The 144179-nt window shown below is 40.8% G+C and overlaps 3 protein-coding genes and 2 long non-coding RNA genes across 6 annotated transcripts; 2 read left to right on the top strand and 3 right to left on the bottom strand.

The window, feature by feature from the left end:
* Nucleotides 1-5524: 5524 nt before the first annotated feature.
* On the top strand, nt 5525-6774 carry LOC109413270 (charged multivesicular body protein 3). Its single transcript, XM_019686996.3, has 2 exons — nt 5525-5731; nt 5811-6774. The coding sequence occupies exons 1-2, from the start codon at nt 5687-5689 to the stop codon at nt 6432-6434; spliced, it is 669 nt and encodes a 222-aa protein (XP_019542541.1). The 5' UTR covers nt 5525-5686; the 3' UTR covers nt 6435-6774.
* A 4713-nt stretch (nt 6775-11487) lies between these two features.
* Nucleotides 11488-17253, bottom strand: LOC109425643 (uncharacterized). The gene is made up of 2 exons (XR_002133854.3): nt 11884-17253; nt 11488-11807 (listed from the first exon to the last, which is right to left on the bottom strand). It is a non-coding gene; the product is annotated as an uncharacterized LOC109425643 (long non-coding RNA).
* Nucleotides 17254-23245: 5992 nt separating this feature from the next.
* On the bottom strand, nt 23246-106652 carry LOC109413271 (acyl-CoA Delta-9 desaturase). Of its 2 annotated transcripts, none has more exons than XM_029867109.2 (7): nt 105800-106652; nt 67266-67679; nt 66931-67196; nt 66678-66748; nt 24668-24853; nt 24410-24605; nt 23246-24317 (listed from the first exon to the last, which is right to left on the bottom strand). In XM_029867109.2, the coding sequence occupies exons 2-7, from the start codon at nt 67675-67677 to the stop codon at nt 23853-23855; spliced, it is 1596 nt and encodes a 531-aa protein (XP_029722969.2). In that variant the 5' UTR covers nt 67678-67679; nt 105800-106652; the 3' UTR covers nt 23246-23852. The 2 variants fall into 2 exon arrangements, with proteins under 2 accessions (XP_029722969.2, XP_062702297.1); XM_062846313.1 differs by lacking the exon at nt 105800-106652 and adding an exon at nt 105492-105783.
* LOC134285491 (uncharacterized) lies at nt 30705-35019 on the bottom strand. Its single transcript, XR_009996420.1, has 2 exons — nt 34064-35019; nt 30705-34007 (listed from the first exon to the last, which is right to left on the bottom strand). It is a non-coding gene; the product is annotated as an uncharacterized LOC134285491 (long non-coding RNA).
* Nucleotides 83578-100105, top strand: LOC134285490 (uncharacterized). Its single transcript, XM_062846312.1, has 2 exons — nt 83578-89292; nt 89352-100105. Exon 1 carries the CDS (start codon nt 83578-83580, stop codon nt 89113-89115), a length of 5538 nt encoding a protein of 1845 aa, XP_062702296.1. The 3' UTR covers nt 89116-89292; nt 89352-100105.
* Nucleotides 106653-144179: the final 37527 nt, after the last annotated feature.

Genomic DNA, 144179 nt, shown 5'->3' on the forward strand with positions numbered 1-144179 from the left:
GAAACAATACTTTCGCATATTCCCAACCTCACCCTTTTGGAACTTAATTATCAACACGGTGTGTCTGGTAGAAGAAATTTATTACAAATTTGACGATGCCTATTTTTTTTGTTATAAACCTTTCCCATACACACGCCGTGTCAAGTGAGCGAGTAAGAAATGTGTGTACGGTGTTTGCCAAGTACCGAAACGCAGTAGACGGACGTCCATAGCATAGGATTGGAGCTACCCATCTTAATAAATCTGTGATTTCATCTCACCAGTTCTTCCGAAGAACTACCCCGGTACTGGCTGACGGATACAGTCTTCCGCCCTTGTGAACACGTCTCCGCGTTGAGAGTTGTGCCGTCGCACCGCCATAGACGTTCTAATTCTACGGCAATCGCTGGATTTCCATTGCCGCCATCCTTCGGCGGTCGCCCTCATTGCCTTACATTTTGGCTCCGGCGCTGTTCTTTGCTGTCCATGGACTGTCAATCCGGATAGAATTTTCCGCCCTCGTGCTCAAGTCTCCACGCTACCATCAAATTTCTACGGTAACCACTGTTCTCGGCCTCCTACCGCCGGCCTCCCTCGCCGACTTCCTTGGGCGGCAGTCCTTGCTGGCCTACGTTTTGGTCCCCGGCGACGATCTCCTTGACTGACCATGGTTCTCTTCGGCACCGCTTATCAACCTTGGGCACCGTTGTCGGTTTGTGTTTGTGCCAGCCTTCACCGTCGGCTTCCATTGCTGGCCCTCCTCATCGTTGAAACCGCCTCACCGATATCTACGTCATTTTGCATTTTATAAAATTCTTGACCAAACCCTTAAATTTTTCAGTTTTCAGGCTAGAAGAAAAAATACATGTTTAAAAAGAGATAATTTTGTTTGCCTATTATAACGAGTCATGTGCCTGGGTTGTTTTCCGTTGAAAAATGTGTTTATCAATGGTTGCTATGGATGAAATAAGTCGTTGCGTTAGCTGGGGCACAGATACTGTCAAATATTTTTATAGCATCCGCCATTATGGCGAGCGTGGAAAGCTGGATAGCCGCTTCGATCGCTCACCAGCATTCTTCACCATTCGCCATTCATTCATTCGCTTGCGATCCAAACTGCGACGAATGGCAACGAATATTCATGTCAAGCAGCTGGATCAACGCTTACCACTGGTGATGGGGTTGCGTGTTTGATCACGACGATCCGTTTGCTGCATCTTTCTTGGTTCGCTTCAGCAAAGAGGAGTGAATATGAATGGAGTGAGACGAATATACCGATCCTTGTGCTTGGGGAAGCTTTTTGAGGGGACCAGAAATTATTTTTCAATATGGAAAAAAGACCTCCATGAGTCGGTCCGTGTCAAGGAACATCATGGAGGTTCAACACAGGAACTAGAAATAAGTTTATCGCTAAAGTAAACTGGAAAATCGGTTGATTTGAACGCGAGTAAAAACAGGAATATAATTGTCTTTACAATAGAACGCAATCAGTGAAGTACTAGATTGAAAGTAGTGAGCTGGATTTTTGTATGGTGAGATGATCAATTCTCCATTTCTGCAATGAAATGATGCAAACAGCATGGGTTATGTGGTTTCTTGCCTAATTCAATGCTGTTTGAGCAAAAGTTTGGGTAACTGTTTTGTTGAAGTTGCAAAAAATAAATAATACAACTACACAGTTACCCAAACTTTTGCTCAAATAGCATCGAATTAATCAAGAAATCATATAACCCACACTGTGTGTACCATTTCATTACAGAAATTGAGAACTGATCATCTCACCATACAAAAATCCAGCTCACTACTTTCAATCTAGTATTTCACTGATTGCTTCCTATTGATTGATGTACCAAGCGAAAAAAAGAAGTTTTGACCAGGGTTGGTAACCATCTGTTTCGTCACTGACCAACGACGAAAAACTAAAAAAGTTCGTCACTAAATAAAACTCCGTCACTCCCGAATAAAACGGTATCGTAAGACAATTATACAGCATATCATTTCCAGAAGATTCATGTTATCATAAACTGGATTATAAACCAATGATACCACGAATCATATTAAAGATTGCAGTAATCATTTTTGAAGTATCAATGATAGACCGAATGGGTTGTTAAGTATCGTTACCATTCAAAAATGCCTTTTTTCGCGAACAAAAATTTCAAAATATCATACATGTAATAATCAGTTTATGATTAGTTTTATGATACACTGAATGATAAAAAATAAGGGTGAAATATTTCATGAAATCTGCTCTGCCGACTCGAAAAAATGATACACCCCTGCGGACTCTCGCCGGATTCTGTCAACTTTGACTACCATTCAGTCTACCATTGTTTACTTTTTGCATTTTTTTTGTAATTTCTTGTGCGTTTGGGATTCGATCGGTGGTTTTCGATGCTGCTACGTAGTTCCGCGCGCGTGCTATGTACTGGGCTAAAGTTAATTCGTGCTCGCGGGTGACTCGAACTGAAAGAAGTGCGAAGCGGGTGAGCAGGTGAAAAATATTACCCTGATGGAGGAGCAATCCGGGAAAACATTTCCATTCCCAAAGGAAGCACAATAAATTCCGAGGTTTCGCTATACAATAAGCTAAGGTAGGTAAGTTTACAAGTATTATCCGACGGTGGCTGCCTCGGTGGCTGTAACCTGCAAACAAGAATTCCCGTCAAAAGTTCACGAACGTGGAAGTGATGGCGCGTAGTTTCAAACTTGGTGGCAACCGCGTACCATTCAAACACAAGCAATCATTCCGATAAACATTGTCCCAACTGTGTGTTTTTTGTGTTAAAAATGACGAATGACGGTGCCTAATAAGGTAGAAAGAGAGACCCAAGCAAAACCCAGGGTGAACACATTATAAATTTACTATTCAGAGGAAGACTAACCAAAAATATAGTATTTGTACCTGATTATATGGAAAATCTTATTATTAAAAATTATTCATATATTATTCAATGTATCATTATCATACGTTCAATGATACTTGAACAGTCCTGAATAATTGTATCTTTTCCGCCCTGATAATTTTATCATAACACAACTATACAAGTAGTTATCATTCCACCAATAAACATTGAATAATATCCACGATACCATGAATTGTATTTTTCTATGCGGGCTTGCATCATCGTCAGCGACCGACGAAGAAACCACGACGAGGATGAACCGATAATAAAACAGAGTCATAGTTTTCGTCATTCTCTTTTGTCTCCTTTTGCGCCGACGGAAAAAGAACATGTTTTCGTCACATGGCATCCGATTCCCGACGAAAGGCGAACCAGTCAAGCTTTTATTGACGATTTGCCCTTGGCCACTCCGAGCTGTTCAATTAGCTCTGTTGGTATGCTTGTTGTGTTGCCAATCTGAAGGTTTTTGGTTCGATTCCAAATGAAGGCGAGTTTCATTTTTGCATTTTTTTTTTCTGATCAGCCATTCCCGTGAGGCTGATTATTCGTTCGTTCGGACAGGGCGATGCAAGCAACTCAACGAAAATGCCAATAAAGAGAAGTGGCAAATTTTTTTCGTCGCGATTAGCAAACTGACTGACAGTGTTTGAAGAAACCACTTAGAATAAATAACATATTAAATTTAAAAGTTCTGCACTTAGATTGTGACCAGTTGCTTTTACACTTGGAAAATATGTGCAGCGCTATTGAATATTTGCCGATTCAATCATGATAGAATTTATGTGCGTCGCTATTCGTTTTCATTTGTTCGGTGCATAGTTTATATTATGACAAATAATAAAATGATTTCCACGTGGGATTCGCTGATTAGCTTAAAAATATAAATAAATCCATATTTTGCGTCATCTACGACCAACTTTATTTGTAAAACTTAACACTTTACTTAACATTACATACTTTAGCTGTCTGTATATAGCACGTCGTCTCTGGAAAACTCACATCAAGCTTCCGCCAGGCTGTAATCCGGTCAAGAGGCACATCTCGCTGTAGCAGCTGCTTCCGGCAGCTCCCGAATGGTCCACTGCACGAATTTATTCTGGCCTGCTTACTCTCACACGAAATTTGACGTTAGAGAGGTGCCGACACCGCTCAAACGTCAAATTTCGTGTGAGAGTAAGCAGGCCAGAATATATTCGTGCAGTGGACCATCGTTTAAGAGTGCGGAGGAGAAACAGTCGACATGGCAGGATAATTCTAAAGAAAAGAGCAAAAGGGATGCACGAAGTTTGAAAAGGTTTTTAAATAAATTTAACTGCTTACCTTCAAAAAAACAGCTAACGAATCGGTCCGCGACAAGGGGCTAGTCGCTTGGAACATTGTGCCAAGAGGGGCCAAGCACACCGTCTTGTACGCTGTGTGGCACACCGAGGCACTCTGAGGCACAATTTTGACACTTGAGTTTGGGTGAAAAAACTAGGCAACCATGTGCATTTGACTTGCAAAATGAAAACAAACAGTTGGTTGTCTTGGTAGTTGCCAAGCAAAATCTGAATCATCAAGCAGTGACACTTCGGGGCACACTGAGGCACAATTCAATACACGTTGGCACACTGAAAATAATTGGCACAAGTAAAGATGTGCTCAGCGACTCCCCCTTGGTCCGCGACTGATTGTGTCTCCTTTGGCGCGCCATGTTAGTTTTTTTGTTTGTTATGTTTGTGCTTGGCTTTTATTTTGACAGGGTTGCTTTTTATGAAGAATGAAATATAATACTGTAACTTTTAATTTTCATAAGTTGCACATAGAATGATTTTTTTCTCTCTCGTTCGTAATCTATGTGCTTTCTGCACTTAAATTCTATCAGTGCATTAATTTGAGTGTAATCAAGAGCTGCTGACTCAGTGACGCAAACTTTTTATTACCCGTTGTCGTCAGTGATTATGTCTCGGATTATGCTTCAGCTTCTTATGACAATTGGGTTGTTTAGTGAATAAAATATTGCTATTTTCTATAGCCTAATCGAAAGAGCTCATTTTTCTGAGTATAACGTGATTTTATTGGATTCCAATACCTATGTTTTGATGGTTTAATTGACAAAACAGTTTTAATTTTCGTGGATAGAATGACAGTTCAATCGATAAAGTGACAGTTCGACCCGAACAAAAAAAAATGCTCATACAAACTTTAAATGCATTTTAAAAATAGTTCCCGGGCTCCAAAAATTATGAAATTTTGGATTTCTACTCATTTTTGGGTGGAGAATCCGATTATGAGATAATCCGGATACCCCTAAAGAACCCAATTAACAAATCTGGTTTTGACATCCAAGCGGTGTGCCGTTTACATCCATCGACCAATTAGCGATGAGGATTTCTTCGACGGCGCACCGCTTGGATGTCAAAACCTCGGTCAAAACTTCCTTTTTTTGCTTGGTACATCAATCAATTTATTTCTCTGCGCGTGTTGCAGTTTAATTGTTCGGTGAGTATTTAGCTGCGCAGATCCCATAAGCAGGGGTTTGAACCTTGGTTTGCTTTCTTGGTTTGCACCCTTGCTGAAATCCCTTCAGAATAATTCTTGCTGTTTGGCCGATGCGGCGATGCAGAAGAAAACAAAAATTGTGACAGTTCAATGCAAGTGGAAGTTTATTTATGTACATTTTTGCGTGTGATTCATCGGAATTTGGAAGGAAACGAAAATTTTCTCTCAATTTTGTGCGTTCTTTTATTAGTTTTGGACAAAAATCTATTTGTTTCTGTTGAGTATTTTTTGTGATCTAAAGAGGAAAATCAAAGTGAAACATGGGCCTTTTCGGGAAATCGCAGGAACGAAATCCAAAGGACATGGTAAGCTTGATTGGTGGATCGATTCGGGTTTTCCCATTTTTGACCTTGAGGATTGATTCTGATTGGAATTGTGTTCTAGGTTCAAGAGTGGTCTTCAAAGCTCAGGAAGGAATCCTATGCCCTGGATCGACAAATTCGATCGATTCAACGAGAGGAAGACAAAATTAAACGATCGCTAAAGGAAGCGGCGAAGAAAAATGATAAGGAAGTTTGTACGATTTTAGCAAAGGAGATTATTCGGTCCCGAAAAGCAGTGAACAAGATCTACACCAGTAAGGCTCACATAAATTCGGTGCAACTGCAAATGAAGAACCAGCTAGCAACGGTGCGGGTAGCAGGATCGTTGTCCAAGTCTACCGAGGTGATGCAGGCCATGCAATCACTGGTGAAGCTTCCGGAAGTGGCAGCTTCGATGCGGGAAATGTCCAAAGAGATGATGAAAGCTGGAATAATCGAAGAAATGATCGATGAAACGATGGAATCGCTGGAGGACGTTGAGGAGATGGAAGAAGAGGCACAGAAGGAAATTGATAAGGTCCTATGGGAAATCACGGCTGGCAAATTGGGCGAGGCCCCGGCAGCTCCGATGGCAGCCCCAGCGAAAGAAGGCGAAGCATCCGGTGTGTCGGCCACAGTGGAAGCTGAAGACGACGAGGACGACATGAAGGACATGCAGAGTCGATTACAGGCGCTGCGGTCGTAAAGAGCTGTGACTATTTTGTTTCTTAGTTTACTAAGATAATTACAGGTAAGTCTACTTAGATAACTTTGGCAGAGCTTTTTGCTGGAGGGTAGCTCGTTCCCACTTTCGCACCCTTTCAAAATATATCGGTTTGTACATATTTTCACGCGTAAGAAAATGAAAGTCAGACTTAGAAGCGATACGTTCTTTGGATTTGTGAGTTTTGGAGGGATGCCAGAAAAGGCACAGTAAGGAGGGATGTTCCGTAATCGAAAGAAAACTTCAGTGAAAATGTATTAAATTATAATGGAAAGTTTAAGATATATTTAGACTAATACACTTAAATATATTTGATCACTGATTATTGCGTATGTTGTACTTGTGAAACATCCTTGATGGTATTTGTCTTTTTAAACTGATTATTTAAACCACGGGTTCCCAACCGGTGGTCCGTGGCCCCCTGGGGCCGTGAAGCCAGTCTAGGGGGCCGAGATGTTACCAAAAAAATTGTTAAATTTTTATTCTATTTTGTGCAAATTATATCAATTTTTAATTTTGTATACCGCCAACCCCAAAAGCCACAATTTGAGGAACAAATTTTCAGTATAAAACGCCTTCAGAAGAAAATATTTTCGGCTGCGCCGCTATTTTTCAGCTATGATTCAAATTGAATGTTCATGACATTATTTTTACGAAATGTTAGTGTCTTTGATCGTCGAAAATCCCTCCCACAGTAAATTTCTGGCTACGTCACTGTACCCAAAAAACTCGGTTTCGTTCATTTAATTCATATTTTTTTTCTACAAATATTCATTGGGCCACGGATGTTTTGACAATTCTTAAAGGGGGTCGCCACCCCAAAAAGGTTGGAAACCCCTGATTTAAACTAACTCAGACACTTTCTCTTAAGCAGGGATGGGAACACTCACTTGCAGAGAGTTACACTCACTTGATGTTTTCTCAGCTCAGAAGCGTGCAATCAAGAAATGGTGTATGGACGACTTTTGCCTTGTGGTTTTGTCTAAAAGTTTGCCGAATAGAGTAGGTGACGCACACGAATATTAAAGTCGTGACAGAGCTGTGAAAGCGACTCTCCACGAGGTGAGTGTAATTTACATTCACCTCGTGGAGAGTTGCCTTTGCAGCTCCTTCACGACTTCAGTATGCGTGTGCGACCCCTACTCTTTTCGGCAAACTTTGAGAAAAAACCACAAGGCAAAAGTCGTCCATACATCATTTCTTGATTGCATGCTTCGGAGCTGAGAAAATATCAAGTGAGTGTAACTCTCTGCAACTGAGTGCTCCCATCCTTGCTCTTAAGATGAATGCAATGAGCCATTTTACGAGACGTTTCGGATCAGCTGATCGCTCATTTCATGAATGAAAACAATGATGCAAAATATCACCTCACGAATGCTCAATCAACTTATCAATTGTATTTTTTTCGCTTGCAATTGAACTGTACACTGCTCAGCGATGACCAGAGGCAAAGAGGTGGCAAAACCAACATGATGTAACTCACACACGATTTTGCACGCACCTGTCAGTGCCGCCACATGCTCACCCGAACATCCGAACAACACCGAATGGGTTGGTTTTAGAAGCTACGGCACAAACGCTCGACACACACACAGAAGCAACATTCGCATGTACCGACACCACACTTATAACGTTCCCAGCCTTCGATGTTTCGTGAAAAGGTGATCGAAAAGCATCGAAAGCGATGAAAAGACAGCAGGGATGCCACATATACAGATTTTTCTGTAATCATGCAGATTTTCTTGCAGCTTTTCATACAGCATTCTGTATACCAATATTTACAGATTTTTGGAAATAATACAGATTATACAGATTTTTTACAAACTTACAGAATTTCAAACAGATTTTTCGCGAAATATTACAGATTTCATACAGATTTTTGACAAAAAATGGTGACACAGATTATAAAGGTTTTTGAAAGGCAAAATACAGATTTAAATGTGGCAACACTGAAAGACAGGCTTGGCTGGAACGCAACAGCTCAACGGCGAAAAGGAGCAGCCAACAATGCTGATCAGTGATCAGCATCGAGTCTGTTCGTGTGCTATTCGTACAGGAGGTTGGTTTGATATAGCGAGGTAGGGTGAAAACGTATTCGTTGTCGAAAGCGAATCGCATCATTTCGTGAATGTTTTCACCAAATAGCAAGCTTGAATGAAAATTTGACAGGAGGTTGCGCCTAAGCCCGTGAGTGTTAATATTGTCGTTTCGTAAAATAGACTATAGCGGAATTAGGAACAGGAATCTGAACAATGCAACGGTTATTTGACGTTTGTGCTTCGCGTTCTAGCAGTGTGGCTAAATTTCCTGGGGATTGCAGCAGCACAAGTTTAGAACCCAAGCTTTTCCAAAGATTTTCCGGTACTGCCTGAAGGCCATACAAGCTTTCCTGATTCTGAACTCAATATGAGGTGTCCAGGAATGCGTGTAAACAATAATGACTGCAACGTACTTTATTATTGATTTCAGAATCAAAGAGACGCAAATGTCAAACGCCATTACGGTTTCTCCTTTCCGTGAAAAGAACGATAGTTGTTTTACTCGGCCATATTGGCGACAACTAGGTATCTGAAGAGCGCTTTGCATCAGGTTGAAAACAATATAAGGTGATTGTTCTATTATTAAGTAGCCTCATTGGTGTATCTACTACAAGATTCCATCGAAGTGGTGACAAAAGAGACCATTCCCGTCTGACCTAACCCCCCTTTTTTATATTTTTCTTCGAAAGATATTTGGTTTCAATGATCATTGCCGTTTTCAGAAACTTTTTATATGTATTCTTGATTTTCATACAAATTTTTAAAAATTCGAAAAATCTCTCCAATTTGAAATTAAAATCACCGTGCGAAGTAGTGTGTACACCCCTGGGATGTGGAGATGTTTTTCAATGTGGAGAATATGCTCCCAACCCTGCCGTCATTTTGGCATATTTACATTTCGAAATGTCAAACACACCGCACGTCACCTTCGCGCCGGCTGATTTTAGAAGCAATTTGTAATTTGTAATTTATTTATTATCACTACGATACCCTGTTGGCAGTAATACCTTATTTCAGGTCAAGGAGAGGCACATTATGCATGCAGCAATATGCATGGCCAGCAAAAATACATCCGTGGAATGCCGGAAGGTACCCGGGCATCCACGAAACCGGAGTGATTGTAATCCCGCCAGCCCTCCACCGATCCCAGGTCCACTCTACTTCCACCGGTGAAAATGAACAGTAAGGAGCCGGCCAGCTGAATGAGTTTAATACCGAAAGAAAACCGTCGGACATAATCATCCTAGCATCGCGGGCACCCTGCCGGCACCTAATACCTATTTCGGAGCTCCTACCCTTGCCTTACACTTCAAAATTCGGTCAACCCCATCTCCGTTGGCAATTGTGGGAAAAATCCCCGGTTGGATTTTTCGGAGGAAATTTTGCAGGAATCTCGAGAACGAATTTCTGGAGATTCGCCAGAGAACTGAAAAAATCGCCAGCGAGAACTCCTGGAAAATCCCCTGTAAGCAATCTTAGAGGGAAATCCTAGGTTTTTTTGTAAATTTTGCGTGGGTTCATCCGAGGGTTTCTTCCTCAACATTATTTTAAAATCCTGTACAGAATTACTGGAGGATTTTACAAATAGGAATATAAATAATTTCTGAAGGTTTCGCTGAAACAATGTATGAATCCCTGAAAGAATCAGAAATCGATTTCCTGGAAGAATCCAGAAATTCCCAAGGAAATTCCTAGTGGAACCCATGAAGTTCAAAAGGAATCAGAATAAAATTCTGGTGGAACTATTATGGATTTAGCTCTAAATTAAATAGTGTTGGAAGAAACATCATTGACATACGCTGCCTTTCCCATGCGTAAAACATAACGTCGGAAATAGTGCGTTGTATAGAAAATCTGATGTTCCATTTAGCCCACTACTTCCGACGTTATGTTTAACGCACAGGAAAGGCAGCGGAAGTCAATGAAGTTACTTCCGACTCCAACTCAGTGCTATATCCACAATACAAAAAGATTTCCCAGAGGACGCGCGTCTCTGATGGAATTCATGTAATAATTCGGAAAGGAATCCTGAAAGGAGCTCCTGGAAGAATCTCGGAAGGAACTTTTGGAGGATTCCCTAACGGATTTATTATTATTATTAATAGATTTATTTACGGGGCTTTCAGCCCTAGGCTGGTTCGCCTAGGAACACCGCCCCCCCTAAAGGAACTCCTGAATGAATCTTCTCGAAGAATTCCTTAAGGAATCACAAGAAGAATTCTTGAAGGAATTATTAACGGATTCCTGGACGAACTCCGGAAATAATTTTTAGAAAGTCCATGGAAGAAATTTCATTTAGGAATCCCAAATGAAATTCCTAAACGCATATCCCTGAGGAAACTTCTAAACCAATTCCCAGCAACAACTTTTCGAGGAATTCCAATAGAATTTCCTATAGATATCCCAGAAGAAACTGCTAATAGAGCGTTTCCATAAAAGACTCCTGGAAAATATCCGGAACAGACTTCTGGAGGAAACCCAGATGAATTCCGAAAGGAACAAATAGAGAAATTCAGAAAAGACTTCCAGAAATATTTCCAAGAGAGAATGCCGAAGGGGATGGAGGGAGGATTTCCTGTAGAAATTCTGAAAGTAATTCCGGTAAGGATCCCGGATAAAAGTCCTGACGGCAGCTCCAAGGCGCTGTTTATAAATTACGTAGACTTATTTTGAGCCATCTCTTATCCCCCTCCCTCCCCGTAAACTTTTGTTCATACAATATCTTCGACATTCGTATGGAGCGAATACAAGTCATCCAACGTGTCCAGTTCCTACTCCTCATTCCAATGAATCATCCGATTTATCCAAAACCAATGGCTTGCTCCTAGAAGCCACACTTTCTAGAATCGTTCTTCAATATTCCCTTTTTCCTAAAAGTAACCACTTCCTCTTCGTAATTTCGATCTCTAGCGATTTCCTTAAGACACAAAAGTTTTTTTTCACAGTATTTCCTTGAATTCCCAAGTTTTTCACGGCATTTTCAAAGATCATCAGCTTTCTTGCTAAATACAATTTTATTCCGGAACTATCCCGGCATCCCCACTTGTTTGTCCCCAATAGCTCTTTCCGTGATATCCATATATTTATCCAGGAATTATCATTTTCTTCTGGCCTAGGCCTTCTTCCTAAGCACGCACAAAATCTTCGTTGTTAACGGTGCGGTCCAGAAGATCCGTGCCACGTATTGATTGACCTACGATCCATACCCGGCTTCGTTGTTCTACGGTTCGAACACCTTATGCACCTGGCCGTCAATGTCCAAATAGTTGCCGTCCGCTCATATTTTGCATCAGGTAGAAGTCGATCGAAGGCTTACCTGTAGGAAATCAAAATCGTTAAACAGGATTCCAAAAACGAATGTGGCCATGGCGGGCCCGCGGAATGTTACTTACGGGTGGCTTATTTCAATCGTTCCAGTGTTCCAATGGAGGGATGTATTCGCTTGTCTGGCAGAGCTTAAATTTCCTACTATCAAAAACCATTTAAAAACGAAAATTGAAAACGAAAAAGTATGCCAGCAGCATCTTCTGGACCGTTTTTTGTTTTTGTTGTTTTGAGAGCGGACAGCGCGGATGGGAGCAGATCAAAACAAAATATCAAACGTCATTATTGACAGCCAGCTGATCGAAAATTCTCCACATCTCTCCGAGAAAGCCATAGGGGAGAAAGGGGTTCATCGGGTTTAGTGAAAAAATATTTTCTAGGAGATTGTAGGGCTAAAGTGCTACTTCGCAGGTTTTTTACTATTTTTCAATAGTTAGAGGCTTCAAAACATATGGGTTCCTTGAGAAAGTTTGCTCGATAAATTGTCGGAAAGCCATTGAGCACTTAAAAAATTTTGACGGGAATGGTCTATTCCCCCTTACTAGAACGCGAAGCACAAACGTCAAATGACCGTTGCGTTGTTCAGATTCCTGTTCCTGTTTCCGCTATAGTCTATTTTACGAAACGACAACAGTGTTGATATTGATATTAACACTCACGGGCTTGGGCGCAACCTCCTGTCAAATTTTCATTCATGAAATGAGCGATCAGCTGATCCGAAACGTCTAGTAAAATGGCTCATTGCATAGGATACTGCATGATGACGTCACGAAGCCGAGCACTGACAGTTCAGCGAGCTTGTTTACATGGACTTGGTCTCTGGCGGAGATCCGGCAAAACTGTTTTTCGATACAATTTCAGTAAAACGGTAATTAGACGGTTTGTTTTGTATTAGTAGAGTTGAATATAATCGATTTTTCCGTATCATAATGGTTTTGGGGCGGAAAACGTAAATTTAATTTTCGCCGCTCGTTAAAAATTCTAACACCTTGTAAACAAGCTCGCTGAACTGTCAGACAAAGTGAGGTTAGATCAGGTGCTTGCAGTACCCTATTCATCTTAAGAGAAAGTGTCTGATGTCGTTTTCGTTTTTGCGGTGGTGCTACACCGGTGTAGCACTTTTGCACCGAAAGTGTTCGTTTCTGATTTTCGTGCTACACCGGTGCAGCACTTTTTCTGCACCGCGCATGATAGTGTAGCACTCAAAAAATCGGGAGTGTAGCAGGTGCACACCGTGTCCACCAATCAGCGTTTGCGAAGTTGTCAATATTTTGGTGTTTATACATGCACACCAATGCAACTGCACCGAAAATGTTCGTTTATTCAGCGAAAAGTGTAGCACGAAGCGGTGTAGCACCGGCGCAAAAACGAAAACGACATGAGTTAGTTTAAATCAGGGGTTCCCAACCTTTTTGAGGTGGCGACCCCCTTTAAGAATTGTCAAAACATCCGCGGCCCAATGAATATTTGTAGAAAAAAAAATATGAATTAAATGAACGAAACCGAGTTTTTTGGGTACAGTGACGTAGCCAGAAATTTACTGTGGGAGGGATTTTCGACGATCAATGACACTAACATTTCGTAAAAATAATGTAATGAATATCAATTTGAATCATAGCTGAAAAATATCGGCGCAGCCGAAAATGTTTTCTTCTGAAGGCGTTTTATACTGAATATGAGTTCCTCATGCCTCTTCTCATGGTTGCAATCAGCCATCTTCAAGAGTTCCAACACAATCACACAAGATTCATCGTCACGAAAACATAATCGTCAAATGTCATTAATTCTGTGGCCTAGCGTACACGGGGTCAAACATTTGACAAGGAATGAACTCAATAACAAACATCTGTTTGACACTAACGAAAATTCGATCTAGTCAAACCAGATATTTGCGCATTGGTTTGTTTTTTTTTTCTCAAATTTTACCGTGTGTACTAGTGGCTTATGTTTCATAAAGCACCAAACGCAGTAGTGAGTAAACGTCATACTGGAGCAAAACGGAGCAAGAGCTATGAGCGAGCGATCTGCAACCCTGAGTATTTGAACTAACTGCCAAAAAGATAAACGATGAGGAGTTGGTAGAAAAGAGTAAGTGAAGTACAAGTCTATCTGTGGTACCAGGATTACATGGTCGATAAAATTGTAGGTTCAACTACTTACAAATCCACTCCTGCTACGGGAAATTAATTGAAGCCGACCCTGTCGACAGCAATGCTGTGGACCAAAACCTCTTGCAATGTAGCCTCGTCGTCCTTATCAGCTTCAATACATCTCCACGTTCCTGTTCTCTTGATGTCGGATTCTCATTCATATAGCAAGTATTATCGTCGCACCACCAAATCGAAGTCGTCGCTAGATGCACATGCGAAGTTGCAGCTGCGAAGTAAATGTGAATCTATTTTTTTCTGTTGCGCATCATTAAGCTAATTAAGAGCAACAATATGCACTAATCCAAATTGAGTTGCGACATTTCTAAGTAGGTTAAAAATCAATTTTCGCACGTTCGGTCACTTCGTATTTCGGCCAAAAGCATAATACTTCCGCATTCTGCATCAGACCTACACAATATGTGACAACGATGACTAGTTTTATCCAAAGCGGATCATCTACCACTGGCTGATGAAATCAACATCCCGCCTTCTGAGCCAGAACTCTGATTTCTCTGCACTAATGTAGATAATCTTTATGGTTTCATCAAGGTTGCGACGCGGTCGTTTCAGATCCACACGAAATAACCTTGTCCTTGACTGCAACTCTACAGCATCGTTGTTCGGCTCGACAAAAAAATCATCCCTCTGCTACCCTCTTAACAGAAAGCCTTCGATGGGTTCATCATCTACTGCAGACATCGACCATGAATGAAATCGCTCAAAACCCCTGTTTCAGAAACATGTTCAGAAAGCTTCTGCTTGTCTGCCCACTCGGATTATGGCTGTCGCTGTTAAATGCAATACATGTCAGCTCCACAAGTGCCGTAACAACCTTTGTATTAACTCCACTCCTCCCGTAGCAGCACTTGAGCTTTGAATTTTTTTCGATAACTGATACTCCTTACGTTCATCGCACTTTCGAACCATTGAATCCAAATTAATCATATATTTCATATCTCAGAAAGCGGAAGCAGAGTAAATGGACCTGCGGTGGATTGTTGAATGCCGAACTGAAAACGGGTGTCGGTAGAACGTCAAGTACGTCTTCTTTCGCTGACGAATCCTTTCAATGAAAACCACAAGAATCACAACGAACTTATCAGATTATTTTAACCCAATTTCGTACCTCAACTCAAAACACCGCCATAGAACATCTTCTATTGAACTAGTGAATTTAATCACGTTTCCACTTCTTTGCTTAAGTATCTCGTTTATTCATGCTCGTTTAGTGAATCCAATCACTTTGCCACACACCACAGTGAATCAAATCATATTATCTTTGTTATACCTCTCAGTGAATCAAATCACGTCACCTCAAATTCGTCAGTGAATTGAATCACTACACAACAGGTCCAGGAATCACAGACTGTCAACAGGTCCAAGACAACATTTTTTTCCGCAAAAGTGGAAACGACTAAACCTCAACGACCGGGGAATAAAGAATATTAACATTAAACACTCTTTTTTTCGATGCAATAAATAAAAACGAAAATATGCTGCATTTCTGGATTGTCAACCTTATCATAATCTTTGAAGAAAAACGCTAACTAGCCCATTCTTGCGTATCACTCCAACATTAACCGAAGCATAGAATGGAAGAAACCTCAACATAGCTCTTGGACTGTTATGATGGCCGCAGAGCGACATATGTATGACCGCAGAGAATGGTAAAAGCAAAGCAGAAATACTACCTTCCCGCTACAAACTTAGGATCTGCTTCTTTACTAGTGAACACTCACTGCACATTCAAGACCAACACGCATCATCACATCGGCGCAACACTATCTCCTCCCTTCTCTCACCACAGTGAATTCAATCACGATGACCCTCAAAAACGCATCTTTCGTTCCAATTGGATTTGCTTCCCAGCGTCTAGCGCTTGGTCTCGCCAGTACAATACGGTGACGGAATCACACGCACCCATTTGAAACTCTCACAAAAAATCTTTAACTCTGTCTCTGCTCATTTCTCCGTCGGCTTCTCGCCCACCGAGCAGCAATACCAGTAGGTGGCTGGCTACCAATGCACGCTTAGCAGCACCGCATACAAACACGTTTGGCAGGCTGCGCGGACTGGGCGCGCGCTCATTTTTTCTACAGTCATGTGGTGGTGCAGACGCATACGCTTGAATAGGTGCGTTTGAGGTCCGATAGAGAGGCTATTGGTAACCAATACCTTATCTGCTCCCATTCACACACTATCCATCGTCTCGATCCGTGGCTAAATAATAGAACGCCATTCCCCTCTCCTCAGAAATGACGCCACGAAAGAAAACCTTTGCTTTGTGTCGCCTTCAAATACGAACTAAAAAAAGGGTACATACCTCAAAATCAGCAAACATCGCTCAACACTCCCACAGTCCCACAGGCTTGAACCAGCTTACCAGAACATTCACCACAACCAAAAATTGCGCTGACTCGGAACAGCCGCATGCGTTCCTCTGCACCCAACCCCATTAACCACTTTCAGTCGCTTCATTCGCCATTTTATTCACATCACAGGGCAAACAAGCGAGCATTTTCTTTGATTTTCTATCACTTTTTTTTTCACAGGTATATATATTTTTTCTTCCATCATTTTTCACTTTTCCAAATATGGCCGGTCGCAAGCGTGGTCGACCAGAATCACTTTCTTCTCGTAGGCTTTTTTTTTCATTTTCACTTTAATTTTCATTTATTGCCCGGACACTCAAAATTCTTCTCGTATTTCCATCAATTAATTTGCACTTGGAACATAATTTTTCACTCCCAAACTATTTTTTTTTTCACCCTCGTCGCCAACTTGTGGTACCGAGAACCGAAGCACACGCGTCTAAGTATCAAACTGAATGCATACGGTTAGTCGCACCGTCGGCAGCATGAATGTATCACCAATACACATGCGGCACATTACTTACGATTTGAGCAGTCTACCACAGTACACAAGGTCAAATATTTGACAAGAAATGAATTCAAGAAAAAAACATCTGTTCGACACTGTTGAAAATTCGATCAACATAAACAAAAAATGAAGTGCGGAAATTGCAACGATAAATATCGAGCATCGGAAGCCAGATGGCCAGCGAGAGAACGACAAAACAAAATCAAGACACTGATGGAGTACAAAAATCCCACCTATTAGCCTGTGTACCAGTTTGTGCTATCTCCCTCAGTAATTTTTGAAAATGGAGATCTCAGTAAACGTCAAGTTTCCTGTGGGAGAGAGCAAGACAGCATAAAAGGTTGCACAGGCTTATTCGATGCAAGACATAAGGTAATACTGCCAACGCGAAACAGCTACCTGTATAAATACTGCACTCTTAGAAAAAATCATGTAAATTTAAGTTCACTTGGATGCACATAAAAAGAGCGGCCCGTTTGACACAAATTTACGTCTTCTATCACAAATAAAGTCGAGCTAGCAATCGCTAGAGCCAAAGCGAGAGATAAATCATAATAAGTAAAATAATTAACTGGATTCGAACTCTGGTCCGCTGATTGAGAGGCATGTACTATACCTCTCGGCTGTATCACCGAGTTGTGAGGCGAATAATAAATGTAAAACTGTTTCTACCTATCTGGTCAGATAGGTTTGTTGACATCTTGTGCAACCAACTGGAACTTACATGATGGATGTAAAATTGAGTCAAATTTGCCATTCAGTCATGAAATGTTTACGTAAGTTGATGGTTTACGTCACGTGTAAATTCCTAATTTTTTAAGAGTGTGTATAGAGCATACCGTATGCGTGATAATGTTTGCACCATCGTACACTCTTAAAAAATTAGGAATTTACACGTGACGTAAACCATCAACTTACGTAAACATTTCATGACTGAATGGCAAATTTGACTCAATTTTACATCCATCATGTAAGTTCCAGTTGGTTGCACAAGATGTCAACAAACCTATCTGACCAGATAGGTAGAAACAGTTTTACATTTATTATTCGCCTCACAACTCGGTGATACAGCCGAGAGGTATAGTACATGCCTCTCAATCAGCGGACCAGAGTTCGAATCCAGTTAATTATTTTACTTATTATGATTTATCTCTCGCTTTGGCTCTAGCGATTGCTAGCTCGACTTTATTTGTGATAGAAGACGTAAATTTGTGTCAAACGGGCCGCTCCTTTTATGTGCATCCAAGTGAACTTAAATTTACATGATTTTTTCTAAGAGTATACAAATAAGGTACCCATATCACCTGCACACACAATGTCTTGGTTTTTATTGCATGCACGTAAGCTCTAACTCATATCACAGTAGGTTGCGGATAAAAAAATCCGATTTCTTAAAAATTTGCATCCTTTGAAAGATACGTATTTCGACCTCAACTGTAAGGTCGTCTTCAGTGTCTTGTACTTGACTCTTTTTCTTTTACTTACAGATATTCCCCTAACAAGCCCAAGTTAATCATCATCGATTTCTTAAGTTTAAAATTTGCACCATGAAGAGGTGGCAGCGGTAGTTGGGACTTGTCCACGCGCAAATGTTAAAAAAGACATTTCAGGAGTGTTCAGGAGAACCGTAAAACGGTCTTAGACCAAAAAAAGCAAGAGCAACTATTCCCGAAGGTGTCCACTGGTCGACCAAGGTTAACATGGATTAAGAAGATTATCGCTGCCACCAAAAAGAAGATTTGGGTGAGTTATATGCGCTCAATGAGAAAAATGGCAAAGAAACGCAAAATCAGCGACTTAACGGCATGGCATATCGAAAAGGAAAATAACGGCGGCCTTTATGATCCTTCGACCATAGAAAAAAAAACTTACATTATTACCAATGGCATCCAGGAGCTACGAGTAGCGCCATATAAGAAAGTCTTGAATTTGCCCGAACGCAACATCCGTTTTTTTTCGATTTCCGAAAAACTATCGATCCGTACCAAATTTCAGAATCAATAGTTATACTAAATTCTATTTGTGTGTCAATGTCTACACCATTAGGCAATGTCAAAATAAAAAAAATAAATTCAAAAATTGTTAATCTTGATTTTGACGCTACCACGGACACTTTTAGACATTTGCGCGTGGACAAATCACGAGCTAGGTTACCACTTAGTCATTATGCAAGTGTTAAACTAAGGAAATCAACACTTTTTATTCACAGCCTACTATTATACTATTATATGAGTTATATCTGAAGAATTAAGTGTACCGCCTTGACAAACGAACATCCGGCGGAATCTTCTGAAGATGACCGAAAGTTAATAAAGTAGGTTGAAACGTAAAGAAGAATAAAGAAGGAGTTTTCAATCGTCACCGAAAAATACCAATCGTAATAAAAAAGGATATATGAGTTATAGCTTAAATGCCTGCAAATAAAACCAATACATTGTATTCACCAGTAAAACTGGAACGTTATTTAACGATGGTGCAAACATTATCACGCATACGGTATTTGCTGAACACCCAAAGGAGTTTATGAACACCCTAGAAATATTGAGAATATCATCTGGAGCCCTAATATCATCACCTACAATCAGCTTAGCGGTCGAGGCCGGACAGCTACCACTGGACCTAAGATTGGTTCAATCTTTCACCCGAAGTTATGTCAGACTTGCTGAGAAACCCAATCGTGACCATCAACACCTCCGCAATAAAGTAACAGAACTATTCAACGATGAAACCGGTCTTCAAATTCCAGCTATCGCCAAACTCCTATAGGCAGGTAAAGCTCCATGGGATTTACATCCAGTCAAAATCGATTGGTCTATCAAATCGGTCTTTAAAAAAGGTCATAACAAGAATATTGCTAGAGCCATTACAAAGGACCTCCAATGTCAAAAGTATAAGGAATACAGTCAAATATTCACTGACGGTTCGAAATCCGGCAACACGGTGGGTCTGTCAAGATTTTGTAATAAAAGGGAGTATACCAGCTCAATGCAGCGTTTATTCCGCAGACGCAACAGCACTTGCTAAAGCAGTCGAAAGCGCTGACGATAATCCCACCGTGATCTTCAGCGCTATGGAAAAAAGAGATACAAAGCACCCGTTCATACAATCTGTTCTAGTATCTGCAAGCCACAAGAACATTACCATCTGCTGGGTTCCAGGACATCAGGGATACTCGGGAACGAAGCAGTAGATCAAGCCTCTGAAAGGGGCCGAACTGCCCCATTACTACACGAATATGTACCGGCCGACGACGTCATCAAGTGGATCTCCCAACGAGTGTACGAGAAATTCCAACAAATTTGGAACGGCCATCGAGCGACATTTCTTCAGAAAATCAAGCCTGCGATTGGCCAGTGGAAAGATCGTCGAGACCGTCAAGAGCAGAAAGTGCTAACACGTTGCAGGATCGGACATACCAAACTCACCAAGAAGTACCTATTTGATCGACATCAATCCAAATCGTGTGAAGTTTGTCAAGTCGAACTATCTGTTGAACACTTAATCACCCAAGTAACAATTCCATCGCTGATTGGTTTTGTTTGATTTTTATTAATGTTTTATTACAGCAATAATTAAAACTCACAGTTTTATTACTGCTTTTATGAAAACCATTAATAAAATGTTTTATAGTATACTTGAAGATATCCATAAAGACAGATTAAACAAAACTTTCCGATATGTAAACCTTCTGGCAATCATTATTACCGCAATAAAACTGTTAAAACTCTCAACAGATGGCGATCCGTTCGATTAGTAACGACATCTGTTGGTGGAAAAGCAGAAACTACGACACTGCTAGGTTTATTGCGGTCATCATAAAAGTAAACTTGCTTTCGTTTTATTTTCGCTGATTATGGTCGTCGCCATATTGAAGAATTAGCTTACGTGAATGAAAAATAGTTTATTTTGCTTAAATTAGCAATGAATTGGTAGTTTGCAACCATTTTCATAACATGCTCACATAAATAAACTCTCTCTGCTGAGTTTTCTTGTGATTCGGGATAGTTTTACTAAATTCACAAATTGATTCATTTCATTCCAAGATGATAATATTCACTATTTTCGGAGCGCATTAATTTTATGATTCTGCAACCCCAATATTCACGGTAAATTCGAATGCGCATAGGCCTACCAGCACAATAACTACTTAAATACTACTTTGAAATAATCGCTTTCTACTTACGAATGATGTATCCTCTTTACGAACTGCACGTGCCATCGAAGAAGCTTCTCTGTATCTTGAGCTGTCATAGTTTTTGTTAAAAAAAAAAACAACAACAATCGAGAATGGGAAATATTTCAACTAGGTTTTAAAACGGGTTTATTGCTACTCTTAATGCGGTTTGCAAAACCTCTCCGAGAGTGGTCCACTTAGCCGGAAGATACTCTTAAAGAGGTTATCAAGAGGTTCTGATGTATGATTCAGTTTTATTGCAAGTTTTATAAAATTGGTCCTGAAGATCTCTTGTAGAACCGAACAAAACTTAAGGTGTTACTTGGGCACTAGTTGTAAGAAATACGATGACCTTCGTAACAAAAACGGCATCAACAGTAACATTCAAATCGCACTTAGCAATTCAAAATCTGAGGAAACTAAACTGTTAAAGTTCTTGAGGAAAAATAGTTTATTTGAACTATTGTAATAGCTGCAATATTTATTTACTAAGAGGCGAATGAACCCTTATGGTTTAAAACCTCTATAACAAAAATATAAACGGAACAACGCTAAACATACAAGCAGATGGCGAATGGCACTTTCAAAAACCTGTCAACAGCAGTCAAACGAAACGACGAATAAACTTTGATCACAGACAAGCAGACGTCCCACTCTACACACTTCTCATCGTTACCCTTTTTAACGGTTAGTTTAAATCTTTTGTAGTTCGAAAATCGCTCGGCCACGGCGCTCGCGTCGTTTTTGCTCCTGCTTGACGTTTGTTCACTACTGCCACCTACTGAGTTATTTGCGTAACACAGCCTGGTTAGCATTGGGCGATTATGTTTTCGTGACGATGATTTTTATCGCAATTTGTTCCAAGTGATACGCCTGTTTGTCTGTGCTTTGCTTGTTTAAGAATTGTTTTTTTTTTTTATTATCGTACAAATTGGCACGATGGTTCTCAGAATTTAACATTCAACATTTTCCACAGACACCTCGTCCTCCTCTTCTTGGCGTAAAGTCCTCACTGGGACAAAGCCTGCTTCTCAGCTTAGTGTTCTATGAGCACTTCCACAGTTATTAACTGAGAGCTTCCTCTGCCAATGACCATTTTGCATGTGTATATCGTGTGGCAGGCACGAAGATACTCTATGCCCAAGGAAGTCAAGGAAATTTCCTTTTCGAAAAGATCCTGGACCGACCGGGAATCGAACCCATCACCCTCAGCATGGTCATGCTGAATACCCGTGCGTTTACCGCCTCGGCTATATGGGCCCACAGACACCACCTACTTTGAAAAATCATAACTCCAGAACGAAACATCGTCGACACGTTTTTTTTTTGAAATCATAAGCTATATTCTGTAAAATTTTCACGATGTGGTTTTTCTCCGTTCCTGAGGTACGACCAATTTTGTGAAAATTGTCCAGATGTGCTATATGAGCCATTTGTTTAAAAAAAATCATGACTCAAGATCAAAGCATCGTTGACACAATGTTTTTTTTTGGGAATTCGTAAGCAAATTTTTGCAGGAATTCAAAAAAAAAATATAAAATGAAAATTGTTTTCCACAAAATTTTCCACTGTTGAGGAAAATCGGTTGGAAAAGTCGGAAAACTTTTTTTTTGTTTTTTCTTCGTTCCTTGACCAATTTTTGCGCAAACTAATAATAGAGACGGTCGAAAATCAACCAACATCTGGACAATTTCCACAAAAATTAGTCATAACTCAGGAACGGAGAAAAACCACATCTTGAAAATTTTACAGAATATGTATAACAGTGGAAAATTTTGTGGAAAACAAATTTTTTTTTTAATGGCTGAGAAAATTTGCTTATGATTTCACAACAATATGTCTACGATGCTTGGTTCTTGAGTTATGATTTTTCAAAGTAGGTGGTGTCCGTGGAAAATGTTTGTTTTCCACTGGAGTTTTCCGGAAAATTAGGCGACCGCATTTTATCAATTTTGTTTTTGTTATATATAAACCCTACCTATGAAAGAAATTTTAATAAATTCTGAGAACCTTCGTACCAATTTGTACGATAATAAAACAAATCCCCAATGGACTCAACCTCTTGGATACTTGCAGGGAACAGGAACGGACCCTAGCAGCAGCAGCATTCAAGATCCGCCAGAATAACATAACGGCCTTACATATTATTGGCGTAGGTTTTCTAAAGTAAAAGGGTAACCTTAAAATGACTAGCTTTTTTCTCACAAGTTAATAAAACGAGAGCGGTTTTATTTACAAGAAAACAAATTTATTTGGTTTCTCTATTACTTTTAACATTAGTTTCTAACCAGTAAATTGACTGGATGGATTCACATGCTTCTTCCATGCTGTTGAGCAAAACAAAAATATTCACTTTCATTAACACGTATTAATTGTGTCTAAGCTACAATGTCTAATGCTATAAAATAAAACCAATACAGTTTTGTGTTCAGGTAAAGCTTAGACTAAAATTAAAAAGAAAGAATCACATCGTCGTTTGAAATGATTTCTCCGCTACTTAAACTCGATGAGCAAATTGAACTCGTTCGTACCAATTCTACACTTGGTCCACGCTGGTTCGGTCGGCTATTCTGGGAAACAACAGTAGTATCCTTATCTAGAGCTACTTACTCGTCCCGATAGTTGGAAATCTGGTTAGTACTCGGATTAATATTACAACCTACAAGAAATAACATTAGTGGCTAATGTAGATCTGTTAGTGTTTTGATGGGCAGGGTTTCTATAGAAAATGATAGTTCTACGGTGATGATGTTGATCTACTCTACTGATCTGAACTTCAGATCCCAATCCCAATTATACACGCTACACTCAGTCCCCACACTGCTGTCCTCCGCTAGTGCGTGGAAGCGGTTTTTCTTTGTATCACATTCGCGTTTCCGTTCACATTGAGCCTACTCTTGCCGGCCTTGTCCAAGTTGTTATTGCTCTGTAGGAGGTCATCCTCCTCCAGGATTGGCGGTTCCTGCTGCCGTTGTTGATCCTTGATGTACTGGGATAGCTTGTTGTAGATTTTGTTGGCTTCAGTCTTCTGGTCTTCCTCTTCCTTTTGGCAGCGAAGTAGTTCTTCTGCTTCCCGCTGCAGGATCTCGTCATCCATTTCCGATTTCTTCAACTCATCCTCGATCAGGGCGTATCCATCGCTCTGGATGATCTTCGGCTTCGGTGTGTAGATCGAGTTGAAGGTCGGATTCGTTGGGTGACGCCAGATTCCAAACAGGGTGGTGAATGCATTACGTCCCTCTTCCGTGCCGTAGGTGTGATGTGACTTATCGCCAGTTCGAAGAACACGATTTTTGACCTAAAAGCGGAGAAGTTGTAAAAATTCAATGGATCTTGCAATATCTTTAGGTTTTTGATTTTGCTTTCGAAATTCAATTGAAATTATCTCACCATGTTGGCGGTGGCAGTTTTCCGGTCCCAAATGGCTCCCCATTTGGCGAGAATGTCGATCAAAGTTCCGGTCAAATTCAGTGGCGTTCCGTACTCCGAGGCTCGGTAGTCCCAGGGAAAGGCGTGATGGTAGTTGTGCCAACCTTCTCCCATCGCCACAAACGACACGAACATGTTCTCAACTGGCCAGATAGTTCTAGGAAAAAATAAGGAACGAATTAAATATGAATTTGCTTTCATTTTCCACAGCGAACATACTTATCGTAAGCTCGGGTTCCGAACATGTGAGCGGCGCTGTTGACAGACCAGGTGCCATTCAAACTCAGGACAGTGCGGAAGAAATAGGCTACGAACAGAGCGTACAAAGGGTTTTCTCCCCATAGCAGGATCGGAACAGCGGTGGGTCCAAGGATGGTGAAAAAGGTGTATAGCACTTTGTAATGCCTGGAATAAAAAAAGAGAGAAACGATGTACTTATTTGTTTATTTGAATGATGCATTTATTATTTGTTGAATGACCAGGTCTAGATTAAAGATTATGGGGCCTGGGGCAACAGCAACAAAAGCGTTGAACAAACAAAAACTCAGCTCAAACTTATGGACTTTATGCATAGGCATCAGCTTGTGATTACTAGAGGAATCCTTTGAGAAGTCTCTTTAAGAATTCAAGGAGAAATCTCTGCTGGAATTCGTGGAAAAATATGGGGGAATATCAATTCGGGGAGGAATCCCAACAGAAGTTACTTGACGAATACCAGCAAGAATTAATTAAGTAGCAACAGCAATAGTACCTGGAATTCCAGAAGAAATATCAGCAGATATTGCTTCAAAAATCCCAGAAGGAATCCTAGCTGGAATTTCTGAAAAAATTGAAGAGCAGTTCCGAAGGAATACCAGAAGGAATCCCTGGAGAAATCTCACCATGGACTAATTCCTGAAGTTTTCCCGGAGTCATGTCTGAAAAAAATCGCCGGAAGAATTCTCAGAAGAACTCCAGCAAAAAATTCTAGAAGGATCCCAGCAAAACATCCCATAACCCAGGATGAAACTTTGGAGAAATCCCTAGAGAAATTTCTCGAGGTATTCGTAGAGGAATTCCTGGAAAAATACTTGCCTAGACGAATTTCTGAATAAATCCCTGGAGGTGTTCTCTGTATAAACCCTAGAGAAATTTCTGGTGAGAATTTGGCCTTGAATGGTCTATAACCACGGTTCCCAACCTTGGCAGTCGCGACCCCCAGTCTGTCGTCACTGCGCTTTTCGTAAAACAATCGAAGCGTGCCTGCAAGCGTATGGTGACGTGTTCGACATCTGGTCGGTCCAGGAACTTATTGGAAAGGAAATTTCCTTAACCCGGGAGCGGTCGCGTCGTGTACTGAGTACACGCACCATGAAAAATGCACGCATGTGGTACACAGCGTGAGCGCGGCGTCGCTGCAGGTAGTCAAAGACGTGACTGCTCGAGGGTTAATTCCCCTGGGCATAGAGTATCTTTGTGGCTGCCCCATGATATACACATGCAAAATCGTCACCAACATTTCAAAAGGGCGTAACTGCATTTTGAAACAAACCCCTCTTTCACATCTGTGGATCGTATTTCAATGCCGCCATGCAAATCACCGCCAGTATAGGAGAGAAGAGCAATTTCTCTGTCTAGTAATGTTTGTGAATTTCGTGGGAAACTTGAAATATGACCCACAGATGTAAAAGAGTGGTTTGTTTCAAAATGCAGTTACGCCCTTTTGAAATGTTGGTGCCGAAATAGTCGTTGCCATATGAAGCACTCAGTTTAATAACTGTGGAATTGCTCATAGAACACTAAGCTGAAAAGCAGGCATTGTCCAAATGGAAACGTTGCGCCAGGAATAAGTAGAAGAAGACCAAATGAATAAACTAATAGAACTCAATAGGGATCTGTAGGAGAAATCCCTGATAAAACGATAAACAACTTCTGGGACAATCTCAGTGAAAATCTTTGAACAATCCTAGAAGAAGCAGGAATTGCGAAAGACATTTTTGGAAGAATCCCAACAGTAATTCACTGAAAACAAAACAGACGGAGCTCCAGGAAGAATCCCATAAGAAGCTTCAGAAGAAATTTCAGTAAAAACTCCTTGTGGGATCTTTTTCTGGAAAGAAATTGAAGAAGAATTCCAGAAGAACCTTTTGGAGGAATTTAGATTCTAAAGAAAAAAAAAATAATGTGGGCATAAGAAGGATCCAGGTTAGAAATTTTTACGTCAATAAATTTTATCATGTAAATAACGCTTGATTCGAGGGCGCTCATTGTATTCAATTCCAAAGATTAGTCGGAATTCATGACAGAGCCTCTGAGAAATTAAAAAAAATATATAGCAGAAATTTTTGATAAATTTCAAATGAAATTTTACAAAAGCTCCGAAGAGTTTTTGCGAAAAACTCTCAATTTGTCCATGTTTTATGCCTCATGAACCTTCCTTGGGTGAAAACTAACAGAACAAAACTAAGACGACCCAAATCGGACCCTCCCTTCGCAAGTTATGCGCGGTCCCACGTATGCCACTGCATTTTTATATAAATAGAAGATATACTAGCTGACGCCGGCAAACTTTGTCTTGCCTACTGCGTTTTTGACGTTTTAAGTTCCTAGCCAAGTCCAAGTCCCCGTTCAAAATGAATGAAACATCGATTTTCAAAAACTCACAATTTTCCCATGTTTTTCGCTTCATAAACCTTCCTTGGGTGAAAACTAACAGAACAAAACTAAGATGCATTTATATATATATATATATATATATATATATATATATATATATATATATATATATATATATATATAGATAGATATATAGATAGAATTACCACTAAAATTTTCTTATATTTTAGATGGTTAAATTATTAGCTATTTTTGTCCTGTAGTAAAGCCCTTCAAATCTACAAGAACAATTTTATGTGTTTTCGCCATAAATATTGCTGTGTGCATTAAAAATGCAAATATCAAATGCGGGAGCACCAAATGCGGTAAGATTTTCTAACAAGTAACCCGATGTCAGTGGGAGCTTTCGAATCCTAGGTTGGCGGTGATATTGGCTATGGTTGCTACGTTGCCTTTGGTAACATGTGTTACCGCGTTTGAAGCGCATTTGGGCACCGTTTGCATCTTGAACGCACACAGCAATAATAGCATTATATAATCTACTGGTACACGTGAAGCTCTTGAAATAGACACTATAGATTTTCCAGGTCAGCCAAACTACCTTGTAGTTCAGAACTTCAGGTCTACACTCATAACAGTAGCCAATGGCTACTAGCCATATTTGTTATACTGAGTAACGATGCATAATCAACCGTGCTTACTGAGCAATCTGAAGTCTACTTGATATTATTATAAAACTTTGGGACGTTCAGGGTGTCCAAACCGTCGTATAATGAAGTCTTTCAAATCTACAAGAATAACTGTAAACCTTTCGGAACGGAGCGCAAAAAAGTGGAATCTCCATACGAATTTCTCAACTTTGGCTCTCCAGAACTTTTAGATTTATCAACAAAACAACAATTGTTTTTCCTCATTTGAAAGAACTACTCTTTATCTTTCGATTTCTAGCTTTGACTACCTAGATAAATCGGAAATAAAAAATATGCGACAGATAAAACTTTTTTCATGTTTTACGGTTTCGTCCACTTTTCGTTCAACTTGTTGTGGTAAATCTCTCAGGCAACGTAAACAATAGTTTGTTTACACACATACAAGTATAAGTAATGGTTGAATAAATGAAACAGTTTACATCAAGTAAAACAAAGTCTAAATAGATGAAAAAACTGTTACCGCTCAACAGCGCATTTGTGCTGGTTTGTCACGAAAGGCTATGCCGTTTCGCCATAGATAATAGCATTGCATAATCTGCTGGGATACTTAAAGCCCTTGAAATCTCAAATGGTCGGCGTTCAGTCAGAGTGGACTACGCGAATTTTCGGGCAGGTAAAGATAAGCTGAGGAATTCGTTAAACCCGAACTTTTCGAAGTTATTTTGATGCAGATTTGTCATTACATAAAAGAATAAAAGTATTTCTAAAAAAATACCAGAGATTTCTAATTTCAAGTGCTTGCTGATCTAAACTAAAGAACAGTTCCGATCCGACACACGTAGACTTCAGGATCTGAACTCAAGAACAGCTTGGATCACCTAGAATATCCCGGCTAATCTGATACTGTCTGTTGAACTTTCAGAAGACTTTCTGGGCATGATAGATTACAAATCGTAGCTTTGCATAATGAACCGTTACACGCGTTAACTTTAGGATCTAAGCTCAAGAACAGTTTGGATGACCTAGGATATTCCGATTGTTTTGATACTGTCTGTTGAGCTTTCAGAAGTCATACTGGGCATGAGGTATTATAAATCGTAGCTTTGTATAAAGAAACAAGTTACCGTTACACCCGTAGACTTAAGATTACAAATCGTAGCTCGCGTTAACTTTAGGATCTAAACTCTAAAACAGTTTGGATGACCTAGGATATCCAGAAAAAAATATTTTGCATCATATTCTACCCTTTTTTGACCTCATTCCCGGCACAACAGGTAAACAAAATTGTGCACCTAAATTCACAACGAAATGACCGTTTCACTTCTTCCATCTTAATCAGATACAATAATGCGTGAACTTGTTGTTTGGGGCTGTCCATAAACCACGTGGTCATGAGGGGGGGGTTCGGCCTATGAGCATTTTGTATGGACGAATAAAAAATTTTGTATGGACAAATGACCACGCGGGGGGGTTTGATAAGTCCCAAAAAAAATGACCACGTGGTTTATGAACAACCCCTTAACAGCGATTGTTGTGAGGATTTTCTGCTGGAAAGTTGATTTTGAACGAGTTTGCTGTACCTAGTGCAGCGCCAATTCTCGACACCAGTGCCGAACTTCCAGCAAAATCAAATGGGAAATCACTTCGGCAACCATCTTTGTACTGCCGAAGTGCACTCGTCTGCGTGTAATATTTGTTTTGGGCACTTGTGCGGCTTCAGAGTGAAAATGTAGCTCATTAAGGGGTGATTTCTTCACCCTGGCTTAACCCTTATGTGGCCGACAGGGTACCCGGGTACCCAGCGCCCATTTAAAAAGCATGGTGTAGAAAAAAGCAAAAAGTTTGTCGGACACATAACGGTTAAGCGTTAAACCACGTAGACCAAAATTTGGGAATCTCAGACCCCCCCCCCCCTCCCCCCTCGTAGACTTTTGTCCATACACAATTTTTGAAATTTGTATGGAGCGTAGACTTTGGCCAGACTCCCCCCTCCCCCCAAAAAGTCTACGTGGTTTATGAACGGCCCCTAACCTATCACAGCACTTGCATATATGCAACTGTCTCCACACTAAAAATAGCATGCCCTCACTCTAGAGCTGTTTTTCGTAGGCACGCTCAGACAGTGTTGGAAAATGGCCACTTAAGAACCGAAGGATATAGTGAATTGCGAGGAAGAACGTGATGTTAGGTGGATGTTGGATTCAGGTTGGATTTCTACTTTACAGAATCGTTACCTGCTCTGTGGTAAAGTTAGTTAACGCGCCCTGTTTAGTGAACTTGGAAAGACGTGAGTTCGAACCCCAGCAGTACTACGTGAATTTTTCGCAATTTTTGCACTGAGTTTGCCCATGTTTTAAACATATATTGTGCCTATGAACTTCAGGAATTATGTAGTGTAGAACTCCACTTCGTCATATGTGCTAATTCCCGTCATATCAGATCAGGGTCTCCAGTTAGCCTAGTGGTTAAGGCTATGGATCGCCAATCCGGAGACGGCGGGTTCGATTCCCGTTCCGGTCGGGAAAATTTTCTCGACTCCCTGGGCATAGTGTATCATTGTGCTTACCTCACAATATACAAAATTCATGCAATGGCTGGCAAAGAAAGCCCTCCAATTAATAACTGTGGAAGTGCTCAAAAGAACACTAAGTTGGAGAGAGGCAGGCCAAGTCCCAGTTGGGACGTAGAGCCATAAAGAAGAAGAAGAAGAAGAATCAGACGGGAAATAGCCAATAATTACAGATATTCTGACTGAAAAAAGTTTCTATTCAATCTACCAATTGAAATTCTTGGAGGAATTGCAGTGGGTCTTCAAATATTGGAATGATTTATGGATGGATTTCTGAATTATTGATCTGCTTCTATCAAAATTTCAATCGTTTACTCTACAATAAAGTCCGCCACTGATTCGTCAAACAATTCCGTTGAAATAATATAAGAATGGCCATCAACAAATTCAACTCGGATATCGCCAGAAGTTATCAGGGAATTTCTTATATATTATTTCATAATTGCTTCCATGAGTAATCTCTCCAGATATTCAGCCAGAAGGTCATCTAGAATGCTTTTTGTCGGCATCCCGTTTTTGCCTATTAGTTTCGGAAATAAATTTGCAAGAATTTTTGGGAAAAGGCTGTTGGAATTTTACTATGAAATCCACCTATAACTTTTCTTTATCAATTCCTCAAGGAATTCTGACCCTCTACCATTGTCCTTTTTTATTTTTATTTTCACAAATAATTGCATAAATTCAACTAATCGTGTCGCCACGTTGTAACCTGTCGGTTACATCTTTAGGTTTTTATTTCTGTATGAGCCGAATGTTGGCGGAAATTTCATGTTTTTTTGTATAGTAATAACACAGTAGGAATACACGACTGAGAGGGTTACTCCGCTACCAATATTGTAACATGGTATTACTGAAGGGATAGAACATGGCCATCGTGATTTTCGTGTTTATGTGTGTCATGGCTGTGCATTCTGTCCCATGGGCGCTGCCATCTTCCAAATTGATAAGTTTTGAGGCAGAACAATATAGGCGTCCGTGTGAGTAACACCGATCCTTACGATCGGATAAAAGTAGTGCCGCGTAGTGTTGCTATACCCCCCCCCCCTTTCTTTTCCGATGGCGGGAGTTGGAGCAACGGCCTACTCCCGTTCAGGTAATTTGGTCTACACTAGAAATACCCGACCACCCTGACGGAATAATAATATTTTCTTCAGGACCTCTTGCCGTATTTTAAAATACGGTCCTCACACGGGTCGGCTCGGAAGTCAAAATGGCTTCCGAGTCTAAATACCAAGGACACCCCGTCGTCCGATTCCGGACGAATCCCTCGGGCCGCCGGCCCTAATTATCTAGGAGGGACCTCTCTCGGCACGGTCACTCTGGTCTCGTCCTGGGCCGTGCCGATACAGCCTATGAGAGAAGACGCCTTCAAGCTCAGCTACAACACCCCAGCAAAGCCGCTGGACAGATCCGATGTGCTTCCGGATCCACGGACACCATCACCGAGCAGCCCCGCTGCGAGAATTCGGCCACACGGTAGGGCTATCGCAATCGTGCGTAACCGTGGGGGTCAACGCCGAAGGAGTAGAGTAGTGAGTACCCAGTGATCGATCCCCTCTCATACACGCCACACGAAATGTTTTCTTACACCCACACGCCACAGAATAGGGCTAATAAATTGTTTAAAGAACATGAAAATTCGGTGTTTCCATACTTTGTCACGCGTCCCCTTGATCACCCAGTAGTAAGCCGACTCTGAGACCCAGTTCGAGGAGTTTCTTGCTGCTGCTAGCTTGTACGGGTTAGTAGTTGGCAGGCAGTAGTTACAACGTCGATGGTTTGGTCAAAGTCTCATTTATCTATTGTAAGCACAATATATTCGACGCTCACTCTTCACTTGATTATAGTAATGGCAAGAGAAGTGCCACACAAACATTCCTATTATAATGATTTATAATAATAAGGAACATAATAATTGTAAAAATAACGCTTGATGAATCGCGTTGGTCACAAATTCATGTAGATCGGTGTAAATTCCAATGTGCAAAAATCAATCTGAATCGATTGGAAACGAGCCAACGTTTCACCAAACGTTATCACCATTATGCTTTGATTGCGTAGCGTCATGGGAGGGACTGTTTTGGATAAACACATGATCCAGCGCGGAGCAAACCGCGCTTAGTAAACGATTAGTCCAGCGCATATATTGAAAAACAAATCATTTGCTTTCCACTTCCCTGATGTTACTACGGTTATGCTTGGCAATGGGACTCTAGCGCAAGATCAATGTCAATGTCAATTATTAAGCGTATGATACGCAGATCGCATACATTCAGAATATTATAGGGAATGAATGATCAAGTTGTATTGAATGAAAACGTTTTCATATTCAGGATCAATCATGATCTTTACTACGCGTTTTCATATTCAGGTTCATTCATGATCCATATGATGCAAGAATTCTAGATGTGTGGAAGTACAAAGTTGGATCGATTCATGTAGGCATCTTCGGTAATACGCATGCGTGAGATGAATTATGCGATCGAATTTGATATTGCACACTCAGATAAAGCTCTGCCACTTATACATAAGCATTATGATTAAGCAATATTATGAAACCCTATTAAACCAGACAAGCACCGCTAGGATTACAATTGTATGCAACTATCCATGCTCACCACCAAGAGTTAATCTAGGAAAACTCTAATCTATTGCAGAGGCTTAATTGCTGAAAAGATTCTCAACTCGGCTAAATTAATTGTAAGCAAGATTTGCTTGGAAGGTTTATAGCAAGATTATATGTATGCAAGTTAGAATCTCGATCGATCATGACTAATTAATGATGTGGAAAGGATGAGCATACTTTCTGTACGGCACATATACAAATGGAATAGTTTTCCACAGGATCAGGAAAAACATGTTAGAAAGAGGGTGCGAAAATGTCTGGACAGGTCTGGACGAGGGTATATAAGGGGACCCCGTTCCATGAATAAAGGATTCGCGGTAGATTCTAGTACGAGTCAAGTCAGACACTTTGTTTTGAAATATCCGAAACCACCTAATTCTCTTCGGGTAACCAGTCCCTTTTGGAAGAGAAGTTCAACCTTAATCCTCTTCGGGTAACCAGTCCCTTTTGGAGGAGGATTAACCCATCAGGGAACAATCAGTGAAGCTCTTCGGGTAGCCAGTCCCTTTTGGAGGAGGCCACTGACCTTGATGGTTATTGCCGTGAGAGTTTTTGAGGTACGGAAACTCTGTATCTGCTCGACGGCAATAAAGAGGAAATCCTTCGCTTCCTCTAGGTTGAACACTCCCTCATAAGTCGATCATCCCTGAATTTTACGAATCTTTTCTTGAGATGTCGTAACTTTAATTTTGAGATTCGTCAGTATTCTTCATCATTCGTCAGTATTCTTCATCAACCGATCAATCAGTACATGATGTTGCGACGGGATTTCATCCCGCCGCGGATGTTTTTCGGACGCTGGACTGAAACCGTTTTTCCAGTGTTGCACTCGGCCAGACACTCAAAACTGTAATTTATTATTTATAATTAGTTACATAAAATATCACAGAATTAATACGTACATTTTCAGTTTTGTCCTAACGTCAACAATAAGTACGGATACTAATGAATACATGCCAACACAACATACAGTTTTGACGTTTTGCACATAACTTTCATCAAAGACTTGCATACAAGTATTTTGGGAAACAACATAATTACAGTACCAGTTAGGGACGCTTTGCCGCAGAACTAAAACCACCCATCGACAGCAGCTTCTTACTCCAAGCAGCTTCAATACTGCAAATATATTTATTTAATTAATATTACAATTTTACATAATTATCAAATCTTACAATGTGGTATTCGTTCTCGGGGCAGACGTATCTCCTAACCGCCGTGCCCTTTCGCGTTGACGAACCAAAGACACTGCCGAGTTGTAAAATTATCACCACTGTCGACCTCCGCGCCGCCGCTCATGCACTCCACTATAAGCCATTTTACGAGACGTTTCAGAACAACTGATCGCAGCAGCGGCGTCAACTGACAGAATTCCACGCACGTTTGTTTTGCAAGAATATCGCGTAATTTTTGAAAAGGTACTTGTTCAACAAATTGGAGATATGAGAAATTTGAGCCAAAATAGGTTCAAAAGCTGTCGTAGAAGCAATATAAATCTCAATAATTAATCAGGTATTTTTTTCGTCACGATTCATTCGTTAACTAGCGGAAAAAAATGAAATAAAAATATCTTATTATGGTTTTAGCCAGTTTCAAAAACTACGCTTGACTTGCGCGCAGTCATTAACCATCATCAACCAGATGATGATTGAAAACGTAAACATCAGAGCGCGGAGTTCTGTCGTTTGACTAGCCTCATAAAATAGACTATTGCTTCTGGGTTACCAGTTCCACTCAGCAGCAAGCGTACTGAAACTGTACGCAACAGTACCGTTCGTTATAATTGGTACATGCGAACACATAACTTAGTAGGATAATAAGCAGTACATTAGTTCTAACATTATTTTTAAGTTCGTCTTAGTACTATTTTAAGTGAAGCTTTCGAAAATATTAGTTCTCTTAAAACTTCCTGAAAAGGTTACATTTAACTTCCACTGTAAACTATGACATTTTAGAATCGGGTCAAAAAGTTACCAGGAAAAGCTCGGGATTTTTTGTCATTCTGAGTGACCACCCCATAGTAACAAAAAAAAACTAGTTCCTGTATTCCAAAAATATGTTCAAAAATATGTTGTTTGTATGACTTCAAACATTCCAACTGATCTGAAACATTATAGTGTATCCAGCAATTTACGAGCGCTAATGGCCGTCACAATCATGCTCGCTTTCTGGTAGGGATAAGCCGATTTGACGCTTGGATTGTGTCGTTTGGCAGCTGATTGATAAGATTGATCATAAAACGTATCGATCAGCTGCCAAACGACACAAGCCAAACGTCAGATTGTTTTATCCCTACCAGAAAGTGAGCATGGTTGTGGCGGCCATTAGTGCTCGTAAATTGCTGGATACGCATAGCTATAGCTTAATTCAATATTTGGAGATGTACCAGCCTCGGGCTGAAAATCTCCTTAATAAAGCTAATAATAATAATAATTTATTCAATATAAAATGTTATTATTACATGCGTACGTATTGTACACTCAATAACTGTTTTGATAGGCTTTCAGAAAAACGTAAAGGAAACTTCATAATAACGCTTGAAAAGAATAAGCCCTCAAAGGTTAAAAGGTTAGTCTCGACATAAGGAAAATCTCTTGTCTCTTGTCCGTCAGTTATTGTCTATGAGCAAAATAGAAAAAAAAATGCTGACCAGTTGCCTAAAACATTATTACAAAAATTGCTCACAACACGTTTTCTCCGACACGCGACACAAGCAAAAGCAAATCGCAAGATGATCCGTCATGTGAAGCCAATCCAACCGCCTAGGGTCAAAGATTGGGTCAAAGCAACATGAAAAGATCAATTATGTGGGTTCGTTATGGTGCAACACAACGCTACCGCGCGCGACCACCCTCAACTCAAACGCACAATCCGGTTCCGTTCCGGTTCTACGAAAGTGAAGTGAAAGTGTAACGAGTAGAACAACGAAATCCAATCATATGGTGACCCGAGCAAAACTGCTCAACCCCTACTAATCGATCGTGTCTGCCAGCAAAACCTTTCCACTCACACCTCAACCGATCCTAATGTGCATTAGATTGGATGGGTGTCACCTTGGAAATGCGACCAGATCCGCCGAATATTGGGGTTACCTTGACATAGATGCATCCATCATGATGGGAAACAAACCCGATCGACTGGCGGCGCGGCGCGGCGATAGTGGTGGTCTTGGTCACCAGCAGAAAAACAAGATTGAAATTTGAAATATATTAAGCCCCCGTGCGGACGGACCGGCTGTGGCGGTTTCGTAACCTATATCTACCTAAAACGAAAGACAAAATTTCAACCGCTTTTGTGAACATTATGCTACACGCTGTTGCATTAGTGAAATTCGGAAAACAGGCTTTTTGTTCGCTGATGAAGCCAGGCGTGATGAATGAAGATACAGTTTGGACAACACTTTTTAGCATAATTTGATGGCTATTTGGTGGTAGGTTTGTGCTCATCTATAACCGGACCATTAAGTTATTGTGAATCTATTTTAGAGGGCCCCTATAGCCACAGCGGTAAAGGCGTGGGTATTCAGCATGACCTTACTGAGGGTGACGGGTTCGATTCCCGGACGGTCCAGAAACTTTTCTTAAAGGAAACTTCCTTGACTTCCTTGGGCATAGAGAACATTCGTGTTTGCCACACGATATACACTTACAAAATGATCGTTGGTAGAAGAAACTCTCAGTTAATAACTGTGGAGCTTAGAAGCAGGCTTTGTCCCGTTACGCCAAGAAGAAAAAAAATCTATTTTTTTTATATTCGTCGGGATTACGTTCTTGAAGCTTTCAAGTATCAATGATAAGCTGTATTTTATAGTATTTTTGTTCTTTTCCATTTCCATCTTGTCATTAACCCTTATGTGGCCGGCAGGGTACCCGGGTACCCAGCACCCATTTAAAATACACGGTGTAGAAAAAAGCAAAAAGTTTGCCGGCCACATAACGGTTAAACATGTTTTAGGAGATGATTTTCTGAAAGTCCCCGCTAAAAAGTTTTGAAAATGCATTTGGTTGCTCAAATTGTGACGTCATCATGAAATCGTTCTCTTTCTCTTCTACAGAAAACTCTAAAACAACAGTACCAACACTTGTCAAATTTGACAGGTACATATTGGTCCTGTAGTTTTCTAATTTTCTGAAAGAGCGAAAGAGAGATTTTCGCCGTGAGGTGGTCTATTGGCTCAATTAAACGGTTATAACTCAAACTTTTTTTTAACGCTTTCTCAAAACTAAATGTTGCTGAAAAGAGGATAGATCTTCACTGAACGGCGGCTTGCGGTGAAAATTACTATTCTGAGGGTCAATTTAAATGCACAACGCCACTAAATTTGTGCAGACTGAGTTTCGTTTCAATTCAACAGAATTATGTTTTCAATTTTACCATGGACTCGATTTTCAATTAAAAAAAGTTTCTGTTGGCAACCGGATTCGAACCAAGAACCTTGACATCACCAGGCTCGCACGCTACCACTCGGCTATCGAACCGGTTGATGTGAGAAGAAACAAAACGCACACAAGAAGCGTTGGTGGGTCGATGATCATGTTTTGCCATGGTAAATTTAAAAACATTTTTCTGCTTGTCATTACTGCAAGGCTCCTTTCAGTGTTGGGATAGATAGAGTTAGCAGTTAGGGTAATCCGAGGCATAATAAACACCCGGGGCGAAATGTACACCCCTATTTTTGTGGAAACCGTTGGATTTAACGTTAATCTTGTAATGCAGAAGTGTGAAGGAACACGTCATTGATCTATTTTTAAAAGGTACCATTTGTATACCTTCAAAATAACCTAAATATCTTTCGTGCCAACTAGAACATTTGTCAATTCAAGGTTTTCTTTAGCAACCCCGGCAGAAATCCCTAAAGGATTCCCGGGAGGATTTTCTATAGGAATTCTGGAAGCTCGACTGAAAGAATCACAGAAGAAATCCGGAGAGGAATTACTGAAGAAATCCCGGAAGAATTCTCGAGAGAAACCCTTGAAAATATCCGATGAGAATCTTTTAAGGAATACCGGCAGGAATTCCGGAACCTACCTGAAAGAATTACACTAGGATTCTCTGAATATAACAAACATCTTTGAAGGAATATCAGGAGGAATATTTGAAGTAATTCCTGCGGCAATCCCCTAAGGAATGCCGACTAGATTGTCTGAAAGAAACCTGTAGAGATTACCTAATGGAATCCTTAGAGGAATCATGGCAGGAATCTCAGACGGAAGCTCACCAGGAATCCCTGAAAGCACTATAGAAGAAATCCCGGAAGGAGATATAGATTTATAGATGAAATCCCTGAAAAAAAAAACTCGTTGAGAATTTTTGAATGATTCGCATCAGAACTTCCGGCACGAATACCTAGAAAATCTAAGGTTGCCTAAAGAAATCTCGGCTGAAATCTATATTCTTTCATAAGGGAGGAATAACAGTGGAATTCCTGCTGGAAACAATCTTCGAGTTCAATCCCTGAAGGAATGCCGAACAGAATAACTAAACGAAGCCTTTCAGGATTTTCTACAGCACTCCATGCAGAAATTCCTGAAGAGATCTCAAGAATGAAGGAATCAAGAATGAAGGAATTCTGGGAAGATTATCGGGAGGAATGCCTGAAAAAATCCCGGATAGAATTCCTGAAATCCTCTAGAAAATCTCATCCTTTCTATTCTTACCGTCTTACCGTTCATCTGTCCTGCTTCTCGGCCCTCTATCAGAAACCTCATCCTACGCTCAACCCTATCCTCCACCCCACCTTCTACCGGGCCACCATCTTGGATTATGGTCGGCATTCTTGGATTATATTCCGCCATCTTGGATTATGGTTCGCCATCTTAGATTTATAAATGGCGTCAAATATCAATGTTTGACTTCCACTCATCAAGCCCGATCGATAGATACGCATACTGTATGGTTTCATAGCTCAAACCACCATTCCGTGGCCGCCATCTTGGATTATGGCCCACTATCTTGTATGTATTATGGTTCACCATATTGGATTTTAAAATGACGTTAAGTATCGATTTTTGACTTCTACTCATCCAACCTGATCGATAGATACCCACGTTTCAAGTTCCTAGCCAAGTGCAAGTCTCCGTTTGAAATGTACAAAAATTCAGTCAAAAACTCTCAATTTTTTCACGTTTTATGCTCATAAACCTTGCTCGAGTGAAAACTAACACATCAAAACCAAGTCGACCCAAATGGGACCTACTGTTTGTAAGTTATGCGCGGTCCCACATATGCCATCTTCTCTGAAGGAAATATTCTAAAATTTTGCTTAATTCTGGAGTCTGTCCTATAAATAGGACGGTGGGCAAATATGGGTAAAGTTCAAGTCTTTAGAACAAATGGAGAAATCATTAAAGGAAAGCATGGGTGTGGACGTATCACAGAGCAATCAAAGCATCTGATGCACGCTTTATCGCGGGATCTATCATTATCGGATCATGTTACAAGTCACGATAAAATTTATTCAACACGATTACACAGCGCAACATTTTTTTGTCTCAAGAGCAAACTTATGTGTCTCTGACAGATTTTGGGCCGCCGAATCCGAATCTGGGCTCAGATTAGCTCCAGCACGTCACAATTTTGAGCCCTCAATGTATAGGGCAAAATATGCGATTTTGGGCTTTTTTGACTGCAAGCCATTGAGCATGGAAATATATGTTTCAATCAATCAAATGATGAATTGGTCAATTAACATCTTTATTAATGACTCATGCAAAATATTTCGTTTTACCAAATCAAATGTGATAGATTTAAGCATTTTATAATATAAGTTTGCTCTTGAGACAGACCAAAAGTTAATTTTTTTACGCTGTGTTATGGCCACTTTTGCACTCGGAACCCATATTCACGATCAGGAATACATATTACATTCATATGCAGATCGTGAAGCTCTAGTAATAGGAATACACAAAGAGTGACCGAAAATCGAAATATGTCATTTCGACTTCTTGATAACGATCGCATCGCGGCTGCGCATGCCGAGCGTTTCATTATTCGCGGAGCATGGTTTAATATGAATGCTTGACGACAAAATTCTATCGTTGTTGCTATGATCGCGCGATGTCTTCCAACCGCGACACATTTGGGTCGAGATTTCCATCCTTGGTAATTCGTCGAGGAATGCCTTGCTGGGTGGCTGGGTGTTTGCTTCTCCCGCATGCCGGACTCGGCCACCGTTTTGTTTTCCGCAATCATGCTGGCGGATGGCCGTTGTTTCAGCGTCGATATCCGTTTGTACCCACGTACCATCCTCGAACGGTCACTACGAAATCACAACAACAACAATAGTTTGACGGTTGTATTTAAGGCTATGTTCAATCCAAAGTGCAGTTTAAAGAGTGGCCGTTTTGCCCCGGATCGTCAATAGTTTAATTTAAATGCATATTTTCGCAAAAAGGCACCACAGCCAGTAGTATTGTGTAATTATTGTAAACTTGCTTTCAACTTTGAATAACCCTAAAGAAATATGGGATGCCCTTTGAAAATCGTTATTTTGTAAGATGTCATTCTCAACTTTCAGTTTAATTCAGGACTTTTAATACATACCTAATATGATTGATTGATTGATTTGTCTTTATTATAGAAACTTTCAGCTCTTGACTGGTTCGTCTCTCTATAATATGATGAATATTACATTATAAAACTGCAGAGCAGGTTCATCAGTCCTAGATTATGCCGATGTTATTATATTTCATAGGGGAATCCTTCTTGCCCGGTGTCCTTTTTGGCCCGGGGTCCCCTACGCGAAAAGTTTTCGGTAGGTGTGGATTCCGACCATTTATTTTCCGGTATTCGAGATGCATATGTGGAAATGGATAAGGATATCCCATCAGCGCTGGAGATTGGTATTTGGAAAGTGAGAATATTTCATGTTTGCATGAGATGTAAATGTTTCTTGTATAACATGAGAGGCCCTGAATCAAAGGGGTGTAAGTGACCATTTTGTCGATTTTGAGCTGAGCATATCATAAAATTCTTCAGATTCCGCACGGGTAAAAATCCGGAACCCAAAACATTACGAAAAAGTTATGAAATCATAAAATATGTAGCTTCATGATAACATGACTATAAGTCATAGAACCATGACGCTGAGTCATAAAACCATAAAACAGCGGCATGAAGCAATGCAACAAAATAAATGGGTACGAGCTTTGTACTAAATGCCACCCATCAACGTCGTCACCACACGGTCCACGCTCACTGTTAGTGGACTATGTGTCGCTGCGCTCACACCAAGTCCGTCGGTCGGTGGTAAAGTGTTACCTCGGCCGCAAAGACGACCGATCTTGTATGCGTTGTGCACGGGAGCGAGCTCCACAGCCATTCTGATTGGATGTGTTTCGTGATAAGACAAAGTATTCTTTAAATATATAAAATTGTATAACTCTATTCTTACTAATTTATCAGAACAATACGGCGGAGTGAGCATCCCGTTGAGGATCTTCTGCAATAAAGGAAAGAAAGGGCTTTTGGTTTGCATTCAGAAACCTCCCAGAACAGATATTTTTCTTCATTACCTATGCCGGCGCCTTATTCAAATCACTGATTTGAGGATCAAAATTTCTTTCTCATCATACTACATAAATTACGCTGCCGGAGTTAAGAACTACCTTATGATTTCATAAATTTTCGTCATGATGCAGTATACATGCAGCATGATTTCATGCCGCAAATTTATAATTATTTGTACTAAACATAATGTAGCGCCGAAGCTATGTCACGACAAAACTCGTCATGATATCATGCCGATTTTTCATGGTGTATATCCATAACATAAAAACACTCATTTATCGCCCAATCATGACGCATTTTGCCAGTTTCGGTTTCCGGATGTTTACCCGTGCAAGCTTTCAGGAACTTTTGGAAAAATTACAATAAATCAGAGAAAACTGGGTTGATTTTGAAACCATACATTTTGTATGGGAAGACAAATTGTTCAAAAACTTTAAACCTCATTTACTCGAAAGTGGGTTTTTGTCACTTACACCCCGTTGCTTCTAACCCCCTCACTTGGAGGGCACCATAAAGATTCATGCCCACAACGAAAAAAAAACGAAAACCACAAGTGGGAACAAAACAGAGACCTCGGACGTGCATTAGTATTATTATAGATCCGAACCAGCACCGTCTTTTAATGGAGGAGATGATCCGGAAATTATAGAAGTGCAGGATGAAGAAATTCCAAAAGTACAGGGAGTACAGCGATTGAACTTGGAACACAACATGCATCACCCGGCAGAAGCGTAACAGAAGTCAGCTAGACGGTAGCAGGCAACGGTGGAGCTGACCAAATTCGTAAAGAGCATTAACGAAGCAGTGAATAAGCCACCGGTGGATGAGCGGAGAACACAGTTTGCCGCGTCAAGATCAATGGAGATGTTGCATCCGAAACACAAGAACTGCTCGCAAAAGCTGAATGGATTTTTTTAAGAATAACATTTTTTGTAACAAGGGATTCGAGATTATGTGCTACGCACGAATGAGCCAATTAAATAAATAAATAATAAAAAAGTGTAAAACCTAAATAAGACAAGTTTAATGCCGTTTTTCTTTTTTAACCTGGGTTGGAACTGGATTGGCGGAAAATGTGTAAACAAACAACGTCACACAAACTTTAGTACAAGCGAATCCGAAGTCGGGTTGGGGTTGAAACTGTGATCTGATCCAGTTCCAACCCAGGTACCCAACTGGTACTTTAAGGAAGATCAGGTATAATACCCCGGGGAGTTTGCTTCTGCAAACCTGAGCGTTTGCTTTCCTAGGAGCTTTTTCCCAAGCTAGGAGTGATTCATAAAAGACCGAGTGCCAGTGACGCACAACTGTGTATCCTGGTGCTCCGGAAAGTCAGAGGGTCACACCCTCCGAGCTGGTCGTAAAACCAACAAGCCAGAGCCAATAGCAACGACCCATTAGGGGAGGAAGGGGTAACCCCGTCACCTTAAGCATTGGGATTTTTTAAAATTAATGTAAGGCATAAATGGATTTTTTCAGTACGCGGAATCTTTGATTCTTTAGTGTTTTATAAGATTTGTGCATTACAATTGTCAAAATATGTTTATTCTGACACAACAATGTACATAACACAACCGTATTAAATATTGATGTTTTTAATTCAGTGCGGGTAAGACCGTCACCCCTATGGGGTAAGTCCGTCATACCTGTTTTTCTAGAAAATTTTGAGGATTTCAAATTGAAAATATTTTTAAGATATGTTTGATGTGTAGTGATGGTTTACTAAACATTCTACATCAGTCGTTTTGTTATTTGAAACAGGTTCCGAAGATCCTATAATGGTTAATCTTAAAGTATAGGGGAGACTGAGGAGACTTGTTCCCCCATATTTGCTCGGAATCATAAACATTTTTCTTCTAGCATATTTTTTCCAAAACTACTCCTGGACAAATGACTATGTTTTGGCTACAAGTGATTTCGATTGTACATTGCATTATTTTTTAACGGCTGATGGTTTGTTTTCAGTCCTTCAGAAATCTTTTAGGTGATTCCGAAAAAAAATCAATAACTTTGTGAAAATTGAACCAAATGGTGTCAAAATTTCACAGCACATAGTTTAAATAAAATACTTCCAAACTTATTTATCCAAATAAGGCTGTTGCTAACATATTTTAATTAATTCAGCTTAGTATACACAACAGTGACTTGGGGAGACTTGATCCCTCGAGGATTACACACACATTATACATGTAAAAAATAAAATTCTATTCGGAAGCCTCTATTTACTTGGAATTCTAGTCTATTCAACGATAAAATGGGTCAGATAATTATAACTTGAGTACAAACCAAGAAAAGGGGGATCAAGTCTCCCCATTTTTAAAATCCGGCATATCCTTAAAAATTTAAGGAAATCTTACAATTTCAAACACTTCATATTCATCGGAAATACAAGAAAACTCGAAAAGAAAATGAATAGGAAGACTCTGGAATTATTTTCCCTTTAAATAAACCATGTGCTCAAAGGGGGATCAAGTGTCACCCATTTTTGAAAAATACATCATAAGACATGCCTCCATAAAAACACAGTTTTGAAAACTTTAACAATAATTTAAGGGCCTTCTGTTGTGTATAAACTTGCAATAGATGTTTACCTGCCATTTTGTATGGAAATCGGATCTAGTTTTGTGTTTTTTCTCAAAGTTTCAGGTAAATTAAAAAAAAGGGATCAAGTCTCCCCAGTCTCCCCTATGCAACACATAAAATCTTTCCAGAAGTCATTCGTTATCAATTAGATGATTTTAGTGGTTTTTAGCTTAAATGAAATATTTGGTTCAGGGTCGTTTGCCCGAATGGCATTTGGCCGAAAAGATAATTTTTACGTTTAGCCGAATGTCGAAAAGAAAAAAAAAACCTTTTGAAGCGATCATGACCGTCCGGAAATCGAACCCATTACTCGCGCTAACTCGAGTGCGGTGCAGTTTTGGAATCAAACAGACCAGCGTCTTGAAAGGTTAAAGAAGGAAAAAATTCTGGTAGCGTTCGGGCAAATGACATTCGGCCAAATGGAAGAATGAAGAATATCTGATGAAAATATTTTCAGTTCCTACGCTAAATGATTCTTTAACGGTTAAACTCAGAAGAATAGCTATATAACGTTCGGCTCCGTAAAGCGTTAAACATGATTGTGCCTCAAATAACTGAACTAGAAAAAAGTAATGTTGGTTCTATTTAGTCAGCCCTTACTGGAAGGATACCTGAAGAAATCCCTGAAAGAATTCCTGAAAGAATCCCTGGAGAAATTGTTCAATGATTTTCTTGTAGACATTCCTGGATCAATCTTGCCAGTAGCGATCTTTACAACCTCCGCAAGAATCGCTGAGAATAATGCCCTTAGAAGTTTCTGAAGGAACAAAAAGAATCCAAGCAGAAACTCCTGGGGAAATCCTAGTAGATTTAATTGGATAAATCACCGAAGGAATTAATAGAGGAATCCCTAGAAAAAAAAAATCCCACAGGAATTCCAAGAGAAACCCATGTAGAAATTTTCTCGGCTGTTCTTCCGTTTGTAGTTGCGTAGCATCTAATAGAAATACATAGTCAGTTAAACAAACATCCGGTGATCCAAGGAGCATGACGGTGTTACCATAGACTAATTTCAAGACCTCGATGTACCAAAGAAAACCATTAAATTTTCTGTGTCCAGCCTGGTACCCAATAAATAATCATTACCGTGTATTTTTTTTTCGTGTGAATAGCCTTTTGTGTAAATTATATTTAGCGTGTTACACCGATCTGACAGCTCTGACAGTAAGGGACTAAACATAAATTACGTAAAGTGGGTACCGAGGATTGTTCACAATCTGCGAACATTACTGCGGAAAAAATCGCGACCATGACACCGCTGGTGTTACCCCCACCAATGAGTGACGGGCTTACCCGAAAAGCCCACTTTTTCTAAATTACACCGTAATTCCTGAATATTTGTCTAAACTGACCTTTCGATGAATCTTGGCACTGAAGAACAGTACAGATGAGAATACATGATTGATGAAAGTGAATTTCTGCACTTGTTTTGTAATCCCGAAACTAAATTCTACCGACGAAAAATTATATCCGCCATTGGTGCAACGACGCGAGTGTTTGTTTTGTTTATTTTATTCGCGTTTGACAGCTCAATGTTTGTATCATGTGTCTCAAAACAGTAAAAATGGTAAAACCGAATGAGGTGCATGGCCAAAAAGCTACTAAATAACTGTTTTCTAGTAAAATCATTGAGGTGACGGGCTTACCCACCCTGACGGTGTTACCCGACTTTCCCCTACATGGGAAAGGACTTGCGATTGGAAACTCGGTGTGTGAAACTGTCGATGATCTTCTGAAGGACTACGGGTTCGATATCGTAGCGCTGCAGGAGGTGCGCTGGACAGATTCTATGATACAAACGGTTAGGGGTAATCATACCATCTACCAGAGCTGCCAGTAGTGTGTTTTTCGATGCTAACAGAGTTGCTAGACGTTCAAATTAAAAATGAACCCCGTTGGTTTGCATGAGGTGTCGTTCAAACCAACGGGGGTAGACGGTTCAAGGTCATCGAGGAGACCTAAACACCCAGGTAGACCAAGACGAGGATTTCAGATTGGCGATTGGAAAGTTCAGCGCTCACCAACTGACGAACTGCCTATGACTCCCTTATCGTCACACCTGGAAATCACCACCCGCAGAAAGAATCGTTAATCGCCCACGTTCTGATTGATGGATAGCAGTCTTCAAAGATCTTCATTGCGAGCTCGAGTTTTGAAAAGCATGCTTTGAAAAACATCTTTTCTTTGAGATCAATTCAAATTTGTGCATTTTATTGCTCATGTGCTCATTTGATCGAAAATAGTGCATCATTGATTCAAATCATTTGACCTTTATTGAACGCGTTGGTATGTGTTATTACTGCAGAATGTGCAGCACTTTTCCGACGTTATCGATGCAAGGTCCTATCGTGGCGCTAACATAAAGTGACCAGATGATCAGAGCTCCAACGCGGGACATTAATTTGGAAAGAGGCATAGTAAGATGAAATCATGATCTTTTTTTTGTTAACGAATACGTAGCGATTTTCTTTTGTTCGTAGAATGCGAAGTACCTACGCATTTCTTCTACCAAGCATATCTTTCTGCGTTGGGAGCTTCGCAGAAGTGGGACAAACTCATAAACATGTTTTTACAGTTTTCAAAAGAAACCTGATAATTAAATCTACCTGGCAAAAATGGTTTTAATATTTCAACTCTTAATTGCTTTTAAAATTTGAATTAAGATGGTTCAAAGTTCGTACACAACTGAAACAAAAATCGTTAATTACAGCATTTTTGCCTAACAAGCATGACGTGAACTCTATAATTTTTTGAGGTTATTATTACCCTCAAAGTGCCTGAAAATGTTAACTAATCTAGCTTCTGCTTGTCCAATTTTGTCATTTGCGTACTATTTCCTTAAGTAGCTCGGATACTTCTCTGTCAACATCGATAAACTTGTTGGATGAATTTAATTTACCAGCGTACTCGTACCCCTGCCAGTCAATGAAGGTTTTGATATTCTCCCATTTGAAAAAAAAAATAACACAGTCAAAATAAATTTCCGATAAAAATTTACTTTACTGGGCTTGGAAAGATTTTAACTTCGGGCAACGATTTCCCTCCAAATTTTTCATCTGACTGTACGCAGTTAAATAGTAATAAAAGTAGTTTTCTACCCTGAAGTTTGAACTTTGAACTCGTCTACTACTTTTGTAATTGTACTTTTGTCACTATCTTTTTTTTCACCTAACTGTAAAATGAAACCAAATATTCGATTTTTTTTTCTTCAAAAATAAAAAAAAAATGCTGGGACTGCTATCGCTCGATAAAAAAAGCTTTCAACAGTTCAAACTTTACTGTAACCTGTAACCTGTACTGTTGAAAGTTCCGTTAATATGTTTGATATGACTTGTGCTTTGTACAAAACCGGTTTGACTATTTTGGCTTTGAAATTACTACAATATTTTGAATGCTTGTTGATTTTTTTTTCAAACGCGGGACATTTTTACGATTTGAGACGAACGCGGGACATTTCGCGGGACATAATTTGTCGCGGGACATTTGGTCAAAATGCGGGACTGTCCCGCGAAACGCGGGACGTCTGGTCACTTTACGCTAACATCGACTCTTCCTGGTTATAGTAAAACTGCGTCCAAAGCTTCTGTCTTCAACAATATACTTGTACCGGCGACCGCCACGATACAACCTATAATGATTGAAGTAACCGGATGTTTTCTCAGTATACGAACAGAATGTCGAGGCCACATTTCCCGACAAGGGCGTGTTTGATGTGAATTTGAGATCCCCTAGACAGAGGACTGTTGGAGTACAGTAAAAGTAGCTAACAACGGAGCATCCGAGAGCACCATCGGGTACGGGGAACGGTGGCGACGGAAGGCGAGGTTTGCCGAAGAGGGCAACACTTTTTTGGAGAAGATCACAGCGCGGGCGTTATTGCTGCAGCATGGAACCCGGTAAAACGTGGAGCGACATAAACAGAAGCGAAAAGATAGATGCATCTTTCGGAAGAAAAAAGTCGCTAGGAAAAGGCGGAGTGCGAGGCCATGGAACTGGTACGCCATTCTCAAGCAACATGAAAGTTCTACCAGATGCTCAATGCATCTCGCAACGGCATAGTGCCGTCAATCGAAATGTGCAAGAATAAGGACGGGAGCTTCTTGGTGGACGGACGTGAAATCATCAACAGGCGGAAGCAACACTTCCATGCGCACCTGATTGGCGAGAAGAACGTAGCTAGTTTGTTAAGGATGCCATTCACCAGCTCAAAACCACCAAAGAAGCTGGTAAAGATGGTATCGCAGCTGAGCTCATCAAGATGGGCCCATAAAAGCTGGCCACCTGCCTGCAGCGGTTGATAGTCAAGATTTGGAAAACCGAACGAAGGATGAAGACGAAATCTAGAAGCAAGCGCTGGACTGGATTCCTTGTCAAGAAAATTAGATAGGAATCCTCACAGGTCAAGCAACTTCCCAAGATGGAGATCTTTTACGTTGGCGCTGCGTACCCGCAGAGGTGCCTTAATACGAATGTTCGTATGCAGTTTGGGCCTCAGGTTCAGGGTAAATTCTATAGCAAAACACAAGGAAATTATTTCGAATTGACTTATTTGCTTCACCTTTACCACAACGATTTGCGTAGATACCTTACCCCACGTTCAATCATATGGAATTACGACTTACGAACAATAGATTTCTTTGACCCCCATAAATTCAATCCCACGTTAATATTTCAATTTTTATGTCGCGCGATGACGACAAAATTACTGTTTTCCATTTGGTGATCTATCCAGTCAAGGAAACGTTGTTTACTTCTTTGGAACTATCTTATTAGAACAATAATATATGACTTGTCTTAGTAATATATAAGTTTATGAATTGTTGGGTTCAGCAAGTCATACGAGACACGCCATCGATCACGATCCTCACACCATTATAGAAACAAACCTGCCTCATCTGTTCTGTGCGGAAGCAATCGCAAAGCTCACTCGAAGCAAACATCGGTACTCACTCATCAGTCGGATCTAATTACGTTCGTTTCGGTGAATTTAATTTCCGGAGGACGCCAAATGCTCATTGGATACACCTAAGTCTACTGAACAATTCAAACCACCATCAAACACGAGCACTGGCACTGCCGGTTACCACCGCCACCCGCCGGCCAGCCAGTCAGTGAGTAGTGCCGGTATGCCTAGCACTTGACCCGGCGGAAGGCCATCAAACAGATGATTTTCTGCACCGTGGCGTACCGAAAAACACTCGAGAAACACACAAAAACCCCTGACGCATATCTCTTCAGGAGCTCACCAACGGCGCGGCGCGGCGGCGTTGTCGGTTTTTTCAAGGTCATCATCGCGCATCTCCATCAACCAGCAGCTCAGTTTGTGAGGCCGACTGCGTTGTCTTCGTCAGCCGCCGTAAATTACTCGAAGATATAATTACATTAATATCTAATAAGCAAATAATCACTACGGTCAACGCGGGATGAGCTAGTGCACGGTAAAATCTTGACAGGAGTTGCTATGTTTCAATAAGTGTGTATTGTGAAGGGCAAACATCATAAGAATCAAATATTAACTTTCCAGTTTCTCCTGAACAAATTTACAGAAAATGAAGGTAGCCTACATTTACCACTAACGTTAGAATAAAAAAATGTTTTTTTTTTTAATAATTTGTACCCCTAAAGACCAGAGTATGATCGCTGTAAGTGTAAATTCGAATGGATCGGAACGATATGCTGAGATTTTATTCAGTTGTAGACCTAATGCGGCACATGAAGGCTACGCTTTTGGTCCCCATCCCAAAACGACAGTCCAAATGACCCAAATGACAGTCAGGTGGAGTGACAATTTCACGGATGCGTCGAACGGCACTTCCAAATTTTAACGAGCACAGATTTCGCTCCAGCATCCGATTGGAGTGGTACGCGCATCGATCGCTCTGCTGCAGCAAACCCAAACATTAGCGTGTATTGTGGCGTACTTACGCTACGGAAAGCGAGTCATAAATCATAAGAATACTCATATTACTTATTGCTGTACGATGACAATACATATGTACGTACGTACATCGAAAGAACGTAAGGGAATTAGCGTTGACCGTGACTTCAACGACGAGGAGTCTCATTCGGCGCCTATCTGTGTTTGATGGGATCCTTCGCGTGCGTGTGGCGCGGATTAAGTACATACAGCGTACATTATCCGTGTTGATCGCGGCGTAGCTGGCGGTCGTGCGTTCTATGAAAGATCGAACGTAGACGGCGAGACTTTTGACTGTCGATTGAGTCATGAAGAATAAGGAAAAGGAAACAATACCGGTTGAAATTCGAGGGAGGGAGGGTACTTAGATCTTGATTTGATTCTCGGCGGTTTTGTTTTTTTGTTTTCTTGATTCTCTTGTGGATCTCTTAAGGGGACGGCGGGGAAGTCCGTAATTAAAGATTGACGGGGAATAGCCTACGACGCGCATTCGTACCTGTTGATGAACATGATGATGATTGCATTAAATTAATGTATCTTGTCCGGTTGATTGAATCAAGATTTGAGTGCATTTTGGGTTGCGAATTTCAGATTAAATTATTTTTGCCGGTGATACATGGGGTATTACCGGTTTCTAGGTGTGTACGTAGGTCATATGGTATGAGGAAAAAAACAACAAAAAAGATTCGCATTCGCTTCATCATTTCGGAAGGGGTAATACTTTCATAGATAAAGCAGGTTACCGACCTTGCCTAGAGATGTAGAAATGAATTGTGAACGGTTAATTTCGCAAATTTGCCAATTTTTACTCACACCAAAATTGAATTTGTTTGCGAACCACATAGGCGGTACAAATTAGAATTACTCTGGAAGTGCAACGACGATTGACTTTCAGACGGCAAACCAATGGCATTAGAGTGGAAAAAATTTTGGAACGGAGAATGAAGAGCGGTCCAAAGTTGGCGAACAGAATCTGGCCGACGAATATCAGCAATGGATTGTTAAAATAGCTGAGAACTCGGCCAAATATTTGTTTACTGATTGTGTATTTGTTTCTGCAGAAATTTCTCCAGGGACTCTTTTTTTTAATGTGAGATCTATTCGGGAATTTCCTGCAGGGATTCCCACAAAAACTCCTCTAGGGGTTCCTTCACAAATTTTTCGAGGAATTCTTTTAGAAAATCTTCCATGGTTTATCATAAATTTGACTAATAGTTTCTTTCTGAAATATCTCCAGATTTTCCTCATTTACATTGGGAATAAAAAAATCAGAACTCTTTCAAAATTTCTCAGAAGCTTTAGAAATTCTAAAAGAGATTATTAGGAAAATTCCCAAGATTTCTTCACATTTCTTCAGACTAAACAGGTGACCCCTAATTCATGGTGTTATGCGGCTTTATGCTTACCGTGCCAAGGAATGAATGGTTAAGGGGTGTCTCATAAATATCTAACCACAAGCGGAGCCTGTGGAGAATCAGGGCGTCCTTCACAGTATTACGCCCTTACTTGTGTTTCTCCGAGATAATCAGTTGCCCTTGCTAAGTCTCAAATTTGAGGCTAAATAAGGGCGGGATTATTCAAATGTTGATAATTAGCTTACATTAGTACCTATATGGGTTCGCTTAACCCTCCTTTGGCATTAGGGTCATTTTTTACCCAAACTGTTCACTACATCAGCGAACTGCTGCCAACATGATGCAAAAGGAAGGTTAATGCGTTTTTCAATTGATACCGATTTGGTTTGTCGTTGATGTTTCCTTTTTGTGTTGTGATTGTGAAGAGTGTTGTCCTGTCTAGTTTGGGTAGTAGCTACGACTAGGAAACCTCAGCCAACCAAATTTTCAACGTGAAAAGCGTGTGTGTGTAGCGCAAGTGGCTCAAAAAGATCATTTTCGTGGGGTAACTTCCGTATAGGTTACCTTGTGAACCCTCCCAAGTAACCAAAAGTTCAGATAAAAGGGTACTTTATAAGATAAGCAGCTTGTTCGAGGTTGCTTATTAGCCTTCTAAGCAGCCTTTTTTAAGTAATTGTGGACCTTGAAAGTTCACATAAGCACGCTGGATAGCCTTCTAAGCAGCTTCTGACAGAACTGTGACAAAATTCATGCAGAAACAAAAATGTATTTTTCAGAATCACAACTTCGTTGGTGGGTTTGTGATTCATGTCTGGAAATTGCTTCTGATAATTATATTTTTACACATGTCGCTGAACTGGATCCTCCTGCATGATAGTCTGCCGACTTACCGCTGCGCTGCTGAAGACACTTGACAAAGTCAATCTAACTTCATTACTGTACAATTGTGCAAAACTAGCTACCGACAGAAAATCGATTCAAGTCAGACTTTACCTGCTGTTCACTCAATCGCAACTGTAGTACTGTGGTAGAGCGTGTGATTCTCACGCAGCGACTATCGATTCAAATCCGATGGGCGGCAATTTTTTTTTTTGCTCAAGCCCAATATTCATTGATTTGATAAATTCATATTTGTTTTTTAATGGTATATGCTTAAAGAGTTGTTTTCTGTAAAAGAAATAAATTTAATCTTCATTGAAACACAATGCTACTGAACTGAACTTCTATAAACTTGAAAGTTCCGACAAAGTTCCGAGTAGCATCTTAAGCAGCTTTAAAGTTCCGCGAAGTTCCGACAAAGTTCCGAGTAGCATCTTAAGCAGCTTTTAAGTACCACGAAGTTCAGATAAAGTTCCAAATGGAACTTTCTGGCTGCTTAAGAGACTACCAATGAGCCTTGTCGGAACTTGTGACCGAAGTTCCAGCAAGGCTCATCGTTAGCCTCTTCAGCAGCCAGAAAGTTCCATTTGGACCTTTATCTGAACTTCGTGGAACTTGAAAGTGAATTTTGTCATGGGAAGCGGAACTTTTGGTCACTTGGGCTGTTTTGCTTCTTTCATTATAAATGAAGTGTCGTGCCTCGAGCATGCTATATTTTAGAATAACGTTAACAGTACACACTTATTTCTGAATTGCCTGTTCGGTACTTTTTTGACGAGATTATAACAGCAGTACGATCTCGGTAGTTTCGGTAATCGATTTTACTGAGGCTCAGTAAAACAACTGTCAAAATCGTATGGAACAGGTAAACAATGCATTTTTGCTGAACGAGTTCGGTGCTCAGCAGTTTTAATCTCGTCAAAAAATTACCGAACTCGGTAATCAAAATTAAGTGTGTATGTTTCAACCTTTCCTTATGGATGCCTCCAAGCAAGGTCTTGTTTTCAGCATCTTTTCGCTGATATTTGGCAGTATTGCTACGATGATTATGTAATTTGAAGTTGCTTAAACATTAATTTGAGATGCTTCAGTTTGATGGAATACTTAGGTAGCACAGTTCATGGATAACATAACACAAAATTGCACCTAACCCAACTCTGTATGAGCAGAATTTGTCATGAGTTGATTGATTGGCAGTGTCAGATAAAGGAGTCTCCATTTGACCTTCGTTGCACTTTTGAGTGTTCCTTCGCAAACTTTACGTATTCAGGCGTCCCTGCTCAACAAACTAGGGAACCTGTACTAATTGATTGCGACCACATTTTATGGATATTCCCCTCCATTGTGTTATACCATAAGGCCGATGCAAATATTATTTTTCTTTTATGTCCGAGACCTCTCATCGGGTACGAGGGGGGGGACAAAAATAAATAAGGAACAAACAAAAAAAAACTATTGAAAAATTTAAAATGATAATCACTATTGAAAAAATATTTGTCAACTATTGAAAAATTGTTGCTTGAAAACATTTTTCTATTGAAAATTGAGTCATTGGCTGCCATGTTTTTTTTTTTCACCCCTTCAATATTTTGGGATTTTTGAAGGGGGGGGTGACATAAAACAAATTAAATATTTGCATCGGCCTAACTTGCTTTAAAAGAAACTTGTCCTGTGCGGTATGTGCGAACCGCAAAAGGTATTCCTGATGAAAGAAACTCTGATCCGTAGTATCCACACAACTTTTGCATCAATTATTCTGCAACATATGGGAAACCGCGACATTTCCGGCCGACTGGATGCAAGGCGTCTTAGTAAAGGTACCCAAGAAGGGTGGCCTGACTGTATACGATAATTGGCGGGGCATCATGTTACTGAGTATCGTTCTCAAAGTCCTCTGCAAAGTGATCCTAAACCGGATACAGGAGAAGATTGACGCAACTCTCCGACGGCAGCAAGCAGGATTCCGTGCCGGACGATCCTGTGTGGAACATATTGTCACGCTCCGTATAATTCTGGAGTAAATCAATGAATTCCAAGAGTCTCTCTACCTGGTGTTCATTGATTACGAAAAAGCTTTCGACCGTCTCAATGACGGAAACATGTGGGAAGCCCTCAGACGCAAGGGTCTCCCTGAGAAAATCATCGGCCTCATTGAAGCACAGTACAGGGCATTTTCGTGCAGAGTACTGCACAATGGTATTTTGTCCGATCCCATCCGGGCCGTTGCTGGAGTGAGGCAAGGATGTATACTATCACCGCTACTGTTCCTCATCGCAATCGACGAGATCTTGGTAGGTGCGATTGCCCATGAACCAAACCGTGAATTGCTGTGGCAGCCCATTACCATGGAACATCTAAATGACTTCGAATTTGCTGATGACGTTGCTCTCCTAGCTCAACGACGCTCTGATATGCAGAGCAAGCTCGATGATATTGCCAATCTCTTTTCAGCGGCAGGTCTTACCATCAAAGTCAACAAGACCAAATCGTTGGATGTAAACATGGTCAACCCTTCCAGCTTTACGGTAGCTGGGCAATCAGTAGAGAATGTTGAAAGCTTCCCCTATCTTGGTGGCCAAATGGCGGCCGATGGCGACACCAAGATCGACATAGGTGCACGGATCAAGAAGGCGAGGGCTGCTTTTGTGAGTTTAAGAAATGTATGAAAAAAAAAAACAACCAGATCAGTCGACGCACCAAAATCCGAATTTTTAACTCGAACGTGAAATCTGTGCTGCTATACGCCAGTAAAACCTGGTGAGTATCAGTGGAGAACACGCAACGGTTGCAGGTCTTCATCAATAGATGCCTGCGGTATATAATTCGTGCATGGTGGCCTCACAATTGGATCTCCAATGTGGAGCTTCATCGTCGATGTCATCAAAAGCCGATAGCGACAGACATTCGAGAGCGAAAGTGGAGGTGGGTCGGCCTCTACGCAGGGGCAGAAATGAACGAAACAAACAAGCGTTAGACTGGAACCCAGCAGGAAATCACAGCAGAAGCAGATCCAGAGGCTCATGGCGGCGGAGCCTCAACAACGAAATCAAGCAAGTCGACAGAAATTTGACCTTGCCACAGGTCAAGGCGATGGCTGGCAATCGCCCAGGATGGAAATCTTTCAATTCGGCCCTCTGCACCACCGTGGGTGCCCAGGACTGAAAGAAAGAAGAAGAAACTCTGATCTGTTCAAGTTCAAAATATCTTCGGATAAACATGTCTTTTGTATAGCTACGAATCTCTCGCTTCTGCCTCGAGGATTATGGGCTATAATTTATAGCTATAGAATCGATTTAGTGGACACTTAGAAGCTCTGTTTACCTCAAATCTCCAGGAACAAATGGGGTTTTGTCCTATCTTTCTCCAGAGGGATTTGAGTATTTCAAACATGTTTTAAACTCTAGTAGTTTTCAATTGGGTATTTTCTTGGCGTGATTGAAGTAATTCATAGTTTTAGAATGAAAACCAGATTTACCAGATATTTCATTTTCAATATTTTGGTTATTTTGGAGGAATATAAATGGTACTTTTAAAAAGAGAATAATTACTTGTTCCTTTACACTTATGCATTAAAAGTTTAACATAAAAGTCAACGGTTTCGGCAAAAGCAGGGGTGTCCTTTTCACCACGTGTGTCCATCATGCCCCGATCTCCCCTATATAAAATCGAAGTACATGAAATCGAGGGTCCGCTAAATCGAGGTATACCTGTAGTGCTCGAGGTAGGCGTCAACGATCAATGCGACTCAGGAGGACTATCTGCGCATTCAGGAGGAACTGTAATCACGTCCGTCGTTCTGTATGACCCTCGTACAAATTGGTAGCAGCTACCAGTTATTCTATTATAAACTAGATAGTAGATAGACTACCACTCGAGTAGCACCCGTCAGGATCAAAAGCTGTCACGAATGATGATAGGCAGAAATGTGTTCATCGAGATCAGAGATCAATCGTTTATTGTTTTGTATTAGAAAAACTGCTTAATAGTTTTACTGCTGCTCGGACTCAGGGTTGACTTATGTTTCATAGTTTGAACTTTATCACGTCAAATCTGTCAAAGATATGCCATTCTGCAATGCAGACCTCCCGTTGGCCATTCATATCCAACTGTCTTTGAATCAGCGAATACGTAGCATATTTACAGGGGATCTGCTGCTAGTATGGCATAGGATGATGGCATATTCGCCAACGCGAATCTATTTTTAACAAAGAAATAACTGAGAGCTATCGATACGTATCAGTATTGAATAAGAACTCTTCTCCACTTCAATGCTTTGAGTAATCAATCATGGAGTCTGTCAGGTTTTTTTTTCATAGGAAGCATATCTTTAGCCCGCAGATTTCGTTCCATCATATACGTTTGATTCCATCTTTCAGTGGTTTATTTCCCACCAGCTGTAAAATTGTTTATCATTATTTTTGCGTACTTTAACTTTTTCACACTAGGACGTAAAAATTGCACGCAGGCTAGCATATTGTGTACAAAAAGTGCAATCATACTTGCATCTTGTCACTTGAATATGAAGAAGATCGGATCGACGAAGAGGAATTGTATTGCACGGGATTAAAAATTGCAATTGCTGGTTAGGGACAGACTTGTTAGAATCCCAAAATGGCCGCCACAATGGCCGACTTTGGCACCTACTTACGATTTCGAGCGCACAAATCTCAAACCAGCGTACCTGCTCTTCTTATTTTAAGCTTATTACAAGTGAGCAAGAACAGAATAATAAAATGCATTCATTTATTTAGTTCACATCAAATTCATGATAATACTGAATCAACAATTTGCCGCCATAATACTCGATTTGCAGCTGCAGCTCTCCATCCTCGGTCACGCCCAACACTCGCCAGATCACGCTCCACCTGGTCCGCCCATCGTGCTCTCTGCGCTCCACGCCTTCTTGTACCAACCGGATGGTTAGCAAACACCAACTTTGCAGGGTTGTTGTCCGGCATTCTTGCAACATGCCCTGCCCACCGTATCCTTCCAGCTTTGGCCACTTTCTGGATACTGTGTTCGCCGTAAAGTGCAGCGAGCTCGTGGTTCATCCTTCTCCGCCACACACCGTTCTCTTGCACACCGCCGAAGATCGTCCTTAGCACCCGTCGCTCGAAAACTCCGAGTGCTTGCAGGTCCTCCTCGAGCATCGTCCATGTCTCGTGTCCGTAGAGAACCACCGGTCTTATTAACGTCTTGTACATGGTACATTTGGAGCGGGGGTGAATCTTTTTTGACCGCAGTTTCTTCTGGAGCCCATAGTAGGCACGACTTCCACTGATGATGCGCCTTCGTATTTCACGGCTCACATTATTGTCAGCCGTTAGCAAGGAACCGAGGTAGACGAATTCTTCTACCACCTCGAAAGTATCCCCGTCTATCGTAACATTGCTGCCAAGGCTTGTCCTGTCTCGCTCAGTCCCACCTACTAGCATGTACTTTGTCTTAGCCGCATTCACCACCAGTCCGACCTTTGCTGCTTCACGTTTCAGGCGGGTGTACTGTTCTGCCACCGTTCCAAATGTTCTGGCAATAATATCCATGTCATCCGCAAAACAGACAAATTGGCTGGATTTCGTGAAGATCGTACCCCGGCTGTTGAGCCCGGCTCGTCGCATAACACCTTCCAGGGCGATGTTGAATAGTAGGCAGGAAAGTCCATCACCTTGTCGTAGTCCCCGTCGAGATTCAAATGAACTGGATAGCTCACACGAAATCCTTACGCTGTTCTGCACACCGTCCATCGTTGCTCTTATCAGTCTAGTCAGCTTCCCGGGAAAGCTGTTTTCGTCCATAATTTTCCATAGCTCTGTGCGGTCGATACTGTCGTATGCCGCTTTGAAGTCGATGAACAGGTGATGCGTTGGGACCTGGTATTCACGGCATTTCTGGAGGATTTGCCGTACGGTGAAGATCTGGTCCGTTGTCGACCGGCCGTCGATGAAACCGGCTTGGTAACTTCCCACGAACTCATTTACTTTAGGTGAAAGACGACGGAAGATGATCTGGGATAGCACTTTGTAGGCGGCATTCAAAACGGTGATCGCTCGAAAGTTCTCACACATTAACTTGTCGCCTTTCTTGTGGATGGGACAGATTATCCCTTCCTTCCACTCCTCCGGTAGCTGTTCGGTTTCCCAGATCTTGACTACTAACTGGTGCAGACAGGTGGCCAACTTTTCCGGGCCCATCTTGATGAGTTCTGCTGCGATACCGTCCTTACCAGCCGCTTTGTTGTTTTTGAGCTGGTGGATGGCATCCTTAACTTCCCTCAGCGTGGGAGTTGGTTCGTTCCCGTCCTCTGCTGCACCAACATAGTCATTTCCTCCGCTGCCTTGGTCATCCGTGCCTACATTCTCTTCGCCATTCAGGTGCTCGTCGAAGTGCTGCTTCCACCTTTCGATCACCTCACGTTTGTCCGTCAGGAGGCTCCCTTCCTTATCCCTGCATATTTCTATTAATAATAAAATGCACTGTTGTTTGAAGCTTTGCTTCTTGTAATTTGTGCGTGTGAAGTTCTGATGAACTGTTGAAGCGGGATTTCAAGACGTTTGTCCTTAAACATTGTATCACAAAATCATATACCCAGTAGTAAAATTGTACGCAAGTAAATAGTTGTTTTAAACATGATTGGAATATTCAAATCCTTTCTCTAACAAAAGAGAATAAATCCCAGCTGCTTCTGGAAATTTTAAAGGAGTAAAGCTACATATGTAGTGCAAATTCAATCGGTTCCACAGAAATTCTAAGCCAAGGCCAAAGAATCACAATTACCGTATACCTTTGTTGGCTTGACCAGTTCTAATCTGAACTCTTTTTAAGAAATTGGGAGTTGGCTTTGGTTTGCACAGTTTTTGATTTTTTTTTTCAGAAAACAAAGTTCATGTAAGCACATGATGTTTTTTCGCCAATAAAATCAAACCGCATTGGATCAAACATCTGTTGCAATCAGAAAAAAAATCTCAGCTTCACCCGAGTCATTTTAACAGCGCGTAAAGGAGTTGAGCGCGAAGCCGACGTAGTTTGAGTTGCGCAACGTTTACCATTTGGAACTAGCCGGTACTATTTGCATACAAACATCCTATGCGTCGACGGAGACCTGCCTGGTTGGCGCAGTGTCATCACCTACCTAAAGATCTCTGCCTGCATCTGGGCGGAAAGAATTCGAAACGAAGGATTGGGCAAACCATGGCATGGGGAAACGAAACTGGAAGTCTATAGTGACTGTGACTAAGGCGTCCGTCGCTTCACTAATTTACATAGCGTCAGTGTCGTTTCGAAACTGTTTTGATAAGTCATTAATTATTTACAACCGATAGGATTAGTTTCCTTGGATGATGAAGGTGAGCAGATTGGTTCACAGTTTTAAATCGAAACTTGGCTGGTCTAGACGGATTTCGAAGGACGATTTTGGATATCATGGTGATTTGTGTTACACCCTTTGAGGGAGATGATCTATTATATTTACAATGCAGACTCCGAAGGACGTAATGGAAACAAACATTCGTGGGTCATGACCGGTTTAAAATGTATTCCAAGATTAAATATTTATTATAGCTGTTTGATACAAAAGATGCGATGGTGCTGATGTTCCAAAGTGTAGTTTGAAGGGCGGATATTTCCCCTCAGTCATCTGTTTTGTACTTCATAAATATTTAATACTATCGATACGAAACAACAAAATTCAAGGCCAAAAAATCCCTTCGTGCATAAATTGGCTATTTGTTCTAATCAGGTGGTACATTCAAAATCGGTGTTGAGTCAGTTGTGCTTCTATTTCTTTGATTTGGTCGTTGGTTTCCTGATCTGATTAATATAAAATAGCATACAGATGATTTGATTACTATACGAGGTCTAAGGCTTTGCATAGATTAGTATCACTTGTTCTACTTTTCAGCATAACATTATAACTTATTTCTTATCTCAGTGTTTATAAACAATCGTTGAACTGAAAGAAACAAATCATGAGTCATGACTTATCAAAACATGTTGATTGTTATTAACTGAGAACGTATATCCTAATGAAAGAAATTGTTGCACACTTCGATTCTAAAAGACGGGGACAACTAAGTACTTGGACGTCTTGAACGTGAATCGAAGCGACACTAGGCTCGTTAATCTGGGAGCCGACGTGCGCAGTATTAGACGTACTCGTACGGGTGAAATGATCCTCGAGGTCAAGCGTGACAAGGAGCACAAGGGCGCCGCCTACAAAAGCCGTGGAATGGGGAAGCCGTTTTACAAACCTACGGGGTCAGATCCTGCTGGATGCACTGGCCATACTAGATGTCGATCTGGATAATGTCGGTACCAAAAGTACCTTTAGTCTTAACGGAGCGTAATCGATTATCGATGTTACTTTTTGTAGCCCTGGCCTAACGAGTAGTTCAAACTGGATGGCTACTTTCAGCAATCACTTGGCGGTTCGCTACAGTATCGACTACAACAAGAGCAGGCAGCGGGTAGAGCAAGAGGTGGCAAGGCCAAGCACGCGGATGGAAGACATACTTCGACGAAGGCAGGCGCTCCGCCATGAGCGAAACCTACCCCGAGCAGAGGGGAATATCAAATTAATAACTACGAAATTACAAAACCTGTTTTTATATCTCGTTTTGTTATTATTGTATTATCAAGGCATTACGTTTCCATAACATGTTTTGTTGGACAATCTTATTTTGTTATGACCAAGCTATTGGTATACAGCCATTAAAAAACATTTCAATATTACATTTTGTTGTGGAACAAGTTTGGTTATTATTGTATAATTGAAACTATACAAATACTATCAAAACTAAAACAAGTTTCGTCATTCAACAACGTTATTTACAGTATTTCTCGAGTTATGCTTACGGTATCAAATTTGATAAGAGGTGTGGTATATTACGTGACATTGAGGTGCTATAATGTGTGCAAAACCAAGTCCCTGCTGGGCGCCGCGAGATTTGAAATTGTCTGAGTTGTAGCTGAAAAGTTCCCAAAATATCAGCCACTGCCCAAGTGGCGCAGCACCCTACATACATCAAAACGAGAACATAGCAGACGATATTGAAGGTGGGGTTCGAAAGGGACATTAAGGGTTTGAAAGGGAACTTATTGAATAAACTTGTTTGACCGAAGCTAATATAGACAGCTGAATCCAAAATTGTAGATGGATTTGAATGGGATTTTTCAGAAATATTTTGTATTTTCACATGTTTTCCCTGTCGTTCCAGATGATTAAGTCGGATCTACCTATTTGTGGTAAAAGATTGCATGAATAGTTGAAAATACGCCTATGAGGGAAGAGAGAAACTGAAGTTCGCAACGATTGTTCCGCCATTCTCGCATGCTGGTCTAAATATGTATAGCATTCTCAGCCAACACGAAGTCATATATGATGTAGAAAAGGATGCTAATGTGGAGGGCATATGCGTACATGCTTTCATTTAACCACGGCTAAAGCGTACGCATATCGCCTCCACTTTAGCATCCTATTCAACATCATGTGCGATTGTTTGATATCATAACTAATTTTGCTTTCGGTATGTTATCAATAACTCTTTAATATCAAAATTTGTTATTGGAATATTTCCCAAATTCACTGTTATTAAGTTGTTATTGACACTAACAAAACATGTTATTAAATTGATTTTCCAGGAACAAATTTTTGTTATGTGACTTGTTATTTTGCCGCTTATGACAGGCAAGTTTATAACTCAATATGTTATGTTAATAACATAAAAATAACTAATTCCATTATGCAGTTATTTTGCCAAAATAACGCATTTTGTTATGCTGTTGTTATTCTCTTCTGCTCGGGACTTGGTGACGGCGACGAGCTGGTAGCTGTGTTTGACTTTGACCCTGCCTAGGCGAGTCTACCCTAGAAATGGGAGACAACCGGCTTACTGGTGGACTCAACCGATTGCGGACCTGTGCCGCACCGTAGGCAGGCGGATGCAGCAAGCACGATTAGAGGAAGAGCGAAACGAACGACAGGTGGTGTTCGCCGCTGCAAAAGCCGCGCTGAAGACCGAGATAAGAGCAAGCAAAAAGCCTGCTTTGAGGGTCTCTGTCAGAGTGCCAATGCGAACCCGTGGGGTGGCGCCTACAGGATCATGATGGCCAAGACGAGAGGGGTAATGGCTCCTACAGAGCAATCTCCAGAGATGTTGGAGGGGACCATCGCGGGGATTTTTCCGCGTCATGATTCTAGTCCTTGGCCTCCTTTCATAGGACAGCCGGGGACTGGGGCTGGCTATGAGGAGAGTGTTACCGATGTGGAACTTGCGGGGATAGCAAAGTCCCTTAGCGTAGGTAAGGCCCCAGGTTCGGACGGAGTTCCGAACCTGGCCTTAAAAGTAGCTATTGCAGAGGCTCCAGAGATGTTCAGGTCTGTTATGCAGGAACGCCCGGACGAGGGAATTATCCCAGAATTTTAGGAGAGGCAGAGCCTAGTTCGATTGCCAAAGGCGGGGAAACTACCCGGAGACTCGTCGGCAAATAGACCAATATGCTTGATCGACACGGCAGAAAGTTGCTCGAAAAGATCATAAACAGAATGTTGAGGTACACTGAGGGTGTAAATGGCCTCTCCAGCAGTCAGTTCGGCTTCCGGAAGAGGAGGTCGACCGTAAACGCTATCCTGTTGGTCACAAAAATGGCCAAGATAGCGCTCCAGTTTAAGAAAAGGGGGATTCTCTACTGTGCAGTAGTGACTATCGATGTAAGGACCGCGTTCAATAGTACTAGTTGGCCGCCTATTGTCGATGCGCTCCTGCATCTGGGAATACCCGGGTACCTGTACAAGATTTTCGGAAGCTACTTCCAGAATCGAGTACTAGTTTACGACATAGAGGTGGGTCAGAAGTGCTTTCACATAACCTGAGGAGTCCCGCAAGGTTCCATTCTGGATCCAGTATGGAATATCATGTACGATGAGGTGTCGAGGTTAGAGTTCCCGGTGGGGGTGGAGATCGTCGGCTTCGCTGACGACATCACGATGGAAGTCTACGGTGAGTTGATTGAAGAAGCGGAGTTGACACTGCCCACTCGATCAAGGTTGTGGAGGTGCGGATGAGATCCATGAAACTGGAGTTGGCTCACCACAAAACTGAGGTGGTGGTTGTGAACTACCGAAAGTCGGAGCAGCAAGCGGTGATCAGTGATTAAAAAAGACCTTCGATATCCACGTTGATTACGCCTACACAGCCTTAATGGCATTGTCCCGGATGATGTCAAATAGCTCTGCGGTGTATGCTGGTATGGTGCCTACTGGCATTCTTATCAGGGAGGACACAGAGTGCTGTGCAATGCGCGACACAAGAGGCACACGCAGGACTGCTAGGGTGGCCTCCATGGTCAAATAACAGCGCGCGTGGGAGAGTTCCACCTAATGAAGGTTGATCCATAGGTTAGTCCCGAGGTTAGATAGTTGGATTAAGGCGCCATGGTAAAGTAATATTCCAACTGACTCAGGTCCTTTCGGGCCATAGTTGCTTTCGACAGTATCCTACATCGTTTCAGTCATGCGGCTTCTCCCGAATGTCTTGTTTGTGCTGGTTCAAAGCAAACGGTGGAACACGTTTTGTTCGTGCCTGCGTTTTCGCACAATGCGTGACCGAATGCTTGCCACATGAGGGGAGGACACAACTCCGGACAATCTTGTCCAGAGGATGTGTGTAGGGATAAGTTTGGCTGCAATGCCGTTTCAACGGCTATCATCCACATTGTCTTGGAGCCAGGCTTGTCCGCACTGAGCGCATGAAAATTCTGCTCTTTGGATTTACACCATCAAGCACATCATACATTAGAAATCTTTTCATCTAATCAGATAGAAGGATGTTGAAATATTCTAAATGTCATTTCGAACTGTCAAAAAACCGCACCGCAGCGCCACACGGAGCGCGCAAAGAGATTTTCACCCGGGTGAAAACACTCCAGTGAATTTCACTTTGAACGGCCAGTGCGGCGCTGCGGTGCGGTTTTTTGACAGTTCGAAATGACATTTAGAATATTTAAACATCCTTCTATCTGATTAGATGAAAAGATTTCTAATTTATGATGTGCTTGATGGTGTAAATCCAAAGAGCAGAATTTTCATGCGCTCAGTGCGGACAAGCCTGCGGTTGGAGCTACAGAGGATGTGGCGTGTAGATTCGGAGAACGGCTAGTGCAGACGCTATACAAGAGGTGGCCCAAGGGTTCGGAGTCGACTACGTAGGTCATACCGGTGCCCTGCGGTCGAAATCGACCCTTACAACGATTAAGTGGCCGCGGGGAGAACATCCTGGTAGCGTTGCTGTCGTGGCGTCGGTCTACTGGGTTAAATCCGAGCCCGCGATTGGAGCAGGTGGAGGCCCCATATCGGCACGTCCTTCTGTGTGCTGGCTGATAGGGCCTTACTTGCGGGGAGGTCAAATCGCTGTGTACGCGGTATCAGTTCTTGATACTTGCTGTGCAGATGGATGCAGGCGTGGTGTCGACCTGCCTGCCTTCCGAGTACAAAGGGAGTGGTAAGGAATACTCAGGAAACGGTCCTTAACCCCACACTACCTGGACCTCCTGTCCGGGTGTCTGTTGAGCAGATTATAAAGAGTTTATAAATTATAATGATTTATTTTATTTTTTGTCACCTGTGTAGTGCACGCAGTGGACCTATGGACGAGACGCCACTGGAGAAGACCAACGAATGTCATCAATAAGTTAAAAGACGACTTAGTTTTCATACTTCACTGAAAAAATATAGAAATGGAGCCAAAACTTTTTTTTTTCTTTGCTGTGCTGGTGTCTTTCGTAGGGCCCATATAGCCGAGGCGGTAAACGCACGGGTATTCAGCACGACCATGCTGAGGGTGACGGGTTCGATTCCCGGTCGGTCCAGGATCTTTTCGTAAAGGAAATTTCCTTGACTTCCTTGGGCATAGAGTATCTTCGTGCCTGCCACACGATATACACATGCAAAATGGTCATTGGCAGAGGAAGCTCTCAGTTAATAATTGTGGAAGTGCTCATAGAACACTAAGCTGAGAAGCAGGCTTTGTCCCAGTGAGGACGTTACGCCAAGAAGAAGAAGAAGAAGAAGAAGCTGGTGTCTTTCGACTCGGCTAAGACCTATGTAGATCCATCTCGCCTTAAACTACTTTTAGTATTCATTACAGCGTGTGCCAATGATAGGAACCCTGTACCTGTTATGGTTACATTTTTTAACTTCGGTTCCTTTTCGCATTATTTGCATGCATTCCTTATGGGGTTAGCCATAACTGGTACACTATGGCGAAAAAGGGTGCAAGAAAGCCGAAATTTTAAGGAAAATGATTTATTTCTACCATGATTTGAGTAGAATGTGGAGTTTAAATGAGTGTGATCATCTTTTGTAAACGTGATCTGTTGTTCACAAAAATTTTCTTGTTGATTTACATCGTTAAAGGGTGAAAATCAACTATGGCGAATAATTGGTACTATAGTCATAATTGGTACACTTACCCTATTCTAAGAGGTTAAAGAACAACACTTGCGAAATGTCTCTAGGGTTTCCTCATAGAAATGTTTAGGGACATTCTTGGAACAATATTCCGCTTATATATAAGAAGACATGTGCTGTGGATATTCCTGGAAAATTTTGTCGGAGCTTCCTTTAAGGAATAATAAAAAAAAAGGATTCCGGCTAGACTAACTCACGAGTAAGCCTTAAAGAATGTTCCGTAGGTATATCCGGTATGTACTGTTTCTGTAGAAATCATTCGAAAGCGTTTCGAAAGCAAAATCCTATAGAAAGAACACTTTGTGGGTTTTTCTGGGGTAACGTCCCGTAGGTATTTCTGAAGATACCTGTATAAACATAAGCTGATGCCTGATAAGAAAACAAACGATTTGCTACACTTATTCACTCCTCATACCCATCATGCCTTATATAGTTGGATGAACTTGTATGTTTGTATAGAAACATACTAAACAAGTGTAGTAAAGCGAAAGTACTTCTTGACCTTGCCCAAAATTAACCGTCAAACATCGGTCATCTAACATGCATTCAAACACAGTTGGCCTAGGGCAAAGCGTTGAGAGCTTTGAACGAACGCACGACCAGGTGAAGGAACGTGCGACTGACCGAGGGGCAACAAGTCATCAAACAATTATTTTCGATGCTCTCCGCCGCAGCAGCCACCGTTTACGTGCTGCTTGTTTAGTGTTTTCAATGCCAAGTTTACCGAGCTAGCCGGTGCGCCTCAAGATTCAAGAGGCGGTACTTGTATGATTGTTATGTTGTCGTTTTTTTATCATCAGTTCATTTCGCCTGCTCTTTACCATTGATGCCCATTTCATTCATAAGAGCACTGCTTCTCGATGTGATCTAGTCAGGGTTGTAAAGCAGGGAGTGGATCTATTGAACGGTAGGTACTTTAATCAAACGAATGGTCATTAACACGTGGCGAGGAATTAAGCCATTCAAGGTAGCGGTGGGATTCATATCGTACCGACTGTTAATAGAGAATATATCTACTAATGCATTGGCATTGGCCGCGAACTTGAATCTTCAGATTTTATAACCGGTGTCTAATGGGTACTTACTCTTTTTGGAACATGATCAAGGGGTCGGCTTCCAAATCGGACATGTCGATCTTCTTGCCGTATTCGATGACCTGAGAAGTAAACAACGAGATGTATTAATTATAAAATAAAATTGTGAAAGGCATTCCTGCGGATTTGGAAGAAATGAAAGTTTCAGTGACAAACATGATCCTGGCAAACATGGCTCAATTTTTCGGAAAACATATTGGCCACTAGAACTTTAATGTTATGGTCCTCACTAGTAATTACCCACCTTTGGATGTTTGCGGGACAGCAGCCAACCGACGTGTGAGAAGAAGAACCCACGGTTGGCGTTGTGCGGATCCGCATCGGTATCCGAGTACTTGTGGTGTTGTCGGTGATCTCGCACCCAAACGTAAAGGCAGTTCTGCCCGGCAAGGGTATGCAACCACAGTAGTAGAACCCTTAGCCACAGGGACGCCTTGAAGGCACGGTGGGCCCATAACCGATGGGCACCCATTGTGACTCCTTGACCGGACATGTACATCAACCAACCAGCTGTAACCCAAACAAATTCATGTTATTCAAAATCCATCTCCCCACCCCAGAATCCCAATAAATACTTACTGTAGAGCGTCGTCCGCCAGTCGCAGTACCGCCAGAAGGCCAGATGGAGCCCGATCCAGCCGCAGATGTGCAACAACGCGAAACCTATCACATTCTTCCAGACGATCTCCCGCTTAAAATTGAAATCCGTTCCGATTTCCGACGGCAGGATCGGGGTGTGCGATCCGATATCTTTCAATTTTTTGTCGATTTCGGCTTCATGTGACAAACTACTGCAGCTGGACAGGGCTTTCTGGAACTGCTTTGGATCGAGGGTGGAATCCTGTGCGGAGAGTTCTTCGCTGAGTTCGGTTAGGCTGGGAAGCTGACTGCAGGTGGAGGTGGGATTCTCTTTGGAGGTGGACATGGCAACATCGATGAGTTCGGCCGTTTTTCCGCAAGGTATCGACTTGGTTTGGGAGTCGGCCCCCATTTCTGTAAAGAAAAGTGTTCAATGTGTGTGGTTAGTTGTCTGTGCTGTGCTTATGTATACGTATTCTAAAAGATGAGAAGTTGTATTTAGTAATATGTATATTTGTTGAATACTAGAAATCAGAGATTGATATGCTGTTTCGTATTGTTTGTTATTGTTAAACTTTTTTTTAGACTTTCACAATAGAGTTTCTTCGCTATTTTATTTTAGGACGAAATCGTTATTTTCAACAATTTTCAAAATGACGATTATTTCAGCACGAGTCATCCGTTTATCCAATGAGGCTTGCCGAGTTGGATAATTATGACAGGTGTTGAAAAAATCGAGTTTTGCAACGAGTTTCATACAAATTGTTGTGCAATTATGAAAAATGCTATTGAGTTGGATCATCATCTAGCTGCACAACCATGTTTCAAGGGATACCACGTGTGAGCACCTATGCCGCACTGAAGCCCGTTTTTCAATCAGGTAGGCTGTGCCACAGTTACCTGTCATAAATTTTCGGGCAGCCATTGATAAGCGTTGTCAAAAATCTTCGTGCAATGAGCCATTTTACGAAGTGACAACAATGTTGATGATGATATGTATTGATTTTCACGGGTTAGGACGGGTTAGTGGTACTTTTCAGCTCTCTTAAGAGTGCCGCAAAGTAGCACTTTTCGGCACACTTATTTTAGAGTCGATAAGCTATTTCAGTTTCTTCTTCGTGTTGGAAAAGTGAACTATTTTGCAAAGTAATTGCAAAAATAGTTATTTATGTAACGAGTTGCAAAAAGTTGATTTTTTCAGCACGAGTCGTACATTTATCCAACGAGGCTTGCCGAGTTGGATAAATACGAAAAGTGCTGAAAAAATCGAGTTTTGTAACGAGTTCCGTACAAAATTTTATGCAATGATTTTTTCATAATGCAACCTATTTGAGTTGCATAATGTTCATAATGCAACTCAAATGAGTTGCATTATGAACATTATACAACTATTTTTCATTATGCAACTCATTTCAGTTGCATAATGAACCATTTCGGAAAAAATGGCCATTATGATATCAAAACGGATTACATAAAATATGAATTATGATACTGAATTGCATAATAGTTATTTATGTGACGAGTTGCAAAAAGTTGATTTTTTCAGCACGAGTCGTACATTTATCCAACGAGGCTTGCCGAGTTGGATAAATACGAAGAGTGCTGAAAAAATCGAGTTTTGCAACGAGTTCCATACAAAATTTTATGCAATGACATTTTTTTCATAATGCAGCTCATTTGAGTTGCATAATGTTCATAATGCAACTCAAATGAGTTGCATTATGAACATTATGCAACTATTTTCCATTATGCAACTCATTTCAGTTGCATTATGAACCGGTACGGAAAAGTTGGTCATTATAATACTAAAATGAGTAGTATAAAATATAAATTATGACACTGAATTGCATAAAAATCTTTTCGAAATGTACAATGTACTCAAATTTGCTTGCGTCATTTGCAATAGCTCAGCTTCTTTCCTTACATACAATGTATCGGAAGTGCGCTTCAGGGGGCCGCGGACCACCGGTTGGGAGCCCGTGTTCTAGAACACAATCATTTACAGTAGACGTTCGATAACTGCAACATGTTTATGTTTTACTTAGCGAATGAAATTCGATAACTGCATCAACTGACCGACGTCGAAGAACTGTCAGTCGCTGCAGAATGCACCCAAGGTGCATTCAGAAAACATCGCACTGCAACAAAAGTGCATCTGAAAAACATCGCATCGCTGTTGACATTTGATTTTGACGGATAGCGGTGCGATAACTGCAAAATTGTTGCACTTAGCGGACTTGCAGTTAAAAAGCATTGCAGTTAAACCGTTTGCACCGAGCGAACGTCTACTGTATTAATACTCAACACTTCTTGAAAAAAAATGTGCCGAGATTCTTTTGAAGAAAAAAAAATCTGGCAGTGGTATTACTTAATTGAGCTGGTAGTAAGTTTTCTAAATCAAGTCAAACCTCAAAACTCAAAAATAAGCTTCGTAATCCTGAGTTTATTTGCCATGAAAAAACTTCGTAGAGAGAAGAGTGAGTATAGAAGTGTCTGATGAATATCCCCAGATAGGGAATCGCGCCACTTGGGCGGTTGCTTCTGTTTTCGTCTGTTTTTCGCTATAACTCAGTCAAATTTGAACCAATTGACACAATTTTTGGAATGCGCTGAGATAGGTATAGTATCTACCCGTGTACAACATTTCAAGTCAATTGGTTCAAAATTGACTGAGTTATAGTGGAAAACAGACGAATATAGAAGCCACCGCCCAAGTGGCGCGATACCCTATCAGAAAAAAAATGATAAAATATCTTCAGCAAATGCAAAAAAAAAAACTGAGCACATAAAATTAAGAAATGGATTGGGAGGGTTCGACTGAATGGAATAGTTATGCTGCGGAAACGGCTAGACAGTCTCGAGAAAATCAAACGATACTATTTGATTTACCCAACGTTTCGACCATTTTTTTGGTCTTCTTCAGGGGTACTGGAAGGTTTATTGTATTGTTTTTTTTGTACTTTGAAATTAATAAATCTAACTTACAATTGGTATTATCTTGATTCGTCAAATTTACTGCATACAACTGTCGGGGTCTGGTTAACTATTTTGTACGTCAAGCTAAATCAAACATACATTAATATCTTGGCCAAGTACACATACTGGTTTGTAAAAAAAACACGGACACGTTCAATGCTTCCAGTGAGCTATTCGCACTTTGAAGGAAGCACGACCTAGACAACGGACTAGTTGGTGATGCTCAGAGAGTCTTCAAACATCTTCTTGGTATTTTAAACATTGAAAACGGCACACTACATAGCGAAAATCTCACAAATCTCGGACAGATAGGCACACCACTGGTAACAACTATAAGGGGAGGGATGGAGGGTTATCAATAGTGGGTCCTTTTCTTTTCATGGCATAACGTCCTCACGAGGACAAAGCCTGTTTCTCAGCATTATGAGCACTTCCACAGTTACTTACTAAAGCCTTCAGTACACGCTTTGCATAGTGTGAAATTTTTTCCACACGCATAATCCAACAGGCTTATTGGCTTTATTGTTGCTGTTTTTTTTTGTGCTGTGATTGTTAAGAGTTTAATCTTGCCTAGTTTGGGTAGTGGATACGGTTAGGATAGTTCCGACCAATCTTCAGCACAAAAGAACAGCAACGATCAATCTTTGTAGACTTATGCAAAATGGTACAGCCCAAGTGGCGTTAGTCCAAGAACCTTACTTTCGTAAGGGGAATTTCTATCTAGGAAACCTTGTGAATCCGGTGTTTGCTACTTTCAGTAAAAATGAAATGGCAAACTCATGTGTCATGCCTCGAGCATGTGTGCTTGTCAACAACGCAATCGTTGCTACACTCATCTCTGAACTAACTTCTAGAGATGTATGTGCTATCACAATCGATGTACACTCATTGCACAATTATGGGTCACACACAATTATTAGTCACTTTCCACTTGAATAGATAAATACTAATTAATTGCAAGCTTTTGTTAGCCATTATCATTTTTCGTTGATGAAATGATTTGTTTTGTGTCACTATACGTATCGCACACGGGCTTATACGTCAAAACATACCTATTTTCAGTAATTTTTTGTTCGGAGTAAAACCATATGTCAAAGTAACGCTTCGATTGTGAACATCAGAAAGTGCGTGCGCTGTTTTCGTAAGCTCTGTAAAGGCGAGCTTTAGTGATTTTCGAGTGAGAAATGGTATCGTCATCAGAACAAAGGTATAATTTACGTTCTAAATGTAGAAATTCATGTGATTGCAGCTAATTAAAGCTTATTTCAGGCAAAATTTAAATGACTCATTATTGTGACAAGGAACACCGAAAATCACACAATTATGGGTCACTTTTTGTGCAGCATAATATTGACAGTTCTGCGTACATGGGCATTGCATACTTTTAGGCGTTTATCAGTAGTTGTGTTGGAGATTTTGTTCCAATTTTGAAAAATTGATTCCAAATCGTGAAAACACGCTTCGTTAAGAGGTTTGAGGCCAGTTTTAGATTCCACTATAGTTGATCTATTTAGAATAAGTGACCATTCATTGAAAAAATAGACAAAACATTATTGTTGAGCCGATTCCTCTTGAGTGACCCATAATAGGCAACAAATTGACCCATAATTGTTACACATCCAATTTTGACCCATAATTGTGGTTTTCATTATTCACCAACATTTCAGTAATTTTCACCGCCTAAAGTGAATTTTACAAGCAGATTTTTATATAAAACAATAAAAAGGAGTTTCAATGAAGAGAATATAAAATAAAAATAATGAAAGTGTTATTTTTGTATGAAAAACGATTTATATTATGAAATGATTGTTCCTTGAGTGACCCATAATTGTGCAATGAGTGTATCTGTTGGAAACCTCAACAGAAAATACGTTTATTGTTCGGTTTATTTACCGCATGATGAACCATCCCCTACGGATGCTATCAAGCAAGTCATTGCATACTGCACTTCCGCTAATTGTTGGTAGTGATGCTAATGCTCACCATATAATCTGGGGCAGCTCAGACATCAATTTGAGAGGCTCCAGTTTGATGGAATACTTAAGTAGTACAGATCTTGGATTACTTAACATAGGCAGCCGCCCAACCTTTATGGTATCTGCTAGAGAGGAAGTGTTAGACATAACGCTTTTCTCTAGGAGAATTAGTCACGAGCTGACCAATTGGCATGTGTCAGATGAAGAATCTTTATTTGACCATAGCTAAATCTTGTTTGAAAATGTGAATGTTACTTCGCAAACTTTGCGTTTCAGGAACCCCCGGTCAACCAACTGGGATCTCTTTACTGATTTGGCTGCAGCCAAATTTCATAGATATTCACCATCCATTGACACTCCAAGTGATTTAGATGATGCCGTTGACACTACAACGGCCTTCATCATGGAAGCTTTTGGAGAAGCTTGTCCTCTGCGGTCTAAGAAGACCACAAGAGGAACCCCTTGGTGGAACTCTGATCTGGCGAAACTCAGAAAACAATGTAGAAAGAGTTGGAACAGACGACGTTCGGCTGGGTCGGAGGCTTTCAGGTAGGCTCGCAAGGCCTACCAGAAAGCTCTTCGGTCTGCTGAACGATCCGGTTGGAAAAACCTTTGTACAAATGTTTCCAGTCTGAGTGAAGCAAGTCGATTGAACAAAATCCTTGCAAAATCTAAGGATTTTCAAGTGAACGAACTTCGTTTGCCAATTGTGACTTCACTTCCTCTGATGAGGAAGTTCTGGAATGTTTATTCAGTACACACTTCCCCGGATGTGTGGATATTACATCTTCGGATGAATCTTTTCTTGAAGTTATGATTCTTTAGCTTCGGCTCAGAGTATCATAACTTTAGAATCGATTGAATGGGCACTTGATAGCTTTGCTCGTTTCAAATCTCCTGGGGTAGATCGGATTTATCCTATTTTGCTTCAGAAGAGATTTGATCATTTTAAACATGTTTTGAAACAACTACTTGTTTGCAGTTTTGCTACAGGGTATATTCCCAAATCCTGGCGGGATATTACTGTAAAGTTTATTCCGAAAGTGGGTCGTGCATCGTATGAAGAAGCAAAGAGTTTCAGACCTATCAGTTTAACCTTTTTTCTTCTGAAATGCTTAGAACGCATTGTCGATCATCACATCCGTGATGTTCATCTGGCCAACGTGCCTCTTCATGTGAACCAACATGCTTACCAATCTGGAAAGTCCACTGTGACTCTTGTACACAGTTGTTTACGATATCGAGAAGGCATTCGCTCAAAAGCCATCCTGCTTGGGTGTTTTCTTAGATATCGAGGGTGCCTTTGAAAACGTGCCTTTCGATGCCATATTGGAAGCCGCACGGGGTAATGGTATATCTCCAATGATTGCCAATTGGATTCACTAAATGCTCGAAAACCGACATCTCTTCTCGACATTGCGTCAAGCGGCGATTAGGAAATTGAGCGTTTGTGGATGCCCCCAAGGGGGAGGCTTGTCACCACTTTTGTGGAATCTCGTAGCAGATACGCTATTGAGGCAACTTAATAATAGCGGTTTTCCTATTTATAGTTTTGCCGACGACTACTTAGGGTTCATTCAAATATTACGTAACGCTAAGAGGGGAGGGAGGGGGTCTAGCGCTGTGTTACGCTTCATACAAAATATCAAAATTTCCCATACAAAAGTTGTTACGTGGGGGAGGGAGGGGGTCCAAAATGGTCAAATTTCGCGTTACGTAATATTTGAACGAACCTTTAACATTGTTAGTCGGTATGTGCATCAGCACCCTTTTCGACCTGATGCAAAACGCTCTTCAGGTAGTTGAGGGTTGGTGTTGCCAATATGGCCTTTCGGTAAATCCAAGTAAAGCATCTATTGTTCTTTTCACGGAAAAGCGAAACCGTTATGGTGTTCGACCTTTACGTCTCTTTGATTCTGAAATCAATGTGACTGAACAGGTAAAGAACGTTGGAGTCATTCTTGATTCCAAGCTTTCCTGGACACCTTATAATGAGTTCAGAATCAAGAAAGCTTGTATGGCCTTCGGGCAATGCCGGCGAACCTTTGGTACAACTTGGGGTATTAAAACCAAGTATATCAAATGGATTTACACAACTGTTGTTCGTCGAATATTGGCTTATGGATGTCTTGTGTGGTGGTAAAAGGGCGAAGCTAGAACGGTCCAATAAAAATTAGGCCATCTCCAAAGGATGTGCTTAATGGCGATGTCTGGAGCGTTCTCTTCAACTCCTACGGCAGCGCTCGAAGTTCTTTTTGACGTTGCCCCACTACACATTCGTCTCAAACAAGAAGCACTTTCTTGCACTTACCGTCTATGGGTACTAGTATGGGACACGCTTGTATGGAAAAAATAAATCCTCGCTCCAGTCGACTTTTTATATCCCATTTAGGTCACATATGAACTGTACAAAATTTCAGCGCAATCGGTGAAACTATAATTTAGCGCAAGCGGTTCAAAGTTTTCATAGGATTTACTATGCGAAAAGTTACACTTTCAAACAAAAAATCCCAGAGGTCGCCCCTTGTCTCCTTAATTCAAATCGATCAACGCTTCTTGTAGAAAAATCATTTATGAAACTTTCTTTCGAAGACCGCGAAACAATTAGACGCATGTGAAAAAAGTTATTGATTTATTACCGATTAGTGATCCGACGAACGGCTTTTTGTTTTGTTTTATCAGCAGCACTGTAGCTGCTGCCTTGGCTGCTGCTGTTTCTGGGGGTGGTGATGCCACCCGCCACCCCATGCAGCAACGGCAGCAGCAGTGCTGCTGATAAAACAAAACAAAAAGCCGTTCGTTAGATCACTAATCGGTAATAAATCAATAACTTTTTCCACAAGCATCCAATTGTTTCGCGGTCTTCGAAAGAAAGTTTCATAAATGATTGGTGAACCGCAGTTCAACACACACCTCGTTGTTTCCACTTTTGGTGAATTGGGACAAAGTTGTCCTTGCTCCAAGTGATCTTACAATTGCTTGTAATTTTCCATATAGGACATTTTCCACGAAATTCCCTTCCTGGGAAGAGTGGACATCTGGTTATGAGAAGTATTTCAGACGGCATCGTATGTTATACTGATGGCTCCCTTCTCGAAGGTCGAGCAGGTGCTGGTGTTTATTCTCGTGAGCTAAGGCTGCATCAGTCTTATTAACTTGGTAGACACTGCACGGTTTTTCAGGCCGAAATCTTTGCTCTTATGTGCGGAGTGCAATCAGCACTTCAGCAGCACGTAATGGTCAAAGTAATATACTTCTGTTCAGATAGCCAGGCTGCTATCAAAGCACTTGCTTCGGCCAGCTCCAGGTCGAAGATAGTTATCGCTTGTCGAACTCAAATCTAGGAGCTGAATTCAGCAAACGCTGTTCACCTTGTATGGGTACCAGGCCATTCTTCCATCGCTGGAAATGAATTGGCTGATGAGTTGACTCGCACTGGAGCATCACACGACTTCATTGGCCCTGAGCCAGCTATTCTGGTATCCAAGTGTTGGGTAAAGCTTCAGATTAACACCTGGGCTGCCACTCAGCACAAACAATACTGGAATAGTTTGGAGTCATATCGTCAAACAAAATTGTATTGTACTGAGTCATTTCTAGGGGTGGCAAAGTATCTAACAAATCCGTCAAAGCAGAATTGCAGCATGCTGGTCAAAGCATTGGGCCACTGCCGACTCAGTTATCACATGGCGAATATTCAGCAAGCTGATTCATTTGCCTGTGATAGCTGTGATCCTATCCTATTTCCTTTCCTATCCTATCCTATCCTATCCTTTTTCCTTTCCTTCTCCGTCAGGTAAATGATGAATAGGCTCGTGTTCATGGCAATGGCACAAATTTCCCGAATGGAGGAGAACGTGCCTCTGGAGCCGACCTACTGATACCTGATACCTTTTCTCTTCATGGCATAACGTCCTCACGAGGACAAAACCTGTTTCTCAGCATTATGAGCACTTCCACAGTTACTTACTAAGACCTTCTTCTGTCCATAACAATTTTGCATCTGCATATCGTGTGACAGTCACGATGAAAGTCAAGGAAATTTTCATTACGGAAAGGTTTTGGACCGACCGGTAATAGAACACAATCATCACAGCATGATTTTGTTGAATACCGCCGAGCTTACTGCTTCGGTTCTATGGGCCCTGGGGTCCTGGGGGGGTTCCAGAGAAGTTTAAAGTGGATTTCAAATGGGCTTGAAAAAGCTTCAGTGGGATCTCAAGAGGTTTCATGATATCTTCAGGGGGTATCAGGGGTTTCATAGGCATTATAATAGGTTTCTGGAACGTTTCAAGGGAATTAAGAAGGCATCATAGGTCCATTTAGGTTGTCCATTCAGATTCCATACGTGAAAAATCATTTATATTATGATTGAAGCAGAAATGGTCAAAGATATTCCTTTTTTCATTTATTTTTTGTCAGACATTTTTACCCGTGGCCGTGGCTACTTCTTCTAAATGAAACTTAACTATTTGGTTGAGGAAATCCAGGAACATTTCCAGTTTATTCTAAGCTACTCAATATTAGAATATTTTGAGAAAAAAAAACACCGTCAACTGAATATTTTCAGCTCTCGTGGCAGCTTATAAAAAATAATTCAAACCTTTGCAGATCCTTCGAATGCCTTTTTGAAAAGCAGACTGGCATTCTTGAGACTCTCATCCATGTACTGTGCATATTCTGGCTCATCAGTCAGCGTACACAGCGTGAGCGAGGTGAAACTGAGGGTGGCCGAAAGTGCGACTGCTCGGGGATTAAATGAAGTTGATCAACTATGATTTTCATTCGTAGCTTGTTCTGCAGAAGCATGTAACTGTGATGTAACCTAGAAGAGATTCTATTTCAGAGTTTTTAGTGGAGCAAAAAAATTTGTTTGGACCTCGCTGCTAAATTCGGTTTTCCAGCATTTATCGGCAAGCGTCAAATACAGTGACCCCACAATTTATGAATCGGCAAAAATGACTACGGTTTATAAATCCTTCGTCTGAATAACACGGTCATTCATAAAAGGTAGTCAAAACCCGTGCTGAAAAATCATCATTTTGCAACTTATTACATAGCTTGATTCGTAAGAGTGACATGAGGATAAATCGCAATAAGTAATCATACTGTTTTCATGCCTCTATTGTTGCAGGAGAGAATTTATCACAAAAACATATAATTTTACTAACAAAACTCAACATTTATCAACAAACGTTGAAGTTGTGTCCTCAAGGTGACCAAGTTCTCTAAAGCTTCCAAACACGAAATTGAATTTTTCAATCAATTTGCATCGTTTTCCCATTAGGGGTGCCTTGCCCTTGGTTCATCATTAATCTGAAGCGAAGCTTCTTTAAATGACGACCAGCTCACCGCAGCCAACCATAAAACCTTCATGACAGGATTGGTACCGTGAAATATAAAAGAACGCACCAAGCCGTTCCATTCCAACCAAACCGCTGCTCATTAGGTAATGCTTCGTCGATCTCGACAACAACAAACGGCTGCTGGTTGCGGCGGGTGACAAAACGTTTGGAACAATCAACTTGATCTATTGCCGCCATTCGTCAGTCAACCGCCGGTCGAAAAATAGGTATTCAAATGTAACACCTAGGTAATGCTTCGTTGGGGACTCATCTGAATGTTCAATCTTTGAACTCTACCGATGTCTCCCACATGCAAAGCAAAAACAGTCTCCCCACGACGACGATTTCCGAGTGCAGCTGACGGTGAGATTTAAAAGTATGACTGATGGCTGACTGCTGCATGCGGTTCTACAGGTTCAAGCGCATAAAAAAGTAATTATCGGCTAAGGTTGCGTCTTCATTTCGCGCCTCTCGTAGTAGCCGTCGTCGTAGCCTGTGGCGAAAAAAGGGCAAAGGAAAAAACGATCACGTCCTCCCGGTCCGTAGTGGCGCTCCGCGCACCGCGCCAATATGCAACAGCTGCTGCTGGTGCTGTGTGTGGTCGTGACAACGAGCTCGCGCGGGTTGGATCTACGTCAAGGACCGAATCTTTTGTTGTAGTCTGTCCAGCAGCCACATGACCGCAGGAGTTGCGCGTCCGTCAAGTGTGTGTTAAGGCATAAATCACTCCACCTCGATTGACCGGCATTGGACTGAGTCTGGTGGACCGGTGACGAAGATAGTGAGCAGCACCGGCAGTAGCGATTTATATTTGCACACCAAGTACCGTAAGCCGGAGGTGTTGAACATCATCTCGATTTTTTGGAAAGAATTTCAAACCTAAATCAATTTCAATGCTCTTTCAATTATCTCTATCGTCCAAAAGAATCGAGCAAATTTTTGGTACGTCTGATTGCGTCTTCAAATCCCACATTGCAAATGAAACTTGTATGGGATTTTGGCTTTGGGCTTCAAGTTTGTGTATAATTATGTAACCGCTGCGGAATTGCGGCGTCACACACCGTTTAGGGTTCCGACTAGGTCATCGCTCGATGGACCATCGGTGTTACCCTCCATAAGCGCTCGGTCCACAAATGCCGGCTTATCGAAGCGCGAGGTTAGCTATCCCCGATGACCTTCGGCTTTGGCCGTCTTCCTCCGTGCTTCACCCCGTATCGAATCGCCAGATGATCACTGTGCGTATATCCATCGTCGACCTTCCAGCCCAAAGTTCAGACCTCGGCTGTAGAAGGTCACATCAATGATGGACTTTGCATCGTTTTTTTTTTGTCGCCTACGTACGACATCCACGTTTAGTCTAGCCATAGCTTCGAGTAGAGCCCAGCCTCTCGCCTGGAAACTGAGGCCCGCCTGTCGTGTGACTCTCGTTCGCCGTGCAAATCAGACATTTTGGTGCCGAGTTGCGCTCCCTGGCGATGTGGCCTTCCACTCCGCACTTCCTGTAGAGTTTGCTCCTGTCGGGGCCCTCACACCCCCACGACTTGAGTGGGCACGTGGGAAGCACGTCTCTAGCGGCTCCCAAGTAACACACTTGTCACCGAAGAGTCACGGCGGCGCAGGTTTTTTTTGCGCAGAAGTCACTGTGACTTACATCTAACAAATAAACACTTACTTGCTAGAAGTGAGTCACAGTGACTTCTGCACAACAAAAACCTGCGCCGCCGTGACTCTTCGGTGACAAGTGTGTTACTTGGGCTCATAGATGCTGAGCGGACACACTGAACAGCCTATTCTGATCTTGCCGACTGCAGTCACCTTGTTCATTTCCCCATACAAGAATCTTGATTGTGGCGATCTGCGTGCCTGCCAGACCCTTTCGCAGGCGGATCGATGCACTTGGTGCATCTACCTCACTCTGCTGCTTAACCCTATAGTAGGATGTTGGGGTCAATATGACCCAGAAAGGCACGTTGAACATTCACTACGCCATCGTGGTGAGAAAAACCTCACATCTTAGGAGGGCTAAGTGCGGCTGCGAGCTTCTCTACGTCGATGATCTCGTCCAGGTTTTTACACTGGAGAGTTGCCTCCACCGTTAGGGCTCTAACCTGCACTTTTTCGTCCAATACCTCCTGAGCTAGTGCCTTGTAGGAGGTGCGCACCTTTCTTGGCTCCTCCTTCTTCAGCACCAGCATCAGCTCTCAAGTTCTGGTGCACCGGGAGCTTTACACATCTGCACCCAGCATTGAGAGGCGATTTTCGCCTCGCAAGACTCTCAGCACCTCGGCGTATGTATCCGCCTCAGTTTTGAAGACCAAGCGTGTCGCTCCGTTTGCGTTTCGCGGCTGGTTTCACTTTTCTCAACTCCTTCGTCTTTCCAACCGTCATCAAAGGATTCTTCTTCTCTTGGTCTGATTGGCTCCCGTTTCGCTGAGGGTTGGTCTCGTGGGGCTTGGTTTTCTTGCACCTTGCGCATTTTGCAACTGTCTTCACACCAAAAATCAGCAAAAGAAGTTGCTGAATTTCAGCAACATTTTTGCTGAATTTCAGCATAACTTTGCTGATCAACTGTCAAAATTGCTGGACGGTTCAGCAAATTGAAAAATAATTGCTGATACTCAGTAATTTGGCATTGCTGAATGCAATCAGCCAGTGTTGGGAATACTCACTTGCAAGAGTGATACTCACTTGCTTCTATCTCAGTCCAGAGGCATGCTATCAAAAAATGATGTTTGAAGACCTTTTAGATTGTAGTTTAATCAAAAACTTTGCCGAATAAAGTAAAGGTCGCAGACGCATACCAAAGATGAGAGATAGCTGTGAGCACGAGGTGAGTAAAATTCGTGTAATTCATACTCACCTTGTGCTCACAGCTCTCTCCATGGTTTTGGTATGCGTCTGCAGCCTTTACTTTATTCAGCAAACTTTTAGATTAAACTACAATCTAAAACCCCTTCAAACGTCATTTTTTGATAGCATGCTTCTGGACTGAGATAGAAGCAAGTGAGTATAACTTTTCACAAGTGAGTATTCCCAACACTGCAATCAGCACGCCAAAAATCAGCAAAGTTTGCTGATTACCAGCAAAAATATTTTGCAGTGTTGGGAGTCTGGTTGCACGCGCTGGCCGTCTCTTTCTTAATCTTCGGCTTTCCGCCCGCGTCTGCCGGACGCTTCTCGAGCCGGCGAGCTGCATGGTCTCATGCGCCATCGTTGCGTTTTCCGCAAAGAAGCTCTTCGTCCAGGAGCTAGCGATTTGTGGAGCTTCAGTAGACTCTGTTTAAGGTCGTGAGGCCGATCAGTTCTTCCAGCGGTTCGGCAAGTACCAACATCTTTGGCAGTCTGCTCCGGTTGCGGTTCAGCACCTACGTGAGGTCCGCTCCGGTTATCTGCGCTTCCTCGGCCTCCTCGTGTGTGTTGGAGATAGCAGTGATCGCCTCTCCACACATCCGCGACGTGCAGTTGAATAGGCATCATTGTATTGTAGAACGAGAAAGGCGAAGAAGATGCATATTTAACTTGTACGTTTGGTTTTGTTGTCAGTCTGTTTTGTGATGTGTTGAAAGCCGCAAGAGAAGCACCTAATATAGTTTTTATTTTTGTCGTTACGTTACTCCCGTGTTTTATTTCATTCGATTGCAATTCTCGGTGAACGTCCAACAGGTTATGGGTACCAGTAGCGTGGCGCGAGTGTAAGAAATTGTAGTGAATCGAAACGAAACTAATTGACGTTGTTTGGAAGAAAATTGAGTGACAGAATGGCTGAAGCGAAGATCCAGTTCGAGCGGCTCAATAACTTCAATTGGGCGAGTTGGAAGTTTCGCATGGAGCTGCTGTTGGTGCAGAATGATTTGCTAGAAATGGTGACGGAGCAAAAACTGACTGTGGTTACTGTGGGATGGCTAGCGAAAGAAGGCAAGGCAAGAGCGACTATCGGTTTGGCGTTAGACAACGATCAGTTGTGCCATGTCATGGGCGCAACCACGGCGTACGAAATGTGGAGTGCATTGAAGAGCTACTACGAGCGAGGCTCTTTGACTAACAAAATTTATGTATTTCGTAAACTATGTTCGCTGAAACTGGCAGAAGGTGATAACATGGCTGATCATCTGATGAACGTAGCTGAGTTGGTGCATCGTCTGATTGCTCTAGGTGAAGGATTGCAGGAGCATTGGATTGTGGCCATCATTTTATTGAGCCTGCCAAATAGTTACGATGCACTTATCACAGCGCTGGAAAGTCGCCCGGTGGAGGAGCTTAAGCAGGATTACGTCAAGGGGAAGCTGCTTGTCAAGTGGAAGCGGAAGTGTGAAGGTGAGGAACCAAGCGAGGAATCAGATAAGGCGATGAAAGCAGCCACCCGCCGAGCACCCCGTGTGAAGTTCGATAACAGTAACGGCAGTAAGAAGAAGAAGTGTTATTGCTGCAAGAAGTTAGGGCCTAGGTTAGTGTTGAAGATACTGATCACCTGGCAACACTGACCCCAGATGATAGACCGGACTCGACATCATCGTAGAACGTCACGGTGACAGACGTTTGACATACAGTTAGACACACACTATCTACACGACACGAAACGATAACAAATTGATTGTAAAACACGTACTATTGAATTCATACCACACGTGGCAAACGAAGAATTAGTTAATTGAATTATACACATATTTTGCCCATTATACAAAAATTTCACTTTGTAAGTACATTACCCTAAACTTCATGCAAATTTAATAAATAAAACACTCATTACTACAGGACAGTGACAAAGTTGCAGGACAAGTTTGACACGGACAGTATATTACAAAAGGGACTTAGAATTGTAAGTAAACTAGACAATAATACGACTGTTCACGACACTAAATGAAACTTAATTATAGCTTAAAGCATTCTCCACCTAATTCGAGTTTGCTGTACAGAGAGTCCGAAGTTCCGTGTCCGTAACTGACCGAAACAAACTTTAAGAATTCTAAACCTCGGTGGACGATATTTTCCCCCGAGCGGAGGTTAGAAAAGCCTCAGTGCGACAAATTCCGTCCTATGATGACTTCGTCGACCCGACGGCAAAGTGTAGTGCGGCAGTTGGCCGACGGCGAAATCAGTTTTGAATGCCCACTTTGCTCACGGCCGAATGTCGCAGACAAGTGGATGGTCCAGTGCGATGTTTGTTCATGCTGGATCCACTTTTCGTGTGCCGGTGTCGACGACACAATCAGCAACAAACCCTATACCTGTGTGAGATGTGCCCCTCCACCACCACCGGCCGGATCGAGATCGTGCAGATCATCGACATCCAGCGTTCGAGCCGCCCGGCGAGAGCTAGAGCTGCAGCGCCTAGCCGAGGAGAAGGCACTCCAAGAAAGGTTGCTGAAGGAGCGTCAAGAGGAAGAAGAAGCAATGCAAAGGAGAGTGGTGGAGCAGGAACAGGAACGGAGGAAAAAGGCGATGCAAGAGAAGCTTGAGTTGGAGAAGCAGTTCATCGAAAGAAAATTCGACCTTTTGCGGGCCGAATTAGATGAGGATGACGACGATCGGAGTGTGCGAAGCCGCCGAAGCACCCGGAGCGTTCAACGCACAGTCCAAACCTGGGTGAGGGAACAGGAGAAGTTGACCATGGCCACCGGTACCGGAATTGAGACGATTCCCACTGGTCCCACGTCAAACACCGGAACTTTGCCCAAAACGACATCTGCCGCGATCCATGGTGCTGGTCAAGCCGTGAATACATCCCAAGTCGGTCTTCCAGCTGCAACGACCATCGATTTGACAGCCTTGAATATTTCCCCTCCTTCTTCCCGCCAGAAGGAACATCTCTCGTCGGTGAATATGGTAATATCTCCTCCAGCACAGTCTACCCATCAGAGCAACAGTTTGGCAGCTCGTTTACAGCAGCAGGTAGGTCAGCATTAGCAACAAAGGTATGCCGGTCAGCACCAACCACGACAGCAACATGAGTCTAGCGCCTTTGACGATAAGGCAACCGATACGGTAACTTTAGCTAGTAAGACACTGAGTCAAGGTATGTTTTTTGATACTGCTCCGCTGGTTACTAATCAATCCCAAACAAGTTTTATTACCCCACCGGGACCAACCGGCGGTGAACATTTTGGTAGACTAACTCGCCCCTCACACGTAGAAACTATTCCCGAAAATCCAGCTCAAAAGAAATTGCCGAATCAGCCTTTTGTAGAAAATACTTCAAACACATTAGGAACATTCACTGCACCATTGGCCCCTGTTTTCCCCTCAACACACCAACGCGTTACGAGTGTTTCTAGCTACTCGCATCCAATCACTACACCGGTAGTTTTTGATAGAGTAGCGCAAAGTCAAAATGTGTCAAGTGTTACGCAAAGTGCTAGTGTTCCAAGTGTCGTTCAGCCAGCATACGCCGGGGTAGCGGGTATCCACCCGAATGCTACGAAGCCAACAGCTTCGTTCCTGGTTTCGCGCCCTCTGCCGAACATGGCGCAGTTCGAGATGCCATCGATGGGCATTCAACCACCGTTGCCGCCATTAGCACCTGTAGATGGACCGACGGCCCAGCAGATTGCAGCTCGGCACGTGGTTCCAAAGGATTTGCCGGCGTTTTCTGGCGATCCAACGGAGTGGCCACTCTTCGCCAGCAGTTACTACAACTCTACGGCCATGTGTGGCTATTCGGACGGCGAAAATTTGATGAGACTACAGCGCAGCCTTAAAGGTAACGCCAGGGAAGCGGTTCATTGCCATCTCCTGCACCCTGCGTCGGTTCCGCAAGTTATGATGACGCTGCAAACCCTCTTCGGACGTCCGGAGCTCATCGTTCGTAGCTTGTTGAACAAGGTTCAGTCAACACCAGCACCGAAGGCAGACAAGCTGGAGACCCTAATTAGTTTTGGACTTGCCGTTCAAAATCTGTGCAGCCACCTGCAATCAATGGGAATGGAGGCGCACCTGTCGAATCCCACTCTTCTTCAAGAACTGGTTGATAAGCTGCCTACCAACTTGAAACTGGATTGGGCCCTACATCAGCGTCATCTGCCAGCCGTAGACCTGAGCTCGTTCGGCAGCTACATGTCAACGATCGTCTTTGCCGCGTCGAAAGTTTCTGTTGGATCGGAATCAGTGGGAAAGTTCGAAAAGCCAAAGGGGAAGGAGAAAGGTTTTCTGAATACCCATTCTACGGAACAAGTGGGCGACAACGACCGAGAAGAGCGACAAGAAAGCAGTGCAGGACAGACGAGGGCACCATACATCCCAAAGCCTTGTCCGGTTTGCAAGAAAGACCCTCACAGAGTGAAGGATTGCCGCAGTTTCCTGAAAGCAAGTATCGACGACCGCTGGAAGCTAGTTCATCAAGCGAATCTGTGCAGGCGCTGCTTGATTGGTCACGGCAAATGGCCATGTAAAGCGACAGTGTGCGGGATGGACGGGTGCGAGCTACGTCATCATAAGCTCTTGCATCCGGGAAAACCAGAACCATCGCCCAACGCCAAGGATCAACCCAAGGTAACTGGTACTGTCGGCGTTCATCGTCATCAGTCTCGCCCCACACTCTTCCGGATCATTCCGGTCACAGTGCATGCGAAAGGAACATCAATTCGCACGCTGGCGTTCCTTGACGACGGCTCTTCCTACACGTTGATAGAGCAGGATCTCGCGGATGAACTTGGCGTTACTGGCGAACTGGAACCACTGTGCTTACAATGGACAAGCGGAATAACAAGGACGGAGGCGAACTCTCGATTGCTGCAGATTGAGGTATCAGGTGTCGACGCCAACCGGAAGCACATCTTGGAGGATGTCCGAACAGTGGAGAAACTCGATCTACCTCCGCAATCGTTGCGGTATCTAGAGCTAGCGGATAGGTACGAGTACCTACGAGATCTTCCGGTGGCTAGCTACGATAGCACGGTGCCGCGTATTCTGATTGGCGTAGACAACGCCAACTTACTGGTAACGCTCAAGAAAAGAGAAGGGAAGAAGTTTGAGCCAGTTGCCACTAAAACTAGGCTTGGGTGGACGATCTACGGGAACGTGGAAGGATTTGGCGAGCCATCCCATCGGCTCCTACACATTTGCGCCCGATCAGCTGACGAAAGTCTTCACGAAGTTGTTAAGGAGTTCTTCTCTATCGAGAGTGTTGGCGTCGCAGTTGCAACGAAAATCGAAGCAGAGGACGATCGAAGAGCTCGTGTTATTATGGAGAAAACGACCATCCGCATGCCATCTGGAAGATTCCAGACTGGTCTCCTATGGAGGAATGACTACGTCGAGTTCCCGGACAGCCGGGCTATGGCAGAGCATCGTCTAAAATGTTTGGAACGGCGACTTAGTAAGAACCCCGAGCTGTATAACAACGTGAAGCAGCAAATCAAGGACTACCAACGCAAAGGATATGCACACGAGTTGACCGAGCAGGAGGCGAATAACAGCGATCCTCGACGGGTCTGGTATTTGCCCTTAGGGGTTGTAACAAACGCGAACAAACCAGGCAAGGTACGGATCGTCTGGGATGCCGCGGCTAAAATTGAAGGGATCTCGCTCAACTCTATGTTGATGAAGGGTCCAGACATGACTGCGTCGCTCACAACAGTGCTGTATCGTTTCCGGCAACGACAAATTGCCATAGCAGGTGACATCAGGGAGATGTTTCACCAGATCCAAATTCGTCCACAAGATCGTCAAGCCCAAAGATTTTTATGGCGAGATGAACCTGGTGAAACGAGTAAGGAATACGTCATGGATGTGGCAACCTTCGGGTCGACCTGCTCACCTTCGTCGGCCCAATACATCAAAAACAGGAATGCAGAAGAGTGGAGCGCACAGTACCCGGAGGCTGCGGTAGCCATCATAGAGTGTCATTACGTCGATGACTATCTGGACAGTCTGGATTGCGAGGAAGAAGCTGTTCAACTGGCGCTCGATGTGAAGACCGTTCACGCTAAGGCCGGATTTGATATCCGGAATTGGCTATCAAACTCAGAGCTGGTCGTTCAACGGGTCGGGGATCTGGGCCAGCAGGTTACGAAGAGTTTCACAGTCGGCAAAGGTTCGGAGACTGAAAGGGTGCTGGGAATGAGTTGGACACCGAAGGAGGACACTTTCACTTTCGCTGTGAATTTTCGGAGCGACATCCAATCGTTGATCAGTGGCACGAGCGTGCCAACCAAACGCCAAGTTCTGCGGGCCGTCATGAGTGTTTTCGACCCCCTGGGATTAGTCGCGGTGTTCGTGATCCACGGAAAGTGCTTGGTGCAAGACATTTGGCGGACCAAAATTGGTTGGGATGATCCAATTCCCGAGAAACTCCACGAAACTTGGCGTCGATGGATTCAAGTTCTTCAGCAGCTACCTCAACTCGAACTACCACGATGCTACTTTCCAAACTACAGTGTCGGCAGTCTTCGGAGTCTACAGCTTCATGTGTTTGTGGATGCCAGCGACACGGCCTACTCTTGCGTCGCTTACTTCCGGATTGAGGATCAGGAAAGGGGATTCCGATGCGTGCTTGTTTCGTCCAAGACAAAGGTGGCTCCTCTAAAACCGCTGTCAATACCACGTTTGGAGCTCCAGGCGGCAGTCATCGGTACACGACTGATGAAGTCCATCCAGCAGAGCCACACGCTGCTTATCTGCCGACGAGTTATTTGGAGCGATTCGAGGACCGTCCTGTCATGGATCCAATCAGATCAACGGAATTACCGGCAGTTTGTTGCGTTTCGGATAGGCGAGATCTTGGAGGAGACCAAATTGGAAGAATGGAGATGGATTCCATCGCGCTTCAACGTCGCTGACGAAGCGACAAAATGGGGAAATGGGCCAAACCTACGCGAGAACAGCCGATGGTTCTGTGGACCAGAGTTCCTATGCAAAGAAGAATCGGAGTGGCCGAAACAGGAGCTCCCGGAAGCAGATACAGCGGAAGAACAACGACCAGTGAACGCGCACCATCGAGCGGCAGAGGAACCACTCGTCGACTTCAGGCGATTTTCCAGTCTTCAACGTTTGGTTAGAACGGTTGCTTATGTGCGTCGTTTCATCGCTATCGCTAGAGGAAGATTCGTTGCTGAAGCTCCTGCGTCTGCAATATTGTCTCGCCAAGAGATTCAGGAAGCGGAGTTTACACTATGGCGTTGGGTTCAAGCGGAAGTTTACCCCGATGAACTGCAAACGCTTCGTGCCAATCAGCAGCTAGAGACCCACGAACATGGAAAGTTCGGGAAAAACAGTCCACTACGGAAACTGTCTTGCTTCATCGACGAGGCTGGGGTAATTCGGTTGGATGGAAGGTTGAGGAACGCGCTTCATGCTCCATATGCTGCTAAATTTCCTGTAGTTCTGCCGAAAAAGCATCTTATTACCGGATTGCTAGTCTCTTCGTACCATCAGCGGTTCGCTCACGGAAATAGCCAAACCGTGCTCAACGAAATACGCCAAAAATTCTACATCTCCAGTCTTCGTATCATCGTTCGACAGATTGCGAAACAGTGTGCTTGGTGCACTGTCTATAAAGCTAGCCCACGATTTCCCAAGATGGCTCCACTGCCAGAAGCTCGGGTTACTCCTTACGTCCGCGCATTCACGTACATTGGCGTGGATTACTGCGGGCCATTTTCGATACGAGTTCGGAGGTACGAGGTGAAGAGATGGGTGATGCTGGTGACGTGCCTTACAGTACGAGCCGTGCACCTTGAAGTGGTAGGTAGCCTGTCAACCGAGGCGTGCAAGATGGCCATTCGAAGGTTTATAGCCAGGCGGGGAGCACCGCAGGAAATATATAGCGACCAAGGGACCAACTTCATCGGCGCAAGTAGAGAGCTGAAGGCGGAGATAGCCAATATCAACAAGGACCTAGCAGGAACGTTCACAAACGCCGATACACAATGGCATTTCAACCCACCTGCAACCCCACATATGGGTGGGGCATGGGAACGTCTTGTGAGGTCGGTGAAGACAGCGCTGAGGACCATTTCAACCGAAAGAAAACTGGACGAAGAAACGTTCTACACGTACCTCACTGAGGTGGAATCCATGGTTAACTCCCGTCCGTTAACCGACGTGCCGCTGGAATACGAGGATGGTGAGGCCATTACACCCAATCATTTTTTGCTGCTCAGCTCTTCTGGGGTGGTACAGCCAGCACAGCTTCCAGTGGACAAGAGAGCTCTGAGGACAAACTGGGATCAAGTCCGACATCTTCTGGATCTATTCTGGTCGAAGTGGATTAAGGAATATCTGCCTCTTGTCAACATCCGCACAAAATGGTTGTCCAACTCCAAGCCAGTGAAACCCGGAGACCTGGTGATGCTGGTGGATGCGGGCTCAAGGAACAGCTGGAAGCGTGGCAGGATTGTGAAGGTCTACGAGGGAGCAGATGGGATTGTACGACGGGCTGACGTCCAAACTGCCAACGGATTGTTCCAGAGGTCGGTTACTGGATTAGCAGTGCTTGAGGTGATGAAAGACGGTACAGCTGCAGGAAGTTGCCAGCAATACGGGTCGGGGAATGTTGAAGATACTGATCACCTGGCAACACTGACCCCAGATGATAGACCGGACTCGACATCATCGTAGAACGTCACGGTGACAGACGTTTGACATACAGTAAGACACACACTATCTACACGACACGAAACGATAACAAATTGATTGTAAAACACGTACTATTGAATTCATACCACACGTGGCAAACGAAGAATTAGTTAATTGAATTATACACATATTTTGCCCATTATACAAAAATTTCACTTTGTAAGTACATTACCCTAAACTTCATGCAAATTTAATAAATAAAACACTCATTACTACAGGACAGTGACAAAGTTGCAGGACAAGTTTGACACGGACAGTATATTACAAAAGGGACTTAGAATTGTAAGTAAACTAGACAATAATACGACTGTTCACGACACTAAATGAAACTTAATTATAGCTTAAAGCATTCTCCACCTAATTCGAGTTTGCTGTACAGAGAGTCCGAAGTTCCGTGTCCGTAACTGACCGCAACAGTTAGGGCATTTCTGGCGAGATTGTCCAAAATTGAGCATAAGTGACGACGACGATGATGAAGAAGAAGAAGCGAAGGTTTCTACGATAACACCGAAGGTACGGCGGCAGGCGCGTGAAGATAGAAATATATGCTTCGTTGCCCCTGGAGGACGAATGCCCAGCCAAGTGGCAGATAGATCCAATGAAGAGGAATCGTACCTTGACTCTGGCTGCACGATGCATTTATCAGGGAAAGCGGAGCTGTTGAAAGAGATGAAGGCATGCAACGAATACGTGACTTTGACTGATGGTACGACACTGCAAGCAAAAACGATTGGTACCGCAACGCTGAACATAACTGGAGAAAATGGTGAATGGCGAACAATTAGGGTTAAAAATGTTTTATTTGTACCTACACTGAGCAGTAATTTGTTATCTGTGGGGCGAATTGCAGAACAAGGTTTCAAAGTGAGTTTCGAAGCAGAAAAATGTTTGATAATGAAGGGAAGTAGAGTGATAGCCGCAGGTATAAGGAAGAATGGGATGTATGCTTTAGTGTAGTTTGTGTTTAGTGAGATGTATTGTCCAGTAAGCTTGACATGGAATGCAGGAGACAAGTGGAAGAAGAATACAAGAGAGTTTTGTTTGAGGAGGAGACTATCATACAGATGTTTTAATTCTAGAACGCAGGAAAAGAAAGTAGATGTCGAGGCTTACACTGAGGAGGAGTGTTGGAGATAGCAGTGATCGCCTCACCTCGCCTCTTTTCGTCAAGCCCCTGGACTGCTGCCCAGTCAATATCGCCCTGGAAGGAGTTATGCGACGACCCGGGCTCAACAGCCAGGGCACGATTTTCATGAAATACGGCCAATTTGTTTGCCTTGCGGATGTCATGGACATTATTGCTAAATCATTTGGAACGGTGACGGAACTGTTCACCCGCCTGATACGGGAAGCAACAAAGGTCGGACTGATGGTGAAGGCGTCAAAAACGAAGTACATGCTGGCAGGTAGCACCGCGAACGACAGGGTAAGCCTGTGTATCAGTGTTACGATAGACGGGGACACGTTCGAGGTGGTAAAAGATTTCGTCTACCCCGGATCCTTTTTAACGGCAGACAACAACGTTAGCCGTGAAATACGAAGGTGGTGGATGTATTCGTCTATCTCGGATGCTTACTGACGGCTGACAACAATGTCAGACATGAAATTTGAAACCGTTTTATCAGTGGAAATCGTGCCTACTACGACTACGGGCTCCTAAAGAAGCTGCAGTGTGTAAATAGGAGAATGGTGTGTGGCGGCAAAGGATGAATCATGAGCTCACCCCAGACAAACAGACGTATCACTCGGTACAAATTGTGATAAAAATCATTATCACGAAAACATGATCGCCCAATGATAAATACACTGTGTTTCGCAAACCTTTAAGTAGGTGGCGGTTGAGAGCAAACGTCAAACAGGTGAAAGAAAGGCGCGAGCGTTATGAGTGGGTGATTTGCGTACTACAGATTATTTGAATTAACCGTTGAAATGAATCGAAGGGGAAGTGAGTAGACATAACAAGATTATACGGACACAAAACACATATTAACAAACTAAACAGGCTAAAAGAATTAGGGTATAGTAAAACAGATACAGATATGATAACATTGAGAGAGCGAACAGCGGTAATCGAACATTGCATCGATCACGACCACATGTTCAATCTAGGTCAGGTCACAGTGTTAGACAGAAGCAATCACACGAGCACCCTCGCATTTCTAGAAATGTGCTATATCACTAACACACCACACACAGTAAATCATCGCACAGACATTAGTGGGTTAAACTCAACATACGCAGCCATCTTACAAACCTTTTGCGAAACATTTCAAACCCATCAAACAACTAATGATCCACCATCTTCAAACCAACCGTTACCTCCACTAGATGTGTAGTGCAAAGAATGTAGTTGCTTCATTAAGTGAAATTAACCTTCCGTAACTCGCGTGGTTGGCCACCATTGCCAGCACCACACTAACGCTGAGTACAGAAAGCGATCGCTCGAGGGTTAAGAAAACTCGCTACGTTTCACTTAATATCCTACATGTAGGTCTAATCCAAGCCATTTTTAGAATAATATGTGTAACTAAACATTGTTTATGCCTGTTTAAAGCAAATGTTCAATAGTTTAGGCACCGACAGTTCTATGCCAACCAAAACGAAAAACGATTAATCAGAATGTAAGTGAACTATCGGAACATGTAATCCACGCAATAATGATTCCGATAATTACAGTATCCCCTGAAGAAGACCCTAATACGAGTTGAAACGTTGGGAAAAATCTAAAACTATCGTTTTAATTCCCCAAGACTGCAGTGCCGAAATAAGTAGCTCTATAGACCGTAACAGTCGAACTCTCTTCATCCGATACATAGATCGAAACAGATCAATGTTACCTCTGGATACGGTACCTCTGCCTGTGCTCTCTTGTACTAGTTGGGAAAGAATAAAATGAGCAGATTGACGCAGTGCGCCGCCGTGCTCCGCCTAGTCAATAGGTTAGGGCCAACGGAACGGAGGTCCTGATTCAAGGGTTCAATCTTTATTTGCTTGCGCTGCACTTGTCAAGAGATGTTGCTAGCCTTCGGTAAATCCATTGGCGAAGAGTGCTGGCCGAGTTGCAAGCCAGAAGTGCAAACCTCTGACCGTGCCATATGTGCAGATCGGTGGTGGTTGATCATCTTGATCTTGAGCTGTCGCTGTCGGTCATGGTGGCAATGGATTGTATTGTTGGTTATTGTTGTCACTCAACTCCAGTAATAAGTGCAGTTTATCATTTTGATTGAATTGATTCTTTGCAGTTCACATTGTTTCCAAGATACTTGGCACAGCAGCGCTTCAACACTTTCAATTGTATTTTCGATCTCAAGCTTATTAGATTTATATGATCAATTCCAAACATACAATTAGCCATTCTCTATGTAACTACCCGGTACAAATTGCCATTGCAATGCTCACCTTTCGTCTCCACCCTCGACCCCTAGCTAATAAGGGAGCCGTACATATGAAATGTCAAGTACTCGGAACAGGTTTCGCTCCCGCACACCCAGTAGAATTTCTCCCGGTTTCAAGGTCGACAAAAGCTTAGCGCGCAGTGCCGTTGAAAGCATTACCTCATCCCTTTTGACGTGCCGTTCGTTTGCCGGTTTGTTCCTAGACCCCAGAGCCAGAGTAGGTATCGGAGATACCGGTACCGGTATACCGCATGCAGGCATGCATCCACCGAGAGAGAAGTGTGAAACACGCGACGAGCGATAAAATTGTCTGGTTGGTGGCTGACCAGTGACGATCAACGACGGCCTGCGCGCGTCGTTGAATGAATTTCATTGATCAGACTGAACGCCTGCGAGTGAATGAATGAACGAATGTGAGAGCGCGCGCGCGATCGGGCGAACGTAGCGTGGAAACCGTCGCAGATGTAAAATTCAAATGCGACCTATCACGTAACCGTTTGGCAGGAAGGTTAGTCAACGCAACAGCTTCGTCGTTGGGGGAAGGCGAGTCAAGCATTGATAAGAAAAGCTTGTTTTGTTTAGTTGATCTTGATGCTTTTCATAGAGTTGCCGATTCGCTTCAGGGGCGGGTGCAATCATTGGGGTGAACAGAAAAATGGACTGGTTTCAGGTGGCGACATTGCATTGACCGCCACTGTTTGACCCAGATGACCAATTTTGGAACCATTTTGATTGCAATGTTTCTTTTGTAGTTTTGCCGATAGAAATACAACGATTAATCAAATTCAAGCAAAAATAGGCTTTAATCAAAGATATCAGATTAACTAATTCTCTTTGGACCAAAAGAGAATAAAATAGACGATGATCACTTGAATTCCAATATACAAACAGTCTTCGTTGACATGATATGTAAAGTAAAATAGAGAGATTTTTTGAAATTACATGGCAGTACATGACAGACCCAGTAAAAATTCGACGATTCCAAATAAACTTTAAATTGTTTTTGAATAGGTTTTCGGGCACCAAAATTCATAAAAAATTGAATTTCAGCTTAGTTTTGCGTGCAGATTCAGAATATGGCATTAGCAACACCGTCAAAGAAGCAAATTAATTAAATGACAAATATTTTCAGAACTCTTTTGGAACTCTCAGTTCAAAACTGTAGAAATGTTCATAGAGCAGCAGAGAGGTAGGCTTTGTCTGAGATGAGGCGTGAGGCAAAGAAATGAGCACCAACTTCGTTGATTTTCAACGGTTTTTTTTTCTTCGATTTTCGTATTTCTTGGGCGGGTTCTGCCCCCAATTAGGATGAAGCAAGAACTTTACGAGTATTTCCACAGTCAAAAAGTTGTGCATTGGCTTTACTACATTTCGATTTTTTACGACTTGAACACGTTTAACACGTTCACGAGACTCGTTTCTCCCAATGTCCGTATTCAAATTTTTGAATATTTTCATACCGATCGCCAACAGATGTTTTATAAAAATCTATCTTATTCAAACATCCCGTCGAAAGACATTAATTTAAATGAGGAAGATCTCCTTGGATGGGTGTTGTGCCCTCGAAATATGCCAGAGGAATTTATAGTTTCATCGTTAAATTTATGTTTGATTGAGTCCGGTTTGTATTTGATTCTTGGACGGAATTTCGAACGTGATAGCTTTGAAAGCATTTGAAAAGAACACGAGACTTACACCTGCTCACCTTGCAGGCAGCTTTCGAGTGAAACTTTAGACATATGCATTGACTTTGAGTTCTAGCTGTCAAGGTATCAAGTTGAATGTTTTGAAATTTTGTGCGGGATTTCATGTATTATTTTGAGCTACCTCGGAAAAAGTTAAAATGTTTTGTTTCTTTGACTGTCTTTGACATAGAATAGTATTGTTTTTGAGCAAGATCACATCAACCACCATCTATCGACGTAATCTATGGTCTCACGAAGCACATTGACTGGACGCCGATGCAATTGGTATTTTTTCCATCGCGCGAAGAATACACAAGTTTACAAAATAAAATGAAAGTCGTGAACTTCTGTCAACGACCAAAATTTTTGAAGCACAATTTAGTGCTGATTTCGAAACCGACCTTCAAAAAATTTAAAGTAGAACAGTTTTTGAGTTTGAGCTCAATATCGAGTTTTACAATTTTTCAAAATATGTAATTTACTAAAATTCAAATATATTGCGTTTTGCTCAACCAATTTTAAATCTGTTTCCATAAATTGAATGCTGAATACAATACCATTCGATTATCTGAATACAGGTTTTACGTCAGATTGATGAAATTCAAGATATCGACGATTTTTAGGGACGATCTTCTTAAATTTTAGCAAAATTCCCAAATTTTTTTGAAGAAATGTATTTTTTTAATAAGAAAAAACCAACTTAAAAATTCTTTCTCGACGTTTATCATATGTAGGCGAGTTACAGTAAAAATTTCAGCTCAATCGGAGCATTGGTTACGGAGAATTAGATGTTTGAAGTGAGTGACTTTGCTTAAAAATAGAACAAAAATCGATTTCAAATCATCAACCTTGTATGGAAAGTCAAAAAAATTTCCGCTCTACTGTAATTTTTTTCTTTCGCGTTTTAGAACTCAGGGCATGATTCTACACCAAAAATGATCATCAGCTTACCGAGTTCAAAAATGCTGTAAACTAGTGATATCGGTTTCTGTCCGATTTTATCACCAGTAGCGCGCTTTAGGCAGATTCGGGCTTATGGGTTGATAATCGTAGGAAACCTCAGGTCAATTCAAAAAGTGTTGTGATACAGTAAATTTGATCATTGGTGTGGAAACACGAAGTTGCGGTTACAGTAGTGGTAGATCGCCGGCACGATGGTCGAGTCCATCACAAGGCGAAGAAAGTGGCTCCTGATTTGAGGATTTGTCGCGCGAGATTTCGATGAAAACTCTTTGGAACATCGGGAGAACAATCCCAAGTAACAATTTAAGTTTTGTTCGGCTCTTTAAGAGATCCTCATTGTGAGATATAAGATGTACTGAATAAAGCTGTGATAAAGAGAATGATCACAGCAGGCGATATAGCGCATTTGAATGTGATGTGAACTGTCAAGCAGACAATGTTAGCATCCCTGCTTGCGTAGCAACAACTCCAGGCGTCACCCAACCGCGTTCACTCTTGCCTCTGGGTAAGTTGTGTGTGCTGCCCGTGAGGGATGATTCCTTCCCAGAGAAATCCTTAACTTCACATTGGCGAATACCTGCCAGTTTTTCGTTCAATTGCGAAAAAAAATCGAACCAAATTAAATATTATTTTGCTGGGAGGAATCACTCTTCAATTTGCATTGTAAAGTGAGAAAATTACGACAACACAAAAAAGTGAAAAATGTGGTGTGATATTCATCGTGGGCTCCGGATGGTGCATGCTTCCGGATGATTTTTTGTGCTTGGACAATTATCGAGGAAGAAATAAAACACGAGAAAAATAAACCAGCAGCAGTAACTGGTAAGGAAAAGCTATAGTGATTCTGTTATGTTGTGCTTACAGCGTGTTGTTTGCCGTGGGGGAAAACCTCCGGCAATGTCCGCTGCCGAAAAGCAAGGTTAGAAAGATCCTGTTGTTTTGCATCGTGCAAATGTCGGATCGGAAGCTTACAGCATGTTGTTTGTCGTGGGGGAAAAATCCCGGCAATGTCCGCTGACGAAAAGCTAGGGTAGAAAGATCCCGTTGTTTTGCTTCGCGCAAATGTCGGATCAGAAGCTTACAACGTGTTGCTTGCCGTGGAGGGACAGTCCCGGCAATGTCCGCTAACGAAAAGCTTGGTTAGCAAGATCGCGTTGTTTTCTTTCGTGCAAATGTCGGATCTGAAGCTTACATCGTGTTGTTTGTCGTGGCCGATAAATCTTAGCAATGTACGCAAAAAAAAAAAAAATATTAGAAAAATCCCGTAGTTTTGATTCGTGCCAATCCGTACCAAATCGTACCAATATCAGATATTTCGAACTTAAACGACGGAGCAATGGGATAAATTCGGGTATAAGATTGAATAAAGACTCAAAGAGCAAGATTTTTTTCAGAACCACCCAGTTTTCGATCTTTTCTGGAAAACAAAGTAGCAGCAGCATGGTACCTCACAATGAAAACTGTATTCGGCAGCCATGGCAGCAGCTGCAAGGTATGTGACGATGCAATATAACAGTTAATTATGTTGAATGGTTGTAAGTAAATACTCCAAATTGAGAGACGGAAATTCAATTTTATGTTAAAAATGTGTAAAACTTCTTTAGAGTAGAAGAAGGATGTGAGATATAATACCCCGGACAGACATGTGATTCGAGTGTGATACATGTACAACGGTACTCACTGTCAAGAAAATTCTAATAAGACTGACTTGAATGGAGAGAATTATCAGTGTGGCACTCATTTCAAGCGCAAATTTACAATGATTCTTGTATAACATGTGTGTCATAAGTATAAGATGTACTGAATAAAGCTGTGATAAAGAGAATGATCACAGCAGGCGATATAGCGCATTTGAATGTGATGCGAACTGTCAAGCAGACAATGTTAGCATCCCTGCTTGCGTAGCAACAACTCCAGGCGTCACCCAATTGCGTTCACTCTTGCCACTTGCGAACCAACGTCAGCCTGGGTAAGTTGTGTGTGCTGCACGTGAGGGGTGATTCCTTCCCAGAGAAATCCTAAACTCCACACTCATGACCAATTTTATAAAATTTGCAATAAAACTGATTTAAACATCAAAACCTCTTGATAATTTCTTTAAGAGCATATTCCGGCTAAGTTGACCACTCTCGGAGAGGGTTTTCAAACCGTATCAAGAGTAGCAATAAAACTGTTTTAAAACCTCGTAGACAAATTTTCCGTACTCTAAAAGAGGTTATGATGATTGTTGATGTTTTTTTCAACAAAAACTATGACAGCTCAAGATGCACAGAAGTTTTCCAAGTAAGATTTTAAATTTTGTTCGGCTCTATTAGAGATTTTCATGACCAATTTTATAAAACTTGCAATAAAACTGATTCCCCCATCAAAACCTCTTGATAACCTCTGTTAGGAGCGCCAAGTCGATCGGCGAGCCCCTCGAATGATGTAGCCGCACCCCGGCATCAATCGAGGGATCGTCAGGAATAAAGTTGAACGATTACCTGACAGTACGGGCAATCGGTAAAACAATAGCATCGAGCAACAAAAAGTGAAGTTTTTTATAGACTCCACCAATTTTTTCTTAAATCTACAGTTTATCTTAATATTATAGCTTTAATTAGGTAACATTAAAAAACAACAAGTTGAAGTACATATTAGCCTAATTGAACCTATTATTCGTTAAATGCTACAGGCAATTACATGCAAACTACCAGTGTATTCATACGCGGATTCAACGATCTAAAACTATTATTGTGCATCGTTTGGGTAAATGTGAATTATGAATTGCAATTGAACCATATAATGAAATTATCTAAAATATAGATCGCGAGCAGACGCTGACTGTAAAATTATCTGGGACATAAAAACAGTGTGAATCACCAACAGTAAGCAAAGTAATCTATACTATTTTTAATATGCGTAGTATAACTTGAATTTTCTCTACATTTGCCAGGAATTTATAATTTATAAATCCCCAAATCACAACCGGAAATAAATTTATAGATTCAACCGATTCTAGTCTCAGATCATTTAACAACAACCTCTTTAAGAGCACCTTCCGGCTAAGTGAACCACTCTCGGAGAGGTTTTGTAAACCGTTTTAAGAGTAGCAATACAACTGTCCATACTCGAAAAGAGGTTCTGGTGATTGTTGTTTTTTTTTAACAAAAACTATGACAGCTCAAGATGCAGAGAAGCTTTTTCAATGGCACGCGAAGTTCAGGAGGAGACATCATATTTTAGAAGTGATTATGTTGCTAGGCTTATGTATATTCAATTTCACCGTGAATATTGGGATTGCTCTTGTTCGCTTTTTAATTGATGTTTCTCGGTGAAACACCAATTAAAAAGCGAACAAGATCAAGTAAGCGGTGATCAAAGCCATATCAAGATATTGGGATTGCAGAAACATAAAATTAATACGCTTCGAAAATGCTGAATATTATGATCTTGAAAGGAAATAAATCAATTTGTTAATTTGGTAAGACTATCTCGAATTTCAAGAATAATCAGCTGAGAGAGTTTATTTATCTGAGCATTAGGGTGGCCCACACTTATATGAAAAACAAAAATTTTGAAAAATGCCAAGTCCCACCTCCTGAATTAGTTGTTTTGGACTCCCAGAAGCTACGTTCAAAATTTGAGCAAAATCGGTTAAATATATGCAGAAATCTTAGGTTTTCCATTTTTTGTCGCTAAGTGGCGCTGTAAACGTTCAATGACAAAACCCCGGTGTATTATTGTAGGTGATTATATACCAAACAACTTCGTCGAAGACTGCAAAGTGGTACGACGCCTGTTAAAAAGTTATACCCTGGGTAAAGTGAGGCGAGACGTTATGGCTGTTTTTCCAGTACATGTAAAGGAATAATATCAATATTGAAATCTCAATACTTCTCTTCACTTTGCCTAGATAATAACTTTTCTCACAAGCGTCGGATTACTTTGCAGTCTTTGACAAAGTTGATTGGTATATAGTCACCTACAATAATACCAAAGGGTTTTTATCATTAAATGCACCACCTAGCGGCAAAAATGGTAAACTTAAGACTTCTCATACATTTGACCATGTTTTCCCATACAAACTTCAAGCATTTTGAGCACCCCATTAGGCTTAATTGATTTTGCTCAAATTTTGAACGTAGCTTCTGGGAGTCCAAGACAACCGATTCAGGAGGTAAGACTTTGCATTTTTACAAATTTATGTTTTTCATTACAAGTGTGGGCCACCTTAGTGAGCATGCTATGGAAATGACGGCAAACTATCAATTCACTGCAAATTTGAGTAAAATTAACTATTTTCATTTAAGTTATTTAATTTTCCAATATGGTGACGACCTTAATTAGCGAAAATAAAACGAAAGCAAGTTTACTTTTATGATGACCGCAATAAATCTAGCGGTGTCATAGTTTCTGCTTTTTCACCAACAGATGCCGTTACTAATCGAACGGGTAGTCATCTGTTGAGAGTTTGAACAGTTTTATTGTGATAAAAATGAATGCCAGAAGAATTTCATACAGGAGAGTTTTATTCATTCTTAACCCTTCAGCGCGCGCGCTGTTGTAAAAAGTACAACACTACCAAAAAATCTCGCTTTTCGTATACAGCGCGAGCGCGGTGCAGTTTCGGTTGCTTGATGGCGCGCGTCCTGGAAGGTTAAAATCTGGCTCCATGGATATCTTCAAGTATACTATAAAACATTGAATCATTTTTTTAAGTACATATTCATAAAACTGACGGTTTTCATTATTGCTGTAATAAAACCCTAATTAAAATTAAACAAAACCAATCAGCAATGGAATTGTTACAAACATTTTTTTTATGTAGTTTTAGGTAATTTCAACGGATCGTAACGCACATTTCTTTCTGTACCACCCCAAGTAACACACATGTTATATAAAAGTTACGACAGCGCAAGTTTTGGTTGTATAGAAGTTTATTTTACGTTATTTCAACACAATGTTAGAATTACGTAAAATAAACTTCTATACAACCAAAACTTGCGCTGTCGTAACTCTATTATAACATGTGTGTTGCTTGGGACCGTCCGATGCGCGTAAATGCTTAAAATATGGTATAAGATCCTGGCTTCGGTCTATACCCCCATGTTCATCATATTCCCCAAAAACCACAGGCAAAAATTTCACTTTCAAAAAAAAAAATCAACTAGCTGTAGCTTTTTGTAAGGTCAATACAAAATTTTCAAATTGTCACTGTTCGTTGATTGACTAATGGTCCAAATTTGGGCAAAATTTGGCTCTTGTACCAGCCATTCCATAGAAAAACGATATAGTGCATCTCCGATTGTCGTGAAACTTGGTGGGCTTGTAGTTCTTCGGAAATAATTAGACCCGTATTTTTTTATTTCGTCATTAGGGTGACCAATTTTCATATTTTTCAAAACTATTTTTTTTTCAAAAAATCGTTACTTTTGAACCATATGACCGATTTTAAACTTCTTGTTTTTTGTTTGAATGCTATTGAATTGTAGTTTTCAGGAAAAATACCTTAAAGGGGCTAAAAAAGGGGTACCCTGGTTTTATATTTTTATCAGAAAATTTAGGAAATTTGGCGTAACATAACAAAAAATCAGAAATGTATGTTGTTTTGTTTTTGAGATATGATTTTTTGAATATAGAGAGTCATATATTTTAGTACTAGCTACTCTAAAATTGCTTGAAATTGCAAAGTTTTATAAAACTATGCATAGTTTTGCTTTTTAAAGTGATTCCTGGTGGTTTTGGTATCCATAATACTATAAGGAATCAAAATATAATCAAATTTAAAAAAGTGTCTTGTATGGGAAAATTTGACCTTTTATTTTCAAAACATCATATCTCAAAAACTAAAAAAACATACATCTCTGATTTTTTGATATGTTACACCAAATTTCCTGAATTTTCTGATAAAAATAAAAAAACCAGGGTACCTCTTTGGTCCCGTGAAAAAACTAATATATTTGCATATTTTATAGTACTCTTTATTTTTCCTGAAAACTACAATTCAATGGCTTTCAAAAAAAAAAGAAATTTAAAATCGGTCAGATGGTTCAAAAGTTTCGATTTTTTGAAAATTTTTAGTTTTGAAAAACCTTGATTTTTTGGACCACCCTATATGAAAATTGGTCACCCTAATGACGGAATAAAAAATACGGGTCTAATTATTTCCGAAGAACTACAAGCCCACCATGTTTCACGACAATCGGAGATGCACTAGTAACCAATCTAATTTGGACCCCCATATATTTTGGACCCCCTGTGTCCTATTATCACAACTTACACAGGTTTAATGATGAGATGACGGAAATTTTTAGAATCATTCGCTAAATAGGATCGCTCTGCACGGGCAGCAATCATTTCCTCACTGGAAATATCCTTATTTGCCTTGAAATTATTTTTTGCCAATCTCGTCAGCCGTGCGAGTGCCGCCTCATGTTTACAAAAAGAGATTGCAGTGCTGAGGAAACTTGCAGTTGTAAACAAAAACGTTTATCATTCTAGCGCATTAATTTCGCAAAGTTCGTCTAATCAGCCTTTGTCAATCAAGTAATTAGGATGTGTTCCAGCATATTCAAGCGGCAAACTCTTCCAAAATAGTTTCAAACGAGTTTAAACACCGGGTGTCCAAAATATATACTGAAGAGGGTCCAAAATATATTGAGGTGTCCAAAACAGTGGAAAGTGATGCTTCAAAAATCAGTTATTTTCATCAAATTTTCAACCAGAAATGACCTTGTGGGTATTTTTAACGAACAGTGGAGGCTTTTACGAACATACTAACATCATCATTATGTGTAAATACCCTCTGAATCTGCTTGATTTTGAATTAAATTCAAACCAATGTCCTCTACACGCTCAGAAATCCGTTCTGATAAACGTGAACAAACAAACGCAAATATGAGAACAAGCAAATATACACCGTGAACTGGAACTAGTTCCAGCTGTCAATATGGGCGTTCTAGAAAACGTGAACTCTAGTTCACGGTGTACATTTTTTATTGTTGTTATCGTTGCTATGCATAGTTCCCGTTGCCGTGACTGGGAGTTCACGTTTATCGGAACGGATTTTTTTGCGTGTAGGGGTCCAAAATTCAACCGTTACCCTATATCGTTTTTCTATGGAATGGCTGAATATATCTTTTATAATCTTGTTATGTGAGTTTGGTTGAGCAATCTTTAGATAAATTACAAAGAAGTTTCTGCGTTAGTTGCTAGCAGAGTGATTGTATGTCATTCCCCAGAAACCCATTCCCCAGAATGACATCCCCCAGAATGAAGTTCCCTAGAATGACCCAATCCCCAGAAATCCATTCCCAAGAATGGGACATTTCCCAGAAAATTATTCCCCAGAATGGGACATTCCCCAGAAAAATATGAGAATCAGTAGTTCCATGGGAATTCAGATGAATTGTTAGTTTTTAGGTGATTTGACCGAACTCCAGCGGAAGATCAGAACACTTCAGCGTGGTTCAAATCACCCTTCCGTCCTGGTAAATTTAAAATCGTTGAATGAGATAACTTTCAAATGGACATGGTTTTCATATAATGATGCCTTCTTCAGTGTATCTCAAATGAATATTGAGTTAAGAACAGAAATGCGGCAACCTTACTTAAAGAAGGTTGTATTTCTATAAGAATGGTAACTAATGTCAGACATTTTATCATTCAACTTTGAATAAAATCCAATAAAAAGAAATTCTCAATTCCAAAATATCCCAAAAGAACAGCCTGTTAATTAAAGAAGGCAAATTTCAAATGAAAAAAGTCGGCCATTCTATTGGACACACCTCGGAATGACTGTTTCAGCAGTACGTTAAGTTGTAGAGTTCAATATTCTTGCATGAAGTTGAATTGTATACCAGTGTTATGAAAAATGAAAAAAAAAAGATGGTGGCTCATTAGGACAAACATTCCATAAACTGAAAAATAATAAGGCCGAAAGGACACTAGACTGCAAAAATGTTGTTTGGGCCTCAGTTTAGGCTTTTACTTGTTACAGTTTGTGCTTATGTAAATTGGAATATACTACACACGGTGTCAAAATTTTGATTATTATCGAACTTTCATGTACCTCGGATTTTTCTTCATAGAATGTTAGAATTTCGGCTATAATGTATAAATGCAAAGTTTGAAAATATTCTATCGGGGAAAATTTGAGTTAGCTGAGTTTTTGGCTATTCCCCATACTAAAAATAAATAATTACTATTTTAGCCCACAAAACGTCCCATACAAAATGTATGGAAAAATTTTCACCGATGAAATATTTTCTAGTTTTCCGATTCTGAATATATAGCCCAAATACTAATCATTTCCGAAGAAAAATCTGAGGTACATGAATGTTCGATAATAATCGAAATTTTGACACCGTGCTACATAACAGCAAAGGTGGTTAGATGGAAATGATGAACGACATGTTCCATTGTTCGACACAACGAATAGGTTTGTAAAAATAGTTCTACTTTAAATAATATGAATGTGATTACTTTTGTGTAAATCAAGTTTTTCGGATGCCAGACACTGGATTTTATCCTTGTGACCAAATTACCTTCAAAATTTCTTAGAAGGATGCAACTATACATGTAATTATTTCAATGTGCATTCAAAAATATTTAATGGAAAACTACATACTATTCATTCTACTTATACATGCCATATAAATCTGATACATTAGAATAATTTACAAAAAAAAGGTGAATTGGGTTTACTCGACGCAATTTCGTGTTGCTCTGTTTTAGTGTGATTTGAGTTAGCAGCAAAATGGTACCTACTCACTAACCTGAACCCAGCAAAATGAATGCTTTTTGCGCTTCTCGCTCAACAGATGGCGATAGTGTAGCATGCACAATGTGTCACCGAGTACGAAAAAAAAACTAGAGTCAGTCATCTTTTTCCTTCTAACCATGTTTGATAATAGTGCAACTAGAAAGAACAGCCTTTGATGATAAGAAGGAACAATCTCTTATATAAAGGTAAGTAGTTTGGCCGCCAAAGAGCTCTCCAACAAACCAACTAGAAAGAACAGCCAATTTGAAAAAGGAGGGATAATCTCAGATGAAGTCAGCAGCTACTATTACAAGCCACCAATCAATTAAGTAATGGTATATGTAGCCAAACACTAGTGCAACTACAAGCATAGTGCTGCTCAACCTCCCGTATCAGGGTTACTCAAATTTTATCCCGAAACCAATTTGAAAATGAAAATAGAAACGATTTTGGGGAATATCCTATTCTGGGGAATGGCTTTCTGGGGAATGGCTTTCTGGGGAATGAGTCATTCTGGGGAAAGGCTTTCTGGGAAATGTCCCATTCTGGGGAATGGGATTCAGGGAAATGACCTACAACTAGCAGAGTTGGTGGGAAGCAAGTTTGAAAGAATTGGGGGGCACCCCTAGAGGATTTGTAGGAGAAAATTATGAAACTATTATCAAATTTTTAGAAAAAGCAAAACATCCAGAACATAGGAAAATAGATCTTAAAAACTTCTTCCATACAGATGTCAAGAATACCTTCGAGGGTTTCTCTGTAATCTTGCGCAGTGATTCCAAATACAGAGTGTTATACCGAGCACTACAGAGTCATTCATAAAGTACGTCACGCTTTGAAAGGGGAGGAGGAGTTCTTAACCCTAGTCGTGCATTGGGGTCATTTTGACGCAGACAGGAATGCTGAGCGTGCACTACGCCAGCGCGAAGAATATTAAATGTATGGAAAGCAAGGTAAATACTAAGTATATGCAAATCCCGTACGAGGGGGAAACATCCTCTTGGCATTATTTTGAGAATTCCTTCATAATATGCTATTGAAGCATTATTTTTATCATTATGTGTGAAAACGTTACCTTTCATCAAACAAGTCTTCATTTCTTTTTTAAAGCAAAAGTTCCGAGAAGTATTTCTTTTTGGCATCAAGTACTGAAAAGTAGCGCTTTTCGGCATTTTGCCTACGTGATTTTACGATCATTTTGTTTTGTTGTTGATGTGTTCGACTGTAGTTGAAAACTGTTTTGTTGTGGATTCACAGTCTTGACAAAATCAAAATGCTGTTATTTGGCTTTGTCCAACGTTTCGGTCCGTTTAGAACCTTTTTCAGGGAATAAATGAACTAATAGGATTTCGATTTTGTCAAAGCTGACAAGCAACAGCAAAACAGTCAGTGTGTAAAAAGTTTAATTAAGTTGACAGTCGTTGTACTAATTTATTGTTCATTCTGCAGAAGTTTGTCACCTAGATAAGACTCTATACAAACATCATTTTTCGCATTAGCAAAAAATGTTGAAATGAGTATTTTGTTTCTTTTTGATCCGTCAAACGGATAGTTTTGGATTAAACTTACGGTTTCCTCAGAATGAAATGATAGATATTAGAAAAGTGCTTATACGAAGAAGTCCTGGTTCAGCGGAGCTGCGTAGTGATCCGTTTAGTCCTTTGGAATAATCAATCCGGTTTTCCATCAAATGTATTGTTGTGCTGAACCAGCTACATTTTTTTGCTGTCTCTTGACGGAATCACCATGCTGCTCCTTCTTTGTTGTATGTTCGCGAACTTCTTCCTTAGCACTTGTTCGCCGAGATCAACCACCACTTCATATTTTTTGCATGTTTGTTTGCTTCCTTCACCAATGCCAGTAAATCGATTACTCACTTGAATTGGATTTTTTTTGTCGATTGACTACACGAGCTCCTCCAAAAAATCTAGTTTTTCCGTTATTTTTTTCTTCGATTCAATTCACACTGAATACCATCGTTTTCCCAATCACACGAATTCAATCAAACTGCGATTTGATATCCCAGAACACGATCTTTCTTCTTTGATTGATTCCGATCGGCCGGAACCACTTGCACAACTCCAATTCAGAATCAGCTCACAAAACACCGCCGAAAAGCTTTGCCGCACTTTCAAAATCCCAAAACCGATTTTCCGGAAAAGTCTCGAACCTCAAATCACACGCTAGAGTCACCAACGTTCCATACGGAGAGAGGAAAGCTGGAGGAAATGCTTCCGCGCCACTACACTGCTGAACTGCTACTGAAGGATCTAAATTAACCGCTGGACCGAAGTCGATTCCCCCTAAAAGACCTGCTGCCGTAAGCGACGAACCCCCGATCTCGAATGACTGCCAGGCGGCACACCGTGCACGTGCTCAGCTCGAAAAACAATGCACAGCAGAGAATGCTGCCAAAATTCAAACGGCGCGGTGCGACGACGCGCTATTATCGCATCGACGACGACGTCGTTCGACGCGACGACGTCGTGTTCACCGTGAATGAATTTTCCTCGGCGCGGCAGCAGGCGTGCGCGGAACAGGTAGATCAACATCGATCGACGAGTGGTGAGTTTCTTTGCCGGCTGTTGGTTGTTGGATGGTGAGATCACGCGCGCATTTTTCAGGTGGATACTTTCGATTGCGTGTGGATGTGCGGTGCGGCGACAATCAATTACCGACGACAAATAGCTCCAGTTCTGATGCACTGATACATGCGATTTCGTTTATGGGCATTGTTTTGAATATTGGCTAATGGATGGGGTTTTCTATACCCTTGTTAATTTTTTCCCGTTCGATGAGTTTCGTGTAGGTATAAGTTGTATTTTGAGTAACTATTATGAACTTCGGCATTGCTGTTAAATGACTCTATTATAGATCACCAAGTGTATTGAAAGCGTAAATGGGATAGGGTAAATGATGATGGTTGGACCAGTCCAAAAACTGAGCATGGTTGGACCATTTTGAAAAAAAAAAAGCCGATTTTAATTATATTTTCAAGAAAAAATGGCCTGATAACTTGGTACGGTCAAACAGAATCCCCTTCTCCAGTGAAATTGTACTGGCTTCCCTTAGTTTGTTAGCAAATAATTGACGATTTTGAAAAGACTCAATCTTTGCACAATTGCGACTTGAAAATAACACAATTTGGTGCAACCACAAAGGATACATTCTCTATTAAATTCATAAACTTTTTGTACTGTACTATTGTAAAAATATGTAATTTTCACATTGGTGCATTCAAAAATTACTATTTTTCATTGAAAATCTCATTAGTTAGCGAAATTGTACAATCTGCTTTTGATCCAGGTTGGTCTTAGGTTTGATTTTGGTTGGACCGGGTTGGACCTAACCGTTACAATGTTGGTTGCTATGACCGGTGTGGACCGGTGTTGTTTATTGACAATACTTTCCGTGCGCTGACAAATGAGTTTCAACGCGTCCACGGTTTTTAAATAAATATTAAAGTTTGTATTTATTGCATACGCGGATATTGGTGTAGTGAGTTTATTGAGAGGTAGAATTACCCATGTTACTTGGGGTATCAATTTGCTATTGGCCCGAAGAAGACCGAGGAGAAACAGTTGCCCAGAGGCTATCCAAGTGCGTCAGCCTTTGGATCGTGCAGTCAATAGGATAAACCACAGACAAACAGACGTAATACTTGCGTTACCAAGCGGTGAGTGAAGAGATTAGGAGGGTATCTGTCAAAGGATAAGCAAAATGGGGCAGAATGAAAAGGTACAAAACTGATTACACTCATTCGAAGAGGGTATTCTGCTTAGAGGGTTCGAAAAGTCGGTACAATATCATTTTTTTTTGCTATTTAGATTTATCTTAAGATTGATTTTTAGAAGAACAGAAGCTGTTCAATATATGTGTCAAGAAAACGATATTGTTGAAATCCGGAACTTTTCCGGGACACTGTGCAATTCGGGACGACTATTTTGAATCCTGGGCTGTCCCGCACAATACACTTTAATTCAGGGGGTCCCAAAGGGGTTCAGCGTAGTGCCAGTAGACCTGAAGAGGGGTTTTCGAAAACATTGCAGAGAGTTTCAGAGGATTTTCGACAGGCTTTGGAGGCATTACGGGTATGTTTACGGGGGTTTACGAGGGTCTAACATGCGTTACATGGGGTCCGAGTAGGTCTTAAGGGGGTTTCGGAGGCATCTCAGGAAGTCAAGTCTCATAGCATTTTTAGGCTGGTTTCAGAGGCGTTGCGGAGGCGTTTTCTTTCGGAGAGTTACATAGGGATTCCAGATGCATTTCAGGAAGTTTTAAAGAATTTTCAGCGGGATTTAGCGGCGTTTTCTGGGGTTTTAGAGGATCTAAGGTGCGTTACTTAGGTTCCGTGGGGATTTTAGGGGGATTTTAGAGGCAATTCAGGAAGTTTCAGAGCATTTTCGACGAGATTTGGAGGCGTTATGGAAGCCTTACGGAGAAGTTTTTGGGAGTTTCGGACCGTCTTAGGTGCGTTACATGACGTCCAAGGGGTTTTGGGATCATCTTCGGCGGGATTCAGAGGCGTTACGGAGGAATTTTTGGGGATTCAGGAGGTTCTCAGGTGCGTTACATTGGATTCATGAGGGTTTTAATGGGATTTCAGAGGCATTCAAGGAAGTTTCGGAGAATTTTCAGAGACCCTATCAAACTTTTGAAGCGCCTTTGAAACCTCCTAATACGGCCCTGACCTGAAATGCTTCGAAATGCCCCAAAGCCTCCGGAATCCCATTGAAACGCCCTTGAAATCATCACAATCATATTAAAATGCCTCGGAACCCCCTTGAACGCCATTTAGGCTGCAAGAACCCCTTGAAACGCACTTCAATCCCCTTGAATTGCCCATTATCAAACGTCCCTAAAACCTCAAGGGCTCCCTTAAAATGTTCCTGAAACCCCCGGAAATTCTCTGAAATGGCTCTGAAACACCTTGAAACACCCTTTAAAGGCTCCTGAGATCCCCTGAAACGCCCTTGAAGCACCTTGGAACCCTTTTTTTTGGGCTCTCTGGGGGCTTACCGGAAACTCCTTTAGCCCCATTTGAAATTCGCAGGAGCAAGACCTATTATCGTGAACTAGATTCCCTCATTGTAGCCCAAGCTTAATTTAGGCACAATTTTCCCTCTTTTTATGCCTTTTTAAATTTATGTAAATTTTGTTTTTACGCAGCCTCAGCCATGTGCATAAAAAAATGATTCCTTGGTTGGTGTCTTGATTTAAACCTGATTTGAAACCTTTTTTAAATCAAGAACGTCACTTGCTGGGATGGGGATTGGTGTTTTCAGTAGCATTGCTGGATATGTCAGGGGGTTATGTGGTTTTCAAAGCATTTCAGAGGAGTCTCGGAGACGGAGGGGAGTCTTGATTCAGTCCAAGCAGTCTCGAGGAGTTTCTTGGACGTTTTAGAGAGTTTCAGGTGAGTTCCAGGGGTGTTCCAGGGGATTTAATGGACATTCCAGGGAACTAAAGTGGGTGTCGGGCGTTCCAGGTGATCTCAGGGGGTTTCCAGTGGAGTTTAAGGGATTTCACAGAGCTTTCAGGGATATCAAAGATGGCTTTCCAGAAAGATTTTGGGGGTTTCAGGAATGAGCATCTATTATGGTTTAAGGGTTGTTTCATGAGGTTTAAGTTGGTTTCCAGCGACGTTTCAGGGGCAGACGTAAAAACTTGAAGTATTTTTAGGCAAAGTACGTTTAATTGGCAAATTGAGAGATAAATTTGTGAAAAAATTACCACTTGTTTTGGTGGGATTCGAACCCACGACTCCGTTATCGCTAGTCCGGCGCTTTAACCAACTAAGCTACAGAACAAGTTACAACTCTGCAGAATAGAAAGTCAAACTGGATTCGAAGCACCACCCTAAACCGGGTCCGTCTTTCACAACTTTATCTCTCTTTCGGCTCTTAGATGCCAATCTCCCGCACTCTCGCGGCCTACGAACGACAAGTGTGCGCGTATTGTTTTTAGAATGTTGATATTGAAGCTCGACTGACACATACTTCGTCACCAACCATATGATCGGTGCAAACTCAGTATGCGTTGAGCGCTCAACGCGGACGGACGCACGGCCGTCCAACTGCGCTAGAGAGAACGCAACTCATGTATGACAATGATTTTATTGCCCTTTTCCGGCTATACCAGTCGGCTAGTATGTCTGAAATAGACGTAAAAACTTGAAGTATTTTTAGGCAAAGTACGTTTAATTGGCAAATTGAGAGATAAATTTGTGAAAAAATTACCACTTGTTTTGGTGGGATTCGAACCCACGACTCCGTTATCGCTAGTCCGGCGCTTTAACCAACTAAGCTACAGAACAAGTTACAACTCTGCAGAATAGAAAGTCAAACTGGATTCGAAGCACCACCCTAAACCGGGTCCGTCTTTCACAACTTTATCTCTCTTTCGGCTCTTAGGTATAGCCGGAAAAGGGCAATAAAATCATTGTCATACATGAGTTGCGTTCTCTCTAGCGCAGTTGGACGGCCGTGCGTCCGTCCGCGTTGAGCGCTCAACGCATACTGAGTTTGCACCGATCATATGGTTGGTGACGAAGTATGTGTCAGTCGAGCTTCAATATCAACATTCTAAAAACAATACGCGCACACTTGTCGTTCGTAGGCCGCGAGAGTGCGGGAGATTGGCATCTAAGAGCCGAAAGAGAGATAAAGTTGTGAAAGACGGACCCGGTTTAGGGTGGTGCTTCGAATCCAGTTTGACTTTCTATTCTGCAGAGTTGTAACTTGTTCTGTAGCTTAGTTGGTTAAAGCGCCGGACTAGCGATAACGGAGTCGTGGGTTCGAATCCCACCAAAACAAGTGGTAATTTTTTCACAAATTTATCTCTCAATTTGCCAATTAAACGTACTTTGCCTAAAAATACTTCAAGTTTTTACGTCTATTTCAGGGGCAGTATAGGAATATTTTGAGAGTTTTCGGGGCAATTCCTGAAGGTCTATAGAGGATTCCAGGATAGTTCCAGCTGGGTTCCAAGATTTTTCCAGCAGGTTTCAGGGGCTTTCCATGGGCGCTCTAGAAGATTTTAGGGGCGTTCAGCAGGGTTCAAGTGGCTTAAAAAGTGTTCTAGGGCGTTTCAGAGGGGCATTCCAGGAGGTTTAGAGGATTTCAGGGATCTTCCAAAGGGTTCCAGGGTCGTCCAAGGGGTTTCGGGGGCTTTAGGGCGTTACAAAGAGTTTCAGTGGGTTTCAGATGCATTCCTGGGTTCGTTGGTGACCACGAAGCTCTAGTAAGATGTAGACAATATCTAGGACTGGGTATTTACCCGGGTTACCCTAGCAGCTGCTGGGCTGCGTCATTGTGGTTCAAGATCGGCTGTGTTACCTGCACAATGACTTGTTTGTGAGAGCCTTAACCTGCTTATAATAAGCGATCACATCCGGTGCATCCTTCGAGCTACACACGAATCCGAATGACTCCGTCCAGCTAGACTTTGGCACCTCCAGCTTCATGCGCTCTGTTGCTGCCGCAGTTGCCATGAGTATAACATGGCCGCCATCGCTGACTTACGATGTCTCATCAGGGCCTGCTTGAGGTCCTTAGGTGCCGGCCAGACTGAACGCGTCTCGCGGTGTGATGTGAATTTCCCATACGATTTAACAGTTCCCTATTATTGATTGTTATTCCCTTGCGTGTACATTTTCGCATCGCGTCGCGTGACACGTGCACTCTGGTCGTACCTTTACTGATGTTCGACTTCGGGGACCCACAGTCAATAATGGAGTCAAGCTGCTGCGCAACCATCTTCATTGCAGAAAGCTCATCTATATTCTTATTGATAACCCTCATCAACCACGCTCCTTCCATGAGCTTTCCCGATATGCTAGTTGGGATAAAAATAGGTCTCTTAACTCTGAAATTTGCCCTCTCCACTCTTCTGGAAGGAGAAAGCCACTTTTAGCGAAGGGTTTAACCCTCTAATACCCAAATTTTTTATTCTGATCTAAATATCATTTTTCGTCATATAAAATCGATTTAAACATGTTTTGGAAGATGACTCTTTTTAATTCTCGATTTCATGAATTTCAGTTTTTGATTTTTCTAATTTTTATTTTTGAACATCCCCACACTTTTATATTTTTCCTGGAAGCCTATTTGGGGTACGGATTTTTTGGGATGAAAACATTTTGAGATTTTATGATTATTGTTGAAATATTTTTATTTAAAATTTTTTTCATATAAAATTTTATTTTTCGTGTAATTTTAAGTAAAATAATTTTAGAGTGTATTCGATCCCCTTAAACTATTAAACAAGGATAGAATGGTTTGGAAAAATTTAAAATATGTGAATTGTAGCGATTCAATACAAAATAAACAATGACTTCTAAAAGGTGACCAAAACATCAATTTTTCAATGATTTAGAAAAAAATGTAAATACGCTTTAAAATACACCAAAAATCATTTTGAGATATACAAAACAGTCCTAAATATCAGCCAAAAATATAAAAATTTGGATTTCCCACGAAACAAAAATTACAAAAATGCTTAAACTATACCCCGTCTAAAGGCGGGGTTGGGTATTAGAGGGTTAACCTTGCCACTACCGCTACTAATTGTATATGATTCATTTGATCGTTTTTACCTCCTTTGGTATAGCTGACGCGATACAGCATTTTATACTCAGCCGCTGAGTGCAAGCACGGATGCTGTTTGAACAGGTGGTCGGGATAACTTCTTTGAGGTAGGAACTTGTGAAATCTAGAGCTTTGTTGGGCGCTTATTTCACGTTGTCGACTCACCATTTTGAAGCTCAAAAATCTAATTCATATATAAAAAAAATGAAGCCCTATGGCTGAATATGATTAATAAAATATGCAATGTATTGATTTTTAACGAAAAATGTAAAGGTTTTCGTTTTACCAAAATTCACGGCTATGATTAAATCGAAATTCTCTTGTATTCAAATTGATATCGAGTCTAAAATACTAAATTGAAAAAATAAGTCGTTTTTATTAATCTTCAGAGAAATTTTCAACATTTCACGAGCTATAACTGATCGAATGCTGTTTTATTGTTCTATGGCATTACGAACACCCAAAATCGTATTGAAATGAAATATGATATGATAGAATAGACATTGCATGGAATATTCCACCCACAGCTTGTTTTATAATCGTCTAATATTTCTGACCCAAACAGCTTACAGTGAAATGAGCTAAAAGCCGTTGACCCTCATCGGTTCGTTTATTTTTGTCCACCCATTCCTGAGCAACATTTCGATTTTTTTTTTGCAAACCTTGAAAACCAATCGAATAAACGAAAGACCTAACCGAATCCGATGCACAGCAGCAGGTATACCTAGATGTATTTCGCGCGGTTCACTCTCTCTAAGCACTCTGACACTCCGAAGGTTGATCATGATTGCCAAAATCAATGGCACAGGGGCTTCTTGCAGCGCTCTCTAAAACGCCAAGCTACGTGATGTTGGTCGCATAGTGAAGCAAATTCGTAATCGTTCGGTTCGCAAAAATGAAAACTAAAAAATGGTCCGCCAGGGTAGAGCACTTCTTCAGCCCCGGATGATGCTTGACTATGGAACCAGGTAACGAAAGCATTCAAGAATGAAACATGCAGGGCTTCTGTTGGGTTACAAAAAAACGACGCGATACAAGCATGCCAACCAACATTATTGCTTGATGGGACTATTTGAGCTCCATCACGCCTAAGGCGGGAAACTGTAAAGTTACACGCTATATCAAATTATGTGAACGACAGCTGCGACCAGATAAGCGGTTACAATGCTAATTTGAGCATTCAGATTATCTCTAACTGGACGTTGTGTCGATGGAACATAACGATGCTTGCTAAAACAGGACAGACGAAATTTGTTGGATATAATAACACGTTGAACGCTTTCAGCTATGAAACATTCAGCAAACAAGGTGATGATTTTTGTGCTGTATTTTATCTTGTCGATTCTGATTGTGTTTTGCTAATATTTAACTGGTGGTTTTGCTGAAACATTCGGTTTACAGTATGGCTCATGCAAAAATGCAAAAGTTTTCAAAGTCATTTTTCATCTGATTCCAACCGATAAACCTCGCATTTATCCATTGCATAATATAGTCTAGATACCCTAATCCAGCTATGGTATAGAAGCACTGACTGATTCATAAACTTTTGAAAATATAACGTCAAACAAATAAATGTCAAAAACGTCCAGCGATCTAAAATCCAAGATGACAGCACACAATCAACCCTCTAATACCCATTTTTTATTTTGATCTAAATATCATATTTCGTCCTCTAAATCGGTCTACCGACTTTTCGAAACCTCTAACTAAGCAGAATACCCTCTTTGAATGAGTCAAATCAATTGTGTACCTTTTAATTCCGCCCTCTTTTGCTTATACTTTGACAGATACGCGTATTTCGACTACCACTTGTAATTTTCCTCAGTGTCAGTTATCCACGATAACTGAGGAATATTACAAGCGGTAGTCGAAATATACGCGTATGTGTCAAAGGATAGGCAAAAGAGGGCAGAATTAAAAGGTACAAAACTAATTAGACTCATTCGAAGATCTAAAATTAATTTAAACGTGTTTCGGAAAGTGATGCTTTTTATCACAGAGAACAGACATCCAAGTCCAGTTCCAAAACTGTGTAAGGAATTTAACGGTCAATTGAAATGGTAACACAAGTGGCAACATTGTGGTGGCGCTGCTATCGCAAAGTTCCCACGCTGTTGTCGGTGGCGAATATAAAACTTATCTAGATATGCATACTCACTACTGACTGTAGCAATTTGCCGCATAGGTGACGCTAGTGTTGTCAACGCTAAAAAATTTGAATCCTTACACAGATTTCGAGAAAATTTTCTATAGGCTTGGATGTCTGTTCTCTGTGTTTTTATTTCGCAATTTTGTAAATTTCGGATTATGATTTTTCTAAATTTTGTTTTCAAATACCTATCCCTACATTTTTATATTTTTCCTAAAATTTTCATTTGATTTTTTAAGTTAATCTCAATCGATTATAAATTGGTACTAGTTTATTATACTCAAGTGGCCATGCAATATCCGGAACCATTCCGGAGATATTCCGGAATGTTCGGGTCCGGGTGAGGGGGTTGCCAAACTGGCTAAAAGTGATTATTTCGTTTGTTATTGTGATTAAACCATCTATTTTCAGCGAAATTGTTGTTGCAAATAGTAAAACACAACTGCCATCATCAAATTTGAATAAGTCCACCCATCCGGATCCCCGTGACAGGTTCCGCGGGGCCTCATTTTGGACCCTTCTGGTTTTCAACCTAAACATGCCGTGCGACATATCAATCTTCATGATTTCGAATGACTGAATCAGAAACGACTGGAGTCTGTATCAACTAATATGCCCCCCTCCCCCCCCCCCCCGGAATATCCAGCACAGGTTCCAGGGGGTGTCATCGGGACATTCCTGGTTTGTTACCAAAACATGTCGTGCGAGGTATCAATCTTCATGATTTCGAGAGAATGGGGCAAAAAAATTACTATAGCATGGCCGCTCCGGAACACATGGAACTGGTTCCGCAGAGGCCTCTCAAACACAATAACACACGAAATAATCACTTTTAGCCATTTATCAAAACATGCTCCTCACCCACCCCCTGACCCTAGTACAATCCGGAATATCTCCGGAATGGTTCCGGATATTACATGGCCACTTGAATGAAATAAACCTTCACCAATTTATGATTGGTTAACTTAAAAAAAATGATGAAAATTGTCGAAATGCCAGCATTTTGGAAATGATTTGTCGGGGATCGGGTACGTGAAGGTTAATATCAGCCAAAAATATAAAAGTGTTGATATTTGGAAAGAAAAAAAATACAAAATACTCAAGCTATACCCCGTCTAAAGGCGGAATTGGGTATTAGAGGGTCAAAACGTCGGCTGTTTTAACGAGTGTTAGGCTCTTGTTGTGAACCCTATTATAGCTACAGAATCCATCTAATAGTTAGGTAGTAGTGAGCTTGTAAATCTAAATAATTGTACGTACACACACATAATGGATTATGACCTTGACAACTTTCACCACACACTCTCCCTCACACAATTATTGTATTGTCACACAATGCCCTTTGTTATGCCAGCTATAAAAGACCATGCGTCCCCTTTGGTCGGTCTCTTTTGCCGATCGACCACGCTGTAAGTAAGTAGTGAACCAAGTGTTAATAATGTTGGAACCCAAGGCGCAGCGGACACGGTCTCACCAATAAACAACCGACCGACCATAAATACGCGTCCCGGGATTCGCGTGATACGAAGAAAGTAATCAACATCGAGTGTATCCTTCCAACATGTTTACTATTGTAGGAACTAGTACGGACTGATCAATATACACAAATTCAAACACTTCAACACTTATGCTTCGTCAGATCTACACACACTCAAACAGATATAGATGGACATACAAATACAGCTTATATTGTCGCTACCAAGGGGCTGCCACTACTGTTCTCCAACAAATAAATAGTTAGAGAATAGCAGGAGTTTCTTTGTTATTCTTTCCGCGCGACATTACAAGTTTTTCAAGTTGTCAAGGTCATAATCCATTATGTGTGTGTACGTACCATTATTTAGATTTACAAGCTCACTACTACCTAACTATTAGATGGATTCTGTAGCTATAATAGGGTTCACAACACTTCTCCTAGCTTTAAATGAGACTTTAGAGCTAATGCCTACTACTAACACAAGAACAGTCATCCAGCGATAACGAAACGCGATACAATACAAGTACATCAACTCTAATCCACTAATCATCAAATGCCTTCGATACACGAAGAGACAACACATCCGTTTTTTTTCCAAAACCCACACTAGCATTTCAAGGTTCTATTACGAATTCGCTTGGATCGACGGAGCTTTGGTGATGTAGACTCGCTACGTTTTCTTTTATTCTCCGATTTCTTCTTTTTTGGAGATTTCTTCTTGTTCGACGTTGTTGGTCGAACCACGGATTAAGGACCAGGTACCTCCACCCCACTCGTTGGCTGTTCTGACTCGGGGATAGGACTCATTACTGGTAGGAAAGGATGGTATTTGTCTGACAGATCAGACACACGGATTTGGTTAGTATGGACCATACGCACATTCCCGTTAAGATTGATCAAGTAAGTGTGAGGACTGATTTTCTCTAGAACAATCGCTGGAATCCAACGGACACTATCATCCATGTGGTTCCGATAGAAAACTTTATCACCACGGGAGTACGTTTTGGGGCATCTGTAGAGCCTTTGAACCACTGCTTCCATTATGTAGGAATATTGTGGCAACGTTTTGGGGCATACTGGAGGACTGTTGGATTTTGCGGGGGTCAACGACGGTTTAACCACATTCTTTTGTTGATTTTGAATGTCCAACTTAATAGGGTTACTAACATTTAATAATGTGCGTGGCACGTAACTGAACATCATGGAAGAGGGTGTTCTACCGGTAGTGGTAGACGGAGTATTTCTTTAGTTGAACAGAATGCGGTTAAGCTTTCGTTGGATTGGTATCGGTTTGAATTTCTCATCCAACAAATACTTCTTCAGTACAGTCTTGATAGTCTGCACACCTCTCTCTGCTAAACCATTTGACTGTGGATGGTATGGTGGAGATAACGTGTAGCCACTGCGCCACGTGCCCCGGCATTTTTTTTTATTATTATCGTATAAATTGGTACAAAGGTTCTCAGAATTTAATGATTTTTTTTTTGTTTCACAGCTAGGGCTGAACAAAAACTAAATTGAAAATAAACAGGGTCACCTAATTTTCCGAAAAACTCCAGTGGAAAACAAAGATACCACCTACTTTGAAAAATCATAACTCAAGAAGGAAGCATCGTAAATACAATTTTTTCTTGTGAAATGATAAAAAAAATTTCTCAGCAATTAAAAAAAAAAATACAAAATAAAAATTGTTTTCCACAAAATTTTGCACTGTTGAGGAAAATCGGTTGGAAAAGTCGGAAAAACAATTTTCGAAGTCCGGAAAAAATCCCAAACAAATATTTTTGAAAGAAAATTTTATAAGCTATATTCTGTAAAATTTTCACGATGTTGATTTTCTCCGTTCCTTAGTTATGACCAATTTTGTGGAATACCTGAAACCAAATTATGTTGGAACTGAAATACACTTTTGAGTATGATCTAGTTTTTACCCAAATTAGGGTTAAGTTTACAACACAAAAAACTAGTAATTTTTCGCCATATACAGTTAAAACGCCAATTTTTGTCAACTTTGATTGAATGTTCCCACTAATTCCATAATTTTAAGTGATAATATGTACATTTTATAGAATTTCAGGTTTTTACCTCAAATTGCCAAATGACTCGAACTCTTGTCCCGCATTTCGAACTTTTGCCCCACTATGTGTGAAATATGATTTCTTAAACTATTTTGCAAAAAGTTATACAGTATCGTCAATATACATATACCTAGTGGCTCCCCAAAAAAAATATTGAATTCAAATTCATTTTTTTTTGTTAATCGTATTAATGAGATTTTTAGCCCTAGGCTAAAAGGCTCGGGACCCTCGCTTTACTTTCCTTCCGAAGGAAGATTACTTACATTTTTGTGAGTTTTTCGGGAGTGGGATTCGATCCCAGGTCCTAGGCGTGATAGTCACGACAAATTCATTACGATGGAAAGACCATCGCAAATTTCAATGTTTCGGTCAAAAACCAACATTTTGTAATAAGTTTTTGAAAAATTACTCAATTTTCGTAATTTTTAGAGTGAAAGACTCTTATTCCAAAAGGCTTCGAACAAATTTGACACCCGAAAGAAATAATTTGAATTGAGCTCAAAAACTTCAAAAGAAACTCTTGCCCCACTTGAACGTTTGCCCCACTTTACTCTATTGCATGTTTAGTATATTTGGTATGAAGGAGATTTCCGGAATCCAAACATGATAATCATGTACAAAACGCTACTAAGACCGGTGGCTCTCCATGGACACAAAACATGAACCATGCTCGAGGAGGACCTGCAAGCACTCGGAGTTTTCGAGCAAAGCTTGCTTAGGACGATCTTCGGCGGCGTATAGTAGAATGGTGTGTCGCGACGACGGAAGTGGCCAAAGCTTGGCTGTTACGGTGGGCACGGCATGTTGCAAGAATTCCTGACAATATTCCTGCAAACTTTAACTTGACTAAATAAATTAAAGGGGCATAAAGTTTTTCTTAAAATTTTCTATCTTATACAAATTGATAAGATAGAAAATTTTTAGAAATACTTAAAGCTATTTATAGATTTACTTTCAAAGTTTCTTCAAGCATCTTCATACATCAATCAAACAGTATCCTTCTGATCGTAAGTTTTTCGTGAACAATTCTAGATAATCCACAATGCATCTGAACTAAAACAAACTTTTATTTATGGCACAATTTGCATCAAGGTGCTGGTGTTCAAATACTGCACAACCAACGATAGGTGCAAAATCCGCGCTAAATGCAATTCATGGTCGCTTAGACCTACGGATGAAGGGATTTCTAAAGCCGTTGCACTGTTTGTGCAAAGTTGTAAAATAAAGCTTATACAGCAGACTAAACAATGCAATGTATTCTTTGATCCGGACAGTTATGGCGGCACCGCAGCACCGGTGCATCATCTTCTGGCAAATACTCGGACAAGATGCATTTCGGATCTTCTGCCATTATTGGATGATCTTGAAGTGCGAAAAACTAAGGCATACAGAATGGGTACACACAGCACAATATTGTACCTTCTCTCTGCTGCGCTGTCGGGTGGTTCTGCCTCGTTCGATGATCTATGCCGGGCAAATATTGACGTGCGTTCTGTTTGACATCGTGTGGCTCCCCGGTTGGGATTCGTTGCGATTCATAGTCAATCGCCAAGTATTTCGCCAAGGTGATGCCGGAGACGAGAGCAGCCTTCGTTGCTTAATTACTTCATGATTTTTCAACACCACTCGGATGTACGATGATGATGAGTGCCTGAAGTCTAAATCAATCGAGACGGGACGGCTTATGGAGTGAGTTGCCATCACTAGGAAGGGGTTTTCCCCTCGCATTAGCCTAAGATCGCGAGGTTTGATACGCTTGAGGCTTCAGTTGATACATATCTAATTCGGCGCAGATAAAATCGATTTTACTTACTCTAGATCATCAGCCTGGCGGAGTTTGGTAGAAATACGTCGATCGATGCAGTCGAGTGCGAAATGGAACTAATCATTTTGTCGTAAATGATGCAGAGGTCTCCTGAAAGTGACCGAATACGCAATATACGCAAAACCTTTAGCTTTAGGTAAATCAATGATGTCATTGGAAAGTTTTACTAGCATACTGTGTGACTTTATTCTATTGTGAAAATATGGTGATTTATCTGATTTGAATATACCTAGGACAAAACCAGTGAAGAGAATTGTCAGACAAAAGAGGCACAAAACAAGCAACAAAGAAGGTGCGACGATTACTCTTTATCCCTACTGGTAACAGATAATGACATGATCTCGAAATTTTTTGTTGCAGACAAAACGGAAGCTGAATTTGTTGCGTACTTTTCAACTCGTGAATAATCAATTATTGCTAACCCAAAGTCGAAACTGTTTGATGATAGAGCTTCACCAGAGTTGCAGTGTTTACCGGCTCGAAGTTACCGTTCGAAAATCACAATGCAAGGCTTAAAAATCTCTAAACTCGTGGTGTATGATGTTAATCTTATTATTTTCAAGTTGGGACAAACTTATGTCGCATGGGTTTGTTTGTCGCAACAAATACAGGTTGCGACATTGTCATTATTGTTGCGCGATTGTTGAATTTTAATTCACTGGACAAAACGTAAAAAAATAAACTAAAAAGATAAATGAAACAAGTTTTTTTATGAAAACTTTCATGACATTTTCAAATTTCCACCATGTTCGGTGCGAATTACCTTCCATGAGCATAAAACTAAATAATTAATTATGTAATATTATTGATGTGGGATTTTTCGACTGGAACTGGATCTTATTGCGTAGAAACGGCTATCTCAGTCTTAATTTACGAAAAATAAAATAAATCGTCGTAAATTAAGACTGAGATAGCCGTTTCTACGCAATGTAATATTATTGATTTCATCGATAGACGTTTCTTACTTGGGACAGTGAAATAAGCAAAAAGGCAAATTGACATTCACATGACATTTTTCATTCCTTTGAAGGGACACCATTTCTGATGATTGGAAGGTCAACATAACATTACAATCTAATACTTATTCACCGTCGAAAGTAGTTTATTGGACAAAGGCAGTTCTTTGGAGTATTTCGTTTTACATTCATTAGCGGAGTGCGTAGGTATCTTATAGAATGTCTTCTTCTTTTGAACATATTTGGACTAATTGTTTTTATTTTGAGATACGTGTTCACATTTTTGAAGTAATTACTGATAATAGTTTTGCTTCCAGATTCGACTTTGCAGTTGAAACAAAGCTTCCTACAACATTTTTTTGTTAAACAAACTGTTTTTGATCTTCTGCTGGTTGAAAGTGTACCGATTCTAATTTGCGCAAGCTTTGCGAAGTATTGGAAAAAATACCCACAGGATACTTTGGACACTCACGTTGTAAGAACCTTCAGTGGGTTTATGGAATTATTTTAGGTAAAAGTTTTTATGCGATTCAGTTTCATAATTTCTATTTTATACTACTCATTTCAGTATCACAATGACCTACTTTTCCATACCGGTTCATTATGCAACTGAAATAAGTTGCATAATGAAAAATAGTTGTATAATGTTCATAATGCAACTCAAATGAGTTGTATTATGAAAAAAATCATTGCATAAAATTTTGTATGGAACTCGTTGCAAAACTCGATTTTTCAGTACTCTTCCTGTTTATTCAACTCTGCAAGCCTCGTTGCATAAATATACAACTCGTGCTGAAAAAATCTACATTTTGCAACTTGTTACATAAATAACTTTTTTAGTAGATCTATTATAGTGACAGGTAGTTCCTTACTCCTTGTCTGTGACGGGTAGTGCCTCACCTCTTGCCTGGATTACTTCAAGCCTCAACCCAGAAAGTTGGAATGCTTTAAACTTTGAATTAGCCACGTGTACTGCAGCATCACAACCCAACCAATCATTTAGGGTTAAGGCTCAAGCATTCGTCATCATTTTTCGGAAAATAAAAAGCAGTTTTCTCGCCGCAAAACAAAACAAGGATCATGAAAATATATTCACTGCACTATATTCCTCATGTGGAGTACAGTGAATATATTTTCATAGCAAAAACTTTTGTTTTGAACGAAAAAACTGCTTTTAAATGTGTGATGATGACGATGATTTCAATGACAAAAAGTTCAACGTCAACCGAAAGTAACCACATCCATTCAAGTATGTGTACCTATTGACAAGGTCACCTATTCTAAAGCGCACACAATTCAGTATGCCTAGTTGCCCACACCATAAAACCACACATTTAAACAATGAAGCCAATCTATTTCTGACGATCAGAAACACGAAGTAAAGTTTAAAGTGAAAAATAGCGTGATTTGCTGTAGGCTTTCGAGTCGTGCCACAAAACAAGGCATTGTATAAAATGACAGTATGGTAGTTGAAAGGGTTAAAAGCCTGCTATTTGGGTGGATCTCCGTTCATTAAATTTATCACGGTGCATCAAAGCTTGAAACCATGTGGTTGGATGACAAATGTTGTAATTTTTAAAACATCGCTGGTTGCAGCTCATTCCCACGTCTCTTCTCGATTTTTTTTTTGTTCCGAAATCTATTATACAAGCTAACCGAATGCGCCAAAACAGTCCAAACTTCAACGAATGCTCGTAAAACTGAGATTGGCTGGATCTTGCCATTCCGTCACCAGCAGCACCAACGAATGCTGCAAGGTCTGTCGCCGTCGTTTGATCAAATTCGGTGACGATGTGATTGCATTTTTTTTTTGTTGCGCTCTCTAAGCGGTAGCTCAGGTGCCTCAGCAGCAGAGGCGACCTTGATTGGGCCAAACTAATCGAAACAAAACGCAACATCAAAAGACGTAACCCATGAGCCCACAGCAAGTTTTGTCAACACTGCTAACCCATTGGTAAAGTGGAAGTGATGTTGGCTAATATATACAATGAAATATACAGTTTTCAAGCATCACAAGGTTGTAGGAAGTCTCAGGTGAATGGGTTCCATTTGCATTGATTGGAAAATATTGGTTCTACAATACATAGAAACACCGCGATTAAAATTCAAATTTAATCAAACAATGTATACATAGAATTTTAAATTGAATTGAAAATCTATCAGGGCGGTGATAAATGATTAATTCTGACAGCTTATTAAATTGACTTGAATATTACTAGGCTTATATAGTTGCTTCGAAACGATGTTTTGAATCACCTGGTAAAAATTGAACTATTATTTACCAAGGACGTTTTATTATAACTGTCATATTTATGACGCTAGGTAGTATCCTTGAATTGATCGTTTAACATGTTTAGGTGATACTAGTACTATTACACCATAAATATGAGATATATTAATATATCGTTTTTAGCCCTCAAATGGATACCTTAAATGAAGGTCGTCCGTTTTGGGACCCTGGGGTCCATTGGACATATTTTCTCGTATATCTCGTGATCCTTACTTTTTAAAAGGGTGATGTTTTCAGCAAAGATGTTAGGTATGTCAAAGCCTATCTAGTGATAGATAATTTATTGAGTACAGGAAATTACCATTACGTGACACTAGAGAGCATTCCAAAATGCTCCCAATCAATAGGATGAAACCTCGGATGAAACGTACCTAGCAAGCATACACGACGCTCAAAACAATAGGGTAAATCGCACTTCTGGTGATGGGTAGACATGCATGTCCTATGGCTCAAAAGGGGTCGTTCAAATATTACGTAACGATAGAAGGAGCTTGACCCCCCTAAGTACTGTGTTACGCTTTATACAAAATTCCAAAATTTTCCATACAAAAGTTTTTACGTGGGGAAGAGAGGCATTCTAAAATTTTCAAATTAAGTGTAACGTATTTTTTAATGAACCCAAAAAGACATCACAGACAAACAGATGTAGCACTGAAAAACTGTTACATCTCATAAATCGCAAGATCCTGACTACTAGTAGAGTTGGAGTCTTCGGCAAAGTTGTTTGCTTGGGCAATGGTTTACAGATGATGAACCGTTTGATTTGATACTTCACCACAAGGCAGCGCTAGTGAGCATACAAATATCATATCTCATATATCTCAGGATCCTGATTACTTAGAAAGATGGTGTCTTCGCAGTTGTTTGTAGGTTAAACGTTCACAGTTGATGAGCCATTTGATTCGGAACTCTGCCATTGGGTTGCGCTAGTGAGCATGTACAGTTTACATCTGTCGTACATCGGGATGCTTGTTATTTTGGGGCTGTCCATAAACCACGTGGTCATTTTTTTGGGACTTTTCAACAACCCCCCCCCCCCCCCCGCGCGGTCATTTGTCCATACAAAAATTTTAATTTGTCCATACAAAATGATCATTGGCCGAACCCCCCCCCCCCCCCCCCCCATGACCACGTGGTTTATGGACAGCCCCTTATAGACATTTTTTTATAATAAATTTAGAGTGTTTTTTTTTTTTCCTTCTAAACCATAGGGGGATAATCTGCTCAACAGACACCCTAACAGAAGGTTAGGGTAGTGTAGGTCTGCCAGGCCGTCTTCTACAACAAAAGTAAAATCCAGGACTACTCTCTCCTCGTACCCACTAAACCATTCCTATGGTCGCCAAACCCTACGTCTCTCCGGAACCACCAAGAAGGTATTGCTTCAGAGTGGGGCTAGTGCACATCGCACCCACAAGGTTAGCTGCGTAGCCTGCAGCAACGAACATCGATGACTCGCTTTGGAGAGTCCATCACGGTAGCATGCTGGCGCTTAGCCAGTTTCCCGAGTGGTCCTCGCCACTCCCTTTGTCCTCGGAAGGCGGGCAGGGTCAACCCCGCCCGCGCCCTACTGCTGAGCGGACATCAAGAACTGATGCCCACGTGCAACCCGATCTGACCTGCCCGTAAATTTAGAGTGTACCAATAGATTATGACGTCGCACAACCCAGACATAAAGCTTGCAGCAAAAATATAACCTCATCGAATTCTCATACGATTTGTAAACATTGACCTCAATTTTTTTTTAGGGCAAGGACGGCTTTATGGACCGACGCCGAAGTATAGAAAGAGAAGAAGATAATGATGACGTCAGCGTGCAAGCTCCCATAGTGGTTCCAGTTAGCATTTTAATTTTATATCTTACTAGCTGACCCGGCAAACCTTGTATTGCCCATTCAATTTTAATTCTTCATAAAAGTTATAATAAAATCACAGTTTTTCATGTGTTTTTATTTATTTTTTAACACAGTCACCCTGCGAACAAATTTAACAATTCAAAAATTTGGTTGATTATTTCATTCGTTTATTATTTATATGGTTACAAAGGATATGTAAACTCATTTGTATACATGTACATTGGAAGACCGGCTCTAGAGGCACGTTATCTCAATTTAGGGCATTTGTTCCCATCTGTTTTCATGATCCCTCATGCTTGACTAATAAGAAGTTACAACTTCTATTAGAACATGCTACTTACCTGAGAAACACACCGTTCATGTTTTATTTACCTGAATAACTTTATCTTTGGTTGACTTTTTATGTGAAGGTCCACTTTTTCGTAACAGTGTAATACGAAAGAACAGCCTATTTTTTAAAGAAGGAAAAATCTCAGATGGACTATGCAGTTTGATTGCTAACCAACTCTTTATCAGTGTAACTTACTGGAGCAAATCTACCATAGAGTTAACAGTTCAACTGTCATGATTAAATGAAGGAAACGTTCTTGTTGGCATTCCCAGCAATTGGACCACAAAAAATGTAGCAGTGCGACTTGAAAAAAAAAAACATCCTATTACTAAAAGAAGGAAAAATCTCAGATGGAGTGAACAGTATATTCAGCAGGAAGTACATCATTTGTAATAATGTGGGCATGATGATCATTCTGCCTGATAGCCTTTTGGTTCAATGGCCATTCTGCCTAATGTCCAATCGGGATATTGCATTCGGCTTTATGACGTTCGGCCAAATGGCTGTCGGCCGGACATGATTCCCAAATTATGCTTTTCCAGGGATGGATATTACTGACATTTTTAGCCTTCAAAAACCTTTAAATGCTAAATTTAAATCCCTTTGCTTTTCTGCTGCTCATGTTATGCTACTTTTTCTGTTTTAAAAGAGGTGGGTCCTGCAAGCCTAGAGGGGTGCGAACACAACTTTTGAAACATGCCTTACCTTCAAAACCCTTTACATTCATAATTTATTTCCATTTGCTTGATTACTTTACTATATTTGAAGTAGTTTCTGTTTTATTTGTATTGGAGAGCCGTTTAAAAAAAAATAAGGGGTTTCAGGCTAACATAGAATCATTTCTTGCCTTTCTATCAGCTTGATTTGTTCTAAAAATATTTAGAATAGTTTTGATTCATTTGTATATGAGCCCTTCCTCGGTTTGTTTGATCATATAAACATTTTTTCATTTTCATTTTCATTTTGCAGCATTTGGTGGGGCAATGAGAGCGCAAGTCAGTCCAAAGCCGATGATAAGGAGGGGTAATGGCTGAATAGTCTTTGCTGACCACATAAACGCCATGGGATAGGAAAAGGGTATTTTGGTGTGGGATTAGGGTGTTGGTACAGACTTGACAATATCAATGCTATTCAGATGCAAAATAATTTTAAGGCTCAATAGTGAATCGCATACCTTCCAAAACCAAAAAACAATAATTCACAAAATACCAAGCAAGTCATAGAAAGAAAAAGCGCCCGATTGTTTATTTTGTCAATTATAACAAACGGAAACTTCTACCCTCTTCGGCTCGCCAGTCACCCCGGAAAAAATGTCCCTACAGTTCTGGAAAATATATTATCCCCAATTAAGCCTTTAATCGAATTGTCCGCGTGGTCTTGTAGTACCCCTGCTAGGTAAGAATCAGTCATTGCCATGCATATTAAATGCTAGACATGACCCCATGGATAGCATTTGCATATGTAAAAGCTTTGCTGATGTGACTTTCCTATTAGGCAATTCTCTCATCTCATGTTTGTCTTCAAAACCTTATCAAGCTTAGAAAATTGAAGTTGATAAACAATACATTACAAGGTTCGAATTCCCATATAATGAGATCATTCGTTTGCACTACAACACCATAGGAGATAATACCACATTGGCTGATTACAGTACAAATGTGAAAAATCTCCCTTTTCCCCCTATCCGCAACCCGGGGACGCGCCCTGTTGGATTTCGAAAGCCTCGGAGAATATTACAAACCTTCAATGGCATTCCCATAAACTAACCCACATTGCCCATTCAGGGGTCTGACTGGGCCTATTACCCTCCCTCAGTTTGTAATATGCTCTCCAACTTGGAATTATATTTTCCCGGCACATAAATGACTTCGACAAATGTTCGATATACTATGCAGCGTCATGATCAGTATAACTATATCAGATGACTTGAAGATCTGATTCTTACAGAATTGTTTGCCATTGATTATACATTCAGCTATTCCAATCATTACTGCAAAGGCCATCGACCACATGCCTGAAATCAAAGCTTCCTGGAAGATATAATCCAAGCCCAGGGGTTTGATCATATAAACATTTTTTGCCTTATAATACCTCCGTATGTCACATTTAGTTCTTCATTGGCTCTCAAGTTATAAAAAAAATCGTTTCATTTGTTTGACAGCCCCCCTTTTTCCAAAGGGTAGATGGGTCTCAAGTTATCATAAAAAAACTTCTTACCTTCTAAACCATCCACATGTCAAATTTGGTTCCATTTGCTTAATTAGTTTTCGAGTTATGCAATAATTCCCGTTATATTTATATGGGAGCCACCTTTCCAAAAAGGGTAGGGTCTCACTTTACCATTTTATTGCTTTCCGAAACATCTGCGTAGCAAATTTGGTTCTATTTGCTTAACCTTCTAGGACACGCGCCATCAAACGACCGAAACTGCACCGCGCTTGCGCTGTATACGAAAAGCGAGGTTTTTTGGTAATGTTGTACTTTTTCTAACAGCGCGCGCGCTGAAGGGTTTATGGATTCTCGAGTTATTCAGAAATGTACATTTCATGTGTAATGGAGCCTCCCTTTTTCAAAGAAAGGAGGGATCACCATAACACCACAACAGAAACATTTCTGACCTTCTGAAGCATTCACATGTTAAATATGGTTCCACTTTTTATTGGTTCTAGAGTTTTGCAGAAATATCCGTTTTATTTTTATGAGAGTCCACCTTTTAGAGGAGAAGTGGTCTGCAACCATGCTAAAATCCTTCCATAAAAAAAAACTCCTACAGGCAAGTTTTCACGCCAATCGGTCAAGTAGTTTCCAAATCCATAAGGGTTAGACAGACAGGCAGACATATAGATAATTAATACATGGCTCCCTTTTTTTATGGAGCACTTCTATACTGTCTATGGTTCATTCTTATATAATCATAGTAGCAAAAGCCATAGGGCCCATATAGCCGAGGCGGTAAACGCACGGGTATTCAGCATGACCATGCTGTGGGTGACGGGTTCGATTCCCGGTCGGTCCAGGATCTTTTCGTAAAGGAAATTCCCTTGACTTCCTTGGGCATAGAGTATCTTCGTGCCTGCCACACGATATACACATGCAAAATGGTCATTGGCAGAGGAAGCTCTCAGTTAATAACTGTGGAAGTGCTCATAGAACACTAAGCTGAGAAGCAGGCTTTGTCCCAGTGAGGAGGTTACGCCAAGAAGAGAGAGAGAGTAGCAAAAGCCTTTTGCCATTTCAAATGGCCGAAATCCGGTATTTAAAGAACTGAACCACGATTTGAAAGCAGGTCATATGGCTGCGAGGACTCAAATAGTCATCACTCAAATGCCTGTTGAACATAAATTGTTAAGTTTCAAATTCCGCTGATTACAGTTTAATTGGTCAAATTCCCGAACCGGAGGAACTGGACAATGATCCGGAAGTGGTCAAATGACCTCTGTGGGTCTCAAATAGACACCACAAATATTCTTACCTAAAATAGATATGGTTTGAAATGTCGCACCGTATATTCGGCTGACTTCACACGAAATGACCGGAATATGGATCCGGAGGAACTGGACCACAATCCGGAAGTGGCCACATGACCTTATTGAGGTCTAAAATAATCACCACCAACGTCCTTACCAAAAATAGACATCAATTAATTTGTATCATCGAACAACCAAAGGAAACCTGTAATGATTTTTCGATGGAAAACCTGGATAAATTTGAAAAAAAAACTCGATAAATTGCCAAATAAATCTGTATGATCGATGCGGGACGATAGGGAGATTTTTTGTTAAGTTTGTTTTTCAACTGTTCATTTGAATTGTGCGAGCGACTGGAGGTTGAAATTCAGCAAATACAGTAACTGTTGAATGGGCGTTGAACTACCGTGTGAAGTCGTCTGCTTTACTGCTGGTAATGAAGGATGAAGAATGACAAAAAATTATTGAGAGGGGCGGGGATGAGAGCGATCGGCGAACAATCGAGAAGAGTCATTGTTCAGACGAAAACCATGTTCGAATCGTTTCGAGGCGGGGTACCCGCCGAGAAGAATTATCCAAGATTAAAACCCTAACTGTCCGCGAGTGATAACCGACGCGAGGCATGGTTTGAACTGTGTTTACTCTGCAGTCGAAGCGGAACCGCGTCTATACCCTGCTTATTCCACTGTGACCGCGAACCTCCCGAGCATCTACCAGGATGTCTTCCTTAGTAATTCAGGTGTCTGTAATCGCGTGTGGACCTCCAGCCTGTCTCGGAACGGGTCGGACCTCTGAACACGACTGTCCTACCTTGTCAATATCAGCAGAGGAATCGGCCCATCCTGCAATTGTAACGCCTGTCCGCTACTAAGCGTTATCCGAACCAAGACTTCTATCCCGTCGAACGATCAATGGTGTCAACAGCTGCAACCAACCCTTGCCGTCGATCTTGGCACACACTGTTGTCATTTCAAATTTGACAATTGTTGGGCTCATTGCAGCACCGCACTCTAGATCGGTTTTATTTGCGACCGTGTTGAACTTCTCTCTCAGCTCATTTCCGGTTCATTTCTTCGGGAGCATCCCTTTCCAGTGACTGGAGGAGTCTTACACTATGCTAAGAACCTTCCCCGGCCCCAAAAGTATCCACATACAAAGTTTCACGCCGATCGGTTCAGTAGTTTCCGAATCCATAGCGGTCAGACAGACAGACAGACAGACAGACAGACAGACAGACAGACCGACAGACAGACAGACAGACAGACAGACAGACAGACAGACAGACAGAAATTCATTTTTATATATGTATATAGGGTAAATACCTAGACTAGCTGCCCCGGCAAACTTTGTCTTGCCATGATGTGGTGGTTTGACAACTGTTGAGGTCATCGCTGCACCGCCATCTAGATTGGTTTATTTTTGATCGTGTTGATTTTCTTCCCAGCTTATTAGAAATCAGTATTTTATCAATGTTCTTACTTTTCCAGTTGATTTCTGTAACTTTTTATACATATAAACACAGCCACCATGAATACGAATCGAACCGTGTAAGAGTCATGCTGACCGGGTCACCCGTTCGTGAGTTTTGTTGCCTCAAAGGTACATCAAACTCATTTTTATATATATAGATAGATAGATAGATAGATAGACTAGCTGAACCCGGCAAACTTTGTCTTGCCTACTGCGTTTTTTGACGTTTCAAGTTTCTAGCCAAGACCAAGTCCCCGGTCAAAATGTATGGAAGATCGATTTTCAAAAACTCTCAAATTTTCAAAGTTTTTTGACTCATAAGCCTTCCTTGGGTGAAAACTAACAGAACAAAACTAAGACGACCAAAATTGGACCTCCCGTTCGCAAGTTATGCGCGGTCTCACGTATGCCACTGCATTTTTATATATATAGATAGGAATCCCGGAACCAATTCCTGGAGGACCACCAGGGGAAATTCTTGCATCATAGGAGGAATTTCAGGAGGAATACCGGGAGGAATTCCGAGGGATCCTTCTATGATTTTTTAGTTGTATCGCTGGTGGAGATCATTGGCGTATCTAGGATTTTTCCCTAGGGGGTGCCTAGGGGGTGCCAGTTTCAGTGGCTTCCAAGATGCTTTTTTTAAGGAAATACCGATCCACCCTCAATTTCTTAGTATAATGATATATGTACCGCGTCGCGGGAAAACATAATTTGTATTTTCAGTTTGAACTTAAACTTAACAATCATTGCGACAACCCCTGTTTTGTCAAGAACACTTTTGAGAAGTATAAATACACAAAATTGCAGAATCAGAATACACATTTGCATTTTTAGTTTTACCACAAAATTAATGGCTAGAAAGCGTTTTTTGATTAGTAGAATATTACCACGTGGGCACGGAAATACTTTTACAGAAAAATTGTGAGTATGAATCTCAAAACTACAAAATCACTAGCTTCACTAACATATTATCAATCTAGTAGAAACCCGGAATTTGGTGCAAGCGAACTTCGATTTTTTAATCGAGATTCTGATGTTTGCAGCAAATTCCGATTTTGACTGAATTGGTAATTTATCTGGTGAATGGGATGATGTATAAAGCTGATTTTTTAAATAGTATTTCAAGCACTGTTTTATTAATGTCAGCAATTCTATTGATATTTGTTTTTAAAAATTCTCCAATTACTCTTCAGGCAATTCCTTTGAGAATTCTTTTGGTGAAGCCATTCGACAATGACTCTGGGAACTGCTTCAAATTTTTTTTGGAAATATCTTCGACAAGCCATTCTCCTTTTTTTGGACTTTTATTATTTATGCTATTCGGTATTCGTTCACCATTTTTTTCAAAAACTCCTTCTTCATAAATCGCCTGTATAATTTTATTGAAAATTCTTCAGACACTTTCTTCTAGATTTCTTCAGGTTTTATGTAAGGAATTCCTGCAGCAGATGATTCCGGAATATCTTCGGCAATTCCAATGTTACTTGCATTGAACATTAATTTATATTCGTAAAGTTTGGCAACTTCGATTATTACTTTTGGGAACTTCTTAGGTAATTCCTTTGGAAATTGATTCGGCAAATTTATTAGTGATTTCCTTCGGGAATTTATTGAAAAAAAAATTTGGCTGTTCTTTAATAATTCTGTCAAGGTGATTCTACGGCAATTACTTTTAGGGTTCTTTTAAAATATTCTTCAGAAATCCTTACATGCTTTCGGAAAATTCTTTGAGAATTTCTTCGTTTTTTTTTTGTTTTTGTTTTCTTATAAAATATATTTCGGCAATTTATTTTGAGATTGGATTTGGCCAATTTCTTTAAAAAATCCTAATATTTTCTTCAGGAATTCTTCTGGCAACTCTTATATGGTTTTTCGAAAACTACTTTGAAAGCTCTAAGGTAATTTGAATGGATTTTTTTTCCGACAATTTCTTTGGGAATTATTTCAGTAAGGTTTTCGTGAATTCTAAAGGATTTTCTTTGACCAAGTCCAGTTGAGAATTTCTGATTTTCCAATTCAGCAACTTTCGGGAGCAATAAATATAAATACAATTAATTCATGAAAAATTTCAAAAATAATCACGATAAAATTGCCTAATAAATTCGCAAAATAACGGAAAAAAATGCTAAAATAATTTCAGAGGAATAGAAATTGAAATTAAAAAAAAATCCAAAGAAATTGCTGATGAAATTCTAATGAAACTACCACAGAAATTGAAAAAAAAAAACAACCATGTCGACGGAATCTTCAAAGAAATGGCCATACTTGGGTCTAGCGAATACGGAGTTGTAGGTTTGAATCCCACCAGAACGCGATTTTTTTTCGTAAATTCATCTCTCAATTTGTCAATTAGCAACATTCTGTGCCTTCTAATTAATTACAACTTTTTTCCCGTACATTCCTATAGGATTTCATTAGAGTTTTCTCTAGTAATACCTCCTACGATTTCTCTGGAAATTCCAACTATTCCCGAAATTCAATTAGGGATTCCTCTAGAGATTTTTACTGGAATTCCTTGAAGAAGCCCAAGAGGAGTTCCGGGAGTAAAAAATAATAAAAAATTAAAAAAGTAGTACATACGTGATTAATTTGTATAGTAAGCCACAAATAAAAACTCTAGAGGAATTCCTGGATGAGTCTCTAGAAAAATCACTGGAAGGATCAAAGGCATTTCTGGAAGTATCCTAGGAAAACTGCCTAGAAGAACCCTAGCAAGAAGGCCAGGAGAAATCCCTAGAGGGATTCCTGCAGGTATCACAGTGAGGATTTCTTGACGAGACCTAGGAGGCATTCTTGAAACGTTAGAAGCAGCAGGAATCACTTATGGAGTCCCAGGAGGAGTTCCTGGATGAAAGTCAAGAGGATTTTCTGGAAGAATCAAATAAGAAATATTTGGAGAAATCCCAGGAAAAAAGCCCTTTAGGATTTGCAGGAGAAAACACTGAAGGTACTCCTGCAAGGCTCCTAGAAAAAATTCCTTGAATAATCCCAGCAAGTTTTTGAAGGAATCTCTGGAGAAATTCTTAGAATAATTCCTAGAAGAAATCCGGGAGATGTTACAGTAAGAAATTTTGGAGGAGTCCTAGGAGGAATTGCTGGAAGAACCACAGTAGGAACTGCTTGAGAAAGCCAACTGAAATTCCTGGAGGAAGACCAAGAGGAGTTCCTGGAGGAATCCCATGAGAAATGTATGTGAGAATCCTTGGATTGAATATCTTCGATAAAAATTCCTGGAGGATCACCGGAGAGCTTCTGAAGAAATCACAGGAAAAATCTCAGGAGGTATTCTTAAGATAATTCTGGGGTGTATCATTGTAGAAATCTCAGAAGAATTCCTAGGAGGAATTGCTGGAGGAAACTGTACAGGAATTTATAGAGAAACTCCATCGGGAATGCCTGGTGGAATCCAAAGACAAAATCATTGGAATGCCAAGAGAAGTCCCTGCAAGGACCGGTAGAGGTATTCTGGAAGAATCTTTAGAGAAGGCCCTGAAGGAATCGCAGGAGGAATTTCTGAAGAAATGTCAGGAAGATATCCCGGAAGAATTCCAGCTATTCCTACTAGGATGAATTCGTAAAAAAATCACTAGAAGAATTTCTGAAGGGATTGCTGGAAGAACCGCAGGAGGAGTTGTTTGAGGTATTCTTGGAGGAAGGCCAAAGGGAGTTTCTGCAGGAGTTCCATGAGGAATTTTTAAAGGAATTCCTGAATGAGTCCTTGGAGAAATCCCTGGTAGGACAACCAAAGAAATTTCTGCAAGAGTTCCAGGAAGATTACCTGGAAAGATCCCAGCAAAAAGCCAAAAAAAAAAGCTCTAGAAGAATCCGTAGCATAATTTCTGAACTACCACAGTTAAAATATATTAAGGAAGAACCGCAGGAATAGGACAGATCGGTGAAGTACTAGATTTGTAGTAATGAGCTGAATTTTAGTATGGTGAGAAGGTCAATTCTCCGTTTCTGCAGTGAAATGGTACAAAAAGCGTGGGTATTATGATTCCTTGCCTAATTTGATGCTGTTTGAGCAAAACTTTGGGCAACAGTGTTGTTGTTTTCTCCATTTCTTGCAACATAAACAACATAGTTATCCAAAGTTTTGCTCAAACAGCATCAAATTAGGCAGGGAATCATAATACCCACGCTTTTTGTACCATTTCATTGCAGAAACAGAGAACTGACCTTCTCACCATACTAAAATTCAGCTCATTACTACAAATCTAGTACTACACCGAACGTGCCCCATTGCTAGAGGAATCCCAGCTGGAATATCTGGAGAAGCGCTTCCCAAAATCAGTTTTCGTGGCGCCCCCACGTTTCGGAGGCTCGCTTTTTCTACACATTTTATCGAGCCTGCAAGAGGCTGGTGCATAAAACGGAGTTTAGGAAGCGCGGATCTGGAGGAATTCCTAGAATTTCTGGAGGTATCATAGAAGTAATTTCCAGAGAAATCCTAGAATCAGGAATGCCGGAGGTATCCTAAAAGATGTCCCTCTAACAAATGCCTGGAGGAATACCTACAGTTCTCCTTTAAAGAATCGGTAGAAGTATACTGGAGGAATCCCTGATAGAATCGCAGGAGAAATTTCTTGAGGAATCTCAGGAAGATTTCTCGAAAGTATTGCAGCATGTAAGTATGCCAGGTGATATCCCTAGAAGTATTTCTGAAGGAATCCTAATGGGAATTGCTTGAAGAATTCCAGTTGAATGAAATCTCTGATGGAATTCCTGGAAGAATCACCGGAGGAATTTCTGAATGAATCCCAGGAAGGTTGTCCTGAATAACCCCACCAGGAATTCTTGAATAAATCCCAAGATATTTTTTTTAGAAGAATCCCTCGAAGAATTCCAAGAAGTACCATAGAAAGAATTCCCAAGGAACATTCACTCATTTAACCAACATTGCAATGACATTTTTATTCCACTTTTGATTGAATTACAGTTTAACATTATTTCATCACAGCTTGTAATCAGGCGTTTGTAGGAATTCTCCACACAAAATAAAATCAAAAACTTTTTTTCAAATACTATTTTCTTTTCTTTTATTAAAACCGAAACTCTACCCACAACTGTACTCCTTAACATCACTTACAAAACTGCCTCATCCAACGCCTTCCCATGCTCAGCAACCTATCTTTCGTCTTTTTCCCGTTCGTTCGTTTATGCGCTCGGATGACACGCACACAAACGTATCACGCGGGTGCTCGTCTCTCTCGCTTTCGGATTCGATGGAAACATCTTTGCGGCGCGGCTTGTGGTTATGTACCTAATTCCGCTCTCTAGTGAAACACTGATATAAATTCTAACTCTTTTTTTCGTTATAACTGAATCATTTCAAACAAATTACTAAACCGATACATAATCGAATATTGAACATTTAATTTTATTTAGATTACTTCCTACATCCTCCTCTTCCCCTACTCTGACTAAAGATTGGACAGACTACTAATGAAAAAATAGAGTTTAAAAACCTGCATAAATAAACAAAGAAAACCTGTAAATAAATTGAAAAAAGTGATTAATTATAGGTAAAATATAATCAATAATATCAATAATTATTTTCCTCATCAGATTAACTTAGATCAAACGATTCCTCAGAGACGCACCAACCCGCTCGAGGATATGGATTTTATTTCATCAGATCCACTTGGATCGAACGCCTCCTCAGAGACGCACCAACCCGCTCGAGGGTATGGATTTTCTCTCATCAGACCCACTTGGATCGAACGCCTCCTCGGAGACGCACCAACCCGCTCGAGGGTATGGATTTTCTTTCATCAGATCCACTTGGATCGAACGCCTCCTCAGAGACGCACCAACCCGCTCGAGGGTATGGATTTTATTTCATCAGATCCACTTGGATCGAACGCCTCCTCGGAGACGCACCAACCCGCTCGAGGGTATGGATTTTTTTCTTATTAGATCCACTTGGATCGAACGCCTCCTCAGAGACGCACCAACCCGCTCGAGGGTATGGATTTTCTTTCATCAGATCCACTTGGATCGAACGCCTCCTCAGAGACGCACCAACCCGCTCGAGGGTATGGATTTTATTTCATCAGATCCACTTGGATCGAACGCCTCCTCGGAGACGCACCAACCCGCTCGAGGGTATGGATTTTTTCTTATTAGATCCACTTGGATCGAACGCCTCCTCAGAGACGCACCAACCCGCTCGAGGGTATGGATTTTCTTTCATCAGATCCACTTGGATCGAACGCCTCCTCAGAGACGCACCAACCCGCTCGAGGGTATGGATTTTCTTTCATCAGATCCACTTGGATCGAACGCCTCCTCGGAGACGCACCAACCCGCTCGAGGGTATGGATGGATTGAGGTTTTCAAGCTCAACGTTACCAATCAAGTATCAAAACCAGAAAATATTCCTTCGCAACGCTCTGAATCGCTTGTCACAGATTCATCCATTCACAATCTCTGATCTTAAAACTCTCTTGGATTGAGGTTTTCAAGCTCAATGTTACCAATCAAGTATCAAAACCAGAAAATATTCCTTCGCAATGCTCTGAATCGCTTGTCACAGATTCATCCATTCACAATCTCCGATCTTAAAACTCACTTGGATTGAGGTTTTCAAGCTCAATGTTACCAATCAAGTATCAAAACCAGAAAATATTCCTTCGAATCGCTCTGAATCGCATACCACAGATTCATCCATTCACAATCTCCGATCTTAAAACTCTCTTGGATTGTGGTTTTCAAGCTCAACGTTACCAATCAAGTATCAAAACCAGAAAATATTCCTTCGCAACGCTCTGAATCGCATACCACAGATTCATCCATTCGCAATCTCCGATCTTAAAACTCTCTTGGATTTAGGTTTTCAAGCTCAACGTTACCAATCGAGTATCAAAACCAGAAAATATTCCTTCGAAACGCTCTGAATCGCTTGTCACAGATTTATCCATTCACAATTTTCGATCTTAAAACTCTCTTGGATTGAGGTTTTCAAGCTCAACGTTACCAATCAAGTATCAAAACCAGAAAATATTCCTTCGCAATGCTCTGAATCGCTTGCCACAGATTCATCCATTCACAATTTTCGATCGGGATCTTCCGTTATAAATAAAAACTGTAATTACTTTTCAATAATTTATTTTTTTTCTCAATTATTATTATTTTTTCACTCACGCGCACAGAGGCACAACACTTCTCAATGACATCATTCTTCAAACTGACTTCCCTTCACTCTCCTCCCATTCAATGCTGCTCGAAGCTCTCTTTTATCTCTTTCTCGCTGCTTTGTTCAAACAAAAGTGGAGAAGTTATTCAGCAATCTTTTCTGCAAGCGCGATACAGGCTTTACAGTCGGAAGTAATCTGTGTTATATCAGCCTCATATTAAACTTGTATTCAGCTATAATAACCTGCTGCGAAAACAAAAACAAATTGAAGTGCGAGGTGCAATTATAGTCCAATCATGTTTATTTGTCGCATCTCAACGCATTTATAACACACAAGCTCTTCTAAAAATTTCTCAACTTGGGATTTGAACTCGTGATCTCCCAATCACCCGTCGCATGCCTTGCCGACTACGCCATCCTGGAACTGGTTAATTGCTCACTGAGAGTGTAATATCTTCGCAATGCTGTGAAAGATCAATATTCAGATTTATGGAAGGTTGTTAATAGATATCTATTAAAAAAAAAGTTGTGAAGATGACTACAATTTTAAAATGCTACTGAAATTAGCAAATGTTTCGAATATTTTGCATTGGTGTGCAACAAACATCAATACATATTTAATAATGAGAAACGTTCCAGTACTGTTCTATTATAATCACTTTGACCTGTTGTTCAATCGAAAAGTGATAATTGTACAAACAAATCATAAACCCGTTTATATAGCTTACTGTTGAACCATTATTGAACGTACCCACAATAGCTGAAATATTAAACATCGAAAGCATTTGTTCAACTTATGTAGACCACAATAATCAGCTATCGGAAACTGTGGAACATAAGCTTATTGACGCGTAGAAAAAAGTTCTTCTTCAGCTTATATTAAAGCTAGTAAGGGCAAATCGAACAAACAAAAATTGCTGACGTTTGTTATGCTTATAATTAAATTGCTGTTCGCATACGTGCCAAATGTTACATTTTAGCTTATTTACAATGTAAATAGCATCATTTCAGCTTATTATTCTGCATTTGGTTTTGTTCAGCTGCGAATGTTATAAACCGGCATTAGTTCGACATGCATGCTTCTTAATGACTTTGAATTGTTCCTTGGGTTTCGAAAGAAATCCTACGAGAAATTGCTGGATCAATCTGTGCAGAAATTTCTAGTATGTACAACCTCATCAGAATTGCCTGGAGAATTCTGAGGGAAGTTTATTAAAGAAATATCGGGAGGAATCACTGTATGAATAGATAAAGGTATTACTGGAGGAATCCATGGAGAATGTGATTGATTGTTCTTATTGTTCGAGTAGTTGAAAATCGGAGTTTTTGACACGCCAAAATCGATACTTCTCCTAAACCGTGTGGCGGACGTACGTCGAGCTGGACGTCGCTGGATAGAGGGCCAGATCCGCTGTCCAGCGCACTACGTCCGACGTTAGATTTTACGTATGGATTTTGAGATAATTCGATTGTCGGGTGTGGGGAAACTTCGGGTTTCAACCGCGACGACAATATCAATATTCAAAACGCCAAAACGTACAACAGGTATATAAATAATTCCGGGTGTGTTTAGGTTTTATTCGAATGTGCCATTAATAAATATTGAAATTTATCGTGTGAAACTTTAAATTTTAGGTGACTGTCAAGGAAAAATTCTAAGGGGTGCCAAATTTATTCTAGGGGGTGCCAGGCACCCTTGGAACCCCCCCAAGCTACGCCAATGGTGGAGATCCTAAAACAATCCATGGAGGAATATGTGAAAGAAAAATCTAAAGGATAAGTGGATTTCCTAGATAAAGCCCTGCAGGAATCTTGGCAAGAATCACCAAAAGAATCCCTGTATTAATTAAAAAAAAAACAGGGAGAGTTGCTTCAGAAATTTCGGAAGAAATTCCTGAAGGTATCCGTATGAGAATCCCTGGAGCAATCATCGATGGAATTATTGGTGACAATTTTGTAGAACCCCTGATGCCATTCTTGAATCATCATGAAGCCATCCTGAGAGAATAAAAAAGTTTCATCATTGTGTGGCTTGTTGAAAAGAGTTCGGTGTTTTGTAGATAAAAAAGCTTTACTGCAATTTTATTACGCTTGCATACATTCTATCCCACAGAATTTAATTATAGTTTGGGGTCATGCTTCCAAATCAAAACTTAAAAAGGTTCAAGTGCTGCAGAATACCTAGATGTATCAAAGTTATTTTCAATTTATCTCCCTTGTTTTCGACGACTTCGCTTTACACTGATTTGCATCATGTTATTCCAATTCTTGGTTTACGTGATTTCAACACTGTCATGTATGTACACAATGCTTTGAACGATCGTAACTTTCATCACAACATTGAATTTCCAAATAGAGCAAATATACGTACCACAAGACATGCACATGAACTGTTGAGAAACAGAGCGAACACGAACCTGGACCTTATCTGCATAACAAACTATGGCCCTTCAAAGTTCAACTCCATTCCTTCTGGCATTAAAGGTATAACGAATACAATCCTCTTCAAAAGGAAGTTTAAGCAATATTTACTACGGAATGTAAGCGAATATATCGTATAGTGTGTCAACCTTTCCTTAAATGTAGGTTTTTCTGGCTCCTGATAGTTTTTGCCTGTTTTTCACTTAAATTAAAGGAAAAATAATCAATTTGAAGTTATAAGCCACAAACGTTATCACAAGGTTGTATGCTTAGTTTAATAGTTTTGTTTAATTCTCTAGTTAATTAGTGATTCCCTTCAAAGGAACATAGTTTCACTGGGAATTCACATTTCTTGAATTAGTTATAATTGTTCTCCGCGTTATTTTTGTATTTTTTTTTGTTAGTAAGTGTCCATTACCAGAGGGCACAAAAAAAAACTATTTATCTTTTGCCCAATACAACCCGACTAGAAGATTCTAACAAAAATATAACATAATTGTATCAAACCATGATACAGGGGATAGACAAAATGATCGGGACAGGCAAAATTTCCACTTTTCAAAAAATGTTCAATTAGCTGTAACTTTTCGATTAGTGCATCAAATATTCTAAAATTTTCACTGTAAGTTGATCAACTAGTTGTGTATTAGTGGACAAAATTTGGAAAAGATCGGGCTATTCTGCACGAAGTTATAAGCATTTTAGAAAAAGGTAGAATTATCCGATAGCCAACTTTGAGCTGTTATATCTCCGGATTCAATGAACCGAATGCAATGAAATTTTGTTCATTTATGACTCATATAATGAGCTCTGAAAAACTTTTGAAACAACTTGAAGTTATTAACGAGAGAAAAAGTTATAGCGATTTCATTAATTTTATGATTTTTTAGTAAATTGGTCTATTTTTAATATGCATCCCATTACTTTTTCAATGAATTGCCGCCTATGTTGTTAATTTTTTTTTAAAACATATCTGTATTCAAGAGAATCAGAGGGAATTTAAATGAACTATAATTAGCATCTTGAATTTTTAAACGATGTTGAAATTTAAGAAAATTTGGTGTTTTATAAAAAAAATAATCAAATTGTTATAATTTTCTTCCGTGTTAAGAATTTTAAGTTATGTCAAAAGTTTTCCGAAGCTCATTATATAAGTCATAAATGGTCAAAATTTCATTACATTCGGTTCATTAAATTCGGAGATATAGCAGCTCAAAGTTGGCTATCGGATAATTTTACCTTTTTTTAGAATCTTTATAACTTCGTCCAGAATCGTTCGACCTTTTCCGAATTTTGTTCACTGATACACAAATAGTTGATCAACTTACAGTGAAAATTTGAGAATATTTGATGCACTTATCGAAAAGTTACAGCTATTTGAAAATTTTTTGAGAAGGGAAAATTTTGCCTGTCCCGATCATTTTGTCTATCCCCTGTATGTAGATCTCATTGTGATATAATTATGTTTAACATCATTGGCGTTTAAAAATATTACAACTCAGTTGTATCAGATTATGTTATAAATGTTGTTCAATAACTCATTGTGAAATAATTTAGTTCTGATTCATTGACATTCAGAACATCATTTTACACAATTGTATCAATATATGATAGAAACTAGTTTTCTTGAAGCTTAAATTTATATCATATTGTGTTATAATTTTAATCTGATTATAACAAATTAGGTTATTATTTTGATTAGACCGGTGTAGTTTTTGTTACAGCTTTAGTTATTTTAACATCATCCTGCATCTAGTTATAACAAAATAAGTTAGAGAAAAATTTCATATCAAAATAACACAATGTGTTACAAACTTGATATATTTTTCTATTCGGGAAGCAACCAAAATTTACAAGGATATGATACACGTTAGAGTTCCGCTTTTGTTATGTGAATGCTGTGTTATAAGTAACATGTTAACCCTTATTGAAAGCTTAACTGTAAGCCTTGATTTAAAGCGTTAATTAAGTGTGTACTCTCTTCCGATTTCGACCTTTCTCACCGCAGCATACCCTAGTAGCACACTTGTTCTACATTAGTATATATGACTCTAATATGACCAGATTTAGTCATATAGGAGTTGTATAAACTTTTGTAGAACATTTGTGCTATTAGGGTAGCTAAATAATTCTCGCACCTAACAGCTATGCTTGCATTTTCAAGGTGCAAATGAACGCCTCACTTGAATGTACACATGTGTTGCGCGCAGCATTGGCGCTAATTTTGTGCGGGGCCTCACGTCCTCAGGTCCTCAGGTCTGGTACTTACCGGTTTGTCATGCGTTTGAATACTGCTAACCAACCGTACCTACGTATTTACAAAACAATGGAGTCAGCCGCTGCCAGCCAGTGGATTTCACCGTCTCAAAGATCAACAATTCCTTTTTGTGCTGGAATTGAACTGATCGAGCATGCCGAAAAACATTGAACGCCGCTCAATTGATGCTTCCAAGGATACGTGGCCTCTCGCGTCGCGATTGCACCGCAATCATCACCAGCGCAGATTCAAGATCAATTGTGCGCAGAAAAAAAAATTGGCTTGCTGCTGTTTGGACCACTGAGGGATACCTACCGGTCGGTTTGGTGGCGGCGGTGCACTCGGCGGATGGCAATCGGAAGCGAAGGCCTCATCGACCGGCCACTACCATACTGACGCCGCCAGGTGATGCCAGCTGGAGGAGCATCAGAAGTGGCTAGGTACGTTTTCTACACTGGATGCGAGTGTTGAACCAGGGTCAATTCGTCAAGTGAGACCTGGCTGCTACCATTGGGAAATCTCTTTCAGTTTTGTGATTGACGTCAATGTGATATTTAATTCCAATGGCAGTGTTGTGCAACATATCAAAATTGTTGGAAAACGTATCAGGATCATAGCGCAAATGAAAATGTTTTGCTCTCTTTTTCATCCCATTTTCAAAATAGCTCGTGCTATGGAATGAAACCCTAAGTTACTCAAAGTTTAGAGACTCCCAGAGTAGACGTGTGCGCCGCCGCGCCGCGCCGCCGTCGCCGACGATTTTTTCACGCCGCCGCCGCCAGTTAAATCGACCCGGCGCGCCGCTGTTCATACTTTTCCACGCCGCCGAACAAAATTTCCCACGCCGATGAGAAAACGACAACATTTTTTTTTTCTCGTCAACTTGTTTAACCCTTCAGGATGCGCGCCATTGTAAAAACTACAACACTAAAAAACATGGCTTGTCGTATACAACGCGAGCTCAGTGCAGTTTAAGGATCAAACAGGTGCGCGTCCTAATTGGTTAAACCTGATAGCAATAAAAGTGTTAATTTTCAAACTGTTTCTATGTTTTTCTTGTGCATATTAGGTGTATTTTTCTGAAGTACTTTTTGTGATTCTTTTGTATTATTTTTTCTATTATTTCATTTAATGATTTCTTACAGTAATCATTCACTTATTCATTTTCAAGTATGAGACGAGACTATTTTGTAAATCATAACGGATTTTAAACAATTTTACCAAGAATACTTCCAGAAAAAAAAATCCAGAAGTCATTCAGAAGTTTCTCCTAAGATTCTTACAAAAAATCCCAAAATTTCTTCAGAAATATTTTTTAGAGATGCTTTAAGATCCTCCAGTAATTTCCCAAAGAATTTCTATGGAGAGCCTTCTGAAATGGCTCCATTGATTTATTAGAAATTTTATAAAATAGGACCCGCAAAAAAGTTGAATTTTCAATCCCCTCGCCCTGAGGCACCCTTTTTATATAAAATCTCTTCTGCAATTATTACACTTTTCGGAATCACTTCCTTTTTAAAGCGTGGCGTAACTTATGAACGTTCCACCTTCAAAAATTACTTATTTTTGCATAGTTATCCCAGAATTATTTCAGGAATTCCTCCATCGGTTTTTTCAAAGATTCTTTCAGGGCTTCTTCTATAATTTTTAGGATATAGACGAACCAGCCAAGGGCTGAAAGTATCTTTGATAAAGACAAATCAATCAATCAATCAACTCTTCTATAAATTTCTTCATGGAGTGTCACTATGAATTTTCCAGAAATTCTTCCATGATTTTGTTTGGTGATTCCAGTTGATAGTCTTCAGTGATTTCTGCAAAAAATCACATAAAGATTCCTTCATAAGTTCCTCCGGAAATAATTTCATGTATTCCACCAGAAATATCTCTTGAAATTCTTCTAAAGACATTATCTGCAATAACAATTCCAAGAAAGTTTGACATATACAGG

This window comes from Aedes albopictus, chromosome 1, assembly GCF_035046485.1.
Source record: "Aedes albopictus strain Foshan chromosome 1, AalbF5, whole genome shotgun sequence".
NCBI classification, from domain to species: domain Eukaryota; kingdom Metazoa; phylum Arthropoda; class Insecta; order Diptera; family Culicidae; genus Aedes; species Aedes albopictus.

What these genes read in the sequence shown, in the direction of transcription:
- LOC109413271 (XM_029867109.2), bottom strand. Translation starts at nt 67,677, where the DNA reads ATGGGGGCCGACTCCCAAACCAAGTCGATACCTTGCGGAAAAACGGCC. An exon ending in TGTCCCGCAAACATCCAAAG is followed by an intron (nt 66,749 to 66,930) that starts GTGGGTAATTAC and finishes TTTACTTCTCAG; the next exon opens with GTCATCGAATACGGCAAGAA. An exon ending in AAACTGCCACCGCCAACATG is followed by an intron (nt 24,318 to 24,409) that starts GTGAGATAATTT and finishes CTCCGCTTTTAG; the next exon opens with GTCAAAAATCGTGTTCTTCG.
- LOC134285490 (XM_062846312.1), top strand. Translation starts at nt 83,578, where the DNA reads ATGTTTTTTGATACTGCTCCGCTGGTTACTAATCAATCCCAAACAAGT.
- LOC109413270 (XM_019686996.3), top strand. Translation starts at nt 5,687, where the DNA reads ATGGGCCTTTTCGGGAAATCGCAGGAACGAAATCCAAAGGACATG. An exon ending in AACGAAATCCAAAGGACATG is followed by an intron (nt 5,732 to 5,810) that starts GTAAGCTTGATT and finishes ATTGTGTTCTAG; the next exon opens with GTTCAAGAGTGGTCTTCAAA.